We start from the raw sequence: 144,179 nt of genomic DNA, 5'->3' as shown, positions 1-144,179 counted from the left end.
AATCAGTTGTGGCAATATACATACACGCGCGGCAAACAAAGAACAATTTTCTTTTACCTTATGCCACATCGCTCAGGCACCGCCATTGTTCTGCACGACCGGCCCTACACAGATCAACCGCTGGACTGCCCTGTCCGAACTCCGTAACTCCAGTGCTCTGCGCTAGCTACAAAACGCGACTGTTCTCTGCGAGCTACTAAACTCGACTTACTGCCAACACTGCTCTGACCTCCGATTCTATTGTAGCATAGATATTCCATATCGCAGGCAGCGTGTGAGCAATCAATCGAAATTACATCTGCTCAAGTGCGCTAGAGAATAATATTGAACCCCTTACAATCTGTTTCCACGTAACTCCCCACTTTACCAAAACAAATGCTCCTTAAACATAATTATTCCTGGTTTTAAAAAACTCGGAAACGGACATAAAGAGTGGGTGTCGATAAACCTACATATTAGCTATAATTTCCCAGATTTTCCCATACAAGGCATATGTGGGAGGGAGTAATATGTCGCAGCTGTATAGACGTGGTCCATACTTGGCTGCATAGTGTAGCTTCATTAGCAACTAACAAGTCTTTTCTCATAAAGCAGTGAAGTTATTCTCTATAACACCAACAACTCTCACTTCTGCGTCCTGTACTTCTATTTATAAAACGTTGTGATGCATAGTTATCCCCAAGTGGTTCTACTTTATAAAGGGAATCAGCCCTTAGTAATTTTCTCTAGAGTTTAATTGTGTTATACTTCTTGATGAACAATCCTTGAATATATATTTGAGAGTATCACAGAGAAGAATGTCCTAGATTGAGAAAAATACGTTTCTTCACCAGTATAGCTGTGTGCAGTACTGCCTCCCAACACTAACAAATGTGTCCAAATGTGTCCTTAAAAGAACCACAGTCTTCTTTGATGTACATACCCCATACTGATTTTGAAATGTAATTTGCTTGTGACGAAAGACTAGTAATCCAACAAGCCGTGCAATCAGATGTGTGTAACAGATTTTTCCACGTAGTTTACAATAAATTTGTCAGTGCTATTCTTTTAGTACAGTAATGCAGTGTGTGGTACTCTTCCCCACCATTAATAAAGGTACCATTAAGAACTACGGTCTCCTACAGCACTTCAAATACTTCTCGATTTTGAAATGCGATGTGCTAATGAATAATACCCAGTACTCCAGCACGGCAATCGAACGGGATGCTTAAGCGAGATTTCCACATACTTTACATGCAAAGGACTAAAAAAAAAACTATACGTAAACAAAGAATATGTGGTCTCTCTCCTGGAAAACAGTCAGTTGTTCAGGTGTCGAAAGCATGGAGAGAACAGTGGAAAAAGAAATGGTTAAAAATATGACTAACGGCTTAAAATTAGACACACGCCAAGCAATAGTATTAGCTGTTTACCTGAGCCATGTAGACAAAATGTACACCGAGTGTGGTGGCGCAGTGGTTAGCGCACTGGACTCGCATTCGGGTGGACGAATGTTCAAACCATCGTGCTGCCATCCTGATTCAGGTTTTCCATGATTTCCCTAAATCGTTTTAAGGCAAATGCGGAGATGGTTCCTTTGAAAATGTACTGCCCCTTTCCATCCATTCCTAATCCGATGTGACCGATGACCTCGCCGTTTGGTCCCTTCCCCCAAATCATCAAACCAACAAATTGTATGTTGCGCATACAACACTTTCGTCTTCTATTAGCGATTTTCTCAGTAATAGTGTCAATTTGAAATCCATATGTATTGCTTTTAGTTTTATAGGCTCATTTCACTTTAGACTGCAACAAAATATTTTACCATTACAGATACATTTGATTCGCAACTCGCATATATTCAGAAAGACTATCACAGCATTCAGAATCCAAGTAAAGAAAATTTTACGAATCAAACTCTACTAATCTAACACCAGTAATAAAACCAGTCGAGGCAAGAGCAGCAGAGTCTAGCAGTATATCCACATAGCTGATAGTTTTATGAGCTTTGTGGATATATTGCTAGACTCTTCTGGAATTTTTTAAATAAACAGAGCTGAGTGATTATTTAACATCAAACCACAACTTCCGTGTGCTAGAGGGAGATTAACGGTTAAGCAGTAACGTTATTCACAGTCCCTATTAGACCTATGAAATAGGATGACATCGTTAACACGGGTCGTACAAGTATTATGTGCTCATATTATTGAAGAATGATAGTTTTATCATTCTTCAATAATATGACCACATGAAAGTTTTGTGTACAGAAGTGCATACGTTTTAGAAAACCAAGACTGAAGAAAGGCTATAAAGTGCATGCTGATTAAGCTGTAGTTGTTTTAGTTATTTGCGTGTAAAGTATGTGGAAATAATAGTTACACATCCATTTCCGTTGCTCTGCTGGAGTACTGGGTATTCCATAAAGTAAACTGCGTTTCAAACTCAGGAGGGGTTGAATGTGCTGTAGAAGACTATAGTTTTTAATGGAACGTTTGTTAATGTCGGGAGGCAGTAGTATACTCAGGTATTCTGGCTGGAGAAACATTTTTTTCTCAATCCAGGACATTCTTCTCTATAGTACTGTTAAATATGTGTTCAAAGTTTGATTGTCACGAGGGACGGCCTAATCACGAAGGTCTGATTCACGTAATATAATAAAACCACTAGGGAATAACTATGTACGACGATGTTTTGTACACAGAAATACAGGATGTAGCTTGTGAAACAATAGTTCCTGCTAAGCTGTACAATTACAATGCATATGGAATAAGGGCTTGTTAGTTGCTAATGAAGCCATGATAGACAGCCAAAGTATAGACTGTAGCCAGAAGCAAAACGCCTACACAGCTCTTAGACCAAAAACCGCTAAATTATAGCTAATCTGTAGGTTTACCAACAATCAGTCCTTAGCTTCATTTCAGAATTTTTTAAACGTGTTGAATAGTTATGGTTAACCAGCATACCTTTTGGTAAAGTGGTAAACTATGAGGAAATCCAGTACACACTGTAGCCAACTTACTGCCATCGGAACCTTACCGAATTATCGGTTGAATCAAGACTGCCTGTAACATTTTTAATTTGCTGTGATACACCAGCATCAGATTCACCTTACAGACAATCGTCATCAACAAAAATCATTTGTTGTTGGTAAGCATTCTGTTATGGTAAATGCATTCCAAGGCTGGAAAGATATGTGGACGAATGGTGGGAGAAAGTAGTATTAAGCTTCGATTTATAACGGTAGTGTTTCACCCTACACACTAACAGAGTGGAGAGACGTTACAAATACAAATACAAAGACTGACTGACGTGGGGTTTAAAACCAGCACCCACCGTCTACAGCTCAACACACCGTGGCGCCGCGCGGGATAGCCGCGCGGTCGAGGGCTGCTTGTCACGGTTCGCCCGGCTCCACTAGTCGGAGGTTCGAGTCCTTCCTCGGGCATGGGTGTGTGTGTTGTCCATAGCGTAAGTGTAGTGTGTAAGCTTATGGACCGGTAACGTAAGCAGTTTGGTCCCATAGAACTTACCACAAATTTCCAAATTTCCAAACTGCCGTGGCTGGGAGCAATTAAAAGTCAGTTTTAATACCGTTCTGCATACCTGCACAGCAGAACTAACGTAGATTGGCCAGGTGGCTGTTGTGGAACGATAGTCATGGTACACTATTCAACAAAATTATAAGTCCACGCTTTTCGAAACTCCATATTGTGTCCCACTGCAATGCATAATTTTGTCTCAAAGATGTCTGCAGTCTCCTCTGTAATGGTGTTAAACAGTGACGCCCTGCGACGTCACTCACGGGCACGGCAACGCTTCAAAGAAGGTTTGGAAAAAAATGAAAAATGAAAAAGCCACAGCTCAGAAGTCAGTGTGAGCTGTAAGGTGGGTTAATGATGTCACATGGCTATCGGTGAGGGAAGATTGTGAATCCCCTTTTACCTGAATTCCACCACTTCTCTTGACCTCTCTGTGAGGGAGGTCAGAACCGCAGACACCCAGCGTTGAAATCACGTTCCTTTCTTATCGGTGGCCGAGGAAAACATTTCAGACACACTGCCACTCAGAATCGACACGAGAAGGCCTCAAGGAGTGACATAAAGGGCGTCAGTGAAACCACCCTTTCCCCTGGGATGTTGATTCTCACACGTTTCACGTCGTAAGCGACAGTTCGCAGTGTGATGAGGAACAGAGCGACGTTCCTGACAACGTTAGATACTGCTCCCATCCCCCTGGGCGTTTTAACCCTATTCTAAGGAAATCTTGTGCTGCAACCCCGTTTAACGTGACCCGACCCATTCGGAGTCTAGTGCGACCACAATTTTTGGTCTTCTGTACAGCTTGGAATCACTAGGGACTCTTAAAAATCATCCGAAGAAATCGGAACGTGATCCGAAGCAGGAGAGAGTTCTTATGCGTTTCATCCCTGTTTTTGCGCGCCATCCTAAGGCGTGTTCACGGGGGGCTGCAACATTTATATGTGAGTGAGTAATTTTGTGTTAGCAGAATAGCCAACACCGTGTTACGAGTGGAGGCCGAAATGCACGCGTTTTAGCTCACGCAGGCTGGCGTAAGGAGGGAAGAACTACACTGACGTGAGGTCTGGAACATGACAAGGAATGAGAATTCAGAAAGCGGACGTAATTAGTTTGATACTTAACTTTAATACATTAATGATGAACGTCGCTCTTGACGGTACATGATTCACAATATTATCTGTTCAGAATACATTCTTGAAGATAGTACTTATAGTAACTAAATATGGCGCCTTGCTAGGTCGTAGCAAATGACGTAGCTGAAGGCTATGCTACACTGTCGTCTCTGCAAATGAGAGCGTATGTAGACAGTGAACCATCGTTAGCAAAGTCGGCTGTACAAATGGGGCGAGTGCTCGGGAGTCTCTCTAGACTAGACCTGCCGTGTGGCGGCGCTCGGTCTGCAATCACTGATAGTGGCGACACGCGGGTCCGACGTATACTAACGGACCGCGGCCGATTTAAAGGCTACCACCTAGCAAGTGTGGTGTCTGGCGGTGACGCCACAAATAAAACGGCAAAAAGTCACTCTGAGACCATCCCAGTTCGTCAACTCCCACTGTGCCACCTACGCATATTAGTTGAGCACTTCACAAATGTCCTGGCAAAAACTTCGACACACATTTTGTCTTGCTGCTGGCCTAGCACCTGAAGGCAAGCAGACACCATCTGAAGAGTGTCGAAGGGTTTGCCAAACCCTCAGGCGCTAGATGAGCCACGAACTGGCAAAGTTTCTGGCAGTTAATTTGTAACATGCTCAACCAAGGCGCGTGATGGCACCGAGCACTCACTGCTCAATGTTACAGCCTTCCGAGAACAAGCCGTAGGAGGGCGCGAGAAAGGAGATGTGCAAAAGCATATTAACCCTATGCTGCTTCGGATCACTTTCAGATTTCGTCGACTAGTTTTTAAGAGTCTCTAGTGATTTTTCAAGCTGTACACCAGAGCAAAAATTGCGGTTCACTACACTCCAAAGAGGTCAGATCATGTGTAAGGAGGTTGCAGCTGCATAATGTCCTTGGTGTAGGGTTCGGAAATCCACGGGGAGGCAGTAGTGGCGAGCGCTGATAAGAACTTCGTCCTGTTGCTCATCGCACTGCAGACTATCGTTTCCGACCGTGAAATGTGTGAGAACGTAGGCCCCAACGGAAGAGTTGGTTTCATTGACGCTCTTTAAGCTACCCCCGTGGTCTAGGAGTAGCGTCTTTGTTTCATAATCAAAACGTCTTCGGTCCCGGGTTCGATCCCCGCCACTCGCTAAATCTTGATAAATAATCAGCATTGGCGGCCGAAGACTTCCGGCATAAGAAATCAGCCTCATTCTGCCAACGGCCTTGTCAAAAGAGGGCGGAGGAGCGGATAGAGGTTCAGGCACTCTCTTGTCCTAGGGGTGGGAAATTGCCCCTAAAGGCGGAAGAATCAGCAATGATCAACGACATGAGGATGCAGAAGGCAATGGAAACCACTGCATTAAAGACACGTAACGTGTATCCACAGGACATGTGGCCTGTATTTGAAGAAGTGTCATGATGATCTCTCCATTGGCAAAAGATTCCGGAATAGTTCCCCATTCGGATATCCGGGAGGGGACTGCCAAGGGGGAGGTTACCATGAGAAAAAGATTGAATAATCAACGAAAGGATAACGTTCTACGAGTCGGGGCGTGGAATGTCAGAAGCTTGAACGTGGTAGGGAAACTAGAAAATCTGAAAAGGGAAATGCAAAGGCTCAATCTAGATATAGTAGGGGTCAGTGAAGTGAAGTTGAAGGAAGACAAGGATTTCTGGTCAGATGAGTGTCGGGTAATATCAACAGCAGCAGAAAATGGTATAACAGGTGTAGGATTCGTTATGAATAGGATGGTAGGGCGGAGGGTGTGTTACTGCGAACAGTTCAGTGACCGGGTTGTTCTAATCAGAATCGACAGCAGACCAACACCGACAACGATAGTTCAGGTATACATTCCGACGTCGCAAGCTGAAGATGAACAGATAGAGAAAGTGTATGAGGATATTGAAAGGGCAATGCAGTATGTAAATGGGGACGAAAATCTAATAGTCATGGGCGACTGGAATGCAGTTGTAGGGGAAGGAGTAGAAGAAAAGGTTACAGGAGAATATGGGCTTGTGACAAGGAACGAAAGAGGAGAAAGACTAATTGAGTTCTGTAACAAGTTTCAGCTGGTAATAGCGAATACCCTGTTCAAGAATCACAAGAGGAGGAGGTATACTTGGAAAAGGCCGGGAGATACGGGAAGATTTCAATTAGATTACATGACGAGCTACGTTTGAAGTTCTCTAACGCTATAGATACAACAATAAGGAATAGCGCAGTAGGCAGTACAGCTGAAGAGGAATGGACATCTCTAAAAAGGGCCATCACAGAAGTTGGGAAGGAAAACATAGGTACAAAGAAGGTAGCTGCGAAGAAACCATGGGTAACAGAAGAAATACTTCAGTTGATTGATGAAAGGAGGAAGTACAAACATGTTCCGGGAAAATCAGGAATACAGACATAAAAGTCGCTGAGGAATGAAATAAATAGGAAGTGCAGGGAAGCTAAGACGATATGGCTGCAGGAAAAATGTGAAGACATCGAAAAAGATATGGTTGTCGGAAGGACAGACTCAGCATACAGGAAAGTCAAAACAACCTTTGGTGACATTAAAAGCAACGGTGGTAACATTAAGAGTGCAACGGGAATTCCACTGTTAAATGCAGAGGAGAGAGCAGATAGGTGGAAAGAATACATTGAAAGCCTCTATGAGGGTGAAGATTTGTCTGATGTGATAGAAGAAGAAACAGGAGTCGATTTAGAAGAGATAGGGGATCCAGTATTAGAATCGGAATTTAAAAGAGCTATGGAGGACTTACGGTCAAATAAGGCGGAAGGGATAGATAACATTCCATCAGAATTTCTAAAATCATTGGAGGAAGTGGCAACAAAACGACTATTCACGTTGGTGTGTAGAATATATGAGTCTGGCGATATACCATCTGACTTTCGGAAAAGCATCATCCACACAATTCCGAAGACGGCAAGAGCTGACAAGTGCGAGAATTATCGCACAATCAGCTTAACAGTTCATGCATCGAAGCTGCTTACAAGAATAATATACAGAAGAATGGAAAAGAAAATTGAGAATGCGCTGGGTGACGATCAGTTTGGCTTTAGGAAAAGTAAAGGGACGAGAGAGGCAATTCTGACGTTACGGCTAATAATGGAAGCAAGACTAAAGGAAAATCAAGACACTTTCATAGGATTTGTCGACCTGGAAAAAGCGTTCGACAGTAAAATGGTGCAAGCTGTTCGAGATTCTGAAAAAAGTAGGGGTAAGCCATAGGGAGAGACGGGTCATATACAATATGTACAACAAACAAGAGGGAATAATAAGAGTGGACGATCAAAAACGAAGTGCTCGTATTAAGAAGGGTGTAAAACAAGCCTGTAGCCTTTCGCCCCTACTCTTCAATCTGTACATCGAGGAAGCAATGATGGAAATAAAAGAAAGGTTCAGGAGTGGAATTAAAATACAAGGTGAAAAGATATCAATGATACGATTCGCTGATGACATTGCTATCCTGAGTGAAAGTGAAGAAGAATTAAATGATATGCTGAACGGAATGAACAGTCTAATGAGTACACAGTATGGTTTGAGAGTAAATCGGAGAAACACGAAGGTAATGAGAAGTAGTAGAAATGAGAACAGCGAGAAACTTAACATCAGGATTGATGGTCACGAAGTCAATGAAGTTAAGGAATTCTGCTACCTAGGCAGTAAAATAACCAATGACGGATGGAGCAAGGAGAACATCAAAAGCAGACTCGCTATGGCAAAAAAGGCATTTCTGGCCAAGAGAAGTCTACTAATATCAAATACCGGCCTTAATTTGAGGAAGAACTTTCTGAGGATGTACGTCTGGAGTACAGCATTGTATGGTAGTGAAACATGGACTGTGGGAAAACCGGAACAGAAGAGAATCGAAGCATTTGAGATGTGGTGCTATAGACGAATGTCGAAAATTAGGTGGACTGATAAGGTAAGGAATGAGGAGGTTCTACGCAGAATCGGAGAGGAAAGGATTTTTTTTTTAGTTTGTGTCGACACCTTGGTGTTTGAAGCGTCACCAAGCCCGTGGGTGACGTCACAACAGCGCGCCACGCTTTAGCATCATTACAGATGACGTTGCAGGCAGGCATCTTCGAGACAAACTTCAAACTTATGCGTCGCAATGGGAGGCAGTTATGTGGTTGCGGAAAGGTAATCTTATAATTTCGACATGGAGAGTACTACCACCATCGTTACACAAAATCTGTAGAGCCAGTCTACATTAGTTCTACTTGCAGGTATACAGATTTTTGCAGCGTTGTTGGTGTGGTACTACTGCTTACATCAAATAGGTTGATGCCATATTTCTCGACTTCTGAAAGGCCTTCGACTCAGTTCCGCACTGTCGCATGCTACAAAAAGTGCTCGCTTACGGTATATCCGATGACATATGCGGTTGGATAGAAAGTTTTCTAACGGACAGGGTGCAGTATGTCGTCCTGAACTGGATGACTTCAACAGAAACAAGTGCAACTTCAGGTGTGCCCCAGGGCAGCGTAATAGGTCCTCTGCTTTATACGATTTACATAAACGATCTGATTGATGGTATTGACAGCGACCTTAGACTGTTTGCCGATGATGCTGTAGTCTACAGGAAAGTAATATCACACGAAAGTTGTGAATAAATCAATGAGGATTTGCGGAAAATAAATGCGTGGTGTAATGACTGGCAGTTATCTCTCAATATTAGTAAGTGTAACCTACTGCGTGTAACAAGGCGAAAATTCCCATTGACGTACGAGTACAAAATAAATGCCCAGTCTTTGGAAGCGGTAACGTCCGTCAAGTATCTGGGTGTGACTATTCGAAATGATCTCAAATGGAATGGTCAGAATACACAAGTAACGGGTAAGGCGAACCCTAGATTGCGGTTTATTTGTAGAATCCTGAAGTGATGCAGTCCTTCAACAAAGAAAATAGCTTACAATACGTTAGTTCGTTCAGTCTTGGAGTAGTGTTCGTCTGTATGGGACCCTTACCAGCTGAGTCTGATTCAAGAGATTGAGAAGGTCCAAAGAAGAGCGGCAAGATTCGTGACTGGTACATTTAGCCACCGCGAGAGCGTTATAAATCTCATAGAAAGTTTGAAGTGGAACACACTTGCAAATAGACGGCGCGCTAAACAGAAGGGGCTGCTCACTAAATTCCGAAATCCGATCTTCACCGAGGATGTAGAGCGTATATTATTACCACCAACTTTTAAATCGCGCAATGATCACGATTCAAAGATAAGGGAAATAAGAGCTCGTATTGAGGCGTTCAGACAGTCGTTTTTCCCTCGCGCGATCCGCGAGTGGAACAGAGGGGGGAATATGACTTTGGCGCGAATTGTGCCCTCCGCCACACACCGCTTGGTGGCTAGCGGAGTATACACGTAGATATGTAGAAGTTGTACAGGATGAGTTGAATGGATCGTTCGGACGAACGGAGTTCGGGATCGGCGGCGACGGATAGGTGCCATTAGCATATTGGAGTGTATTCACGGCGTGGGATGGTATAGGCGTATCATCTGTATCTAAAGACGGTTTGACGGCACAATGTCACATTTCTCATGCACAGAGACCACGTCATGGTGCAAGATGAGAAAGGCTAGAGTAGTCAAGGCGGTCCAGTTAATGACCAGTTTGAACACCAGGTTTTTCGTTTACCGCCTACCTTCTGTGGGGCTGGCATACAGACGAGGCGCTAAGGTGGGTGGTATTCGACACTCACTGTTCTTGTCTCTCATCGTCATCCACAAAACGAATAGGACTCTAAAACTCTACACGCCGTCATAATTCATCTACTCACGATATGCACACTCATGACACAAACACGTTTCGCGGAGGGAAGCTTTCAACACACTCTAAGAAATAATAGCATTAGCAATTATGCCGTCGAACCTACCCCACTGTGTCTTCTAGCCAACTTGCCATACAACTTTTTTTTAGCACAGTGACAGCTGCATTACGTTACGGAGGCAGTAAAGCGAGATGTAGCAGGGGCAGTGAAAGGAATAACTAGTCCTTCCACTGCGTTGATTACTTAGATCGCTAACAGTGCATATGGTTGCACTACTTGAATACTCGCTTTCGTCCGATTTGCATCCGTCGACGAGCAACTATTTCCGGTGGCGCGGAACACACGTTAGGATCGATCTCTATGTCAGTCGATTGGTACTATAACACCCCAATTACAGAAATCCTAATAACCAATCCTTTGTTGTAAAAGAAGTAGGAAAATTAGTCATCGTTATATTGACGGCAGCTACTGACGATAAAATTTACACTTGCGATAATCTGATCAACAAGAATGTCATCTGGTTCAAATGGCTCTGAGCACTATGGGACTTAACATCTGTGGTCATCAGTCCCCTAGAACTTAGAACTAATTAAACCTAACTAACCTAAGGACATCACACACATCCATGCCCGAGGCAGGATTCGAACCTGCGGCCGTAGCGGCCACGCGGTTACAGACTGAAGCGCCTTTAACCGCACGGCCACACCGGCCGGCCAATGTCATCTGGATAATAATATTTATCATGAAACAGTGACTGAATGAAAGAATACGATAGGATACACAACAAAAACATCAAAGAAAGAATTGCAAAATAATTAATAACGAAGATTATAGCCCAGATGGTAAATTGGCCGAAGATAACATTTACCATAGAAGAGAGCTGTAGCCGCATTGAAAAGGAAGTTCTATGTGACTACAATGTAACTCGGAAATGGAAATGTTAGCTTCAGTTACTATCTAGTCGCTCTCTAGTACTATTGCGATCGTAGCATGCATGTAAACGCTACTTGATTGTGTTAGCTAATAGGAAGTTTGAAAGTTTTTGTTATAGAGTGAAGCATTTTTCAGAAGTCATACTAAAGCAAAGTCATCTTTACCGTTAGCAAGATAACGGGATACGGAGATTCGCGACGAAGTTAAATCGTGTGAGATTTGTGATGGGACTTAGCCTTCGTGATACGAAATAAACACAAACATTCAAGGACATTGAAAAAGAAAGCTCGCCGACAGGAAAACAATCATTAGTCTCGAGCAGGTAACATACAAACGCAAACACGAAGAACGTACAGTTGCGCCGAGTTGTCAGAAGCTGTTGTCAACGACATGATTATTGATGCAAACGGAAGCAGTTTTCTGAGTGAGAAATCGGTGTGCGTGCTCCGTGTAGGGAGAATGAATTACAAGTAACAAGAAAATTGGGTTCAAACTTTAATTCTTCGTGTCGCCTACATAATTGAATAGACATTATCGTGTGCATTAGTGAAAATTAATTGACTATTAGAATATTATGAAGTGAAAGGTGAATTCATGGTTATTTAACAGTGTACAGTCATCGATTTGTCCCAAGATTACGACGCATTCTGAACATTGCTTAAGTATATGTTATCTCTGGAATTAAGTCGTGTAGTAATTGAACACGCGACGTAGCGACGTCTTGACAACGGAATAGCACTTTATTAACTAACATCCTCGCAATTCCACAATGTGGCCACGATTTAGATAATGAATCGAAAATTCAAGACTTTATATTACTAATATTCAACATAATAAACATAATAAAAAGAAGAACTACAGTTAGCCAGTTCGCGCAAGCTGAAAAGTCTGTCGCAGACTCACAACAAAAGAAAACCACGCGAGTAGTTTGTGTTTTCTTGCTAATTACAGGGTGGCGTTGTGGTGAGCGACGGGCGCCGTTCCACGCCACACCGACTGGGACAACCATCACCGCCGAGTCTTGTCAACTCTAAGCAGACGCAGACGCCACAGTACCATACGGGAACGGTTTCTTTTATAAGACCTCAAACCCTGCGTACAGATGTTTTGACGCATCGATATATCGAATTTTCGATACTTCTCCTGAGTGTTACAGAAGCTATCGATACAACGGAGATATAGTTCAGGGTCTTAGATATTTCAGATTTTTATTTGATCGAGAAAAGTGATTTTTATTCGAAAAATGTGTTACGTTTGACACAGGAAAATGCTGTTATATAAATTTCTTGTACAAACATGGAAGCTTACCTACAATCGTCCTCCTACATCTACATCTTACACAGATAAACTCCGCAAGCTACCGTAAGGTACCTGGTGGAGGGTACCCAGAACCACAACTAATTATTTCCTTTCCAGCTCCACTCGCAAATAGGGCGAGGGAAAAACGACTATCTATTTGCCTCCGCATGAGCCCTGATTTCTCGTATCTTATCTTCGTGGTCCTTACGCGCAGTTTATGTTGGTGGCTGTAGAGTCACTCGACAGTCAGCTTCAGATGCCAGTTCTCTAAATTTTCTCAATAGTGTTTCTCGAAAAGAACGTCGTCTTCCCTCCAGGGATTCTCATATGAGTTCAGAAGCATCCCCGTAACACCTACGTGTTGCTCGAACCTACCGGTAACAAATCTAGCAGCCCGCCTCTGAATTGCTTCGACGACTGCCTTCAATCCGATCTGGTATGGATCCCAAACACTCGAGGAGTACTCAAGGGAAGGTCACACCAGCCTCCTATATTCGGTCTCCCTTACACTGAGTCACTCTTTTCCCAAAATTCTCCCAATAAACCGAAATCGATCATTTGCCTTCTCAGGCACCATTCGCGATTGGAAAAGGGAAGGGGGGAAAATAATAATGAGAGAGGAAGTACTTTCTACCACACACCGTAAGGTGGCTAGCAGATTTAAGACGTAAATGTGAATGTAGGTTTCACGCTCTGAATCCGAAGAAGATACCTTTTCTGACAGCGCTACAACAAGATTTTTTAATAATTTTCAAAAGCCTTGGTAACGAATTTCACCCTTGAGACCAAACACAATGATTGAGTAAGTATTCGTCTGCTTCTGTTCTTAAAGCTCCTGTCAAAATCTTTCTGAAGTACATATTTCAAGCTAGCGGGGAAGTTTAACTTTGGAGACATCGTATTTTGTGCAATGGGGGACGCAGTTTTATAGGGGAATTGCCATACTATCTACGACATAGGTTTATCTTGACAATTCTCCCGTAAAACGTTCTAAATACGGTAGTAAGTTATTCACGTCTTTTGCATTTCACAACTCCATAGCAGTCAGAAGTCAATTTACAGCAGTACATGTCGCTTACCGTTTCGATCCACACGTTGTTATGAACAATCCTACTATTACGATTTTTGGACTTCGCACCGTATCTGTTTGGACTACCGTCACTAGCCCACGGCGACTTGCTTCACATTTCATTGAAGCGAGAGATTCGGACTGCGGGGTTTCTCCTAGCTTCTTCGAATGAACGACATTTTTAATTTAGTGACCACCCACTACACTTCAATATGCCGAATACTACGAACATTTTAAGTTAGTAGGCTTCCAAGGCTAGCGACAATTTGAATAAAATCATTTTGGGGGTTAGGTAGCGTTATTATAAGACTCTAATACAAGTATTCCACTGACGTCTCGACCGTCTTTGCACCGGTTAGTTGTAGTTCAAATGGTTCAAATGGCTCTGAGCACTATGGGACTTAACATCTATGGTCATCAGTCCCCTAGAACTTAGAACTACTTAAACCTAACTAACCTAAGGACAGCACACAACACCCAGCCATCACGAGGCAGAGAAAATCCCTGACCCCGCCGGGAATCGAACCCGGGAACCCGGGCGTGGGAAGCGAGAACGCTACCGCATGACCACGAGATGCGGGCGGTTAGTTGTAGTGACACGGCCAAACACCCAGAACAGTTTCACTCAAACAGCTACGAACATAGTTTGTGTGTCTATAAATGAACTAAACTCCATAAATTTTGACAACATAGTCAACGGAGAGCAGCGACCTAATTCTATATTTAAAAATGAACAGTCAAGATCGCAATAATATTTCTTTATTAAAGGGTTTCGGCTTATCTACAAGCCATCTTCAGAATTTTTTGGCCCTCTATGGCTGGTACGGGCGGCTCCTCAGATTTTTTGTGATACCACGATCGTACACTGTACGCTGTGTAAAAAAAAATCTGAAGATGCCCTGTAGATAATCCGAAACCTGTTAATAAAGAAATATTATTGCGATCTCGACTGTTCATTTTTAAATGTGCACAAAACTGCGCCCGAACATACTATGAAAGCCCAATGGTACCGACCGACGTCCGTGTCATCCTCAGCCCACAGGCGTCACTGGATGAGGATATGGAGGGGCATGTGGTCAGCACACCGCTCTCCCAGCCGTAGGTCAGTCTGCGAGACCGGAGCCGCTACAATTCAATCAAGTAACTCCTCACTTTGTCTCACAAGGGCTGAGTGCATCCCTCGTGCCAACAGCGCTCGGCAGACCGTGTTTGTGTATCTAGAGATGCAAAAAAGATTCTTATTATAAATAAAAGATATTGATAAAACTTCGTGGCTGATTAAAACTCTATGTTGACCAGGACTCGAACACACACTATCCCTTGAAAAAGTTTGCAGACTGATTTTACTCCTGGCCTACAAGCGACTTTAGCGTAGTTTCTTCAATGGCAGGGTGAACTAATAACTGTAAACAATGATTGAAACGAAAATTGCGAATAATTGTTTACTGGAAAAAATCATGATGGGTGAAGAAACTTGTTGCTCTCGGTGCGAACCCACCAAAGAACGACAGAGTGCTGAAATTCACGTGAATGGACAGCTATTTGACAACATGACCGAAATTCAAGCCAATATGACGCGCGACTTGAATAACATCCCATAAAGAAAGACTTTTCTGACAATTTCATGTGATTGTATGAACGTTTTCTGCGTCGTACCCACGTGGGTGAGGACTATGTTGAACATTTGAAGCCTTAAAAGCAGCATCTTAACTTTTCTGTGTTTTTAGGGTTCCCTACCTCAGTCAGTAAAAACGAGACCCTCATAGGATCACTTTGTCGTCCGTCTGACTGACAACCGACTGTTGAGAACCCTGTTTCTCAGGAATGGGTAGACAAATCAAGTTGAAATACATGTGACGCATTAACGTTTACGTTCCCTTGCCGGTGTCAAAAATTGAAGCACCTAAGTCAACGTAATCAAGAGATACGGCCATTTATCTCACATATTTTGATACTCGTAACCTCACTCATCAAAACCTATAGGGTACTTTTCGTTGACATAGAATCATGAAAGCAGCAAGGATTCGCAGTACAACTAATTACTGATTTGTAACTATGACACACGAAGAAATTGTTTTCGTTAGTTGCGATCTGACTGTCTGTTCGTCCATGTGTTAAGACCTTCTCAGCAATCGGTAGACGTATGAAGTTGAAATTTATGTCGCATACTAAGGTATATAGCTCCTTGGCGGTATAATAAATGTAAGCTTCTAAGTCAATGCAATCAAAAGATAGGGGCACTTATGTCACAATTTTTGATTCTCGCAAACCCACTCATCAAATCATATAGGGTACTTCCCATTGTTCTAAAATCGTGAAATTAGGCAAGAAACGAGGTTTCACAGTACAACTAAAGGAAAAATAATTTTTAATTATATCACACAAATCTTTTTGGTAATTTCTTTGTGACACTATTTGTCTGTCCGTTAACACCCGTTTCTGTCAGGAACGGTTTGACGTATCAAGTTGAGATTTACTCGTGTGTTACATTCTAAGAATCTACGGCCCCTTGGCAGTGTAGGAAATTTAACCTTCCAAGTGAATGCGGTCGAAAGATACGGCCATTTATGTCACATACTATGATATTCGCGAATTCACTCAACAAAACCTAAAGGGTACTTCCCTGTGACATAAATCATGAAATTTGGCAGGAAGCAAGGTTCCACAAACATGTAGAGAAACAAAATCCGAAAATTATTAAGTTGTTATTATATCACATGAAAAAATACTTTTTTGTCATTTGTTAACCGGCTATCTGTCCTTCCGTTAAGACACCTTTTCCTCAGGAATGAGTGGATGTATATCTTGCCTGTATCGATATTGATAACAGCTAAAAATCCTGGAGATTCTCGATTCCTGGGGTGGGTGAACTATCTGTATACGCAACTAAGTTTGTAAGGAACCCTCAGTGTGTAAGTCCTACAAGGTCTTATCCAGATTTTTATTTTTTTGTCATGCAGTCTTCAGTCTTTTTGGGCTGATGGGATGGGTCCTTTTCTTTTCGCGGGCAAGTGTTTTCTTTTTCTGTGAGGAGGTCTACTCTGGCAAGGCGTGCAAGTCTAGAAGGTAGAATTGCAGGTACTAGCGTAAGTCAAGCTGTGAGGGTGGGTCCAAAGTCGTGCTTGGGTAACTCAGTTGGTAGAGTACTTATCATCCTCATTTCCTGACCCGGAAACACCTTCTTGAGTACCAACAGCTATCTTTCCATACACACGGCTCTCTATCATATAATGTCACTTTTAGTGAATGGGAGCTTCGCTGTTCTTTGGCAGAGCGTCGAGATACGGCCCCTGGACCCAACAAAATCTACAACCAAATGCCGACAGCATGAAATACATCCTCAGGCTTTTCCATCCATTTTTCGGGAGGGATATTTCCATCTCAATGGCGGGAAGACATTATTATTCGTGTTCTGAAATCGGGAAAGGACACACATCTTTTAGCTGACTACAGGCCGGTCTCTCTGACGAGTGCGCTGTGCAAGTTATTCGAGCGAATGGTCAACCGCCGTCTTTGTTGGTGCCTTGAAGCAGGAGGGTATATATCACGATTCCAAAGTGGCTTTCGGGCTTTCCTGTTACCACAGGTCACCTGGTTGGTTTGGAATCCGCAGTACACGTTGCTTTCGCGCATAGCCAACATCTGATTCCTGAGTTCTTTGATCTACAAAAAGCAAACGATACCACCTGGCGACATCACGTCCAATCTACACTGTATGAGTGGGATTTCCGGGGAAGTTTAGCCATTTGTATGCATAATTTTCTATCTCTCCGACTTTTTCGCGTCCGGAGCTCTCAGCAATCAATAAGTACAGGAAACTGAAATCCCTTCGGGATCGATTCTGAGTGTAACGCTGTTCTCTATTGCCATCAATGGTATCGTTAATGTAGTGGGCCCTACAGCCTCTCCATCAGTGTACGTAGATGATCTTTGCCTGTATTATGCCTCTGCATCGGTGCGCACCACTGAGCGTCAGCTACAGGGAGGCTGTCTGGAGTGTCCATGACTGGGCTCTCAAACATCGCTATCCATTTTCTCTTGAAAAATCCGAGTTAAGCGTTTTTGACGACTGCAGACTGTGCATCCACACTCACAAATTCATCTTGATGACCAGTTATTTGAAGCGTTGAAACTTTTCAATTCTTAGACATTTTATTTGACAGCAAGCTAACTTGGCTGCCGCATGTCTGCCGGTTCAAGGCAATTTGCATGAAGAAGCTGAATGCGCTCTGTCTTTTTGATCACTCCTCGTGGGGCGCGAACTATGGATGTGTTGCCTACAGGTCGGCAGTACCGTCCGTACTGAGCTTGCTGGATCGTGTTCACCACACTGGCGTGCGGTTGGCAAAGGGCGTCTTCCGTAAGAGTCCCGTCAATAGCCTCCTGGCGGAAGTTGGTGTCCCTCCGCTGCGGGTTAGACGACAGCAGGTTCAGGCAAGTTACACAGTCACAGACTGGCAGATACCTACTCACCCATGTCAGTCAGCTCTGCTCCACGACCAACAGTTCACACTGCTCGCGCATCGCCCAAGACTGGGTAGACCAGCTGGGATCCGACTCGATACGCTACTGAAGGACCTCCAGCAGCCGCCGTTAGTCTGTGTTCTTAGAACTTTCCCTCGACGCCCCCGTGGTCTGAACCCTGACACGGATGGACTTCTTTTGTCGCCCCAAGAGAGATGCTGATCCTACGCCTGTTTCTTTCGATCCCCCACGATTATTTTAATATGGTATGCGTCTACACGGACCGATCGAAAGTCAATGACGGGATCGGTGACACTTCTGCACATGCAAGGAGAAGCACTCTCTGCTGAGCGCATGCAGTGTATATACTGCAGAGTTGCATGCGTCAAATCTCAGGCCACGATTCCATGAGTTACTCAAAAAGGCATAAACCTGTGCTAACGCCAACATCCAGGACCTGTTGGTTGACCTGTACAGCTCTGGACAAACAGTGATCTTCATCTGATCACCGAGTCACACATGCAGTCCAGGAAATGTACTGGCCGACCATCTAGCTGAAGACGCGACTACAGGACACCAACATGACGTCGAGATACGGGACATAGACTTACGGTTACAACTTCGACGCAATATTATTAGGCTCTGGAAATTGGAATGGCAGGCTACTAGGGCTCAAAAGAAGTTGCGAGCGATTAAAGAGTCCTCTAAAGTGTGGCATACATCTTTCCAGGCCTCTCGGAAAGATGCCATTGTACAGGATGTTTATAAACGAATGTCGGGGTTTTAACGCTTTATAATATTTGTTACATTAAACTTACAGTTATAAATGATATGTCAAATGAAAGAGCAACTCAAGCAGTTTTACCAAGAACCTTATAAATGTTCAATGTGAGCAGCATTTGTCACACGGCACACATCAACTCTACAGCTGGATAGGCCGCAAGGGGCCCAATGACAGGGCTTGCTTTGCATGGCCTTCACGTTCACCCGACCTAACGCCATGCGATTTTTTCCTTTGGGACCTCCGCTACCAGCAGTCCTCCCTGAACTAAGAAACCGGATTGAAACAGCTGTTGCTACCATCACTGAAGAAACACTTATCAACATGTTGGAAGAACTCTGCTGTACACTTGATCTGTACCGTGTGACAAATGGTACTCACATTGAACATTTAAAAGGTTTTGGTAAAACTGTCTGAGTTGCTCTTTCATTTGACGCATAATTTATAACTGTGGGTTTAATGTAATTCATTAATTTACAGACACCCTGTATTGCGCCAACTACGCATCGGCCACACGAGACTGTGACGGGAGCATCCTCCTCACTGCAGCCGCGGTAGTCTACTGATGATAGCGCACGTTCTTGTCGACTGCTCCCTGCGGGTCGATCTGCGGCGCGCTCTCAGCCTTGCTACCTCAGATACTTGTGGATGACGAGGCAGCCACTACCAAGGCGTTGCATTTCCTGAGGCAGAACGGGCTTTTACACTGTTGTGCAGGACGCTGCCATGATTGTCTCTGTTTTCTTTTACCTATGTGCTACAATTACTGTCACGCCCATTTAAACTCTTTGACTTGTTTGTATAAACTACTGGCCATTAAAATTGCTACACCAAGAAGAAATGCAGATGATAAAACGGGTATTCATTGGACAAATACACTCCTGGAAATGGAAAAAAGAACACATTGACACCGGTGTGTCAGACCCACCATACTTGCTCCGGACACTGCGAGAGAGCTGTACAAGCAATGATCACACGCACGGCACAGCGGACACACCAGGAACCGCGGTGTTGGCCGTCGAATGGCGCTAGCTGCGCAGCATTTGTGCACCGCCGCCGTCAGTGTCAGCCAGTTTGCCGTGGCATACGGAGCTCCATCGCAGTCTTTAACACTGGTAGCATGCCGCGACAGCGTGGACGTGAACCGTATGTGCAGTTGACGGACTTTGAGCGAGGGCGTATAGTGGGCATGCGGGAGGCCGGGTGGACGTACCGCCAAATTGCTCAACACGTGGAGCGTGAGGTCTCCACAGTACATCGATGTTGTCGCCAGTGGTCGGCGGAAGGTGCACGTGCCCGTCGACCTGGGACCGGACCGCAGCGACGCACGGATGCACGCCAAGACCGTAGGATCCTACGCAGTGCCGTAGGGGACCGCACCGCCACTTCCCAGCAAATTAGGGACACTGTTGCTCCTGGGATTTCGGCGAGGACTATTCGCAACCGTCTCCATGAAGCTAGGCTACGGTCCCGCACACCGTTAGGCCGTCTTCCGCTCACGCCCAAACATCGTGCAGCCCGCCTCCAGTGGTGTCGCGACAGGCGTGAATGGAGGGACGAATGGAGACGTGTCGTCTTCAGCGATGAGAGTCGCTTCTGCCTTGGTGCCAATGATGGTCGTAAGCGTGTTTGGCGCCATGCAGGTGAGCGCCACAATCAGGACTGCATACGACCGAGGCACACAGGGCCAACACCCGGCATCATGGTGTGGGAGCGATCTCCTACACTGGCCGTACACCACTGGTGATCGTCGAGGGGACACTGAATAGTGCACGGTACATCCAAACCGTCATCGAACCCATCGTTCTACCATTCCTAGACCGGCAAGGGAACTTGCTGTTCCAACAGGACAATGCACGTCCGCATGTATCCCGTGCCACCCAACGTGCTCTAGAAGGTGTAAGTCAACTACCCTGGCCAGCAAGATCTCCGGATCTGTCCCCCATTGAGCATGTTTGGGACTGGATGAAGCGTCGTCTCACGCGGTCTGCACGTCCAGCACGAACGCTGGTCCAACTGAGGCGCCAGGTGGAAATGGCCTGGCAACCCGTTCCACAGGACTACATCCAGCATCTCTACGATCGTCTCCATGGGAGAATAGCAGCCTGCATTGCTGCGAAAGGTGGATATACACTGTACTAGTGCCGACAGTGTGCATGCTCTGTTGCCTGTGTCTATGTGCCTGTGGTTCTGTCAGTGTGATCATGTGATGTATCTGACCCCAGGAATGTGTCAATAAAGTTTCCCCTTCCTGGGACAATGAATTCACGGTGTTCTTATTTCAATTTCCAGGAGTGTATATTATACTAGAACTGACACGTGATTACATTTTCACGCAATTTAGATGCATAGATTCTGAGAAATCAGTACTCAGAACAACCACCTCTGGCCGTAATAACGGCCTTCGTACGCCTGGGCATTGAGTCAAACATAGCTTGGATGGCGTGTACAGATACAGCTGCCCATGCAGCTTCAACACGATACCACAGTTCATCAAGAGTAGTGACTGGCGTATTGTAACGAGCCAGTTGCTCGGCCACCATTGACCAGTTGTTTTCAATTGGCGAGAGATCTGGAGAATGTGCTGGCCAAGACAGCAGTCGAACATTATCTGTAACCAGAAAGGCCCGTACAGGACCTGCAACATGCGGTCGTGCATTATCCTGCTGAAATGTAGGGTTTCGCAGGGATCGAATGAAGGATAGAGCCACAGGTCGTAACACATCGGAAATGTAACGTCCACTGTTCAAAGTGCCGTCATTGTGAACAAGAGGTGACTGAGACGTGTAACCAATGGCACCCCATACCATCACGCCGGGTGATACGCCAGTATGGCGACGACGAATACACGCTTCCAATGTGCGTTCACCGCGATGACCCCAAACACGGATGCGACCATCATGATGCTGTAAACAGAACCTGGATTCATCCGAAAAAAGGACGTTTTGCCATTCGTGCACCCAGGTTCGTCGTTGAGTACACCATCGCAAGCGCTCCTGTCTGTGATGCAGCGTCAAGGGTAACCGCAGCCGTGGTCTCCGAGCTGATAGTCCATGCTGATGCAAACGTCGTCGAACTGTTCGTGCAGATGGTTGTTGTCTTGCAAACGTCCCCATCTGTTGACTCAGGGACCGAGACTTGGCTGCATGATCCGTTACAGCCATGCAGATAAGATGCCTGTCATCTCGACTGCTACTGTTGCGAGGCCGTTGAGATGCAGCACGGCGTTCCGTATTACCCTCCTGAACCCACCGATTCCATATTCTACTAACAGTCATTAGCTCTCGAGGAACGCGAGCAGCAATGTCGCGATACGATAAACCGCAATCGCGATAGGCTACAATCCGACCTTTATCAAAATCGGAAACGTGATGGTACGCATTTCTCCTCCTTACACGAGGCATCAATTACAACAACGTTTCACCACGCAACGCCGGTCAACTGCTGTTTGTGTATGAGAAATCGGTTGGAAACTTTCCTCATGTCAGCACGTTGTAGATGTCACCACCGGCGCCATCCTTGTGTGGATGCACTGAAAAGCTAATCATTTGCATATCACAGCAGCTTCTTCCTGTCGGTTAAATTTCGCGTCTGTAGCACGTCATCTTCGTGGTGTAGCAATTTTAATGACCAGCTTTTTTCTTCGCTTGTTGCCATTGAACGTGTTTCTGACGTCATAGGGAAGGACTGCGGTCCAGTAGTTTAGTTCCTTTAAACACATAATCATCATTGCGAGGTGCCGGGGCTAGCAGTGTATTTAACACTAAATTCTTCTCAAATCTTCATATGGAAATGATGCTCTAAGCCCCCCTTCTCTAACTCCGACTTTTGCTGTTGCACATGGATTAAGAAGAAACGTGAACTGACTGTAATCGACCCTGCAAGTGGAGCAGAAAAGAGTTTGGCACCTGCAACATCTAATTGGATAGAAATTACTTAGGTAAAGGAAAGTTTCATTAACGTAGTGAGAAATGAAAGGGTTGCTCTACCGATTAACAGAATGAAAGTTCTGTCCAAAAAAACAATTTGAGTTATTATGACTAAACTCAAAATAATAAACAAAACACATGAAACATTTACAATACATAAAATTGTATACTCAAATAAATGCTGTGAAGGTGAAGTTGTCCATAAACTAGATTGTGACATTTATGGCCAAGTGGTATGTGGAGCCAATTCCTTGCATCTCAGATCTTAAGAGAAACACCCAGCCAACTCAACATTAATTGCTGCTACAGTAGTGAGAACTCAGACAATGAACACCCAAGACAGAACCACGTAAGAAAAGACAGGAACAGGCCCGTTCTGCTGAGCTCTGATTATCACAGAGCAAATTTCCTAATCTGCCGGTGCTGCGGACATACTTTACCAAATTGCCTTCTTAACTGCAAGGACACGGTCTGGCGTACCGGAAGCGATGGCTGGTTGCTTCGACGTCCCGTCGTGGTAATGGTTGGTTGGTTGTTTTGGGGAAAGAGACCAGACAGCGTGGTCATTGGTCTCATCGGATTAGGGAAGGAAGTCGGCCGTGCCCTTTCAGAGGAACCATCCCGGCATTTGCCTGGAGTGATTTAGGGAAATCACGGAAAACCTAAATCAGGATGGCCGGACGCGGGACTGAACCGTCGTCCTCCCGAATGCGAGTCCAGTGTCTAACCACTGCGCCACCTCGCTCGGTCGTGGTAATGATAATGTCGTGAGTATAGCCCAAAACAAATTATCCTGGTCTGGTTGTTCCAGACTAAAGACTTCCTATCAATACAAATGCGCCTCTGAGGGAAGGCAGGCTATCCAGAGCAGAGAGAGCTCAGTCTTGTAACCTACTCCGACCGAAAGGCGAGAGCCGACTCCCACAAGAGCACCCGTACAAACCGAACACAGAACATTCCCGCCCCCACGACAGTGGCCATGGTTAAACATTCAAATCAGCAACTCGAAAACCGGCGGAAAATTCCACTCTATTGCCGAAGCACTACCTTTCCATCAATGGAGATTCTTGGCGCCAATTTCTGCGCCGATGTTGCTACGTCACGGAGCTATGCCCTGAGCAAGCCAATCACAGTTACGATTTTGCAGAAAACGCGGGAATTTACCCGCCAAGACTGCCTGGGAACACAAGTCATTCCCACACCTCGCTGGTAGCCCGCCAGAAACGGTTTCACTAAGTTTCATGCGAAGTAACGGAATGCCTAGCCCAGCCGCCCCTTCCGGCCCATCTGGGCGTGTCGCCCCCGCTCTTATGACAATGTCGGCGTCTGGAAAGCATCCACTCGACTCCCTCACACCCGTCGGCTTAACCCTTTCAAGCTCAGCAAAACTCGCCTGTCACAGGACCACCTGGGTGACGAGAGACGCTGCGTGGGAAGTCCGCTTGTGAAGGAATAGCAACTTTTCACCACATGCAATCAGAGAGGAAAATCAAATTACTCAGAGTAAGATAGAAATATGAGCGGTGGCTCATGCCACCTCTCATCATCAGTATTTGCCCACGATAGATAAAGGTTTTACGTTTGAGACCCAGTCCAGTATACAGCTTTAATCTACGCTGCAGAGTGAAAACTCATTCTGGCAGATCACTTTATATACATGTGTGTGTGTGTGTGTGTGTGTGTGTGGTGTCACGCCTGTTCTTTCAGACATGTCTGAAAGAAGGAACACCACATACACACAAATATATATAATTAAGGTGAGGACAACGATTGATCACTTCAGTGTGGATGCTAACCACACTCTAACAAGAATCAGCGAAATGCCACTAGTAATGAGGATACTTGGCAATGAGCACAACATTAGTAGTGCGTGGACAGGCTGAGAATTTGATCTGACAGGAGGCGCACTATGTAGTCCGTTCACTAGTGCTGACCACTGTGTCTGGATGGCGCAGTGGTCAGTGCATCTGTCTAATAAGCAGGAGATCCGGGTTTGAATTCCTGTCGCGCACAAATTTTCAAGTCTCCCAATCGATTTACATCAATGTTCACTGGCAGCTAATGTCATTAATTCCTCTGTGTCTTTACTTTTCTGTATCCGTTAATTTTTATTGGTTTTAAAACTCTGCGAGCGGTTATTTCGAACGTAGGAATGCATACAGTTCCAGGAGAAACGTGTATGATTGCAGTTATCCCAAAAACGTAGGTGGTGCACGGACTTTGTGCCTCGCGGAATGTCGGCGCTGTTGTCAATAACTTAAGGTGAGCCGTTGCTGCTGATACGATCGCAAGCGAGGACGGAGACGCAGCTCCGTCCTGTGGGGCGCTCTCGGACACGGCAACACACGACGGGGACACGTTCCCCGCAGCAGACATGCGCGGCAGGTCGAGTCCCGCGGCTACTGCATTAGTCATTTCCCGCGGCGCGCAGCGGTGCACTACACGCAGACACGCACGAGGTGCGTCCGCAGATGCAGATGGTATCGGCCGCGCCGCCAGACAAGCGAGGGCAACGTATCGCGAGGCCGGAGGATGTGCCGATGAAAGCCCGCCGGCGAAGGCAGAGGTGCGGAGAAAGAGGAGGATAGCGGACAAAGGGGCAGACGATACAGTCTCCGGGGGATTAAAAAGCGTTGCACCGTAGCGAACGGCCGGGCGCTAGACGAGGAGAAGCACAGGAGGAGGAGCAGGAGGAGAAGGAGGAGGAGGAGGCGTAATAAAACAAAATAAAAAGATGTGTTATGCGAAAAACCAGACCGGTTAGTTGACGCACGGCGCGGCGTGGAGGGGCGGCGCGCCGGCAGAGGTGACAAACTGCAGTGCGCCGCGAGCGGCCGCCGGCTCCGCACGGCGCCGGCCTCCAGCGTCTCCGCCGCCGCCGTACCCAGGCACTCCACCACCACCACCGCCACCGCCACCAACGGCACCGACGACAGCGGCAGCGGCAGCTAGCGACAGGTGAGTGCGCTGCGCCTTCAGCCTCCCGGGCTCCGGCGGCCGCGGGCAGTTCCGTGCAGAAGAGCAGCGGCTTCCTCGCAGCAGGCGAGGGCGACGTCTGCAGCAGGAGGTGGGGGGGGGGAGGAGGGGAGGGGTGGAGGGCGCGTGGTGGGGGGCCGCGGGCGAAGCGACGGCGGCTGCTGCCGGCTGAGGCCCGTATCGTCACGGCCGGACCCAATGCTACGCCGATTCGCCCCCTGGTTCCAGCAGCCGCGCAGCAACGACGTCGTTAAAAACGGCGTTCCGCCGAGTGCTGAGCTGCTACTCTAGGCGAACAGAAGAGGCTGCGGAGCGCGGAACTTTTTTTTTTCGTTTCAAGTCAGTTTAACTGAATGTTCTGGCAGAATATGATAATGATATTAAACAGAAAACGCTTTCTAATGTAATTTTTGAGAACATTTCTCGTACAGAACCATCGTCTAGTTAAAACTAGTATAAAAATGGATTACACGCAGTCCCGACCACAATAAAACATTTATTTAGAATGGTTACTGGTTTCAGTCTTAATGCGACCACCTTCAGACCCTTTATACCACGATGGTAGGCGGTGGAGATGAACAGGGTTCGTGTTATGACTCCACAAACATCAAACGCTGAAAGCAGTTCCCGTTTGTGGACTCATAATTCGTGCTTCGTTCACCGCCACAGCCTACCATCATACTATAAAGGCTCTGAAGATGGCCACATTCTGACCGAAACCTGGAACCATGCTAAAGAAATGTTTTATTGTAGTCTAGATTGCGTTAAATGCATTTTTAAACTACCGGGTGATCAAACAGTCAGTATAAATTTGAAAACTGAATAAATCACGGAATAATGTAGATAGAGAGGTACAAACTGACACACATGCTTGGAATGACATGGGGTTTTATTAGAACCAAAAAAAATACAAACGTTGAAATATGTCCGACAGATGGGGCTTCATCTGATCAGAATAGCAATAATTAGCATAACAAACTAAGACAAAGCAAAGATGATGTTCTTTACAGGAAATGCTCAATATGTCCATCATCATTCCTCAACAATAGCTGTAGTCGAGGAATAATGTTGCGAACAGCACTGTAAAGCATGTCCGGAGTTATGGTGAGGCATTGGCGTCGGATGTTGTCTTTCAGCATCCCTAGAGATGTCGGTCGATCACGATACACTTGCGACTTAAGGTAACCCCAAAGCCAATAATCGCACGGACTGAGGTCTGGAGACTTGGGAGGCCAAGCATGACGAAAGAGGCGGCTGAGCACACGATCATCACCAAACCACGCGCGCAAGAGATCTTTCATGCGTCTAGCAATACCGGGTATATTTTTTTTTTTGGTTCTAATAACACCCCATGTCATTCCAAGCACGTGTGTCAATTTTTACCTTCCTGTCTATATTATTCCGTGGATTATTAAGTTTTCAAATTTTTACTGACTTTTTGATCACCCGGTACTTTCTAATGTTTGGAAATATTATGTTGTTTTCTTCACAAACCTGCTTTCGACTTGTTAGGCCATCTTCAGGTGACAACTGACTGTCACAAATACAGATAAAATAATGTGCAATTTGCACAGATGTCATTTAAGCAGAAGACAGAAACTTGATGAGATACATGACGAAAAATGTAATACCTTTGTATGTGAAAATGTCATTGTATTTGTATTTTTGTGTAAATAATATCTGTATACGTTGCACATCATTTTATCTATGCTTATGACATTCGGTTGTTACTTCAAGCCGCTACGTGGCGAAATAAATGTAATATATATCGTCACGAAGCGGCTTCAGGTGACAACTAAACACAGATAAAATGATGTGCGACTTAAACTTCCTGATTTCCTGCTAAATATAACATTGTATTTCCTTTATTACAATGATATAGATTTTTCGTAGATTATGTTACGTAGATAATAGCACATGAAACAGTTTTACTATTACTTGTCGTCTTTTAAAATATTCTTATGTACAACATGAAAGCACAGACATAACTGCAGTCGTAATATATTAAATTAGAATAATAAAATCAGTCATATTCTATATGGGCGGATACAATTTATTTAAAAAAGTAAGTACTTCTTCATAATGAAGGAAATAAGTTGCTCTACTATATGAATGCTGATGACAGAAGTATTCTTTAATACTACAAGAATTCTCGCTATTAGCATTTCTTGTAAACATGAGGGACTTCAACATCCTTTTTTTATTCCCTTTGATAGTTCACTAAACACATTTTTTAGCTGATAAATATTTTTTAATCCAAGCATTTGTACGTATTTCTGTAGAAAAATCGCCTATATATTTTGTTCCACAGCTATGGTCTAGATGCGCCTTCACAGAACACCAAAAGTAAGTGAAAGTACTCGCATACTGAGGCAATAAGTGTAGGGGGGCAGATGCAGGAATCCTAAATCCCCGTTGTAGGTGGGGTCCTAGAGCAGGTCGCTTGCCTTCCTCTGACCTACTATCTGACCATGATATTAGCGCCCCTTGTCCGCCATGGCTGTTATCGGAAATTCGCCGTGACGTTACATAAAAAGTATAGTGGTGACTAAGGAAAACGCATGGCTCTGTGAATGATTTCAAGACGGTTGTGTATATAGTACGATTAGGGACTTTATGTCACCATGTTTCCTCCCCTTGCCGGCCAAATACCTGCAGTGAAAATGTTCCATCACCAGGATTCGAACCGGCTTACCTGTAAGTCCAGTGCGCAGGCATGCATTAACAACATCGACTGCGAAGGCGTTTTCTGGAAACACATACTTAGGTTCATGATATCGTCATGATTTTTAGTTCCTTGAAAAAATTCTTGAATGAGTCTCTGTGTATTATGCTTACTGCGCTCTTTCGAATTTTCAATGAGTGTTTAGCCAGACTGGTATTCCCCCAAAACGTGGTGCCATGTCTTAATATGCTCTACGGAGAAGCGGGAACATAACACTGACCGCAGATGCAAGAATTTGGAAAAATTTGCTACAATGCACATAAATCGTAACAATAGCGTATCAATGATCTACCTTTAAATATGACAGATAGTAAATAAATTCTTCTCTTCGCAGGTGGCGCTAGCGTTATTGTCAAAGACGTGGGACGTAATACAAATGATACAGCAAATAGGATAGTCAGTAACATCAGGACGTAGCTTTTAGAGAACAGATTAACGCTTAGTTGTAACAAAACACAATATATACGGTTTTTGTCACAGAACTCTTGCGAATGATACTTTTATTGTCCCATTGTGGTCAAATACTTAGTAAAGTCGAACGTCTTAAATTCTTAGGATTTAGAACAGATGGAAAAGGCTTTCTTGCAAGTATCACGTTCAAGATCTTGTGCAGAAAATGAATGCTGCTATCTTCACTATAAAACTGATCTGCACTGACACTGAAAAGTGAAGGCTTATTTACTTTGCTTACTTTCAGTCTGTTGTCTCGTATGGTGGCATCCTTTGGGGCAACTCTGTGCACTCGCCAAGAACATTCTTACCCCAGAAAAGGGCGGTCAGACTGATCTGCGTTGTCAGTTCGCGAAGTTCGTGTAGGTTGTTGTCCGGGTGTCTCGTAATCCGAACTTTGCAATCTGTGTACATGTATTCCTTCATGGGATTTGTTGTTGATAATATTGACTCATTCTGAAGAATCTGTGACATTCATTCAGTGAACACAAGGTGGAAAAACGATATGCACTTCGATAACACTTCCTTACGCATTGTACACAAACTTGTGCACTATTCACTAGGTTTTATTTTCAACAGGCTTCCAGAAGAACTGAAAAAACTGAATGGTAACCTCCAGTTATTCAAATCCAAGATGAAAATTTTTCTTCTGTACACTCCTCTCTACTGGAGTCCCTCGCAGTAGTTGAGAACTTTTTTTGTATAATCTGTAAATTATTCGTATAGTTTCTGTTTCTCGTCTTTTATTAATTTTTATTTATTTTTTATATGTTCTGAACAGTATACTGTTAACTATGTATTCACTCGTTCAAGACCAAGGAACTTTGGCGCGCTTGATTCCATGAACATAATAGAAAAATAAATAGATATACCGATTACCTTGGTACATAATTCTATTGAAATCGTCCATCTTTTACAAATCTGCGATCGATTGTGATTACTCAATCCATTCCTAATCTATTGCTTCAGATAGAACCTCCTTTGTAAACTACAACCCAAAATTTTGTGTAATAAAATCCGGTACTGAAGTAACATAACAGACACTTCCGACATAAAATGCTTGAAATTATCCGTCTCTTTTAATATAGATATTTTTACATATATTTTCTTTATCAACTTTCTGTGTGTGGCTAGAGTATAGGTATTTGATTTGTCTTTTACAAATTGTCCCCATCTTTACTGAAATGTACTAATAGAACCACCTATTATTCGCAGTGACATAACAGGTTTTGTTGGGAGGTAGCTTCCATAAACTTATCTTGCGAATGATATTGCAGTGCCTGTGTAATTTTGTTTACGATGCAAAATTCCTTTGCAGATGCATGCATGTCCAAAGGAACAGGCACTGCGGCGACCACAGCCATTACGAAACACACGAAATGAATTCGCAATTGCGAGTAAGGACAACTATCAGCTGTAGAATGGAATGACGACAGTGAAAATTTGTGCCGGACCGGGACTCGAAGCCAGATTTCCCCTCTTATCCGAGCGGAAAGTTGATGGTAGTCCTTTTTCACAATTGCGAATTTGTTTGATACATTATCTTACAAAACCTGATCCTGATATGACAACACTTTTTAGAAAAGCCTTTTGAAGCGACACATTTCAACCGAAGCCTAAGGTCGAAATGCTTTGATTCTGCTATCTAGTTTGTCTTAAAATTCGATGTTTTCATTACTATTGATTAACTCAGACATCGATAAAGATACTTGGATAATTTATGTAATACTTTGCGTAGGAAAAATCCAGTTTTAGAGTCATAATTCTCTGATAAATGCAGTCATTTGATATACATCACTTTAACATTAAGAATGATTTTTATTTTGGCGTTTGTCTAATGAATTTTGTTTTTTCTGCGTTTTAGCCCTTCCACGATATTTCAATCTGGTCTCATCAACGTATTATCAACATGATTTGCATGCGAAAAGAACTTACAATTTTTGTGGGATTTCCAGTGTCATTTGGTTGCTCTGAATTATCTTTGTAATAGGCCTTCAGTACAGCTTAAAATTATATTATACTTAATTTGAGTCATTAGACACATCGTAATTCTGACGTAGGGTTTGTCTGACGCCTTAGCAAAGGTGTCACAAGCCACTACAACAGGAGCTGAAGATGTGCGTTTGGGCCCTAATGGCAGTTTTGGGGACAGCCTTGGCACGCTATTGACGGATGTAGCAAGCAGAAACTTTGGCAACTACACACAGTTTGTTTTCAAAACTGCGCTGTACTGGCTCTGGCTAGGGTGACCTTGGCAACACTGAGGCAGGGAGACATTTCAGTGCATTGTACTCGTGTTGTTGTATTTATACTGAGCATTAATAAACAAGCATTATTGGAATTTCTTTTTTAAGGTGCGGGCATTCGTGACCACGGTCATTGAAGGTAAAATCTTCCAGGTTGTTCCTCTTTTATTTCTTCCACACTATGGATCTTTCGACCCCTCTACTGGGATCTTGTCCAGGATCTTGTGGTGTTCACGGTTAGGTAAACGCTGTCAGAGGCCAGTGTAACAAATAACCGTGAACGTCACAAGATCCTGAACAAGATCCCAGTAGAGCGATTGGAAGTTCGATCGTGTAGAAGAAACATGTCGCGGCTTAACTAACTACACCGTACAGTCACATTAATGTGACCACCGCCTATGTTCGAAGTGAACGTGTGATAACCACTCCCAGACAGCAATAGTGTGGAGGATATACAGGGTGTTACAAAAAGGTACGGCCAGACTTTCAGGAAACATTCCTCACACACAAAGAAAGAAAATATGTTATGTTGACATGTGTCCGGAAGCGCTTACTTTCCATGTTAGAGCTCATTTTATTACTTCTCTTCAAATCACATTAATCATGGAATGGAAACACACAGCAACAGAACGTACCAGCGTGACTTCAAACACTTTTGTTATAGGAAATGTTCAAAATGTCTTCCGTTAGCGAGGATACATGCATCCACCCTCCCTCGCATGGAATCCCTGATGCGCTGATGCAGCCCTGGAGAATGGCGTATTGTATCACAGCCGTCCACAATACGAGCACGAAGAGTCTCTACATTTGGTACCGGGGTTGCGTAGACAAGAGCTTTCAAATGCCCCCATAAATGAAAGTCAAGAGGGTTGAGATCAGCAGAGCGTGGAGGCCATGGAATTGGTCCGCCTCTACCAATCCATCGGTCACCGAATCTGTTGTTGAGAAGCGTACGACCACTTCGACTGAAATGTGCAGGAGCTCCATCGTGCATGAACCACATGTTTTGTCGTACTTGTAAAGGCACATGTTCTAGCAGCACAGGTAGAGTATCCCGTATGAAATCATGATAACGTGCTCCATTGAGCGTAGGTGGAAGAACATGGGGCCCAATCAAGACATCACCAACAATGCCTGCCCAAACGTTCACAGAAAATCTGTGTGGATGACGTGACGACAACATTACCTTCCTTCAATTGGGCCAACTGGCGGCGAATCGAGGAAGTACAGTACATACTGACGAAACTAAAATGAGCTCTAACATGGAAATTAAGTGTTTCCGGACACATGTCCACGTAAGATCTTTTCTTTATTTGTGTGTGAGGAATGTTTCCTGAAAGTTTGGCCGTACCTTTTTGTAACACCCTGTATAAAGCGAGTCGGGAAAAATTGGAAAACAGTGCAGTCGTTGTTGTAATGCGGAAACCGAGTGATTTATCTGACGTCCAAAGGAGCACGACCATTAGCTTTCGAGCCAAGGGTGGAAGCATTTTGAAATGGATACGTTTCTAAACTCTTCGCTTGCCGTGGCGTCAAAATATGCAGTGCATGGCAAAATGGCGCTATCTAAAACCGGGGCCGAGGCGGTTCTGATGCACCACGGACCATAGATGACAGGGGTGAAAGACGGCTGCGGAGTTGCGTATAGACGAGTACATGTGCAACTGTTAAGCAACTGACCGCCCAGATAAACCAAGGGTCTACCAACAGTGTTTTCTCACCGTCGTTTAGCGAACGTTGCTCCGTATAGGTGTCCGCACCTGGTTCATGCGCCCATGCCGACTACACGAAGGCCAGGATTTGCACGCTGGATGCCCTCTGAGAGGCAACAGGCGACCTTTTCAGATGAATCACGTCTTCTGCTCTCTTGGACAGATGGCCGTCGGCGTGTAAGCTACCAAAGGTCCGTAATCAAATATCCTGCAACAATAGTTGGAAGTGTCCACGTCGGGGGCAATCCCTGCGTGATCTCGTCATTCTGGAAGGCCCAATGGATCTACACAAGTATGTATCTACCATTGGGGACCCTGTCCACCCCTAAATGTAGTTTGTTTTTCCTGACCATGATGTCTTTTACCAGCAGGACACTGCGACGTATTACGAAGCAAGCAGTGAACGTGTGTGTGGTTTGAAGAGTATCAGTATGAGTTTACTGTACTCCCCTGACCACTAAACATCCCAGATTTAAACTCAATCGAAAAGCTGCGTGACCCCCTCTAGTGGGCCGTTCGCACCATGCGTCCTCAACCGAGAAATCTAGCGAAGCTCGCCATGGCACTCGAGTCGGCGTGGCTCCACATCCCTGTCGGCACCTTCCACAAGGCCATTGACTCTCTTCCTGCAAGTCTCATGCTGCATGAGGTAATTATTCAGGTTTTTGACAAGCGGTCACATTAATGTGACTGGACAATGTAAAACATTTTACTGAGGCTTAACGCATACAGTCGCTACACTGCTGCTCAGGTTTGTTATACGCTGGGACAGCAACACGCCAGGTGGACAGTAAACTACACAGTTGAAAGCTATACCCGACGAATGCAAGTAGCATCATTTATACATATTTCTAACAGGGTTTGTACAAAAGGGAGAGTATGTAACGCCATAATTTTGTCAATGTATAGATTTCCGAAGTACCATAACAGGTATGTAACAGGACTAGCTACAATTTCCTTGTAACCTACATACATTTATTGAAAAATAACGTTTCTTTTGAAGTACAAGATATACAATACTGGCCATTAAAATTGCTACACCAAGAAGAAATGCAGATGATAAAACGGGTATTCATTGGACAAATATATTTTACTAGAACTGACATGTGATTACATTTTCACGCAATTTGGATCATAGATCCTGAGAAATCAGTACCCAGAACAACCACCTCTGGCCGTAATAACGGCCTTCATACGCCTGGGCATTGAGTCAAACAGAGCTTGGATGGCGTGTACAGGTACAGTTGCCCATGCAGCTTCAACACGATACCACAGTTCATCAAGAGTAGTGACTGGCGTATTGTGCCGAGCCAGTTGCTCGGCCACCATTGAGCAGACGTTTTCAATTGGTGAGAGATCAGGAGAATGGGCTGGCCAGGGCAGCACTCGAACATTTTCTGTATCCAGAAAGGCCCGTACAGGATCTGCAACATGCGGTTTGTGCAATATCCTGCTGAAATGTAGGGTTTCGCAGAGATCGAATGAAGGGTAGAGCCACGGGTCGTAACACATCGGAAATGTAACGTCCACTGATCAAAGTGCCGTCAATGCGAACAAGAGGTGACCGAGACTTGTAACCAATGGCACACCATACCATCACGCAGGATGATAAGCCAGTATGGCGATGACGAATACACGCTTCCAATGTGCGTTCACCGCGATGTCGCCAAACACGGATGCGATCATCATGATGCTGTAAACAGAAGCTGGATTCATCCGAAAAAAGGACGTTTTGCCATTCGTGCACCCAGGTTCGTCGTTGAGTACACCTGTCTGTGATGCAGCGTCAAGGGTAACCGCAGTCATGGTCTCCGAGCTGATAGTCTATGCTGCTGCAAACGTCGTCGAACTGTTCGTGCAGATGGTTGTTGTCTTGCAAACGTCCCCATCTGTTGACTCAGGGATCGAGACGTGTCTATACGATCCGTTACAGCCATGCGGATAAGATGCCTGTCATCTCGTCTGCTAGTGGTACGAGGCCGTTGGGATCCAGCACTGCGTTCCGTATTACCCTCCTGAACCCACCGATTCCATATTCTGCTAACAGTCATTGGCTCTCGAGGAACGGGAGCAGCAATGTCGCGATACGATAAACCGCAATCGCGATAGGCTACAATCCGACCTTTATCAAAGTCGGAAACGTGATGGTACGCATTTCTCCTCCTTACACGAGGCATCACAACAACGTTTCACCAGGCAATGCCGGTCAACTGCTCTTTGTGTATGAGAAATCGGTTGGAAACATTCCTCATGTCAGCATATTGTAGGTATCGCCACCGGCGCCAACCTTGTGTGAATGCTCTGAAAAGCTAATCATTTGCATATCACAGCATCTTCTTCCTGTCGTTAAATTTCGGGTCTGTAGCACGTCATCTTCGTGGTGTAGCAATTTCTAATGGCCAGTAGTGTATCTGGTAAACATCAAAAGTCATGATGAATTGCAGAAAGAGTATATTTATACAATAACGCAAAGTTTCATCTACAACACCTAGAAAGAAACCAGTGCATGGAATGCAGTACGTACATTACTTAGCGTTGCAGATAAGCCACTATATCTGTAGGTGAAGAGAAAACTACCAGCAGGTTTGACAATCAAACGACAAAAAGAATCAAACTGTCTCCAGACTCAAAAGAAACTAATTCTACTATTACTGTTTCCACATCAGAGCCATACACATTACAATATTTCAACATCGAGGTCTTAGAGAAAGAAATTATTACAGACAGTACGTATTCGTGAATTGATATGTTGATTGAAGTGTATCGATGAGCAAATATTTTAGACTTTGTGCTAAATGTTAGTGTATCATGAAAGTGCTAATCATTAATACCAGTCAGGAACAGAAATACGAGGGTTGTCCAGAAAGTATGTTCCGATGGGTCGCGAAATGGAAACCACTGGGAAAATCCGGTAAAGCTTTGCACAGATGTGTTGGGCAGTGTCTCTAGTATGCCCGTCGATCGTGTCGCGTCGCTCTTTTCAGTTTTTAGTGAACAGTGAACAAGCAAAGATGCGTAGGGAATAGCGTCTCCCGCCAAGTATGAGGGCCTGGTTAGAGATTTCGCCTGTGCCATGCAGCCCAAATAACACAACTATCGAACAGTTCCTTCTTCGTGCCAATTCTCGGTCGCACACTGCAGGGGTAATGAAAACGCTCCTGCAGCGTTCCGATGAGAAGTGTTTGATCACCCACAATACTGTCCGTAATTGGCTGCCCCTCAGTCCCATCTCTGTTCACAAGAGCCGCTGGCTATGAAAACAAAATTTTTCCACAGACAACGAGCTGCAGACCAGTGCAGATAACTGGCAGAGAGCACAGGTGGCTGCTTTCTATGACGATGATATCGGAAAGTTGATACAACACTACGACAAAACTCGACATTACTCGAAGTTGGAGCGGCGACTATGCAGGTAAGTAGGTGGAAGATGTACCTTACTGTTGCAAATAAAACATTTCTGGTTTTCACTGTGGTTTCCATTTCGCGACCGATCGGTACTTACTTTCTGGACAACCGTCGTATACGCCTCTTATGGATGAAATGTTGAATATTCTCTTGCTTTCCGTGTGATAAGCTGCACTCACATGCAGTTTCGAGAGTATTTCTTCATGAAGATATTGGACCTTATGTCATTTTATGCATGAGTTTCGGCTTTGTTTAAATTTGTTTCACGATTGTTCAGATCACTAATATTTTACTACCACTCGAGACACAAAAAATGAGTATTTCGTAAATTACGTAGAAAAAGAATTGAAAAGTAACATTTATCTTATGGCGGATATGACGCTAAGTGATGAATGGCTTTCTTGGCGCTAGGGGTGCGAGTGTTTCTTCAACTGTCAGAGGGTACCAACTTTCACAGATGAGAGTTTCACTACTACTACGCAGGAAACGTTCAGGGGTGATAGTATTTACGAAAACATGAAAAGAAGTCCGTAAATATGGGTCTAAATCTCATACCATAAGAGGTATGGGCAATTGTTGACTAGAAGAGATGTGTCTCACATGAGCGAACCTGAAAATGTGCTCATAGCTCTTAAGGTACGCATTTTAAAGCCTATGTTTAGTAGAAATTTTTTTCTTGTGTTGGCCCATACTGCCACATTTTGAAGTTGCTACCCTAAAACCTTAGCAACAATAGCATCAGTACATGTACTCCACTGTCAGAGGTATCAGAACGATTATCTCTTACAGCTTTTGACTCGGTCGTTTCTGGACGATGGTCCCTTAACACACATTGATACATGTACCCTACTCCATCACCTCTGAAAGTTTGTAACATCATCACTACACGATTAGTATGTAACCTCCAACAGTTTATTTCCGTAACCTCGCAATAAAAACGTGACTAACCTCTCAAAAAATGGTTCAAATGTCTCTGAGCACTATGAGACTTAACTCCTGAGGTCATCAGTCGCCTAGAACTTAGAACTAATTAAGCCTAACTAACCTAAGGACATCACACACACCCATGCCCGAGGCAGGATTCGAACCTGCGACCTAGCGGTCGCTCGGCTCCAGACTGTAGCTCCTAGAATCACACGGCCACTCCGGCCGGCTTCCCTTGAGTATTCCTCGAGTGTTTGTGGCTCACTTATAACCTTTCAATAATTAACTGACTGTGAATCTAAACTGGTAAATCTGGACGTCAGCAATGCTGCGCCATGGTCCTGAAAAGTCATTCTGAATAAACTGAAAATTCTTACCTCAACTATGTCGCCTGATTACGCGTATATTTCTGCTCCTATAAGAAATTTTTCTGGCACAGCCCAGTGCAATGCTGGTCGCTATTGTCATGTATAAAAAGAGACAACTGATTTTTCTTTACTATAATCGGAATGATTATGAAATTGGTAAAATCTTTAAATTCAGATGAATGATGGTCAAAAGTTTATTTTATAAGGAAGATTATTATTAAAAGATTTTTTAAAAACATTTACATGGAACTTGATATAACAATAGTACAAAATCAGTTGTTACAAATTACATATACGCGCGGCTATAAATAGTAATTTTTGGTTTTACCTTAGACCACATCGGTCAGGAATCGCCACCGCTCTCCACGACCGGCCCCCGCAATTCCTTACAAGACACAAGTGCTCTCTGTGAGCTATACAACTAGACAACTGCTCTCTAAGAGCGAACTGACCCAACCGCTCGACTACGAGCTACTACTACTACTGCCGACACTGCTCTCTGGTCAGCGATTCTATTGTAGCTTACATATCGCAGGCAGTGCGTGAGCAATCCATCGAAGTTACATCTGCTCGAGTGAGCTAGCAATAAATTCCTTAGTCATGGACCTCTTACAAGTACATACAAGGTAATTTTCGATTTGGAAATTACGTTATTAGTGGGCGTTTGCATTAAGGTGCCATTTCAATGAAATTATAAATAGATGTGAAGGTTTTTGGCGAAAACTATGGTAACCTGTGTCGTGTACATGACCGTAAGGGTTTGGAGGGAGACAATATCTGGCTATAATGAAAGAAATCAATATGATCTCACGATTTCAGCTAAAACATTCTACCTGAGAGGACGTGATCGGTATGTAAAATTGTTCAATGACGTTTCGTCCCCATGTGCTCCGTCATCGGATAAATCGGCAACTGCATCCAGACCTCAAGGGGGCCCCGAATTTGAGCGTAGGACGCATTTGCCGATTTATCTCTGTTGATGTCTCCCTCATATTGGGACGAAACGTAAATTGAGTAGTTTTACACATCGACCACGGCCTCTTGGACTGAGCATTCCAACTGAAGTAAACCCTGGCCGTGAAAACCAAAATATTCAATCTTATCACAGATTTTATACCCACTCGTTGCTTACGTGGTACGTAACCCTAAAATTTAAGGGCAATTGTAATTAATTTGTCTAACTGGAGCTTATGATTTAATATTGGGCTGTGATATGTAATCTACTTTGGGGGTGGGGGGAGGGAAATACTGAACCTTCCGATACCAGTCGTCTGCTTTGACTCATTTGGTCATAAAAATGAGAAATGTGCAAGAGTGTACTGAAAAGTAACGCCTCTGAATTTTTATGAGAAAACTCGTTAAGATTTTTAAATAAAACAAACTTTGTTAACATTATTCGTCTTTATTCTTCATGTCTACTCATTTGCAGCCGTCTGCCGCTAGAGGGCTCTGTATTGTAGCGTTTGACATGGCAGTGTGTAACGTAACTATGTCGGTGGGTGAGAAACAGCGCGCTCAAATCGAGTTTCAAATTCGAAGTGTGTCCCACACATGGAGCACTCTCTCCTTTATCATGACAGTGCCAGACCACACACAAGCGTTGCGAAGTCTGCAGCAATCCTACGCCTAAGGTTCACTGTCTTCGATCATCCTCCATACAGTCCCCACGTGGTCCCATGCAATTTTGATCTGTTTCCAAAACTTAAAAAACGTCTTCGAGGACTTCAAACTGATGATGATAAAGTGGTCCCATGTGAAAAACATGGCGTGTCCAAGCTAATGCCAGCCAAAAAAATGATTGGCTTGTTGATAGTCATAGTGAATGCAAGTGGCATGGGAAACTGCAGTCGCTTTAAATCTAAGAGCATACGTAAATCACTGGATATCAACGGAATGCGAGGAATGAGTATGTCTTTGCGCTACCCCGTAATGATGGCGGCCTTTCGTATTTTCGGCAATAGGCTCTTCTTGTTCCGTTGCACAGCGAAAGCGGGGCGATGTTGGCTAATATGATAGGGATTCCTTTTTTTTTTTTTTTTAAATGAGCTTTTGTGACGGTAATCCTGGGGGCTCAAGAGCATTTAAACATTCTGTCGCGTAATGCACAGCTTTCTGCGTGTCCATTACTGAATTAATGGAGCATTTCCAGCATAAATCATTAACATACTTAGGACTGTGGTTTTGTAGTGCCATCGATGAAAGTTGTAATTTTTGTATATATCCGGAAACACATTAGCTAATAGGTCGTCGAGTGACTTGACCATGTTGCAGAAATTTACGGGAAACGAAATTAGACTGGTAGAAGGGTAGACAGGTAATTCTCCGTCAAGTGAGAGCAGTTGCTGTTTAAACTGTTCTTCATTCGTTTCTCCTCGAAAGTGAATCGTCGTATTGGTCCTGAGATGCATTTTGCACACCTCTCTCCATAAGGCCGGTGGCTTGAGGCAGGCATTAAGTTCATCCTGATGGTATTATCACCAAGACGGGTTCTGCTGCTGTAATTTATTCTCTTGACAGGAATTACAGTCATTTTACTGCGATATACAATTTTTCATTGTCCTCATTGTTTTATTTGAACGTAGAAATTTGAGTAAATCTTCCAACCACTGTGAAGGTAATCGGTGAAGCACTTTCCGAGATGTTTGGTAATAGCGTTTCTCCTATACACACACACACACACACACACACACACACACACACACACACACACATATATATATATATATATATATATATATATATATATATATATATATATATATATATATATATATATGTCTGCCCAAATGTTCATAAGAGATAGTGTAGGAATTTGAAGGAAATCGACCAAGAATCTTTAGAAATTTTTGGTAAAAATCTTTTCCCTTCATATATTACATACGTGTATGTTTCTAGTCAGATTACGAAACATTATGTAGACAGTGATCTTCTTCTTTCCAGCGGCCGTTTGTACATAATTCCTCCCAACGTTCGAGCAATAGGTACGTGTCCCCAAGTATGCGCCCTGCTGTTCTTCTGTCACCTTCTTCGCTCGCGTACATCTACATCTACATCCATACTCCGCAAGCCACCTGACGGTGTGTGGCGGAGGGTACCTTGAGTACCTCTATCGGTTCTCCCTTCTATTCCAGTCTCGTATTGTTCGTGGACAGAAGGATTGTCGGTATGCCTCTGTGTGGGCTCTAATCTCTCTGATTTTATCCTCATGGTGTCTTCGCGAGATATACGTAGGAGGGAGCAATGTACTGCTTGACTCTTCGCTGAAGGTATGTTCTCGAAACTTTGACAAAAGCCCGTACCGAGCTACTGAGCGTCTCTCCTGCAGAGTCTTCCACTGGATTTTGTCTATCATCTCCGTAACGCTTTCGCGATTACTAAATGATCCTGTAACGAAGCGCGCTGCTCTCCGTTGGATCTTCTCTATATCTTCTATCAACCCTATCTGGTACGGATCCCACACTGCTGAGCAGTATTCAAGCAGTGGGCGAACAAGCGGACTGTAACCTACTTCCTTTGTTTTCGGATTGCATTTCCTTAGGATTCTTCCAATGAATCTCAGTCTGGCATCTGCTTTACCGACGATCAACATTATATGATCATTCCATTTTAAATCCCTCCTAATGCGTACTCCCAGATAATTTATGGTATTAACTGCTTCCAGTTGCTGACCTGCTATTTTGTAGCTAAATGATAAAGGATCTATCTTTCTGTGTATTCGCAGCACATTACACTTGACTACATTGAGATTCAATTGCCATTAGCTGCACCATGCGTCAATTCGCTGCAGATCCTCCTGCATTTCAGTACAATTTTCCATTGTTACAACCTCTCGATACACCACAGCATCATCCGCAAAAAGCCTCAGTGAACTTCCGATGTCATCCACAAGGTCATTTATGTATATTGTGAATAGCAACGGTCCTATGACACTCCCCTGCGGACACCTGAAATCACTCTTACTTCGGAAGACTTCTCTCCATTGAGAATGACATGCTGCGTCCTGTTATCTAGGAGCTCCTCAATCCAATCACACAATTGGTCTGATAGTCCATATGCTCTTACTTTGTTCATCAAACGACTGTGGCGAACTGTATCGAACGCCTTGCGGAAGTCAAGAAACACGGCATCTACCTGTGAACCCGTGTCTATGGCCCTCTGAGTCTCGTGGACGAATAGCGCGAGCTGGGTTTCACATGACCGTCTTTTTCGAAACCCATGCTGATTCCTACAGAGTAGATTTCTAGTCTCCAGAAAAGTCATTATACTCGAACACAATACGTGTTCCAAAATTCTACAACTGATCGACGTTAGAGATATAGGTCTATAGTTCTGCACATCTGCTCGACGTCCCTTCTTGAAAACGGGGATGACCTGTGCCCTTCTCCAATCCTTTGGAACGCTACGCTCTTCTAGAGACCTACGGTACACCGCTGCAAGAAGGGGGGCAAGTTCCTTCGCGTACTCTGTGTAAAATTGAACTGGTATCCCATCAGGTCCAGAGGCCTTTCCTCTTTTGAGCGATTTTAATTGTTTCTCTATCCCTCTGTCGTCTATTTCGATATCTACCATTTTGTCATCTGTGCGACAATCTAGAGAAGGAACTACAGTGCAATCTTCCTCTGTGAAACAACTTTGGAAAAAATATGACCATAAACACTAACATATCTTCAATATGAGACTTCCGATTTGTGACGACGCAAAAATTCGTTTCATTACATGTAGGAGCCTCTTCCTTGAAGAGAAAGTCCTTTTGCCATTCCTGTCAAAAAGTCCGTATACCACGTCCACACAGGTTAGGAGTCTGCTACGTATCTTCTATGATTAGGGTACTACCAAGTTCCACTCACGTCAGTTAGAATGTCGTGTGAGAATAGCACATGACAAACATCACATTAAATGAACATGTTTGAAATCAGAATAAGTGGCAGAATTATGATCTGAATGTAGGTGGATGACGTAGGACCGAAGTTCCGTAAACTACACTATTGGCCATTAAAATTGCTACACCACGAAGATGACGTGCTACAGACGCGAAATTTAACCGACAGGAAGAAGATGCTGTGATATGCGAATAATTAGCTTTTCAGAGCATTCACACAAGGCTGGCGCTGGTGGCGACACCTACAACATGCTGACATGAGGAAAGTTTCCAACCGATTTCTCAAACACAAACAGCAGTTGACCGGCATTGCCTGGTGAAACGTTGTTGTGATGCCTCGTGTAAGGAGGAGAAATGCGTACCACCACGTTTCCGACTTTGTCAAAGGTCTGATTATAGCCTATCGCGATTGCGGTTTATCGTGTTGCGACATTTCTGCTCGCGTTGGTCCAGATCCAATGACTGTTAGCAGAATATGGAATCGGTGGGTTCAGGAGGGTAATACGAAACGCCGTGCTGGATCCCAACGGCCTCGTATCACTAGCAGTCGAGATGACATGCATCTTATCCGCATGGCTGTAACGGATAGTGCAGCCACGTCTCGATCCCTGAGTCAACAGATGGGGACGTTTGCAAGACAACAACCATCTGCACGAACAGTTCGACGACGTTTGCAGCGGCATGGTCTATCAGCTCGGAGACCATGGCTACAGTTACCCCTGCTTCACAGGCAGGAGCGCCTGCGATGGTGTATGCAACGACGAACCTGGGTGCACGAGTGCAAAACGTCATTTTTTCGAATGAATCCGGGTTCTGTTTACAGCATCATGGGGGTCGCATCCGTGTTTGGCGACATCGTGGTGAACGCACATTGGAAGAGTGTATTCGTCGTCGCCATACTGGCGTATCACCTGCCATTGGTTACACGTCTCGGTTACCTCTTGTTCGCATTGACGGCACTTTGAACAGTGGACGTTACATTTCAGATGTGTTACGACCCGTGGCTCTACCCTTCATTCGATCCCTGCGAAACCCTACATTTCAGCAGGATAATGCACGACCGCATGTTGCAGGCCCTGTACGGGCCTTTCTGGGTACAGAAAATGTTCGGCTGCTGTCCTGGCCAGCACATTCTCCAGATCTCTCAACAAATTTTAAATGTCTGGTCAATGGTGGCCGAGCAACTGGTTCGTGACAATACGCCAGTCACTACTCTTGATGTATCGTGTTGAAGCTGCATGGTGTGATAAACCTTTTGCATTTCCTTTATGTTTTCGTCTTCCTTAAAGGCAAAGAGACAAGATGAAGCGGTAGCCCATCATAGAGCCTATGCCTACCGTCATGTATTTTTTGACTTTCAGTTGTTAATAAACAGAGGATTTTTTCTGGTACCGGTAGGAGGAAGGAGGGATTCGCGCTCAGCTAGTGAAAGAGTGAGAAGCACGTCAATTTTTTAGCGAGTAACTGTAGACCGCCATTTTGGGGTCGCTATGAATAAGTGAGGAGTGTGGATTTCATATGTGCACCGTTTAGAAAAATACAGTATTGTTTTATTAACAGAAAGGTCGTGTGAGTTGTTATTTCAAATAGTACAATAATTACAATAACTGAAGCCCACCTGTGTACTTTGGAAAATTACGAAGATCCGATAAGCTTAATAGGAACACGGTCAAGACTTCAAAGGTGAACGCGGCGACCAAACGTAGTATTATAAAGAATGGTAAGCACAAATCTACAGCGGAGAAAGAAACTACTCCGCCCTGCAAAATAATATGAACTAATACGGACTTATTTCCAGGCATAGCTCAGCTTATTGTGCTTGTCATTCACGCCGAAAAATTAATATTAATTCAATACAGTTTAAAAAGCTACGCATTTTATTATCATCTATTCCATTATTTTATTATACTATAATGGGCAGCTGTACCTGTACACGCCATCCAAGCTCTGTTTGACTCAATGCCCAGGCGTATCAAGACCGTTATTACGGCTAGAGGTGGTTGTTGTGGGTACTGGTTTTTCAGGATCCATGCACTCAAATTGCGTGAAAATGTAATCACTTGTCAGTTCTAGTATAATATATTTGTCCAATGAATACCCGTTTATCATCTGCATTTCTTCGTGGTGTAGCAATTTTAGTGGCCAGTGGTGTAGTTATGTGCCTTTTTTGTTGAAGGACGTGAACTGCGCTCTTTTCAAATTGCTGGGTGCACTTATCTGTTGAAATGATCTACCGCAAATTAGAATTAAGTGTGAACCTAGCTCTGTTGTACACCTTGATTCAAAAGCCATGCCCCATAGGACAAAATAGGGTGAACCAGAGCCCCATCGTTAAACTTTCAGAGGTGCTAGTATGTGCCAAAACAGGGAAAACAATGTCCAATAAACATGGGCTCTAAAATGCATACCTTACGAGCCACAAGCGCTTGTTCGTCTTCACTACTATGAAACACATCTTATCTAGTGAACAAGTAATCATAGTTATTAAGGCATGCACTTTAGACCCCCTGTTTGCTGGACATTTTTTTCTTGTTTTGGTCCTTACTAACACCTCTCACAATATGGAAAGCAAAGAGTTTGCAGTAGATGAGACATAATTCACATTATGGAAGAAGAATAAATGCGTATAGCTGTTGAAGTATGCATTTTAGAGCCCTTGTTTACTATAATTTCTCCTTGTTTTGACCCATATTACCTCCTCTGAAAATTTGTCAGTGGAGTTCCGGTTCAACCTGTTTGTCCTATGACATGACTTTTGAATCACCCTGTATGAGTAGAATCTGACAGGGACACCCTCAGGTTCTCGGGCGTGGTTGAGTTTCAGCGATTTCCGTTGTTTTCCGAGATCTATTTCATTAACCCTTATAGGGACTTGGCAGAAGTTCGTGCATTGGTTGTAGTTGAAAGACCAGCAATCAACATACGTCTCACTTATAATTGTCATTCACAGGGAGGCTCTCGATATACGTTCTAAATCCGTGCAGCACACTGCGTTTAAAAAAAAAAATCAGCCGATTTCACACGACCACATCTTCTACATAATGAAGGTGGAAACTGGGGGTTGATTTTAACTATGCATGTAAACTAAAAGCTTGCCTCGGAGTTCGCTAGCTCGCACGTTCATTACTGAATGATGTGCGTCGAGTCGAGATGGTGGTAACACAGCACCGGAACGCTTTTTGCGGTCACCGTTTCAGCAGGTGCAATGCAGTTACAACTGTACGACGTGATTTTCGTCGAGACTACGCATCTCCCATAGTCCTACAGGCTAAGGGGGCGTACGAATCTCGCACTGCACAAATGGCCTCCGCGGTCGTCTCAGCTCACTTTTCCTTTCTTTTCCGTCTACGTGCCTCCCCTTCCAACAAGCGAGGCACGAGTTAGACTGTCGTCCGGATGTGTGTCGTGCACTCGATGGAGGGAACACTGAACATTTATTTTCATCCTAAATGTACTTGTTAAAAAAATCCCAAGTTTGTATGTGTTTGTACGTATAAGAAATTAAGTCGTAAGGATAAGTTAAAAGTTACTTCAAGTTTCTCTCTGCACATATGTAGGAGATAAACTTTTGTAAAAGTGTCAGTCTTTCACAGAAATTCGCCATCTAGTGCAGACTTCAACACGAGATGCTTCTACTAATTCCCAAAACAAATCTCTGTCTCGAAATCTGGCAGAAAATCAAAAGAAATTCTGGTAGTACGTACAGTACATCAGCGACAAGACGCAGTCAGTACCTTCACTGCGTGAGAGCAATGGTAATTTTACCAACGAGAGCGCCACTAAAGTGGAATTACTAGACATGGTTTCCGAAATTTCTTCACCAAAGAAGATCCAGTAAATATTCCAGAATTCCAATGAAGAACAGCTGCCAACATGAGTCACTTAAAATGGGTACCATAGGCGTATTGAAACAACTTCAGTCACTCAATAAAGACAAGCTTAAAATTACTTAAAAGCAGTCTTGATCACAGCCGATGTTAACTTCTGACCGGTTTCGGCCTTTGAATTACGGGCCATCATCAGAGTTTGCACCATCTGGATGACGGCGACTGCGATCAATTTTGCTTTTAAATAATTTTATCACAATAAGATCGCTTTTCTCCGGCAATGTTACATAAAATTAAGAAAGACAAGTCTTCCGATCCAGAGCCTACATTAGTCAAATTTCTTTTGGAGTATGCTGATAAATAGCTCTATTGCTAACAATCATATGCAGCGTCGCGGTCGACGAAAGATCCGCAGCTAAAGACTGAAAATTTGCAAAGGTCACGCCAATAAACAAGAAAGGAAATACGAGAAGTAATCCGTTGAAATACACAGCTCAGCAAATAGAAGTATTCAGCGGAACTACAGATCCACATCATAGACATCGATTTGCAGTAGGGTTTTCGAACATTGTGATACACTTCGTAGGAAACGAGCTATATACACAGTCAACATGGAGTAAGAAAATATCGTTCTCATGAGACACAACTGGCTCCCTATTCACATGAAGTAATGAGCACTTTCGACAGTAGATCTCAAGCTGATCCCTATCTCTGTATTTCCAGAAGGCTTTTGAAACTATTCCTCACAAGCGGCTTCTAATTGTAATCAAATTGTGTACCTATGGAGATTCGTCTCAGTTGTGCTACTGGATTCGTGATTTCCTGGCAGAAAGGTCACAGTTTGTAGTAGCTCACGGAAAATCATCGAATGAAACAGAATTTATATCTGAGTTTCCCCAAGAAAGAGCTGTAGGCCCTCTGTTCTGAACAGCCCTCTTAGATCCTTTGCAGATGACGCTGTCGTTTACTGACTACTAAAATCGTCGGAAGATTAGTACCAATTACAGAATGATTTACACAAGATACACACGTGTGCGAAAAGTGACAGTTTACTCTGATCAACAAAAGGTGTGAGATTCTCCACATGGATTCTAAAATAATTCCGTAAAACATCGCTTAGACGATAAATCAAACATGAAAGTTGTGGACTCAACTAAACAGTTAAGGATTACAATTACGAACAACTCCAACTGGAGCCACAACATAGAAAATCTTGTGGAGAAGCTGAAACAACGACAGCATTTTACTGGCAGAACATTTAGAAGATACAACACATCTGCTAAAGAGACCGTCTACACTACGCTTGTCCGTCGTCTTATGGAGTACTGCTGCGCGGTATGGAATTCGTACCTGATGAGACTGATGGAAAACGGCGAAAAAGTTCAAAGAAGGGCAGCTCGTCTTTTACTATCGCTAGATAATGGAAATAGTGTCTCGGATATCACAAGCGAGTCGGGGTGGGAATAATTGAAAAAAAAAAAAAGTTTCTCGTTTCGTTGCGGCGAGATCTATTCTTGAAATTTCAGTCACCATCTTTCTCCTCCGAATGCGAAAATGGTTTGTTAACGCTCACTTATATCCCGTAACAGCGATGCTCACGGTTCATACGATTTTTCAACAACGTGCACGATTTAAGGAGTAATCTTTTGTGGCTATGTGTGTAGCCATTATTGTTGAGTTAGCCTATCCAAAACTTCTTTAAATCTTCTGCCAACACACACGTTTGTAAAGGACAATACCTGGTCAAACGCCGACCAGAGTGGCCGAGCGGTTCTAGGCGCTACAGTCTGGAACCGCGCGACCGCTACGGTCGCAGGTTCGAATCCTGCCTCGGGCATGGATGTGTGTGATGTCCTTAGGTTAATTAGGTTTAAGTAGTTCTAAGTTTAGGGGACTGATGAATTCCGAAGGTAAATCCCATAGTGCTCAGAGCCATTTGAACCATTTGAACCTGGTCAAAAACTGTTACAAAGACTGAAACCGCTCAAAACAAATAACACTAACAGCGTCAGAATAAAACACATCTAGTAATCGTACAGCTTTCACAACAGACTCACAAGCTCCACTCATATTCTTGTTAATGTCAGTGAAGTGACGCTCCTGAAAGCGATACTCAAACATTACGTAACACCTAACCCTAAGAGTGAATATGTAAGGTATTCTGCTATAATCATAAAATCTACCAGTGCAACTGCTCATTTACAAGCCGATGAATGAATTGCCACAGCCTTGAAGCTAAGAGAAGAACTGAGAGTCGCCCAACCATTAACCAAAGCGGACTGGGAATCTAAGACAATAACCAGCATAAACTGCGAACTTACAAGCAATAAACGCTCTTGTAAAATCCGACAGACGGAACACTACAGTCGTTTATGTATCAACAAAATTACGTACATAAAACCATGGTGAGTATTACTTACAATAATGTTGAGATCAAACACGATCCCCTCTTTAAATTTTACATTAATTTGAAAAAAAAAGAAAGAAATTGACTGAATGTAATTGTCGAAACCAAAAACGCAAAATCTTCTAGACACGAACCCATCACCTGCCGATCTAAGATTAGATTCAAGCTGCGTTAAAAAAAATTCTTACACGTATCATGCCAACACCATAAACAGTCAGGTATTATAGTAGGCCAGGAAGCGTAAATTATGTCGTTATAGCTAATAACAGTCATGTAAAAGGAAAAAAGGAGAGTTTCGCCGTTCTGGCCAAGCGGATCATATCGACCGCCGTATAAGTCTCAGCCAATGACGCAGTCGAGGTGCTGTATGGAGAGGCGCTCTCCTGGCTGTTATCGGGTAAGCAGATCTGGAGCGCTACTACTCGGTCACACAAGTCCTCAGATGTTATCACGAAGCTGAGTGGATCGCATTCCAGTCCTCCGCCAAGCAATAATTCCCAGCAGGCATCTACACTGACCACTCGGTTACGAAGAAGGACATACACAGTCATACACAGCAGTTGTTTGAATAATACTAGCTAACATATCAGAAGTATTTCGTCCAGTAAATTCATATTTCTGGACGCAGTAACCCTCACACAACTATCAAAGCTAAATAATAAAAACAAGAAAAGATAGCAGATAGAACCTCACTAGTTATCAATAAAGGCACGTATGGGCAGCGTAATGAGGATATGACTAGAGAACAAAAGATAAAAAAATAAATATGTCGGTAATAGAGATAATGCAGACCAATGAATAGAAGCAGCATTAAAAAAAAGGAAGAGTAAGAAGGAATAGAGAGATAGAAAGGTAGATAAAACGTTGATGATGACACAGATATGCTGTTTTCTTCTCTTTTTCCCCAGATAGCGAGTAGACTGTATAGGTAAGATCTATGGTGAGAAATAAACTACGTCAATCGTAACATGAGACGATTTGATGTCATTTACGAGGGTGAGTCAAATGAAAACCTTAAATGAATGAAAACCTTAAATATATTTTAAATATTATTTATTGTGCAGAAGTAGTACAAAGCTGTATCAATTTTCAACAGAATCTCCCCCACGCTCAATGCAAGCCCTCCAGTGTTTACAAAGTGCATAAAATCCTTTAGAAAAAAATTCTTTTGGTAGTCCGCGCATTCACTGATGCACCACGTGGCGTACCTCTTCATCAGAATGGAACTTCTTTCCTCCCATTGCGTCTTTGAGTGGTCTAAACATATTGAAATCACTTGGGGCAAGGTGTGGTGAGTATGGTGGATGAGGAAGACACTCAAAATGCAGCTCTGTGATTGTTGCAACTGCTGTACGGGCAGTGTCGGGCCTTGCATTGTCATGTTGCAAAAGGACACCTGCTGACAGCAAGCCACGTCGCTTTAATTTGATTGCAGGCCGCAGATGATTTAGGAGATCTCTGTATGGTGCACTGGTGACAGTGGTCCCTCTAGGCATGTAATGCTCCAAAATGACGCCTTTTGCGTCCCAAAAAAGTCAGCATAACCTTCCCTGATGATGGTTCTGTTCGAAACTTCTTTGGTTTTGGTGCTGAGGAATGGCGCCATTACTTGCTCGCTCTCTTCGTTTCTGGTTGGTGGAAGTGAGCCCAGATTTCGTCCCCAGTAACGGTTCTTGCAAGGAAGCCATCACCTTCTCGTTCAAAGCGCCGAAGAAGTTCTTTACAAGCATCAACACGTCGTTCTCTCATTTCAGGAGACAGTTGCCGTGGCACCCGTCTATCAGACACTTTGTAAAACTGGAGCAGACTAATCTGTAAACATACTGCAATGTCATTCACTCGGCGGTTTTCCTTCACTATGTCTTCAACTGCTGCAATGTTTTGTGGAGTCACAACTCGTTGTGCCTGACCTGGGTGAGGAGAATCTTCCATTGAAGTTACACCATTTTCCAACTTCCTACTCCATTCGTAGATTTGCTGCTGTGACAAACATGCATCACCGTACTGAACCTTCATTCGTCGATGAATTTCAATAGGTTTTACACCTTCACTACGCAAAACCCGAATAACAGAACGCTGTTCTTCCCTGGTGCAAGTCGAAAGTGGGGCGGCCATCTTTATACTGATACTGCGACGGTATGTGTGAATCTGCACTATGCTGCCACCTGCAGGCCATTCTGCACGCTGTTTGTAGCACGCTTACCAACTTACAGGATAACGGCGCGAAATTTCGATTTGTTATTACAAATTTAAGGTTTTCATTTGACTCACCCTCGTATTTAGTGGAAGAATGGAAAAACAACCGGACAAGTGGGAGTAAAAACGACGCTGTGAGGGCCCTGTACAAACTTAATTATGGTTATAGATAATAATATTAATTTCGTGTGAGTCATTGGTCACAAATTCGGCGACTTGCGTGTATCTAACTTACTCCAGTTATAAAGTTGGGGAAAGGGGGTCTATAGTTTATAGTGGAATCCGAATCACATATTGTTTCTGGCGACTCCTCAGCTCGTTGAGAAATGAAGCTAGATTAAAACGAAGACAGAAAAATCCGTGATCCGATCGATATTCTACGGCGCGACCTCTCGGTTTTCATTCACGCGCTTTATCGCTGGATCGCCAGCCCGAAATACATACACGAGGGGCTTTCGATAAGAAGTGCAACAATTTTTTTCTTGGAAAATTTCAGCCGAAAAAATGAGGAATTTGCTGTGGGACATCGTGGAATATACCCTCATCAACCCTGTAGTTTCATGAAGTTCCGATAGGTTTCCTTCAAAATAGCTTCTGCATGGAGATACGTTCCAAGCAGAGAACTGTCATTGAGACCATCGCGGATATTCGCAGGCGCTCGCAGAATGTTACGGAGACCTGTCAGTGAAGAAACACAGCGTGAGTCGTTGGGCGAGTCGCTGTCATCATCGCAACAAGGCAGCGCAAACTCGTTTGCCAGCTGGCTGTGACTCCTGCAATGTTGAAACGTGCGGACACTCTCATTCGATGTGATCGACGGATCACTGTCAAATACGTCGCTACACAACTAGACGTCTCTGTTGGTACTGCTGACACATGAGAGCTCACAAAACTTCCTCATCCACCCTACAGCCCAGATCTCGCACTTTCCGATTTCCATCTGTTTAGCCCAATGAAGGGTGCACTCCGCGTAAATCGGTATGTGGATGATGAGGAGGTTATTCATGCAGCAAAAAGTTGGCTCTGCCGTCGACCATTGGAGTGGTTTCGTACGAGCATACAGGACTTCTCAGTAAGGTGGCGTAAGGTCATCACATTGAACGGAGATTATGCTGAGGAAAAGGGTTTTGTAGGCAGAAGAGATGGGGAATGTTATGGTGTATTGGAATCGTGTATTAAAAGAACCAGATTTCAGAAAACAAATATGATGCATTAATTATTGAACGACACTCGCAGCTTTAGGTTTGGATAAGTGAGTCTACCAGTAAAAAAAGAGATATTAGGCCACCTCTTTTGATTGCATTGACACTGAAGCTTAAATTTTGCACCCCGCTAAAGGACCGTAGACACTAGGATCTGACATAAATTTCATCTTAATACCTACACTCGTCCATTAGACAAAGGTGTTATGATCCCTTTGTGTAATGGACGGGTGTAGGTACAAAGTGGAAATTTGTGTCAGGTACTCGTGTCTGTGGTCCTTTGGTGGTGTAAAAAATTCGAGCTTCAGTATTATAACTAAGGAATTTTACGGATTTTTTTCCTTCTGCTCTACTTGTACTGTGAAACCTCGCTTCTTATCAAATTTTATGAGTCTGGATTTTGATGAGTGAGTTTTCGAATATCAAAATACGCGACAAGAATGGTCGTATCTTTCGACTGCATTATTTGCTCAGCCAAGGGACCGTGGACATGAATTTCAACTTGATATCACTATCTATCCCTGAGAAAAAGGGGTCTTAAGAGTCTGACAGATAGACAGAAAGACGGACAACGAATTGATCCTGTAGAGGTTTGGTTTTTACCGGCTAAGATATGAAACCCTAAGAAATGACGAAACTCGAACATAGCGCATACATCTAGTCTGGGGTCTTAGCAAGTTGCGTTAATCCGCTGCTCGACTGCAGAAGCTCTCGTATGGCTGTCAGCAGGTTCATGAGATTTAGAACCTCGATTTCTCGAAAACGCTTGTGATGTGCATGTTGCTAGACCAGCGTTTTGTACATGTCAGTATGTACTAAAATCGTGTGAAAGATTAAATCATGACGGTTGAGTCTACGTTTGCCTTTTGGGACCGTTTCACATAGCACCATACTGCAGGCTGTTAATGAAGGTCCGAGCATACGGAATAAGTTCTCAGATACGTGAGTGGGTCGAAGACTTGTACGTTGTCCAGGACATCAAGCGTGCATCTGGAACAGGGGCATCGTCAGGAGTGCCCAGGGAAGCGAGACAGGAACGGTCTTGTTCTCTATATGCATAAACGATCTGACGGTCAGGGTGAGAAGCAATCTGCAACCGTTTGCTTATGAAGCTGTAGTGTACAGGAAGATGTCGTCATAGAGTGGCTGTGGGAGCATACAGGACGACTTGGAAAGAGTTTCTATTTAGTGTGGTGAATCGCAGTTTGCTCTAAGAGTAGATACTGGAAATTTGTGGTAAGGACTATGGGACCAAACTGCTGAGGTCATCGGTCTCTAGGTCTCTAGACTTTACACACTTCTCAATTAACTTACGCTGAGGACACACACACACCCGTGCCCGAGGGACGACTCGAACCTCCCACGGGGAGAGCCGCGCGAACCGTGACGAGGCGCCCAAGACCGCACGGCTACACCATGCGGCTAAATGTAAAAAAAAAAAAAAAAAAAAAAAAAAAAAAAAAAAAAAAAAAAAGTTAGTGCAGGTGAGTACGTAAAACAATCTTGTAATTTTCTGATACATTGTTAGTGGTGTGCTACTTGACACTGTCACGACGATTAAATGTCTGTTCCAAAGCGATATGAAATGGTACGGCCACGTAAGGTCGGCTGCAGGGAAGGCAAATGATCGACTTTGGTTTATCGGGAGAGATCTATAAAAGTATTGCTCATCAAGAAAAGGATATCGCTTACGGATACCTGTGCGATCCATCTTGAGTACTTCCTGAGTGTCTGGGATCCCCACTAGATTGTATTAAAGGAAGAAATCAAAACACGCGAGAATTACGGATATGCTCCGTGAACTTAAATGGTTATCTATCGAGCGAAGACGACCTTCTTTTCGCGAAACGTTCTTTACAGGGTGTTTCAAAAATGACCGGTATATTTGAAACGGCAATAAAAACTAAACGAGCAGCGATAGAAATACACCGTTTGTTGCAATATGCTTGGGACAACAGTACATTTTCAGGCGGACAAACTTTCGAAATTACAGTAGTTACAATTTTCAACAACAGATGGCGCTGCAAGTGATGTGAAAGATATAGAAGACAACGCAGTCTGTGGGTGCGCCATTCTGTACGTCGTCTTTCTGCTGTAAGCGTGTGCTGTTCACAACGTGCAAGTGTGCTGTAGACAACATGGTTTATTCCTTAGAACAGAGGATTTTTCTGGTGTTGGAATTCCACCGCCTAGAACACAGTGTTGTTGCAACAAGACGAAGTTTTCAACGGAGGTTTAATGTAACCAAAAGACCGAAAAGCGATACAATAAAGGATCTGTTTGAAAAATTTCAACGGACTGGGAACGTGACGGATGAACGTGCTGGAAAGGTAGGGAGACCGCGTACGGCAACCACAGAGGGCAACGCGCAGCTAGTGCAGCAGGTGATCCAACAGCGGCCTCGGGTTTCCGTTCGCCGTGTTGCAGCTGCGGTCCAAATGACGCCAACGTCCACGTATCGTCTCATGCGCCAGAGTTTACACCTCTATCCATACAAAATTCAAACGCGGCAACCCCTCAGCGCCGCTACCATTGCTGCACGAGAGACATTCGCTAACGATATAGTGCACAGGATTGATGACGGCGATATGCATGTGGGCAGCATTTGGTTTACTGACGAAGCTTATTTTTACCTGGACGGCTTCGTCAATAAACAGAACTGGCGCATATGGGGAACCGAAAAGCCCCATGTTGCAGTCCCATCGTCCCTGCATCCTCAAAAAGTACTGGTCTGGGCCGCCATTTCTTCCAAAGGAATCATTGGCCCATTTTTCAGATCCGAAACGATTACTGCATCACGCTATCTGGACATTCTTCGTGAATTTGTGGCGGTACAAACTGCCTTAGACGACACTGCGAACACCTCGTGGTTTATGCAAGATGGTGCCCGGCCACACCGCACGGCCGACGTCTTTAATTTCCTGAATGAATATTTCGATGATCGTGTGATTGCTTTGGGCTATCCGAAACATACAGGAGGCGGGGTGGATTGGCCTCCCTATTCGCCAGACATGAACCCCTGTGACTTCTTTCTGTGGGGACACTTGAAAGACCAGGTGTACCGCCAGAATCCAGAAACAATTGAACAGCTGAAGCAGTACATCTCATCTGCATGTGAAGCCGTTCCGCCAGACACGTTGTCAAAGGTTTCGGGTAATTTCATTCAGAGACTACGCCATATTATTGCTACGCATGGTGGATATGTGGAAAATATCGTACTATAGAGTTTCCCAGACCGCAGCGCCATCTGTTATTGAAAATTGTAACTACTGTAATTTCGAAAGTTTGTCTGCCTGAAAATGTACTGTTGTCCCAAGCATATTGCAACAAACGGTGTATTTCTATCGCTGCTCGTTTAGTTTTTATTGCCGTTTCAAATATACCGGTCATTTTTGAAACACCCTGTAGAATTTTAGAGAACCTGATTTGCGACTAAATGTAGAACGATTCTTCTGCTATCAACGAATATTTAGCGTAAGGACCGCGAGGACCAGATAACGGAAATGCGGGCTCATACGCAGATATAAAAAAAATCGTTATTTCCTCGCTCGATTTATGAGTGGAACAGGAAAGGGAATCACTAGCAGTGGTACGAAGTACTATCTGCTTTGCACTGCGTCATTACTTGCGCAGTATGTATGTAGATGTAGACTGAAACCAAAAATTTCTCTAGGATCTGCTCGCCTTTCATGTTATGCTTTTCTAAGTTGGTATGAAAGCAGTCAGTGCATTGGAAAGAGAAGAAAAGAAGCATTCTCCACAAGGCTGTTCACAAGCTACTCTATGTGATCAAAAGTATCCGGACACCCCCCAAAACATACGTTATTCTTATTAGGTGCATTGCGCTGTCACTTAATGCCATGTACTCCATATTAGCGACCTCAGTAGTCATTAGACATTATGAGAGAGCGGGAATGGGGCGCTCTGCGAAACTCACCGACTTCGAACGTGGTCAGGTGATTGGGTGTCACTTGTGTCATACGTCTGTATGCGAGATTTCCACACGCCTAAACATCCCTAGTTCCACTGTTTCCGATGTGATAGTGAAGTGGAAACGTGAAGAAACACGTGCAGCACAAAAGCGTAAATGCCGACCTCGTCTGTTGCCTGACAGAGACCGCCGACAGTTGAAGAGGGCCGTAATGTGTAACAGGCAGACACATCTATCAAGACCATGACACAGGAATTCCAAACTGCATCGGGATCCACTACAAGTATTATGAAAGTTAGGTGGGAGGGGAGAAAACTTGGATTTCATGGTCGAGCGGCTGCTCATAAGCCAAACATCAGGCCGGTAAATGCCAAACGACGCCTCGCTTAGTGAGCGTAAATACAGGACGATTGAGGAGTGGAAAACGTTGTGTAGAGTGACGAATCACGGTACACAATGTGGCGATCCGATGGCAGGGTGTGGGTGTGGCGAATGCCTGGTGAACGTCATCTGCCAGCGTGTGTAGTGCCGACATTAAAATCCGGAGGCCGTGATATTATGGTGTGGTCGTGTTTTCATGGAGAGGGTTGAACCCCTTGTTGCTTTGCACTATCATAGCACAGGCCGACATTGACCTTTTAAGCACCTTGCTTCCGACTGTTGGAGAGCAATTCGGGGATGGTGATTACATCTTCCAACACAATCGAGCACCTGTTCATAATGCACAGTCTGTGTCGGAGTGGTTATACGATAATAGCATCCCTGTAATGGACTGGTCTGAACAGAGTCCTGACCTCAACCCTGTAGACCCATTTGGGATGTTTTGGAATGTCGACTTAGTGCCAGGCCTCACCGACCGACATCGATACGTCTCCTCTGTGTAGCACTCCATGAGAATGGGCTGCCATTCCCCAAGAAACCTTCGAGCACCTGGTTGAACATATGCCTGAGAGTGGAAGCTGTCATCAAGGCCTCACGAACTTGTAAATCGTTTTCAGCCAGGTGTCCGGATACTTTGGATCACATAGTATATGTAAGAGTGTTGCTGCATTGCTACTCCAGTGTGGAATGCAAGTGGTGTTAGCTTTAATGTCTTCCTGTAGCGTGAGCTACTGTTGTTCAATAATTCAGAAATTTAGCTGGCCACTCGATTCACTTGAACTAAGTGCTCACTAGTTTATAGTTGTTGTTATTGTTGTAATTTTGTGCGGAAAAGAACGTTCATCATCATGATCAAAGGTATGAGTTTCGTGTTATTATTGATAATACGAAAGTTGTTTTTGTTTTCGTTTTTCTTTATTCTTACCTCGTTTTGAGGAAATTGCGTTTTCTATCGCTGTACGATAAATCTGTATTTCTTTTCTTTTACTACTACAACATCTCTCTGTTTCGAATCATGAATCAAAATTTTTCAAATAAAACCAGAATTAAACGTTGACAGTTTCAATTTTGCTATAAACACAGTTTATTTTTAAGTAACAGACAGGAGGGAAACTTTGTAAAACAAAAATATTCCGTGGCCCTCTATATATCCTCACACAGTTTATAGACGGTTCACTACTTCCGGTTTCTAGGAAATCGGGTAAGACGACGGTCTCATACGTGAAGAAAGCGATTGTTATGAGGTAGCGCCCGAAAGGTATGCAACATACGTGACGTACAGGCAACGCGGGTGTGACCTTAACTGAGCAAAGCTACTAGCAAAACTGCCGTACTCTACGCGTACTTACGATAATCCCTAGTAGCCTACAGTAGTTTTACAACTGTAAACAGTCAGACATTCCAAAGTACAGTTCAATATGGGCTACATAAAGTTATAAAATTACTCACTACCTGTTGATGTTAGATTAACAGTTTTCCCAGCAGTAGCTTCGTCAAAATCTCATCGGTAAGCATGTTGCTTTGTTGGTATCTGCAGCGAGCTACGGCATCGCGAAACTCATCACACCGCAAACAGAGTCTCCACGTAGTCTCCTTTGTGTTAACGTGACACGAGGCAGTGCCGTGTGCTTTGTGCGCTGTGCCGAGAAGGGAGTAGTGGCTGCCGTTTTGTCTGCCTTTCACTCGAGGCGAGCGCTTCCGTACCGCATCAGTGAGGCGGTGGCGGAGAGACGGCGCTCACGAAGCAGGAGTTGTCAGCACGTTATCTGGGGCCGAGTGAGTGGTCCGGCCGTGGAGAGTGCCCCTGAAAGCGTCCGAGGGACAGCGGGAAAATCTTTCACAAAAGCGTCAATTCGGCGCTGCAATACTGTTTCGCTGTCGCCGGGGAGGATTTAATCACAGTCGTTGGCACAGCACAGACTCCACGTATATTCTTTTAAAAGTGCTTTCCACCTTGCAATTAGAAAAGGCGTATCCGCAGAAGTTATGACACGACAATAACTGTTAGAGCCCATTGCACCTTTTCCTACACCAATATCTAGCTTCGTACGCGGTAAAGTGCACAATGGCGTGCGACAAGAGGGCCACGGTGAAACAATATAATAGTCTTCTGTTCTTATTTCTGCATGTATTAGTCATTTACTTGTTATGCCCTCTTGCTTGAAATAATTGATAATATCAATTAGCCGCGCGGAGTGGCCGCAGGGTTAAAGGCGCAATGACACGGATTGTGTGGCCACTCCCGCCGGAGGTTCGAGTCCTCCCTCGGGCATGCGTGTGTGTGTTGTTCTTAGCATAAGTTAGTTTAAGGTAGTTTAAGTAGTGTGTAAGTCAAGCGACCGATGACCCCAGCTGTTTGGTCCCTTACGAATTCACACGCATTTGAACATTTTCAAACATCAATTATTCCAAGCAAGAGGGCAGGTAAATGACTAATATGCCTAATGCCTGCACGCTGGATAGTAAGTCATCGTTAATTTAGGTAGTCTGTCGAAATCTATTCTTCTGTGACATTGTTTTTCCAGTTGTTCTCGTATTCCTTAACACGCGCATTTAAGCTTTTGACTCCAAGTTTTTCTCTGGTGTCAGTATCCCTACTCTTTTCAGATAATATGTACCAAATGTACAAATGCGTGCAAATTCCTAAGGGACCAAACTGCTTAGGTCATCGGTCCCTAGACTTATACAATATTTAAACTATCTTATGATAAGAACAACACACACACCCATGCCTGACGGAGGACTCGAACCTCCGGCGGGAGGGGCCGCGCAGTCCGTGACATGACGCCTCCAACCACGCGTCCACTCCGCGCGGCTAATATGTACCCAGCTCCTCTTCTTAGAAATCGCATCTACGATGCTTGTATTCTATGTCCATTCCTTTTTGCTACTCTCCTCAACTCGTTCCCATATTTCGTGGCTGGTACTTGAAATGGCTCTTCGGGAGGAGTATATTTATTTATTTATTTATATTTTTCTCATTTGTTCGGTATCTTTAAAAACACGCGTACCTGCGTGGTCCAATATGCAAAAATTGTTAAATGATTTTCACTTGAAATCTATTACTCTAAGAGATTTAAATATACAGTTTGATTTTTGACTTTTGAGTTATTTAACTATTTTAGAAAATTATTTCAAAATTGTTTTTACTTTTACGTAACTCGCAACTGGGCAGTAAAATCATAAAGAATATTACTTGAAAATGAAAATATAACAGTATTATAATTACCATCAGCGCATCTGTACTTTAAGAGCATGGACTCAAATATCGAAATTATTGTGAACCCACACAACACCCGAAGAATACTCCTCTTACTATCATATTGAGGCTGTGGTAGTCGAATCCTGGCTTTCGGAGTAAGCTGGAAGTAAAATCTTAAAACTAATGTTGCTCTCCGCTGCGGCTCATTGCTGTGGAAACATATTTGTTAAATGTTAAAGCGGGCGACCTACGCGCTTCCGCTATGATTTCGCTTTATAGGTCGACGCGTGGTGGCGTCCGTTGAAGCAGTGGTCGCTACAATTGTGGAGCTGTAAACATCTTAAGAAAAATTAATTTAATGCAAAGAACATGACAGAGGGCTCACTATACATTGAAATAACTCACATATAAACTTTAACGTACTATATTAACAACATTTTTACTTTCGTGGTACAATATGTCTGCTTACTGTTACTAGAAACAAGTGAAGAAGAGCGAGGAGGGAAGAACAATCTAGGAACGTTCTTCTCCCTTATTAATTGCATATAAGTCATTACATTTAAGGAGTTTACTCCTTGATACTAAGATTAAATTTAATCTTTGCTACAAAACAAGAAAATTTTACGCCGCCTAAGCGGTCGGTGAAACACATAACGTTCGTTTACATTTATTTCGTCATGAGATACACTTCTGGTTCCAAGTTTTCGTTTTCTTTCTTTTTTTTTAAGGTGTCTTTACGACAGAATTCTCGCTGGAACGGCACATACTGAAATCGTTTTGTAGACCTTAAGCAGAATTTTCTTTCTTAATCTATAGGTTCTTCCGTTAACGTAATTAAATCTTTCTACATCTAAATCTGCATGCATACTCTGCAAATCACACTTAAGTGCCTGGCAGAGGGTTCATCGCTGTCCGAGAGTGCAATAATAGAGAATTATTGTGAACACCTTTCCCTTCCGGACAGAGCGTGGAAAAAACAAAGACCTATATCTTTCCGTGGGAGCTCTGATTTCACTTGCTTTATTACTATGATCGTTCCTCCCTGTGTAGGTCTGCGTCGAAAACATATTTTCACATTCGGAGGAGAACGTTCGTGATTGAAATTTCGTGAGAAGATTCCACTGCAACGAAAAACGCCTTTGTTTTAGTGGTGTCGATCCCAAATCCTGTATCATGTCCGTGACACACTCTTTCTTTCGTATGGTCATTTCTGTCATGAATGAAACAATATTACCTACGAACGTGCAAGAATTTACTCTTTCTATTTCCTGGTCATTTATTATTGTTTTTCTGGGAGCTGGCTCCTGATTCATGAAGGATAGTTGCAACGCCTTTACCGAAAATGTTAAATGTTGTTTCTTGGCTTCCTTGTATTTCAGAAACCACTGTAGCAATAGACGTCAAACTCTGACAGAAAATTACACGTTATGTTCTTAGTGTACTGAACTAAACCCATCACATTTAAGTCCGTGGTTTTGGAAATAAATTTTTTTAATTATACTGTTAAATTGTGTATAATTCCTTTCTTCTAAATAATTTTAACTATTCTCAACATTACTTTTTTATTTCAGTTCAGCAGATTCAGTATATCTATGTTGCAACTCCCTAAAAATCTCCATACTCTACACCAACTCGATGCTGAGATTCAGGGAATAATGCAACAGAAAATTTAAATCTTCAGAAACAACTTCAACAATTGCGAATGACTAAAACTTACTTATTATACGTTTTATTTTTATTCACTCATGAGTAACCTCCACCACGATGTATAACATCTTCTTGCTCATTTTCCGTGGATCTCATTCTTCTTTCCCTTCCGCAGGCCTTAGGATCATTCCTATTGCATACTGCGCTTTATCGATGCAGATCTTGTCCATGCGTTGAAGTTCTCTGATGCAGTTTACTCCAGGAATAATTCCCGTATGCTGTAACACTTTTAGTCTACCAATGTTGTCATCATCAAAAGCAGTAACAGTATCACAGACCCTCCGGTTTAGTGTCCTCCTCAAACAAAAACATATTTTGGCATGTGAGTTATATGAGATTGTTGAAAGATTCATTTGGATTCTGCGTCTGTCCATGTAGACACTTCTTCAACAAGTCAGAAAGTCCCAAGTCTGTGTAGACAGGCTTTATGACTTCCATGACAGCTGATGTGGTGGAATATTTCTGCTTGTATGAAGTGTTTGAATATTGGGCGTTGAGATATTTGCGCCAAGCATCTGATTAGGGAAGAATAGCTGATGTATTGGTTTGTCATCTGTTGACAGTTTGTGGAAGGAGGTAGCCCACAACGCCTGCTGCATTCTGAATAAATCTTCATTGCTATTACTAATGGCCATCCCACAGTGTTGCTGCAATTCATAAATGATTTTATGATCCACACATTCCAGTTTTATGATAGTCTTACCACCTCAGGGCGGAACTGCTGTTACGTTGTTCTACGCTTTTGAGTCCCCATCACCTCGGAATTTAGAGTAACAAACACGCGTCTCATTCACGGATGAACTGAAAATTTCAGTAGCTACTGAGACTTCCTTTCCGCTATTTGATCCTTCATGTCACAGATATGTTCTGGTTGGTTAACTGATACACATTTATAACAATGTTTTGTCGGAATCTAAAAGTCGGTTACCTTTCCAGTATGCGAACTGGCTACCGTAGCAACAAAACTCTTAGATTTTCTAAATATGACACGGGTTTATATTACGAGAAGATACTACATTGTTTTCGACTGAGCTAACAATAGAAACAACGTAATTTCGTCTTTGTAATACTGCAATCCACATCTTTCTATACAAAACTTGTCTGATTTTGTTTGATCTTGAAGTAATGCACGTAAAATGTTTAACATTTTAAGCAGGTGAAACGACATTAAAAAATATACTTGCCATGCTACTTTATAAGTTATTTATATACCACTAAATTAAGAAAAATTGAAAATTTTATGATGGGATGAAAATCCGAAAATTTCAAAAAGTTTTTCCGTTCTGACTCTTCTGAAAGCCATAAATTTAGATTTTATGATACTGCTATATTATACGATATAACTTAGCTTTGGGAAAAATATGAACTGCTGTTTGGAATGTGTTCTCGGTATCAACAATCACGGTTTGGTCAATAGCAAAGAGCAATGTCAGAGAATAAGTCCTTTCATTAAATATTTAGTATAACACCTTAATTTACTTATCCATTGCATAACGATGCGGTGAATATGAATATTAAAAAGAATCTGAGCCAAACTGCATACTTATCTTACTCCAAAATTTGTCTTGGTTTTAGATTTTCCATTTACTGCAATGGCGATTTCTGATCCATAGTACATGTTTCTACTACCTTTATTATGTGCAGAGGTGTTGATCTTTTGTTCATTATGTCCCATGTATTTTCGCTATTTATCGAACTGTTTCATACAGCCTACGAATAGTAAATGTGTGCCTCTAACGATCTGCCTAATAGCAAATGAATTGTAAGTGCACGATATACCTTTCTGAAAGCCGGTCCTGTCTCCTAGCAGAATATTTTAACCTTACTATTTTGGAATGTATTTTATACCTTGTGTTTAGCACAGAGGTGTCCCTGTAGTTTCCGCAATTACTTGTGTCTCCTTTCATGTAAATAGGCATTATCACAGTTAATTTCCAGATATCTAGGATTTCCTCATTTGTCGGTTAATATACTTATAGTTGATAAAACTGGATTTAAATGTCAAAGATGCATATATAATCAGTTCTTTGTTAAGTCAATCTCTGCTGCGGTGTTTTCCTATTTTTAACTCATTTCCTCATTGCATCTAGTAACGCCTTCTTTTTATTCTATCTACTGCTGTCTGTTAGTCTCATCTGAGGATATAATTTTCATCCAGATTTTATTCACAGCGTCTCGTTTTGCGCAAAATTTCTTGTTTTAATCTAGCAATTGTGTCCTCCTTATCACTTCTGTTGTTGCATCATCTTCTACATTAATTTTATTCAAGTTATTCTTCCTTCTGTCTGTCTACTATGGACATCGTTTCCCCCTTCCGAAATGAATCGATCCCAGTTTTCTTCATTAATTTTCCGACAAAATTCTTTAGCTTCTTTCGACAGAGTTCAGTGATTGGACAAGAATCATACGATAGTGATGCACATGTAGCAGACGGCGGCAGTATCGCGTACACATCTACATCTACATGATTACTCTGGTATTAACAATAAAGTGCCTGGCAAAGGGTTCAACGCACCACCTTCAAGCTGTCTCTCTACCGTTCCACTCTCGAATGTCGCGCGGGAAAAACGAGCACTTAAATTTTTCTGTGCGAGTCCTGATTTTCTTGTTTTATCGTGATGATCATTTCTCCCTATGCAGGTGAGTGCCAACAGAATGTATTCGCAATCGGAGGAGAAAACTGGTGATTTAAATTTCATGAGAAGATCCCGTCGCAATGAAAAACGCCTTTGCTTTAATAATTGCCACTCCAATTCACGTATCATGTCTGTGGCACTGTCTCCCCTACTTCACGATAATACAAAACGAGCTGACCTTCTTTGTACTTTTTCGATGTTATCCGTCAGTCCCATCTGATGCCTATCCCACACCGCACAGCAATACTCCAGAATAGGGTGGACAAGCGTGGTGTAAGCAGTCCCTTTAGTAGACCTGTTGCACCTTCTAAGTGTTCTGCCAATGAATCGCAGTCTTTGGTATCTCTACCCACAACATTATTTATGTGATCGTTCCAAATTAGGGTATTTGTAATTCTACATCTACATCTACATCCATACTCCGCAAGCCACCTGACGGTGTGTGGCGGAGGGTACCTTCAGTACCTCTATCGGTTCTCCCTTCTATTCTAGTCTCGTATTGTTCGTGGAAAGAAGGATTGTCGGTATGCTTCTGTGTGGGCTCTAATCTCTCTGATTTTATCCTCATGGTCTCTTCGCGAGATATACGTAGGAGGGAGCAATATACTGCTTGACTCTTCGGTGAAGGTATGTTCTCGAAACTTTGACAAAAGCCCGTACCGAGCTACTGAGCGTCTCTCCTGCAGAGTCTTCCACAGGAGTTTATCTATCATCTCCGTAACGCTTTCGCGATTACTAAATGATCCTGTAACGAAGCGCGCTGCTCTCCGTTGGATCTTCTCTATGTCTTGTATCAACCCTATCTGGTACGGATCCCACACTGCTGAGCAGTATTCAAGCAGTGGGAGAACAAGCGTACTGTAACCTACTTCCTTTGTTTTCGGATTGCATTTCCTTAGGATTCTTCCAATGAATCTCAGTCTGGCATCTGCTTTACCGACGATCAACATTATATGATCATTCCATTTTAAATCCCTCCTAATGCGTACTCCCAGATAATTTATGGTATTAACTTCTTCCAGTTGCTGACCGGCTATTTTGTAGCTAAATGATAAAGGATCTATCTTTCTGTGTATTCGCAGCACATTACACTTGTCTACATTGAGATTCAATTGCCATTCCCTGCACCATGCGTCAATTCGCTCCAGATCCTCCTGTACTTCAGTACAATTTTCCATTGTTACAACCTCTCGATATACTACAGCATCATCCGCAAAAAGCCTCAGTAAACTTCCGATGTTATCCACAAGGTCATTTATGTATATTGTGAATAGCAACGGCCCTACGACACTCCCCCGCGGCACACCTGAAATCACTCTTACTTCGGAAGACTTCTCTCCATTGAGAATAACATGCTGTGTCCTGTTATCTAGGAACTCCTCAATCCAATCATACAATTGGTCTGATAGTCCATATGCTCTTACTTTGTTCATTAAACGACTGTGGGGAACTGTATCGAACGCCTTGCGGAAGTCAAGAAACACGGCATCTACCTGTGAACCCGTGTCTATGGCCCTCTGAGTCTCGTGGACGAATAGCGCGAGCTGGGTTTCACATGACCGTCTTTTTCGAAACCCGTGCTGATTCCTACAGAGTAGATTTCTAGTCTCCAGAAAAGTCATTATACTCTAACACAATACGTGTTCCAAAATTCTACAACTGATCGACGTTAGAGATATAGGTCTATAGTTCTGCACATCTGTTCGACGTCCCTTCTTGAAAACGGGGATGACCTGTGCCCTTTTCCAATCCTTTGGAACGCTACGCTCTTCTAGAGACCTACGGTACACCGCTGCAAGAAGGGGGGCAAGTTCCTTCGCGTACTCTGTGTAAAATTGAACTGGTATCCCATCAGGTCCAGAGGCCTTTCCTCTTTTGAGCGATTTTAATTGTTTCTCTATCCCTCTGTCGTCTATTTCGATATCTACCATTTTGTCATCTGTGCGACAATCTAGAGAAGGAACTACAGTGCAATCTTCCTCTGTGAAACAACGTTGGAGAAAGACATTTAGTATTTCGGCCGTTAGTCTGTCATCCTCTGTTTCAGTACCATTTTGGTCACAGAGTGTCTGGACATTTTGTTATGATCCACCTACCGCTTTGACATAAGACCAAAATTTCTTAGGATTTTCTGCCAATTCAGTACACAGAACTTTACTTTCGAATTCATTGAACGCCTCTCGCATAGCCCTCCTCACAGTACATTTCTCTTCGCGTAATTTTTGTTTGTCTGCAAGGCTTTGGCTATGTTTATGTTTGCTGTGAAGTTCCCTTTGCTTCCGCAGCAGTTTTCTAACTCGGTTGTTGTACCACGGTGGCTCTTTTCCATCTCTTACGATCTTGCTTGGCACATACTCATCTAACGCATAATGTACGACGATTTTGATCTTTGTCCACTGATTCTCAACACTATCTGTACTTGAGACAAAACTTTTGTGTTGAGCCAACAGGTACTCTGAAATCTGCTTTTTGTCACCCCTAAGTATTTAGTTGAATTTACAGCCTTCAGATTTGTGTGACTTACCGCGTAAGCGGTAAAAAAGGGGTAAAAAAGCAGTGTATTGGAGGAACTGTCATTTGTACTCATGTGGTTCACGAGGAAAAATTTCCGACGTGATTATACCCGCACGACGGGAATTAACAGACTTTGAACGCAGTTTGGTACTTGGAGCTAGACGCATGGGACATTCCACTTCGGTAATCGTTAGGGAATTCATTATTCCGAGATCCACAGTGTCATGAGTGTGCCGAGAGTTTCAAATTTCAGGCGTTTCCCCTCACCACAGACAACGCAGTGGCCGACGCCTTCCCTCAACGATCGAGAGTAGCGGCGTTCGCGTAGAGTTGTCAGTGCTAACAGACAAGAAACACTGAGTGAAATAACTGCAAAAATCAATGTAAGACGTAAGGCGAACGTATTCGTTAGGACAGTGTGGCGAAATTTTGCGTTAAGGGGCTATGGCAGCAGACTATCGACACAAATGCCTTTTCTAACAAAGACATCACAAGCAGTGTCTCTCTTTGGCTTGTGACCACATCGGTTGTACCCTAGACCACTGGCCTGATCAGATGAGTCGCGATTGCAGTTGGCAAGAGCTGACGGCAGGGTTCGAGTATGGTAGAGATCCCACGAACCCATGGAATCGAGTTGTCAACAAGGCACTGTGCAAGCTGGTGGTTGCTCCATAATAGTGTCGGTTGTATTTACAAGGATTGAACTGCGTCCTCTGGTCCAGCGGAACCGATCATTGCTGGGAAATGGCTATGTTCGGCTACTTGGAGACCACTTGCAGACATTCATGGACTTTATGTTCCCAATAAACCATAGAATTTTTGTGGATGATAAGGCACCATGTCACTGGGCCACAACTGTTTGCGATTGATTTCAAGAATATTCTGAATAATTCGAGAAAATGATTTGACCATCCCGATTACCCACATGAATCCCACAGAACATTCATGGGACACGATCGAAAGGTCAGTTCGTTCATAAAATCTTTCATCAGCAACATTTTCACAATCATGGACGGCTACAGACGCAGCATGGTTTAATATTTCTGCCGGGGATTTCCATCGACATGCTGAGTCCATGCCACGTCGATATGCTGCAATACGCCGGGCAAAAGGAGGTCCAACATGATATTAGGAGGTATCCCATGACTTTTGTCGTTACAGGGTATTTTGTATTCATCTACATTTTCAGTTGTATTATTCTGTAATCGTTTCAAAAATGCCTCTTTCCTCCTCTTCGTCAATATATCTATGTCATCGTTCTAGCAATTGAACCCAATTTTATTCTTTCTTTGATTTTGATGTTCTACAGTTTCTGCAACTGGCTGCTCTATTGCGGTTTTAATATTTTTCCGTTCCTTCTCTACGTCTTAGCTTTCTTCTATTTTATCAACAGTTTATCCTCCTCCAGTAAAGATATTTGATGGAATTTATTTATTCTCACTGGCTATAGGAGCCTTGTTCTTCGTGCACCGTGCTTTAATCTACGCCACTGCAATTAACAAATAATGGTCTGTATTCGATTCAGCGCGCCTGTGTACTCTCACATTTGTAAATGTTACAGCTGTTTCTTAGTTGCCAAAAAATAATCTGTTAGCGATTGCTGTCCTCTTTCAGCCCAGGATATTGTTTGTATCTGCTAATGCCGGAAAAATGCATTCATTATTCTGAAGTAATTAAGACATGAGAAATCTCGTAATAATTTGCCATTTCTATTTAAGACTTTCTTTTCATTATTTCCCCTAATATCAATAACTAGAGCTTTTCTAACTCAAGCACTCATGTCCCCTCCATTTACCACAAACTCATTTTATTTAAGGTGTTCATTGCATTATGAAAGAACTCACAGAAGTTTCTTCCGCCTTCTGGTGCGTATGTGCTTATGACACTTAAATATCCTCTTTAGAACTTAAATCTGTTACTGACCTTTCATTCATCCATAAATATTAGTGTATTTTCTTTTTCCGTTTGTCGTTTTTGAAAATTACGGTACTACTCCTGCTGATGCTCTTGATTCCTGTGGAATTCCACTATAAATAATTGTGTATTCTCCTAAATTTTCTGAACCCCTTAGTTTCCTTCTTGTCTCTGTTATTAAAGCTGTATCTATTTTTTCTTTAAGTATCTTCAACAAAAATTCGATTTTGTTGCCAATATTTCTTATATTCCACGTCACTACTCTCAGACGATCTTTGGTTCCAAATCTCTTATCCATTTTTCGTTTCCAATCGTCATAGTTATTGGCAGTCACTTCATCCGAGGCATTTCCCAGAGAGTTCTCGGTAATAACCTGCCCCTGGCCTCGTTTTGAGCGCTGTGCATGTTAACTCGCGTGATGGATTGAGGACACCAACTCTGGGGTATCGCGCCTTGCTTGGTCGGAGTTGCCTCCTCCAGCCGGAAATCTGCAATCTGGAGGCTCCAGGGACTGGCCTATCACCCTCTCCCGCCTGCTGCTCTCCGGTGGAGTGCACTGCCCGCGGGCAACGCGGCCTTAGCTTTCGTGGACGTGGGGTAGGATTTGCTGGATTTATTGGCCTGACTCATCCGATATGGGTCAGGTTTCTTGACACGATATCAGCCTTTAGCCCACTTCCCAAATCAACTCGAGAGCGGTTAGCGAGATGGGCTTTGTATGTGCTTGCACGACGCGGAATTTCTCTAAAGCAGCCATTAATCAGTTAAGAATTTTTTTCGAGGTGGACGTCTTTGTTTGAACTTTTGATATTTCAAAACACATTCATTACACTCTCACGTTGACGAAAGAAAAAAAAAATACATTTTGGATACTTAAAGGAGGATTTAGTAGTTAATAATGAAAATCTTTCAGATTTAGGATCACAGTCTACAATTCCGTCTGACATTTACATTTTTTCTTTATACCGACGTGTATCTCTATCGGAAAGAATGAAGGGAGAGAACAGAGTTCGCTTGGTTGTGGTTGTCACTCCATCTAAATAACTTTCCGCTGCTCATGCCGTTTTTGCATGATACATTATTGATGCAAAACGTGGTTGTTGTATATTATTTTAGCTTAGGCCCGCTGCTTCTCTCGCGTTTCAGTAATAATTATAACAAAAATATTTCTACAAACACATATTAGGCTTAGTGAAAAAATTAATGAATTAAAGATGCGTTTGTCGTTCTTTACAATTCTGGCAAAGCCGATTTGTGGTGGTGACTGTTAAATACCTTTCTTTGGTTTAGTTCAAAAATTGGAAATATTTTCTAAGCTTTTCGCACTAATTAAGGTCATAGACGCATGGTCTTTTCCGAATGTACTTCGACCAAGAAGCGATTTTGGTAGCTACATTCAGAGTTTTATTTGTTAATCTGCCTCTGGAGTTTCTTTATGGTGGTATTTCCATACAAATTTACGTACCGTAACACATATTTCTTTATCTCTAAGCCAGAAGTCAAATACGAATATTCATAGGTTTAGCTTTAAAATTTTTTTAATCTAACGAAATTTATAAAAATTTTGATCCCTTATTTCACGCCCTTAGGGGTTGGATTTCCAAAATAAGAAAACAATAAAAACTGATACATGTGTTTTTTTATATCTAACTGAGGAGTCAAATACCAGTTTTCATAGATGTAGCTTCAAACAGCCTTTACTAGTTTCTTAATATTTATTTTAAAAAAGCCAGTGACTATTTCCTCCTTAGGCACTGAATTTCCACAAATGCTAAAACAATTTATTTTTTATTATAGAATCAGAAACCATATACCAGTTCTGGTAGATCTAGGTTCAAAATTGCCTTAATTGCAACATACTTTCAACAAAACCTTTCATCCTCTGTTTCACCCCCTTATGTATGGCATTTACTTTTATATGGAGGGACGGAGGTAAAAGATGCACTTACAGCATCTAAAATACTCTCGTATTACTTGTCGCATCAGATCTGAGTAAAATCTCGAGCTTTTGAACAAATACTCCATCGTCTCCGTCGGGAACAAATGACTGCCGTAGCTGTTGTGGGCCATTTGTGGCCTACAGATGGCTCGTGATTCTTCGCTGTTCTTCATCATTACATCATGCTGCCACAGTTTGTGTCGATTTATGCACTGGTGGCGGCTTACGAACGAGGATGTAAACAATTCAGTGCATCTATCTATGCTTCTCAGCGTCGACAACTCGCGATTATGTACTACAGTGCTACATCATAGCCAGTACGGAGAAGCGTGAAAAAAGATTTTTGTTGCATGAAAAATTATTATGGATTTATTTGCCAGTCTGTGTTCATCAACTGCTTATTTCCCAATTTCTCGTTGCGTAATGTAACTTCTGTGTTCTGCGCTTCGGTTCGTAGCGGTATAGATGGACTAAACGATGTAGTTGCTTCCACACACAAAGGAATCTTATAAAGTGGAACAATTTGACAGGGAGACTGTCCTTAACTGGGCGCAATACTGCTTTCTGTTCTTTTTCCCATGAGTCTGCGTATTTCGCTAGAAGTAACAGAGCAGAAGGAAAGAAATACTGTAGGTAGATCTTGAAACACGTATGTAACATAGCAGCGATGGCGAGGCATTGTAGCATCTGTGACCAGAGAGTTTGCGCTTGACCGCGCGAGTGTTGCGAGCGGTTCTCAGTCTGTCAGTCAGTCGTTGCGAGTCTGTAGCTCTGTCTAGTTGAGAGCAGTACTCTGTAGTAGTCGTGCAGTGCAGTACGCTAATAGTCGTCATGCAGAGCAGTCGGTCAGTAGTAGCAGCCCAGTGCGGTTGTGTGATGTAGGCGGTCGGCAACACTGGTCAAGATGCTGAATGAGGTATACTGTTAATTAATATAATCATTAGATAATCAAAAATTTTATTTATTGTAATTATTCTCCAACAAGTGCCCCAATAATAATTTTTATTTCAAAAGCATTTTCTCAAAAATTTAATTTTTTATTGAACTAAAGATTTCGTTGCACTTCCCATTTCATTCCACTTCTTTTGAAGAAAAATTTCACTAAAATCACAAAAAAAAAGAATATTATTATTTGCAATGCAGTTCCTCCAAGCGGTGCGCAACAACAAGAGCAGAAATTTGACTAGGTGTTGCAATGAGGTAAGAATTTAATTTTGATTTTTTGCACAGGGCCAAAGACTGATATTTCGGTTTAATTGAATTTTCTTATCACTGAATGGACTTTAATTTTGGTGAAGAATTTATATTTGAGTCAGATTGCGAATTTCACATTTTTGTTGCCATTGTCAGTACATTTCATTGTGGGCAGGTTACGCTTAGCGCAATGTCCATTAGGATTCATAATTAAATATTGTCATATTTCTTTCTTTCAAATTTTTGTGGGGAGGTTACACTCGGCTCCCATTTCTATTAAGTATTGTCTTTTTTCCTTTTAAAAATTACTGTGGGGAGGTTACACTTGGCGACACCCAGTTCAGGATCGAATTTCGTTGAGAGTCTTTTGAGCAACAGTCAGATATCTGCTCTTATTTGCTTAGATATAATTAGGATTTGGCGCTACGCTTTTATTAACTTGTGACTTTCTTTCTACAGGTCAACGGCAATTTGTTGCTCTATTGTATTTGTGTGTTGCCTTTGCATTTGTGCTTATTTGTTTTTGAATAATTGTGACTACTGTAAAAATGCCGCGAAAGACTGTGAATAGTGTATCGCGAGGTATTACGAACGAAACTACCGATTTAAACAACTTTACCGATAGGACATGTGACACGCAGTGTAATGATGACAATCCTGCGTTCACTAACAATCAGTGCATTCCAACCACTAGTGATGACTTTTACCCTGATAATGAACAAACGAACTCAATTGTCTCGTCTGTTAATTTGACGACAATTGATGACGCAGAACGCGCTATAGTAATGAGCGCTGCCGAACTTAACACACCCGATTTAGAAAATCCAAGTAATGTACAGACAAAGTTTTCGAATGGAAATGGTCAGTGTAGTGAAAGTACGACGGATTTATTTAATTCCGAAATAATGTCTGACAGTGTACATCCGACTGACAAACGTTTTTCTAAATCTGAGAATAACCAAATGGTTACAGTAAGCGAGAAAGTTCCAGATCCACCACTAAACAGCACAGAGAGTATAAACGCTAACTTTGGCTTTGAACAAATTATGGCAAGATTGCTCAAACAACAATTTAGTGAACAGGACAAAAAATTTAATAAAATTGATGAAAATTTCAGACAACTTAGGGAAGATAGCAAACACTTAAATGAAAAACTTGACAATAATGACGAAAATCTCAAACAACTTAATAAAAAGTTAGACGACAATTCCAGACAGCTTAGTGAACAAATTAGAGCCGTTGCCGCGCAGTGCCATGACACTAAGGAACAGTTGCGCGTGGAAATTGAAGCTTGTTCAAAAAAAAATAGCGAAGAAATTAAGTCTGTTGCGCAGGAATTAAGAGAAATGCAAACAGCCGCAACAGACACACTCAGAGACGAAATTAGCGGAGTCGCTAAACAATGCTCTGAAAAAGCTACACAATTACGGGAAGAGTTTAAAGCTATGACGGTAGAACTTTCGCGCACAGTGGACGCAAAGATAGACGCGAAATTCGAACAACAGAACACTCAGATGAACGAGCGCTTTAATCAGCACATACAAAACAGTGATACGCGTTTCCGCAAATTTATTCAAGATCAAAACAAGGTAAAACGACAAGTCATGGAAACAATCACTGCACAAAGACAAGAGGACAAACGTAAAATATTCGCGAAAGCGAAGACGTATGTAGACAATAATATTACTACAGTGTCCGGCAAAATTAGAACTAACAGAGGTTTTTGCTACATTTTTGTCGCTGTTGAGCTCACTTCAAAATTTGTTACTTTCACTCCGCTACGCAAAGCTACTGCTAAAACAGTTTCGAAAGCATTTGTAAAACATTTTCTATCTCATGTAGGGCATGTAATGAAAGTAATTTCTGACAATGGATCTCAATTCCGTAGTAGCGTATGGACACGCATGTTACGAGCCAGAAACATTTCTCCGATCTATATATCCAAGTACCACGCTTCTTCGAACCCCTGTGAAAGATTAATGAAAGAAATTGGTAAGCTGTGCCGAATATACTGCCACAAAAGACATATTGATTGGGATACACACATACTCTCATTCCAAGATGTAATTAATTCCATTCCAAATGAATCCACTATGCTATCTCCGTCTGTTATACTGAAAAATGCTGAACCACCTAACAAAATTAAAGAATTAATAACATTTCCTACATCTCGTCGATTACGACACCACGAAATAATTGACATTGCGCTGAACAACATCAAACGTGCCGCAGAGCGCCGGAGAAGACAGCAAAAACAGGTTTGTACACGCCGTGACTTTCACGTTGGACAGAAGATACTAGTACGTACACACTATTTATCCAGCAAATTAAAAGGTAAGTGCAGTAAATTTGAACTTCTATACGCAGGTCCATATCGGATTCGCAGCATCCCTCACCCCAATGTTGTACACGTCGAAACTTTGAGAACTAGAAAATCGAAAGGCAATCACCATATCTCAAACATTAAACCGTTTATTGAGTGAAACCACTGTATGATTCAACACACTATGATGCCATTTACTAATGCAATTATATTCACCTGACTAATTACTGATGATTATCGTATTTTTTTTTTGGCAAGTGCCCGGCAAGGTAAGGTTAGCAGGTCGCTCTTCTTGTCGTTACACATCAGACCGTGCATATTTTTCCAGACGAACTTACGTATTTTATGACTAATTATGCAATGTTAGCTAATGACATGTTAATTTCATTACATTTTTTTTTCATTAAAGTCTTTAATTCTCGCCTCTATTAACTACACTCTATACAAGCTGAACACAACGAACGTCACATTTTTTTTTTATGTATGATTGTATTCCAGTTTTGTTTGTATGCACTGTGAAATAGTTAAGATATAACACACACCAGTTGACTTTGACATTCTTTTGGCCCTATGACATCTCAAGATCGTGACTGTTTTACATTTTTTGCTGCTGCATTGTGATATTCTCTGTACATTTTGGCTTTGAACACTGTCAATGTCTTTGACATACTACGTTTTCTGTCATGTTATGCTGTATGGTTAATTGTGTCACCATAAACCAGTCATTATTTAGTGGGTATAGGATTTAAATGCAAGACATTAATCTTTGTTCATGAATTTCAGAAAGAAATGATGCATGTAAGAAATAAATTCAACAGAAATGGGAATTTCACCTACGGAATAAATGAAAGGAGATGCAATAACTTTATGAGGAAGAGTAAATGGATCAGGATTAACAAGCATTAACAAGAATATACAATACTCATCATAGAATAGCAGTCTTAACTAATTTTTTCTTTCAGAATACAAGGTGATTGATGCAGGCTGTCAGACAGAACTACACATCTTAGTTTTAGTGATGAAATATGCTAGAGATAAGGAATAGTTGTATAATGAGTAATGAAGTGATTTTGCAGATGATAATGAATACTGATGAATAATGATGAAGGAAATGGTATTATGAATAATGAAGTTTTTCTTTACAGGTGATGATGATAATGAAGTTATGATACTATGGATAATGAAGTGATGGATAATGAAGTTTTTTTTTTTCTTTACAGATGAGGATAATGTTGAAGTTATGTATTTATGCTATGTAGTTATTTAAGTATTTGTTGCAGTTTGCTTTGACAGCAGGTGTTATATTGCATAGTAGGATGACGGAAAGTTTTGGAAAGGACAGCTATGGAACACATTTTATACACATTTCACTACCGGTTAATTCGAAGTTCACTACTTTTCAGCATAGTGTGCGTTTCTTCTTTCAGGTCAATAATCCATTTTGTATTTTTTTTTCAGGAGAAGCTTTTCATGATACTTACTAAACCTGTTACTTATTATACCTGTTCTAGTACTTGCATTTTATTTTTTTACCCATTTGTGTTTATCATTTATAAATGTGATCACATATACTGCCTTGTTGCATGACCTTGCTACAGCTGACTCATGACGAATACTTATCCTCATTTGCAGCAACAGGTCAAAAGCAAAAAGTGTTATGCCTCAGCAATTAATTATCGATCCCAACGCAATGCATTGCTAACAAAAAAAAAAATGTATTAACAGTCCCAAATAGTGATACCAGTTTGAGAAAATTCTGAATAATACTGATTAGCTCTGAATAGTATGTCACTTGAGTAATGACTTGTTAATGAGACAACAAAAATACACATATATATAAAATAATGCTTTGTCACTAGCTAATAACTGCCACTGTTTATTGTAATGAGACTGCTTATAATGCCCACGATTATTAATGCTATGACTGTAATTAACTGATTTCTAATAATGACTTCGTAATGATCTGAATAATACTGAATGATGAACTATGTTTTATTCTATTCAATACTTGCTGGCCACTGAGTGCCAATAATTAATGTCACTCCACGAATTGTTATTAATTATGCCATTGATTAGCTCTTGTTTCCAATGTTGATACTTTGTAACCAGAAAGGAATGTGACTGTTTAATAATGCTTTGTAATTAGGAGAAGACTAATGATTCTTACTATTGGAATGACAAATGATTAATTAACGACAAATGATTAATTAGCTGTAATTAGACAAATGATTAATTAACGACAAATGATTAATTAACTGTAATCAGACAAATGATTAATTAACGACAAATGATTAATTAACTGTAATTAGGAAAAGGCTAATGATTATTATTGGAATGACAAATGATTAATTAACTGTAATTAGGAGAAGGTTAATGATTCTTAATTATACTCTGTAACTGAGAAGAATGCGATTATTTCATAATGCTTTGTAACCAGGAAAAGAAGGCTACTGATTCTATGTAAAACAATTAATGAACATTTTTCTGTAATACTACATACTTGGTACAGAAATGTTCAATAACTGGGCTATGAATGCCGCAAACTACTAATTAAGTCTGTAATTGTCAATATTATGTGACATAATGTCCTTCTCCTCATAAGCTAACTACCATGAATTACTGCAATGTCCATTTGTCCTGTTTATCCTAGTGATCATGGAGCACTATCTTTGGTTTTGCACTAATTCTACGTTGGTGCGCCTTGTAAGAGCGTGGTGTTGACACGACATGCTGTCCACCACCGTGAGCGATGAAGACGTTATTATGGTCGCACTGTTTGGCGTACCTAATGTACTGCCAAAATGAAAACATGAAATATTACTACGACAATTCAGTGTCCTGGCTACGCTGATAAATTCTGATGGGAAAAGAACTTCAAGTTGTGTCACTTGGTGTTGTACTTCTGTGGAAAGATATGGACTTTCAGAGCAGCTGTGTGCAATCTAAAGTGCTACAACCATGATGCAATCCTTCCCTTTCCTATCCTAATTCTTGTCACATAGTGAAAATCACTTTTTTTTTGCTAACATTATTTATGTTCATGGCTATACACTTTTTTCGATTCGCTGAACTCCAGTGCGTGTGCACTTTGGACATGATTTTTTGCCATTATGTTTATTTATTGCGAAAATGCTAAAGACATTTTTCGATTTGTTCTGAAGTACAGTATACGTATGTACACTCTTGTATATACATTTTTATTTTTATGATATGTTCTGAACTACAGTGCATGTGCACTTATGTTAGGTGTTAATATGTTTTCTATTGAACTTCAGTGCCTGTACACTTTTCTCATTTTTCAATATGATTTGTACTATTCAATACTTCAATGCGTATGCACTTATGTCATTTGTTACTAATTGTACATACATTTCATCAATTACTGATATGTTCTCAACTGCAGTGCATGTGCACTCATGTCACTTGTCAACATAATATTTTTTGCCAGTCTGTTTATTTGTTCTGAATATGCTAAAGAATTTTTTCAGTGCCTGTGCACTTTGTTATCTGTCAAATAATTTGTATATACATTTTTCTGATTTGCTACTATGTTTTGTACTCACATTTTGTCTTTGTCTGTTATATTTTGTACTTAGTGCGTGTGCACAACATTTAAATATTCTGTAAGTTGTAGAATTTTGTTAATTAAAGAAAAATTTTGCCGCGCTTGGCAAGTCCAAATGACTCACCATCGCTGCCAAATTTTTGCCCCCCCAGTGGAGGGTTATGAAACACGTATGTAACATAGCAGCGATGGCGAGGCATTGTAGCATCTGTGACCAGAGAGTTTGCGCTTGACCGCGCGAGTGTTGCGAGCGGTTCTCAGTCTGTCAGTCAGTCGTTGCGAGTCTGTAGCTCTGTCTAGTTGAGAGCAGTACTCTGTAGTAGTCGTGCAGTGCAGTACGCTAATAGTCGTCATGCAGAGCAGTCGGTCAGTAGTAGCAGCCCAGTGCGGTTGTGTGATGTAGGCGGTCGGCAACACTGGTCAAGATGCTGAATGAGGTATACTGTTAATTAATATAATCATTAGATAATCAAAAATTTTATTTATTGTAATTATTCTCCAACAAGTGCCCCAATAATAATTTTTATTTCAAAAGCATTTTCTCAAAAATTTAATTTTTTATTGAACTAAAGATTTCGTTGCACTTCCCATTTCATTCCACTTCTTTTGAAGAAAAATTTCACTAAAATCACAAAAAAAAAGAATATTATTATTTGCAATGCAGTTCCTCCAAGCGGTGCGCAACAACAAGAGCAGAAATTTGACTAGGTGTTGCAATGAGGTAAGAATTTAATTTTGATTTTTTGCACAGGGCCAAAGACCGATATTTCGGTTTAATTGAATTTTCTTATCACTGAATGGACTTTAATTTTGGTGAAGAATTTATATTTGAGTCAGATTGCGAATTTCACATTTTTGTTGCCATTGTCAGTACATTTCATTGTGGGCAGGTTACGCTTAGCGCAATGTCCATTAGGATTCATAATTAAATATTGTCATATTTCTTTCTTTCAAATTTTTGTGGGGAGGTTACACTCGGCTCCCATTTCTATTAAGTATTGTCTTTTTTCCTTTTAAAAATTACTGTGGGGAGGTTACAATCTTCAGGAGCTTCTTCGACATTTTCGCCCTTATTGTTTCTTGAAGAGCACCAACCTTATATCTCTATCGGAATACGCACTGCAGATGAGTAATCCCGGAACAATTGTATCTCTACATGTGAATTTATTTAAGACATCTCCTCTTAAAACCTCTGCGCATGAAGATACAAATCAGTGTGCGTCGGATTGCGCTATGGAGATTGGCGGAGTCGCCTATCTGATTTTTGTTCAAACAAAACATAAAAAGTGGCAATTTCCTCCTCTCTGTATCTCGCCAATGAATCGAATGCTCGGATGCATGTGGTCGATGAACTTCTCCAGAGCTTCGTCGCCACGTGAACAAACCATAACTGTGGCGGCGACACATCGATAAAACTGAGATAGGTGAAATGAAGAAAAATTTAATACTTGTTCCATAAAATATACTCTAAAGAAGTTGGTCACGGCTGGAAGCAATGTAGAATCCATGGCCATTCCGTCGGTGATTTTGTAAAATTTACCGCTATGTAAGAAGAAGGTGGTCGTCAAAGCACGATGAAGAAACGTTATGGTTTCAGGAGGAAAATGGCCTGCCAGCAGGTTCAGTTTTAGTAAACAAAGAGACCACACCCAGGATGACTAAAATGACGACGTGAGAAAATTAGAACTCATAGTTCCTGCTGCTGCACTTGAAAAGTTATTGGTCATTAGCGGAAGATAAATTAACTTGGAAAAAAGTTACGTAACTATTTTAAATGCATAAAATTTCTGAAAATTTTACCATTTTTATATCATCGAGAAGCCCCAGAATAATTGTAAGTAAGCGCATCGAGACTCCTACGAGACCCGTTGCAATCTTTGTGGAACGAAACCCAGCTCATGTCTTTTCGCTATCGTGACTGCTGTTATATTGGCCATGAGCCCTTTATTGCATGTCGGCTAGGGTAGTTTTTCAATAACTTCCAGTTTCAAACCATCCGAACACAATAGGGAATAGTTGGGATATGCTACTGTCCGAATAGTCCTTCAGGAGTATGCCCTGCGAATTTCAAGAACATGCTGTTGTCATCGCCTTTTCACGCAAGCAAAGGCCCTCGCTTTCTTTGCGATCCATGAAAACGCTTCTCTCAACGGTCTGATTGTTGCTTGGAGCGTGAGGGAGGAACCAAGTGAGTTCCGTAATAACTACAGTAGTGTGCACATCTCACGGGTGAGAGTAACTTTCGCATGATGCTTCAATGGTAGGTAACATAGCTCGATGACATTTGGACCATATATAGAAAGAACTGCTACAGTATAATACAAAATGTAACTGAAAGAGATACGCAGTGAGACGAACAGAAATGACACTTCTGTTCAAAGACAATAACCACACTGAACTCGCTGGGGTGTATGATGGCCCCCTGGACATTATAAAAGGCAGGACATGGTTCTTAGGTAATACGGTATGTGATCACCATGGACGGCAATGCATGTTCTGCAACGTGATCCCTTGCTGGCTGGTCACGAGGGTGGTAAAGACCTCTTGCGATACGGCGTTCCACTCCCCCACCAGCGCGGGTGACAACTGTTGGATGTTCGTTGGTGAGTGTGCCAGTACTCTCCCCAACGTGTCCCACAGTTCCTCGATAGGATTTAATTCGGGGTTATGGGCATGCCAGTTCATTCGCCGAATATCCTCTCGTTCCAAGAGCGTCCCCACTTGCGCGTTTCGATGCGGTCGACCACTGACATCCATAAATATGAAGCCAGGACCGCATGTACTCCTGACAAGACGAACTTGGGAAAGGAGTTTGCTGTCACAGTAACGTTGGCCGGTGAATTTACCGTGTTCAAATATTAAATCGGTATTCTTACGCAACATTATGTCTCCCCCACCATAACACCTGGACCACCAAAACGATGGCGCTCGACAATGTTACTGTGCGCGTTGTCCCTTCATATGGCGAGAGATGGGAACACGTAACGCAATCAGGAACATTTTCGAACATGATCGTTTTGGTGCGTTTAATGGTGGTGATAGGCATAATGTTGCCTGAGCGTAGTGACCTCCAGATCTTTGGACTTGGTAAACTCACCGATCAGCGTTATTGTGAATAGTAGGTCGTACCCAGGAACAGATCACAGTTTATTACTGATGAACAGCTGGATGAAATGTAAAAAAATCGTCATAAAGAATCAATGTTGAAAGTAGTTGACCTAATGAGGAATGGTGATGTCTGTTTGCAGTTCTCTGGGATGTAGATATTGCTATAATGAATACCACAGGACGCAGTTCAGTTGCAGGGCATCCCGCAGGGGTAGGGGCCAACTGCATATCAGTAATAAAGATTTTGGTACATAACATGTATTCGTTAAAATTAATGAAGAATGGGTGGAGCGAATAACAATAACCTCAAGTGCTGATCAACACGTCAACCACAGCTTGTGGTCTACATATGTTATCACTAGCATTTGCCTTGTTCTATACAAATTATACACGAAGCTATGCTCAAATGAAAGACATCACTGTTTATCTGTACGTGTTTGATATAACACATGACACCCTCTGCATTTGGAAATTGCGAACTACATCCAAGATAGCAGCTTCCAAAACGATCGTCGTGTTGATAACAGCCTCACAGGTTTTGCCCTTCTCCCATCTCATACTGCTTGACTTTAAATTTCTTTTTATCCACCAATTTTTAAATGGGTGATTCTGCACCTATGGACCACCCTGTAGATGTAGCGGCAATGCAGAAACTAGTAATAGTTCGTAAAAATCTTCATCTTCGACCGTTTTTTCACACATCCTCCTCCGTAAATCCCATTATGAAGGAGGTTATACACACTAAAAGTTTCAGGTGACTGACAACTAACTATTCCACATCATATGCACTTGGAACTTTCAACAGAAGCATTATAAAAACTATTTTAATCAGTGCTTCAACAGAACGTACCATTCTTCATCCTTGCCTGCAGCGCAACACCGATGAAGCAAATTTGAAGTGCAAACTGTTTGGCCACGGTCTCTGAGACGAGAGCGATGACCCGCCTGTTGATCAAGGACAGCGAGTTTTATGTTTATCGCGAACTGGAGGCGGCAGAGGCGGCCATGGCGACTGATTACCTCTCACGCGCTCTACGAGATCACTTCCGGTGAGATCCTGGCGCCTGGGCGCTGCTGGCGTTTAAATCAGCAACTCGTGTTGCTCTTACACCTTTGAACGGCAAATGGCGGACCTACCTACACACCTAGTACGAACCTGTATGCTGTGATCTCTTTACCCGTCGCAAAGTTGGTAACTGACCTTAAAAATTCTCCTCGGAAACACCTAACACCCATTTCCGCGAAGAAGTACGAAATAAACGTCGATAAAAATACGAAATTGCTATAAAAACAGCTAACAACGCGTATTGACTTCCGTAAGGCGCTCGATACAGTTCCGCACTGTTGCCCAGTGAACGAAATACGAGCTCACATTAAAAAGTTGCTAGCAAACAGATCATAGCATGCCATTCTGAACGAAGGGAAGTCTTCAGATCTAAAAGTAACTTCGGGCAAGGAGTGTCCAGGGGGTCCGGACCCCTCTCCCCACCCCCTGTCACTGAAATGAAATTACACACTAGCTAGTTGTCGTGTAATAAAATTGAACGATACTCTGATTTTCAATCATATGACGGAAAAGGGATCGCACTATCGACAGTCAGCAAGGCCGACGATGGGTTTAAACTGTCTACACATCCATAGTACTATCGGCTGTCGCCCATCCCTATTTTACCCAAGACCAATTGTTGGTCTTGTTTGAGCTCAGCTGTTGTTTTGGTAATGAGTTCAGTTCTCACCTGCTTTGAATTTAATCTAAGTGCCACCGTTTATTGTTTTGTGATTCGTACTGTTGTGGTAATTTTTTAACTATATATGACCATGCAGCTTTGCTAGAAATGAAATGATAATTAAATGGACACCCTAGCTGCAAGCAGGCGTTGATACACTTCGTTGAGGACATGTTGAAAATGTGTGCCGCGACCGGGACTCGAACCCGGGATCTCCAAGGAGACCGGGACTCGAACTCGGGATCTCCAAGGAGATCCCAGGTTCGAGTCCCGGTCGGGGCACACATTTTCAACATGTCCTCAACGAAGTGTATCAACGCCTGCTTGCAGCTAGGGTGTCCATTTAATTATCATTTCGTTGTGGTAATTCCTAATCAGTATCGAATAGATGGTCAGTGAGAGAGCAACTCGACTTCCTGCTGCTAATAAGACGAGTACACTGTTCGTTTGTTATACATTTTTACGAGCTTCCAACAAGAGCAACTTATATTTACAGATACCTGTTTAGTTACTAGTTTATTTTTGTAATTTCTTGCGTGTTCGAGTGCTTACTAGGCACAGCCTTTTATTTTAATAACAGTGTAGCGTACAGTATGACAGCTGTTATCGACCCTTGTATCGACACTCGTATAGTACAGGCTTTTGTTTGTTTTGGTTAGTGTAACTCAGTGTCGGGTAGACCGTTACTGAGAGAGCACTTCGAATTCCTGCTGCTTATAAGCTGAGTACACCGTTAGTTTGTTACATATTTTTGCGAGCTTCAAACGGGAGCGGCTTCAGTAATGGGTGGGAACTGTGATTGCTGTGTACAAATGCGAGGTGAGTTGGTGACCCTTCGCCTGCAGCTCCAGGCTGTGTTGGCTTCTATCACGAAGCTTGAGGCTGCTGCCGAGGGGCATCACTATGGAGGGTCGGACGTGGGGATGCGAGAACGTCAAGCACGTCCCACGTGTTTCCCGATCGGTCGACAGCTGTGGCTGCCGTGGGTACTCCCTGCACTGAGGTTGACCCCTCACCTGTCGTCGAGTGGGAGATCATTCCAAAGTCTGGCAGGCAGTGAAAGACTTTCCAAGTGGCGGATCGTAGGGCCTCCGAGGTTCGTTTGACGAATAGGTTTCGGGCGTTATCTGTGGCTGACGCAGTCTCTAAGCTGGATGCAGTCGTTCACCCTGTTCCAGAGGAAACTTCTCGGCCCACAAAGTCTGGGCATTCACAGCAGGAGGGTTTGCTGGTAGCTGGGACCTTCAACATTAGGCGCGTATTGGGGCCCCTTGGGAACACGGCTGCCAAGGAAGGGGGGGGGGGGAGGAGGGTGGAAGCCGGTGTGCACTCCGTGTGCATACTGGGGGAGATACCGGCTGTGGAAAGGGTGCTTCCGGATACCATGAGGGTGCAGCCAACTGCAGGTGGTGGATCATGTCGGTACCAATGAAGTGTGTAGCTTTGGATCGGAGCAGATTCTGTCTGGTTTCGGGCGGCTAACGGAAATGGCGAGGACTGCCACTCTTGCTTGCGAGATTAAGGCGGAGCTCACCATCTGCAGCATCGTCGATAGAATCGACTGTGGTCCTTTGGTACAGAGCCCGAGTGTAGGCCATGAATCAGAGACGCAGGCGGTTCTGTGACCGAGAATGCTGCAGATTCCTTGACTTGCGCCATCGGGTGGTGGGTTTCCGGGTTCACTTTAATAGGTCAGGAAGGGGCTACAAGGGTAGCGGGGGCTGTGTGGAAGGAAATGGGCGGTTTTTTTAGGTTAGAGGGTCTCAGGAAACCACAGAAAGTGCTTTATTCTAAAAGGGGGCAGGTAAAACTCAGGAAAGTAGTTGTAGTAACGATTGGTATTGTAGTGGTAAATTGTCGTAGCTGTGTTGAGAAAGAACCAGAGCTCCAGGCCATAATAGAAAGCACTGAAGCTCAAGTAGTTATAGGTACAGAAAGCTGGCAAAAGCCGGAAACAAGTTCAGCCGAAATTTTTTCAGACATTCTAACAGTGTTCAGAAAGGACAGATTAAATACAGTTCTGTCAGAAGTAGTTAACCAATTAGTGAAATTGAAGTAGATAGTTCCTGCGAAATAGTAAGGGTAGAGGTTATACTTGTCAGAAGTAGTTTACCTTGTAGTGAAATCGAAGTAGATAGTTCCTGCGAAATAGTAGGGTAGAAGTTATACCTGACAATCGGACTATAATATTAACTGGATCGTTTTACCGAAACCGACTCCTCCCCCCCCCCCCTCCTCCCTCCCCCGACTCAGAAGATATAGTTGCTGAACAGTTCAAATGAAACTTGACTCTCATTTCAAATAGGTGCCCTACCCATACAGTTATAGTCGGTGGTGACTTCAATCTACCCTCAACATGCTGGAAAAATTATACGTTTAAAGCCGGCGGCAGCCATAAAACGTTATCCGAAATTGTACTTCATACTTTTTCAGAAAATTATTTTGAACAATTAGTTCATGAGCCTGCTCGAAGTGTAAGTGGTTGCGAAAGCATACTTGACATCTTACCAACAACTAATCCTGGACAAATAATGAGTATCGAGACGAATACAATGATTAGTGACCACCACACGGCAGTTGCTGCTAGGATGAATACCGTAATACCTACAACGATGAAAAAGAAACGCAAAGTACATCTATTTAAAAAAAGCTGATAAAATGCTCTTAATGCATTTTTAAGACAGTCTTCACTCCTTCCGATCTGATCATGTAAGGGCAGAAAAGATGTGGAATTATTTCAAAGAGATAGAATCGATGGCAATTAAGAGATATATACCACATAAATTAATAATTGATGGCACTGATCCCCCATGGTACAGAAAACGGGCAGATCACCGTTGTAGAAGCAGCGAAAAAAGTATGCCAAATTTAAAAGAACGCAATATCCCCAAGGTTGGCAAAGTTTTCCAGAAGTTCGAAATATAGTGCATACTTCAATGCGAGATGCTTTTAATAATTTCCACAACGAAATTCTGTCTCGGAATCTGTCAAAAAACCCAAAGAGATTCTGGTCATACATAAAACAATCAATACCTTCACTGCACGATAACAATTGAAGTCACTGATAACAGTGCCACTAAACCAGAGTTATTAAACACGGTTTTCCGAAACTCCTTCACCAAATAAGACGAAGTAAATATTCCTTAATTCCAATCAAGAACACCCGCCAAGATGAGAAACATAGAAGTAGGTATCCTCGGTGCAGCAAAGGAGCTTAAATCAACTTAATGAAGGCAAGGCCTCCGGTCCAGATGGTATACCAGTCAGGTTTCGTTCAGAGATTGCTGACACAATAGCTCCAGATTTAGCAATTATATACAACCGCTCGCTCACAGAAAGGTCGGTGCCTAAAGACTGGAAAATTGCACAAGTCACAGCAGTACCCAGAAAGGGAAGTAGGAGTAATCCGCTAAATTACAGGCCCATATCACTAACGTCGATTTGCAGTAGGGTTCTGGAACATATACTGTGTTCGAAAATTATGAAGTACCTCGAAGAAAACGATTTGTTGACACACAGCACGGATTCAGAAAATATTGTCCTTGAGAAACACAACTAGGTCTTTATACTGATGAAGTAATGAGTACTATCGACAGAGGATGTCAGATTTATTCCATATTTTTAGATTTCCAGAAGGCTTTTGTCACCGTTCCTCACAAGTGTTTTCTAATTAAACTGCGTGCCTATGGAATATCGCCTCAGTTGTGCGACTGGATTCGTGATTTCCTGTTAGGAAGGTCACAGTTCGTAGTAATAAACGGAAAGTCATCGAGTAAAACAGAAATAATATCTGGCGTTCCCCAAGGAAATGTTATACGCCATTGTAAGTCATTACACTTTTCTCAGTTAAGTCAAGACACATTCTCTGCTTTTCAAAATACGAATATTGCCGGTGCAAACGCTCTTACGAAAAACACAAAAGAACATGTTTCAGTCACTAATGCATTGTTATTGCAATTAATTAAAAAATTTGATCAAACAAAGTCAGAAACAAATCAATGCGCAATACAAAAGAGAAATGCGGGAAGTACAAGTTTAGTTGGCACAGGTAAACTACTTTGTGTTAGTCTTAAACCGCTGAATGAAACTGAATCTACTGCCCCGTTACTTATTTTTATCATTTAAACACTGACCTACAGTGTTATTACCCACAATATACAAGCGCAACAGCAATCTGACTGCTCTAAAATGACAACATGACTTCAAATAATTAACGCAAAAGAATGGTCCTGAATTGGAAGAAATGGTAACAATAACCCATACTTTTTCATAAATCACTTACCTCACAGAAAATCTTCATAACACGAACTACAGCAATTACAGCTAGCAGCAACTACAGCCAGCTAAATACAAAGATTCTAACTACGTAGGCTCTAACTACTAGGAGGCATATGGCTAGCAAAAGAAAGATTTTGTTGAAGAGGAAACAATGTATTTAGCAGATTTTACCTTATTCATGTGACATCCAGTTCCAAAAATTATATAGTCGTCAGTAATTCCACTACCCATTCGTTACCAACTACATCCATCTTCATTTTACAATGCATGTCTTACAAACACTGAGTGTGCATGAAGGGCACGTGTCCAAGCCGTCCACTCGCTAACTGCTAACAGCTAGTCCGTCCAACCACAGAGTCTCTTACCGAGGGCGCAGAGCGCTGTCAGCGATATTAATTACAGTCTATAGCGCTGCTAACATACAAACATATAAACAGGCTACTTACATAATGTATAAGTTCCCACTTCAAGTTCTCCTCCCCAGAGTAGAGATTTCAGTGAACACTCCCAGTGTTCTATGTAAATGTACTAACTTACTTAATTCTTCCTTACAAAATTCCTTTACTGAATATTTACCACCCTTAACACTGGATTTCCTTGGCTCTATTATCTATTAAAAAACATTTGTTCAAACACTTCACATAAGGACACTGGTTTGTCCATGTCTGTTCAGAAAGCTCCAACAATTTTTTAACAAATTTAATCTTAACTGTTGTCACTCATTCTCTGTATGAAACAGTCCTTGCATGCCGCAAGAAAATCTACAGCATTGTACTTACTCAAGCCTGATTAGGCTTTATCACTGGGTCCCTGCTCCACAAGCCACCCCACATTTTCAGAAGCGCCAATTAATTCTAAATTATTTACATTTTTAATTTCACTGTTGTTAACAGCAACCAAATTTTTCATTTCTTTTCTCAAATTGCCAGCTGTGCCTGCCAATTCACACATCAATAAAGTTTTTGGCTCATCACAGCTAGCCACAATTTTCTATCCACGTCACCAAGAGCTTGACTTGCCTGCTCATCTCTTGTGTTACACAACTATCTGCCTGAGCCAATCTCAACCCTCAGTTCAGCCTCAACTGTATCAATTCTGACAAACACATTCTTTTGCACTTTCCTAAATTTTATCGATAACTCCTCCACTTAAGTGATTAATCCCTCAATTTTACCACTTAATTCATGCTTTCAACTCTTGAGAGAATTATGCATACTGGTCGTATCCGTTATCAGATCTCCCATCTCATTCATCAATGGCCTTAGCATGTCCATCATCGTTGTATCCTCTAGTTTTTCCTGTCTCTATCGGGTCTGAGGCTGACTTCCGCTATCTGCGGATTCACAATCACTAGATGATTTATTGATTTTCCCAATTTCGTGCTCCGACGCTCTGGCTGGTATAAAAACTGAAATCACAAAGGAAGTTCGCCTGCTGCAACACTTAACTTGTGGCTGTGACTCTGCCACTGCTGCTGACGAATGCTGCACTGCTGTGCTACATTTGCAGTGAGGTGTGGAACGACTTTCCGGCGGCCGAGTGAGCGGCGGCCGAGACGTCTGGGTGCAGTAGGTGCCCACGGCACTTCGTGCGTCGTACGGCGAACTGGGTAGCGCTGGCGAGGATCGCGGCTGCAACGGCCGGTACTTATGCGTCGCGGCAGCCCTCTCGGCACGCTGGCGTGTAGCGATGTTCGATAAGACTGATCTGCTGTCGAGGCACTGCTTCACACGATGCAATCCTGCACTGCTTTCCGAATCTGTTCACTCGGAATTATCGCGGCCTAGCCCCCATTTGCGACCGTACGCGTTGTATGGGAATGTGCATGCGGTGCGAATGAAGAAATAAAATACAAACTCTCTCACCAAGTCACGGAAAAACAAAGTCCTCTGATCGCAAGTTTTATGTCAGCTCCGAGGTCCCCACGTGCTACTACACGAAAAGATTTATCCACACATTACAGAGCACAAACGCTTCAAATGGCTCAAAGGGCTCTGAGCACTATTGGACTCAACATCTGAGGTCATCAGTCCCCTAGAACTTAAAACTACTTAAACCTAACTGACCTAAGCACATCATACACATCCATGCCCGAGGCAGGATTCGAACCTATGACCGTAGCGGTCGCGCGGTTCCAGACTGTAGCTCCTAGAACCGCTCGGCCGGCACAAACGCTTCAATGGGTTCCCATAAATGTGGTTGGACTAACAATTTTGACTACGTTTTGTCTACGGCGTGCCAACTCACATTCATCGCCGGCCGTGGTGGCCGAGTAGGATTCGAACCTGCGACCGTAGGGATCAAATAGAACCGCTCAGCCACCACGGCCGGCGATGAATGTGAGTTGGCACGGCATAAACAAAACGTAGTCAAAATTGTTAGTCTAACCACATTTACGGGAACCCATTGAAGTGTTTGTGCCGGCCGATGTGGCCGAGCGGTTCTATTTGATCACTACGGTCGCAGGTTAGAATCCTGCCTCGGGCATGGGTGTGTGTGAGGTCCTTAGGTTAGATAGGTTTAAGTAGTTCTAAGTTCTAGGGGACTGATGACCTCCGATGTTAAGCCCCATAGTGCTCAGAGCCATTTGAACCATTTTGAACCGTATTTCTTCTAAAGTTTCACAAAGTTGAGTTTGAGTTTATTTCGAATAAGAAAACACAAAAAATCTGAAGTCACAGTCAACAAAAAAAAAAATAATTTCAGAGCCTGACCAAGTTTCTTAAGATCTTGGAGGCAGTTGATTAAACCACGATTGATCGCATGAGCTATCTTTAGAAAACCGTTAAAATTCTACAGTATATCAAACTTTATACTGTGGAATTTTAACAATGGCTACACACTGAAACCTTGTAAGTGCGGCTTTTATCAAACGCAACTCGAAAATTAACAAGTTAATCAGATGCCGAGAGATATCTGTGTCCGAAGGTAGGAACTGTGAATAATTCACACACCCAAACTACCTGCTGTTGTACTATTCCTCAGATAAAACTTTCTCCTACCAGGGACGAACACAGCCTGGCCACTTCCAGAGGCGTACCACATAAACGCCCCTCTACATTGCCACTGCTCGCCCAGGAAACCACGGTCAAGCACCAATGAAGTCAGTTAAACTACCGAACTTGCAAATTGCTGAAATTCTTAATTTTATCCTTTTATACATATATGATACATCAAATCACACGGAAATTCTCCGAGAATTATGGTGCTGTTATAAGTTTTCTTTTATATGCCATAGTTTATTTATAACCAATAATTTCTGTAGTTTTTCTCCGTTTTCTGATTTATAAGCGTAAATTTTAACAAATAAATTAAATTATGGATTAAATTTATTTTCTGTGTGTCTAAAGTTTACAGTTTTGCCGCTACTTTTAATGTTTCTCTATTTATTTAGTAAGAATAGCGGTTTTCAATTACGTGAAAATCACTTTTCCGCTTCTCGTTTAAATACGTGAATAATTTCAGTGAATTTACTATCACAGACCAATACAGTTTTACGAGATATATCCGTAGACACCTCATTTATTGCAAATTGCATAGTGCATTGCCGAAATATTCACATTTACGGTTCAGGAATTATTTATGACATTTAACTTAACAATAATTTATCAACTAATGCGGATATCGAAGGCGCGTCTTCACATGCGCAATCTTCGATCTTTTTCCGATTCAAATGAGCCTATGGCTTTTCAGTGACTCATATGGTTCAATGTTTATTAATTTTGGGGTAAGCTTTAATTTTGCACTGGACGCGAAAAGCGGCCATGAGAAGTGATCAGGCATTGTGCACACGCGGTCACCTTAACGGCTAGTGTTAAGTCCAGAGACAACCCCATCTGCGGAGTATAGTGTGAAATTGGCTCTCCACGTGCTCCTGTGAAGCTGATTTCAGCTGTCAACACTAATAAGACCTGATCTTAGCAGCTGCCTGTACGTCCGCAGTCGCGTGTTTGTAACTGAACAAAATGTGTCTCTTCCGTTTACAACAGGCTTCGTGTTACACCGATCAGCATCAGCTACATCTGTGTGGCCTGGTCAAATTATAGGCACCATTTCATTACGGCTGGACGCAACATTGGGTTTGCTCGATGTACCGTCAGAAGTTCACAGTGAATCCGTGTGCAATTAAGATGTTTTGCCCGCAAGAATCGTACTGCTCGGCGTACTTCAATTTTGGGGTACGTTTCCAGGTGGATGCAGTGACGCACGTGTTATTTGTACCACAACCGAGATGTCTGCAGGATACCTGCAGCATGTGCTCTCTTTTGACAATGCTCCACTCTTTCTTGCACGATAGTGTTAGCGTCGGGCGACATGCGCAACTTATTTTCTGAAGTCCTCTCGTATATAGTTTTCGTCGTTTAACTATGAGACGTTTCGCGTGAGTGGTTCAGTTCATAGTTCAGTTTCTTGCAACTAGTAACTAAAAATAAAATATTTTTTCATTCAAAAACTATTATTTGTCAATTTTTACCTAGCGACTTGGTGCAGTGGTTAGCATAAGGAACTCGCTTCAGGAGTACGACGGTTCAAATCCGTGTCCGCCCATCAAAGTGTATGTTTTCCGTAACTTCCCTACATCGCTACAGGTGAATGCCATGATGGTCCCTTTGTAAAGGGCACAGCCTATTTCCTTCCTCATACTTTCTTGATCCGAGCTTCTGCTCCATCTTTAACGACATCCCTGTCTACATGACGTTAAGCTAGCGACTTGGTGCAGTGGTTAGCATAAGGAACTCGCTTCAGGAGTATGACGGTTCAAATCCGTGTCCGCCCATCAAGGTGTATGTTTTCCGTAACTTCCCTACATCGCTACAGGTAAATGCCATGATGGTCCCTTTGTAAAGTGCACAGCCTATTTCCTTCCTCATACTTTCTTGATCCGAGCTTCTGCTCCATCTTTAATGACATCCCTGTCTACATAACGTTAAGCTCTAATCTTCCTTCTGTTTTCAACATCTGTGAATTAAAAAAGAGTTGCTAGTAATGGAAATCGAACCAGCGCCTTCACAATGACAAGTATTACACGCTTCCTACTGAGCTATCGGTGACTCGATTAATAAGTTAGAAAAGTTTGATACTTGACATCGCTCGGAAGTCTAAACTTCAAAGGCACTGTTTTCGGGTCTCCGTCTCTTTTTTTACGTGTATCGTACTGCTTTTAGGAAACTAACGTCCTGGCACTGAACTTCTAATCTTATACGTATGAAGAAAATAGGATCGGTCAATGAAGTTGTAATGGATCTGATCAATAGCTCATCTTTTGCCACGTGTAGTACTTGTCGATACATTAAAAGAAATGGATTAGTCGATATACTACACAAATTTGCTGTACGCTACAGAAAAGTTCGGAATTGTAATTTCGGATACTTTTAATGACATCAGTGAAATAGTTTCGTACATTTATATACAGAATATGTGTCAAACAAGGATCTAAAGTAATTAAGATTAACTTTGCGAGTTAAAAAAACAACTTGATTATTTGTCGTATATTGGACAAGTTTCGACATTTGTGTATTCAATTTTATCTCCATTTGAAGTCACCGACGTTAAAATTGTTAATTATAAGCTTTAAAAAAATAATTTATTTGATGTGTAAAAGATTGTCTTTGTTACATGTAATAGCTTTGCCTTTCTTGGCGCTCTGTTAGCTGTGAGAAGTTATTGTTTGAACTGGGCAGCAAGGTGTTGTACTGTATATCTCATGTCTTATTCTGTGTTTCAGACACATTTGCAAGTTGAAATTATCATGTCTCACAAGGAAGAGAATTAAGTGTTCAACGTGTAATTCAAAGTGCTCAACGTGAAAGATAAAGTGCCTGCAACAAGTTATTTCAACGTACATGTTTTAAATCAAAACCTGGATATCCTCCTGCACCAATGAATATAACTTCGTTGTTGACTCAAGAAAGGCGTCGAGAAACGTAGAAGAAGACCTTAGCTAATGAAAATTACTAAATTAATTTTTATCAGAATGTTTATTTTATGAATAACTAGCTGGCAAACCTGGCATTGCCCGGGTGTCCATTTTGCGTTTTGTAGTGTAATGCCAAAAAAATTTCGTTTCCATGTATTCGTGAAAACGCCTTCCAAAGTATGAAACAATCGTAGAAAGAAATATGCATAGTGTACAAATGTATAAATAGAGTATCCAAATTAAGATACACAGTACGCAAAATGTTTATTTCTGTAGACTGGGAGCAGCTGCTTCGCTTGTCTACAATGTGATTTTATAAACGTCTCCCTGGCGACGCCTCTTCATCTATTATTTTTCCTACAGCCGTTTGCGTTTCTCAGGTTAAAACTGTAAAAAGCGATGCCAGGTGTTAGGAATTTCCTTAAGTTGACTCGACTGTATAAATAGCTGTTTAGGTTTTTATGTTGGTAACACCACGTAGCTCTCTGTATGAAAATCACTGACCGCTGTGTGCGGTTTGTGGCTGGTTGGACTCATTGTTGGAATATTCGCTTGTGTAGTGTTGGGCAGTTGGATGTGAACAGCACGTAGCGTTGGGCAGTTGGAGGTGAGCCGTCAGCAGTGGTGGATGTGGAGAGAGATACCAGAATTTTGAGAGGTTACTATAAGCGGACGGTCTGGACGTGTGTCTGGCAGAAAAAGGAAATTTGTAATGATGGTTGTCATGAATTGACAGATATATATGATGACTTTTGAACATTATTAAGGTAAATACATTGTTTGTCCTTTATCAAAAATCTTTCATTTGCTAATTATGCCTAGCAGTAGTTAGTGTTCGCAGCTCGTGGTCTTGCGGCAGCGTTCTCGCTTCCCGCGCACAGGGTCCCGGGTTCGATTCCCGGCGGGAAATCAGGGATTTTTCTCTGCTTCGTGATGACTGAGTGCTGTGTGTTCTTCATCATCATTGACTCTGGCCAGCAACACCATACGATCATTTCAGTAGTTAGTGCCTTCGGTAGTTAGAATCTTTTATTTAGCTGGCAGTATTGGCGCTCACTGTATTGCAGTAGTTCGAGTAACGAAGACTTTTGTGAGGTAAGTGATTCATGAAAGGTATAGGTTATTGTTAGACAAGACCATTTTTCTTTAGGGATTAATGAAAGTCAGATTGCGTTGCGCTAGAAATATTGTGTGTCAGTTTAGTGATGATCAGAATAAGTAAAGAGAAAACTGTTTGGGTGCGTTGTGTTTTGCACAGCTGTTTGAAAACCAAATAACGTAGAAGTTTACCAGCACAGTCATTCTTAACTTTTCTAAGGGGACGTTTCAACTGTAGTAGTGACTTAGTAGCAAAAAATATCGAGCATGCATATATTAAAACTTCATGTATGATGCGGCATTTTTATGATGCGGCATTTTTTCGGGCATTTCAGTGTTTATGACGCCATATCTTCTGAACTATGTGTGTTTCCAAGGTAGAATTTGTAGGTGCATTTAGCGACATATTTGGACACTGTTTGCGAAATGTACCGCGAACAGAGTTATCGGCACAGAAGTGACTTATTTGGAACGTGGACACATACACATACATATATCCATATTTATGATATGTATGAATCTCATCCTCTGCTCGTACTTGTTCTCAGTGGCAGATCACATCACGGAAACAGATATAAAGAAATAACTCACGAGGTTTGTTATAAAATTAAGTATGGCTAGGTGTTAAGGGGCTCGAAGGACCACTCGTCGGATGACCATTCGATCTGCAGGATGCCTAAGATTGCAACTAAGACTATCCGCTTTTAGGAGACGTCACGTTTCTACTCTGACGAGTAAAACCTCTTCTGAATCTCCGTGATTGCTGGGATCCGCCAGAGGGCGGGACCCACTCTAGCTGTGCTGGCGACTCGGCGTTGCGCGTCGTTTTTCTGGCTCTCGCGAAGGCAGGCGTGTGCATACGTTTCCGCCAGCCGCTGAAGCGTAAAACCGCAACAAAGGGACCGACGAGGCGGTAATGATGCCCTGCGCCGCGCCGCAGCCCTAAAGTTCATTTATTTCCGCCGCCAGGACCCATTAAAGTGAGGCCGTACTGCACGTAGCATGATGGCTGAGGTCGCCCTCCCCTCCTTCTCAGCACGTTGGCTCCGCAGACACAACCCGCCTCCGCGGCTCAAGTAGCTTGTAAAAATCACACTGCCTTACAGTGGTGGAGTCTAAGAGTGTTCACGAGGGCGGACCGACACGTGGACTGAGTGCAAATCCTGCTTGTCTAATGTCTGTTTATTCCCTTCGAAATGTAGTCGTTGAAAAAAAGTCGCTTGAAGAAGAGTGATTTCCAACGAAACGTTCCCATGTGATCACTTTTATTAAATATTATTTATCTGTGTCAAGAACCTTCCGCGCAAGCAGACGAGTCATTTACAGACCAGTCAACGAAAACAAAACAAAAAAGTCGAACAGTGGAAAAAATAGCGTAACGCAAATTTTTGTACAGTGGGAGGATATACTGCCATGAATAACATACGAGAAGACCCGACCTTTGGCTTCTGAGTGTGGGGTTAGTAGGGAGTTCAAAGGTAGCTCTTTACGCTTTTCGTGAATAGATCGAAAACTGTGGCTTTTGTTGCAAAATTTTTTCCAGTACAAAATTAAACTACTACATATACGAGGGCAGTTCAATAGGTAATGCAACACATTTTTTTTCTCGGCCAATTTTGGTTGAAAAACCGGAAATTTCTTGTGGAATATTTTCAAATATTCCCGCTTCGTCTCGTATAGTTTCATTGACTTCCGACAGGTGGCAGCGCTGTACGGAGCTGTTAAAATGGCGTCTGTAACGGATGTGCGTTGCAAACAACGGGCAGTGATCGAGTTTCTTTTGGCGGAAAACCAGGGCATCTCAGATATTCATAGGCGCTTGCAGAATGTCTACGGTGATCTGGCAGTGGACAAAAGCACGGTGAGTAGTTGGGCAAAGTGTGTGTCAAGCAAGACTGTCTGATCTCCCGCGTGCGGGCCAGCCGTGCACAGCTGTGACTCCAGCAATGGCAGAGCGTGCGAACACACTCGTTCGAGATGATCGACGGATCATCATCAAACAACTCAGTGCTCAACTTGACATCTCTGTTGGTAGTGCTGTCACAATTGTTCACCAGTTGGGATATTCAAAGGTTTGTTCCTGCTGGGTCCCTCGTTGTCGAACCGAACACCATAAAGAGCAAAGGAGAACCATCTGTGCGGAATTGCTTGCTCGTCATGTGGCTGAGGGTGACAATTTCTTTTCAAAGATTGTTATAGGCGATGAAACATGGGTTCATCACTTCGAACCTGAAACAAAACGGCAATCAATGGAGTGGCGCCACACCCACTCCCCTAACAAGAAAAAGTTTAAAGCCATACCCTCAGCCGGTGAAGTCATGGTTACAGTCTTCTGGGACGCTGAAGGGGTTATTCTGTTCGATGTCCTTCCCCGTGGTCAAACGATCAACTCGGAAGTGTATTGTGCTACTCTTCAGAAATTGAAGAAACGACTTCAGCGTGTTCGTAGGCACAAAAATCTGAACGAACTTCTCCTTCTTCATGACAACGCAAGACCTCACACAAGTCTTCACACCCGAGAGGAGCTCACAAAACTTCAGTGGACTGTTCTTCCTCATGCACCCTACAGCCCCGATCTCGCACCGTCGGATTTCCATATGTTTGGCCCAATGAAGGACGCAATCCGTGGGAGGCACTACGCGGATGATGAAGAAGTTATTGATGCAGTACGACGTTGGCTCCGACATCGACCAGTGGAATGGTACCGTGCAGGCATACAGGCCCTCATTTCAAGGTGGCATAAGGCCGTAGCATTGAATGGAGATTACGTTGAAAAATAGTGTTGTGTAGCTAAAAGATTGGGGAATAACCTGGTGTATTTCAATGCTGAATAAAACAACCCCTGTTTCAGAAAAAAAATGTGTTGCAATACTTATTGAACTGCCCTCGTAAAAAAGGTCGTATTCCTTTTTCTCTTGGACTAAAAGCTTCCGCGTTGCAAGGGATTGAAATATCGCAGATCATTAAAAAGGGTGTTTTAATGGTATAAAATTACTGTTAAATGAAGAGGGTTAAAACAAATATTAAATGTGTTTACACGTCTAACTGCTGTAGAGCCGCATTAATGGATGAATTGTTTTTTTGGGGATGTAATGGGGTAAAGGGGCTGGGGGAGAAGGGTAGACGGACAAGGTAAGGTATGTCACTGGACTTTCGTCATGCACTTTGCTCCTTCATAGGTCTATAAAAGTGAAGAGCGTGACGATGATTTCTCCCTTTATCTACCCCAATACTTTACAAGAAGCAACTGCAGGGCGATTCACAAAGTGATGCCCACTCTCCGTAGCATACCTTATCAGTAACTAGTGAGGCAAAGCCAAGACAGCCCAGGGTTGTTTGTTTTGCACAAGGTGCATTAACACAACATCGAATACAGGTACGAGTTATTAATATTACTAACACAGGAAACGCATATAGGTAGAATCCATGTGAATTTCCGCACACTATTCTGTACTGATAGAGGGGGAATTGATTCTTACTCACCTTGTACGACACCTGAAGCATTCTTACAAAAAAGGTAACTTCCCCCACTATGTGTGCTGCCCCCTTTGCATTTTGCAGATAGACTGTACCTCGCCAGCATTTGCTGTCCAGTTCTCCTATTTGCGTACACAAAATAACTTCACTGAGCTTGTTTTTGTATAATGGAGTTACTTTCAGTTTATCAAACGAGTACAGCTGTTAAGTGAGCTGTTGTAAAAAATGTTCAGTAGCTGGAACTGTCAACTGTCTACCACGCCCAGGAGACAGTTCCATGGGTAACATGCTGTCGATATGTGTTCGATAATGCCGACTTCACTGCCTCTATCACTGGCCGGAATACTTTCCTCAGCATGATGTGGAATCAATTGCATCACTACAGGCTCAGCTCTCCCGATATTCCAAGAGGCCCAGACGCTTAAATTGTCTTCCCCTGTAATAGAAGTGGCTTATGTGGGTGTTCTGAAACTTGAGACATTTCCGCTTAAGTCAAGAAATGCATTTCATCAATTACTGTTCTAGACTTAAATATTGAAACTTCTCTATTCAAATGTGTGAATCTGTACTTAAATTGATGAATGACCGAGAAGATGAAACAAATAATTAATTTAAAAGAATGATCCTGATTAAAAAGAAATCTTAACAATAACCTATACATTTCATTAAGCACTTACCTCACAAAAATCTTCATTACGTGAACTACTACAATACAGCGAGCTTCAATACTGCCAGTTAAATAAAAGATTCTAACTACTAAAGCCACTAAATACCAATAGGCATGTGGTTAGCAAAGGAAAGATTTTGTTGCAAATCAAATAATGTATTTCTTTACCTGAATAATGTGACATCCAGTTCAAACACGAATATAAATCGTCATTGACATCCAGTACAAAGATATATAATCATGAATAATTTTCAATCTCCGCGTCGGATCGTTAGCCTACGCTAAAACTTTATACCTCTACCCTCCATAAAAGCTAACTTCTCGCATTTAACATCCATCACTGCTGGCTGTTCACCTCTAACTGCCCAAAAGTACTTCCATCACTGCTGGCGAATAATTTCCAACTGCCCAGCACTACTGGCGATTAACTTCCGAGTCCAAACAGCCAAAGAGTCTCTTACAAAGAAAGCGCAGTCAGAGATCCAATGCAAAGCGCTACACAGCGCTGCCAATACAGAAGCAGCCCACTTACAATATGATCAGACTCATTCCACTAGATATATTGGCTCTGAGCACTATGGGACTCAACTTCTGAGGTCATTAGTCCCCTAGAACTTAGAACTAGTTAAACCTAAGGACATCACAAACATCCATGCCCGAGGCAGGATTCGAACCTGCGACCGTAGCGGTCTTGCGGTTCCAGACTGCAGCGCCTTTAACCGCACGGCCACTTCGGCCGGCCACTAGATATATTCACAGCCTCTTTGGAAGACGTGGTGTGGATGTGTGGTAAGTGGCCCTACCAGTGCAACCCGCTCTATACGCGTCAGAAATTCCTGAATAGAAGAGATTTCTGCAGTCTACCAGTAACACAGTTAATGAAGAGAGAAGCGCAATAACTTTCTGGCAGTACATTAATTCACCACCAAGTAACCCCATCACAATCACAAAAAATTTACAAAAACATCATCAACGATATGCAGCAGCAAGGTGCTGTATTTACCAATTTAACCCCTTTCCCAGAATACTACAAAGGTCACTGACAACATCAGAATTATACACTTTTCAGCCATTGTTTATAGGAGTGTGTTTTACATAAAAAACCATTTAATAATTGCAACTACTAATTTAATAAACTCAGAATATCTTCACTATATAAACATGAGCTCTGTGAAGTAATTTTGCCGACTGACATAAGAAAACTGGACAGGAAATGGTGGTGAGGTATAGTCTGTCTGCAAAATGAAAAGTGAGCAGTGCTCGTGGTGGGAGAAGTTGCCTTTCCCAGAAGAATGCTACAGCTGCCTTATAGGATGATCAACACACAGTTACCAGAACAGTGGGAGATATTTCAGTCGATTCAGTCTATAAGCATTTCTTGCGTTAGTATTATTTTAATAGCTCATAACTGTACTCCATGTTGTGTTAATGAACTTCGTGCAAAATAAACACCCCCGTAGATGATTGTGCACTACGTCGCTAGTGATTTACGAGCGCTGCGGAGGATCGGTATAACTTCTTGGAACATTCTTTAGTTGTTTCTTGTGATCGTAGTGTAATCTTTTCCTGAGTCTCATGGTACCACGTTCTACACTCCGTGCACCGTCAAGTTCGAGATACAACATGGCCGTCGGTCATGGAACGGTCCAGCCCTGCAGTGCCGCCCCAGGCGATTGAACTCACGAGACAGTTTTCATGAAGACGGAGTCTCCAGAATGCCCATTAAGCTCTCCTGCTTGTATACTTTTGTCAACAGACAGTTTCAACGCCAAGCGATCGCTCTCAGTTGGAAATGGTTTATGTCTGTTCCTTCAGTTATCTACTTTATCAGTCCCCCAATTTATGCTGACTCCCATCACCTCAGAGAACTTAAGCCTTCATGCACTAAATAACAGGTAAGTTCCATATCAAATACGCCGTCTAAAATGGTCTAAGACTCTGCTCACTTCCACAACCATTTTTGACACACCATTAATGAGACCTATTTGCTGCACATTGCATCGAAGTTCGCAGAATATAACGCACGACTGTATGGCAATACAGTCCCTCTAACAAGTGGAGAGCAAAGAATGAGATTTCGTTGCGTGTGGACTTGAAAGCATCATATTCAGTCCTTTTTATAGGTCTTGGCCTGAATCGAGCAATTATTTCTTATACACTCGTATTGGTCAATGAAGTTTAATTAACGGTACATGGGTGAATAACAAGGGTCGTATCACATTCATAACACTGATAAGAGTCCAAATTTGAATAGATAACTGAAATATATGATACGTAAAAGATTTTCTTTCATTTGAGAAAATTTCTACGTCTTAATCTACGCTCCACAAGCCATCATATGGTATGCGGCAGAGGGTACTTGGTGTACAACCTTCACTCCCCTCCCCCACCCGCTTTTCTGGTTACAGTCGCGGATGGAGTGCGGAAATAACCATTACTGGTAACCTTCGAATATCTCTAATTTAATCATCATAGTATTTTCGTGAAATATAATTAGGTTGCTTTAATCTCTTGCGAACGAACGGTCTCGGAATTTTAACGGGAAACCACATCGAGATGTAGAGCGCCTTCCTCTTTTAGCATCTGCCACTGCAATTTGCTGAGCATCTCCGTCATGCTTTAGCACTTAATGAATTAACTTGTGACAAAACGCCTTATTCTCCGTATCTTCTCTATTTCATCTCTCAATCATATCTAACAAGACTCTCACACTGACGAACAATACTCAAGTAGTGATCGAACGAGAGTTTTGTTAGATGCTTCCTTCATGGATGGACTACACATCCTGAGAATTCTTGCAATGTATCTAAGTCTCCAGTGGCTTCTATGTGGTCGTTACACTTTAAATGAAAGTAAATGCGTCTAGTGGTGGTTTGACAAACGTGCAATCATACAATACCGCGTCTTCCGCCTTTATGTTCAAATACAAGTGTCAGTCCTAGCACCATACATCGATCGTCTGTAGGTTTTCCCGCATTTCGCTACAATTTTCTAGCTTTGCCACTTCTCTACATACAACAGTATCTTGCACGTACACCTTCATGGACCTTCCGACGTCATCCACCAGATCATGTATGGTACACACTGAGGTGACGAAAGTCAAGTGGTAGTGACATGCACATATACAGATAGCGTAGTGTCACGTACACAGTGCATAAAAGAGTAGTGCATTGGCAGGCCTGTTATTTGTGCTCAGCTGATTCGTCTGAAAAGGTGTCCGCACGATGGGAATTAACAGATTTTGAACGGGAATGGTAGTTGGAGCTAAACGCATGGGACATTCCACTTCGGAAATCGTTAGGGACTTCAATATACCGAGATACACAGTGTCAAGACTGTGCCGAGAATACCGAATTTCAGGCATTACTTCTCTCCACGGACAACGCAGTGGCCGACGGCCTTCACTTAGCGACCTAGAGCAGCGGCATTTGCGTAGACAAGCAGCACTGCGTGAAATAGCCGCAGATTTTAATATCGGACTTAAGAGGAACGTATCCATTAGGACAGTGCGGCGAAATTTGGCGTTACAGGGTTATGGCAGCAGACGACTGACGCGAGTGTCTTTGCTAATAGCATCACATCGCCTGCAGCTCCTCTCCTGGGCTCGCGACCATATCGGTTGAATCGTAGACTGGAATACCGTGGATTGGTCAGCTGAGTCCCGGTTTTAGTTGGTAACAGAGTGGCGCAGATCCCAAGAAGCCATAGCCCAAGTTGTCAAACAGGCCAAGCTGATGTGTGAATGTGTTACATGGAATTAACTGGGTCCTCTGGTCCAAGTTAACTGGCCAGCCACTGGAAATGGCTATGCTCGGCTACTTGAGACCATTTGCAGCTGTTGATGGTCTTCATGTTCCGAAACAACAATGGAACTGCAATGACAATGTGCCTTTTCACCGAGTCACAATTGTTCGCGATTGGTTTGAAGGACAATTTGGACAATTCGAACGGATCATTTTCCCACCCATCGAACATTTGTAGGACATAATCGAGACGCTAGTTCCTGTGCAAACTATTTTGGAAATTACGGAGGGTTATAGAGACAGCATGGCTCAATATTTCTACATGGCTCAATATTTCTACATGGCTCAATATTTCTACAGGGAACTTCCAACAACTTGTTGAATTCATACCACATGGAGTTGCTGTACTACGCTGGACAAAGGAAGTGTGACTCGATATTAAGAGGTACCTCATGTTTTTTGTTGCCTTAGAGTACATTGTGTACACACTAAGCAACACAATTAAAGGTTCGCTTTTTCCAACCTCCATAACTGTCTTCCACTGCGTCGCAGAAGTTTGAAACCTCTGTAACGGTGCAAAATCAGAGCGCGCTGTGACATCACCCTCGGACACGGAGAAGCTTCAAACAGCAAGGTATCGACACGTGATAAAGAAAGATGAAGCTCAGAAGTTCATATGGGGTGCAATGGAGTTAATAATGTCATATTGGTACCAAATTTCATCGTATTTCTGCCAAGCTCCACCGTGGACATGTCACACAATGGGAAAGTCGTCGCACGAGCTCTTATCAACATTTCACCCCTTCTTTTGAGGTATTTGCGACTGGGTATGAATTGCGAAGTCCAGCGCTGAAATCGTGGGGTTTTCGTACGGATGTCTGAGAAAAACATTTCAGACACACCGACGCTCAATACCGACACGGAAAGGGCGCAGGGGCCGGCATAAAGGGCTGCTCACGGGGCATTTGTTCCCATACATTTTGCAAACTAAAAAGAGAATTTTCAGAGCGATGGACAGTAGGATGACGTTCTTTAATCTATAAATATAGTATATGCATTTTGTGCCATTTAAGGGGATGGGGTAAATAATTGAAATATTAATCTTTAACTCTCTATTGTAATATATATATATATATATATATATATATATATATATATATATATATATATATATATACTCCTGGAAATTGAAATAAGAACACCGTGAATTCATTGTCCCAGGAAGGGGAAACTTTATTGACACATTCCTGGGGTCAGATACATCACATGATAACACTGACAGAACCATAGGCACATAGACACAGGCAACAGAGCATGCAAAATGTCGGCACTAGTACAGTGTATATCCACCTTTCGCAGCAATGCAGGCTGCTATTCTCCCATGGAGACGATCGTAGAGATGCTGGATGTAGTCCTGTGGAACGGCTTGCCATGCCATTTCCACCTGGCGCCTCAGTTGGACCAGCGTTCGTGCTGGACGTGCAGACCACGTGAGACGACGCTTCATCCAGTCCCAAACATGCTCAATGGGGGACAGATCCGGAGATCTTGCTGGCCAGAGTAGTTGACTTACACCTTCTAGAGCACGTTGGGTGGCACGGGATACATGCGGACGTGCATTGCCCTGTTGGAACAGCAAGTTCCCTTGCCGGTCTAGGAATGGTAGAACGATGGGCTCGATGACGGTTTGGATGTACCGTGCACTATTCAGTGTCCCCTCGACGATCACCAGTGGTGTACGGCCAGTGTAGGAGATCGCTCCCCACACCATGATGCCGGGTGTTGGCCCTGTGTGCCTCGGTCGTATGCAGTCCTGATTGTGGCGCTCACCTGCACGGCGCCAAACACGAATACGACCATCGTTGGCACCAAGGCAGAAGCGACTCTCATCGCTGAAGACGACACGTCTCCATTCGTCCCTCCATTCACGCCTGTCGCGACACCACTGGAGGCGGGCTGCACGATGTTGGGGCGTGAGCGGAAGACGGCCTAACGGTGTGCGGGACCGTAGCCCAGCTTCATGGAGACGGTTGCGAATGGTCCTCGCCGATACCCCAGGAGCAACAGTGTCCCTAATTTGCTGGGAAGTGGCGGTGCGGTCCCCTACGGCACTGCGTAGGATCCTACGGTCTTGGCGTGCATCCGTGCGTCGCTGCGGTCCGGTCCCAGGTCGACGGGCACGTGCACCTTCCGCCGACCACTGGCGACAACATCGATGTACTGTGGAGACCTCACGCCCCACGTGTTGAGCAATTCGGCGGTACGTCCACCCGGCCTCCCGCATGCCCACTATACGCCCTCGCTCAAAGTCCGTCAACTGCACATACGGTTCACGTCCACGCTGTCGCGGCATGCTACCAGTGTTAAAGACGGCGATGGAGCTCCGTATGCCACGGCAAACTGGCTGACACTGACGGCGGCGGTGCACAAATGCTGCGCAGCTAGCGCCATTCGACGGCCAACACCGCGGTTCCTGGTGTGTCCGCTGTGCCGTGCGTGTGATCATTGCTTGTACAGCCCTCTCGCAGTGTCAGGAGCAAGTATGGTGGGTCTGACACACCGGTGTCAATGTGTTCTTTTTTCCATTTCCAGGAGTGTATATATTAAAAAATCTTGTTTCATATGTGCATTGCTTGTGCACTTAACACGTTCCACATCATAACGGCTACCGTACCGTGCGATTAATCAATGGAACACGCAACCAACCAACTAACTAACTAACTAACTAACTTTCACACTGCTGACACACCTCCGGACGATTAGACCCTTTTCTAAGGACGTGGTGGGCCACTGAACGTGATCGCATTCCTTTTGAGAGTAGCGCAACCTAAATTATTGCTGTGGTATATAGGGTGGAAAGACGAAATTTGAACGTGATCCGAAGTGTTCATGCTTTTTCAGCCCTCCGTTTCTCACATTCCTGATGTGTAACCACGTGGGAGGGGGAGAGTGATTGGGAAGGGGAGGGGGGTGCGACATTGTCACATGCGCGAATACAATGGCAAATGGTCCCCTGTGAGATACCCCAGTTCGGCAACATCCCCGGTGCCATCGCAGACATTTCGATACCCCTTATCTGAGTAACGCTATGTTGCTAAACTAGCATCTGCTGGTCACATGATAAATCTAGGTGTTGTCGGGAGCGTTGTCTGTCACGCTTAGTAATCAGTGACTGTCTGCCTCTCAACAGGTAAATTTTTAAAGTGCTCGACAGAAGTGCGCGGGTGGTAGCGATGGTGTTGCTACAGTGGAAGTCTTATGATCACGATACAGTAGTGTACGAAACAGGAGGGCTGAAAAAGCATAAACACTCTTTGCCGCTTCGGATCACGTTCAAATTTTATCGAATAGTTTTGAACGATCCCTAGTTGTTTGACCCTGTTCACACGGGCTCTGGCCTTTTTTTTCGTATAGTCCGACACCTAGCTGCTTGATTAGTCGCCGAGTCAGTGGGGTTGCCGTGTATGGGAATCAGTGCCCCAAGTGAAGGGGTGGTTTCATTGACACCCTTCTAGCCACCCCCTGAGGCCTTCTCGTGTCAATACTCGCAGTATGTCTCAAATGTTATTGTCCTGCACTATTGTTTAATGAACCAAGTATGAGTGTACGGAATATCAGACCAGCTGTGGGACCGAGGTGAAGACTTTCCAGCAAACAGTAATGGTTCTATAACGTTCCCAAGGGCTGTGCGCGAAGTTACTTTTAAGGCGAAAGATTTCTCTCCATTAAGAATGACATTCTGTCCTCGGCCACTTATATGGCGTAATAAACCCCCCTTATACTGCACATGAACTTGTGAGCCCTGGCCTTTTTTTCACATGGCTCGACACCTTGCTGTTTGATGCGTCGCAGAGACAATTCAGAGGAAGGTTGTAGGTACGTTTGAGCCCAATTTGTACTTCTGCATCGCAATGGAAGACAGTTACGGGGTTCCGAAAAAGTGAAACTGTAACTGTGTGACGCAGTGTGTCTTGTGAACAGTAATGATCGCTGATAACCACGGCATTGAGCGCTCATGAACCATAAACAGTAATGGTTCTATAACACTTCCCAGGTGTACTCCTGAAGTTATTTTAACGGCGAAAGTTTTGGTTCCATTAAGAATGACATGCAACGTCGTATTTGCTAGAAAGTCTTCAACCCAGTCACACGGCTGGTTTGATATCAGAACGCTCGTACTTTGTGCATTAGGCGACAGTGCAGAACAGTCAGAAATGTCTTCCAGAAGTAAAGAGACAGAGGCTCGACCTGGGCACATTTTTGCACTCAGATCCGAGGAAAATATTTCGCTAGTATTGATTATGGCTGTGAGGTTTGACTGTTTAACAAAGACAGCAATTTAAAATAGGATACAAAGGAATACCTTCTGATGTCTGCAAAGATGTTATAGGGGTTCAGATGAGAGAGAGAGAGAGAGAGAGAGAGAGAGAGAGGGAGAGAGAGAGAGAGAGAGGGAAACTACGATCAATGAGAAGCAACAGACAAAAATAACAGAATGTTGTCTCCCCTGTTAGCGGCAACATCGCGACGTTTGACAACAAGACAACAAACTGCGGAGCGGCAATTAATCTTCTGATTACGTAAACCGCAATTTAACGGAGATTCGGGATTTACGCCTTGCACATGATAAACGTTATGATACACATTACGTGCTTAAAAGTATTTGGTCACCTCTGTGTAATGCAGGATTGACCACTAGATGCCATAAAGATGGACCCGCAGGTATAAAAGGAGGAGGGGAGTATTGTGTAGGCAGTCGTGAAGCAGTAATAGCAGATTGGTTCAATTGGCTCTGAACACTATGGGACTTGGTCATCAGTCCCCTAGAACATAGAACTACTTAAACCTAACTAACCTAAGGACATTACACACATCCATGCCCGAGGCAGGATTCGAACCTGTGACCGTAGCGGTCGCTCCGTTCAAGACTGTAGTGCCTAGAACCGCTCGGCCAACCATCACCGGCAGTAATAGCAGAATGGGTTGGGTGGGATAGCTCCGTGACTTCGAATGTGGACAAATCATTGCATATGACGTGAGTAACAAATCTGTCAGGGACCATTCAACACCTCTATAACAGCCCAGATCGACTGTTGGTGATGTGATTGTGAAGTGCACGACGTAACTGTGAACATAAAATTAAGGGGAGTTAGAACAGAATTTTTTTCCCCTTTTTGGGATTTTTATTTTATTATGAAATTTGCAATTTTCCGAATAAAATAATATATATATATTTTAACATATTCAACCGGTGTAGATTATATTTTTAAAAAATAAAATAAAATAATTCCCATGTGAGTTTATAAGTGATATATATCTTCCCATGTGAGTTTACAAGTGATATATATATATATATATATACACTCCTGGAAATGGAAAAAAGAACACATTGACACCGGTGTGTCAGACCCACCATACTTGCTCCGGACACTGCGAGAGGGCTGTACAAGCAATGATCACACGCACGGCACAGCGGACACACCAGGAACCGCGGTGTTGGCCGTCGAATGGCGCTAGCTGCGAAGCATTTGTGAACCGCCGCCGTCAGTGTCAGCCACTTTGCCGTGGCATACGGAGCTCTATCGCAGTCTTTAACACTGGAGCATGCCGCGACAGCGTGGACGTGAACCGTATGTGCAGTTGACGGACTTTGAGCGAGGGCGTATAGTGGGCATGCGGGAGGCCGGGTGGACGTACCGCCGAATTGCTCAACACGTGGGGCGTGAGGTCTCCACAGTACATCGAAGTTGTTGCCAGTGGTCGGCGGAAGGTTCACGTGCCCGTCGACCTGGGACCGGACCGCAGCGACGCACGGATGCACGCCAAGACCGTAGGATCCTACGCAGTGCCGTAGGGGACCGCACCGCCACTTCCCAGCAAATTAGGGACAGTTGCTCCTGGGGTATCGGCGAGGACCATTCGCAACCGTCTCCATGAAGCTGGGCTACGGTCCCGCACACCGTTAGGCCGTCTTCCGCTCACGCCCCAACATCGTGCAGCCCGCCTCCAGTGGTGTCGCGACAGGCGTGAATGGAGGGACGAATGGAGACGTGTCGTCTTCAGCGATGAGAGTCGCTTCTGCCTTGCTGCCAATGATGGTCGTATGCGTGTTTGGCGCCGTGTAGGTGAGCGCCACAATCAGGACTGCATACGACCGAGGCACACAGGGCCAACACCCGGCATCATGGTGTGGGGAGCGATCTCCTACACTGGCCGTACACCACTGGTGATCGTCGAGGGGACACTGAATAGTGCACGGTACATCCAAACCGTCATCGAACCCATCGTTCTACCATTCCTAGACCGGCAAGGGAACTTGCTGTTCCAACTGGATAATGCACGTCCGCATGTATCCCGTGCCACCCAACGTGCTCTAGAAGGTGTAAGTCAACTACCCTGGCCAGCAAGATCTCCGGATCTGTCCCCCATTGAGCATGTTTGGGACTGGATGAAGCGTCGTCTCACGCGGTCTGCACGTCCAGCACGAACGCTGGTCGAACTGAGGCGCCAGGTGGAAATGGCATGGCAAGCCGTTCCACAGGACTACATCCAGCATCTCTACGATCGTCTCCATGGGAGAATAGCAGCCTGCATTGCTGCGAAAGGTGGATATACACTGTACTAGTGCCGACATTGTGCGTGCTCTGTTGCCTGTGTCTATGTGCCTGTGGTTCTGTCAGTGTGATCATGTGATGTATGTGACCCCAGGAATGTGTCAATAAAGTTTCCCCTTCCTGGGACAATGAATTCACGGTGTTCTTATTTCAATTTCCAGGAGTGTATATATATATATAGTTGGTTTACAAGAAGACAGTGTGAGATGTCAAATGGAATGGGAATTATTTTATTTTATTTTTTAAAAATATAATCTACACCGGTTGAATATGTTAATATGTTAAAATTTTTTCGTGCTTTGGTTCAAGATCTAATAAAATCGGTAATGTTTTATATAGTAGGCTGTGGATTGCTGTGTTATAAAGGCTAAATTATGTGTTTGTATTGGTAGCACTATCAAAAACGGTATCGTATCGTTTCATAGTATAAACACGCATTGTATGTCGAAGTGCTAACGTTTTTCCGAGGAAAAGTGACGAATAGCTTGATAAATCTCTCAAAAAGTAAAGTCTGACGCCAAAACGAAGTGTTTTTGAGAAACGTGGTTTCATGATAATAGATTTTCAGATAGAGGGAAACATTGTGTTCAACATGTGGCGTATGAAGTTACAGACAGTGAAATACAGGCAAACTCGTCAGATCTAGAGAAACACCCATTAGTGCTTCGCAGATTAAAATAAAACGTTGTGATACACAGTTCTCTCACAACGAAAGTGAAGAAAACGGTAGATTAGTTTATATTCTGACAGATTTACAGATTCTAACAAGGGTGTTAGGTGAATGTGTGTGTTGTAAAATATGTGGTTGGCCAGTTAGTTTACAAGAAGACAGTGTGAGATGTCAAATGGACTAGCCAGGAAACTCATCATTAATTGTGCCAGTTGTAAATATACTCATTCATTTTGTAATTCTGATAAGTGTAAAGATAATTACTTTGAAGTAAATGTTAGGTGGTTTTATGGATTGAGAGTTGTTGGCAACAACAATGTGATGAATATGCCACGCTCACCTTGTAAAATGGACAAGTATGCAGGATTTATTGGAGTTGCTGTGGGATCTGTTGCATGTGAGTCAATGAAGGGTACTGCAAACGAAGTTGTTGAAATAGATGATGATATGACTGACATACCAGTAGCTTTTGATGATGCTTGGCAAAAGCGCGGCTACAGTTCTAAGAATTCTGTTGCTAAGTGACTAGCGTGGATACTGGAAAGGTAATACATATCCAGATTTTAACCAAACATTGTTATAAGTGTAAATCAGGGAATGAAGAAATTATGTGGGATCAAGTGGTGGTATGAAGGCCTCTGCAGCTACTGGAATTTTTTGTCGATCTGTGAACGAATGGGGAGTATGTTACATTAAGTTCTTAGGTGATGGAGACTCCAAAGCATGTAACAGTGTAGTAGCCGCTCAGCCTTATGTGAGAAGATTATCACAAAACCGGAATGTGTTGGTGTTGTCCAGAAGAGGATGGGCACCAGGTTGAGGAAGTTGAAACAAAGTTGGAGAGACAAGAAACTTTCTGATGGTAAAACCATAAGAGGCAGGCTGACAGACAAAATGATTGATGAACTACAGCAGTATTATGGAATGGCCATTAGAAATAATACTGAGGATTTGTTGAAAATGAAGCTGACAATAAGGGCTACCTTCTTCCAAAGACTGTCAACTGATGAAAAACCAGTACACCACCATTGCCCTCCTGGACCTGATTCATGGTTCAATTACCACAATGCCCAATACTCAAACAGTTCACACAGCCATAAACATTCCATCCCAGCAGCAGTCATGAATATCATAAAACCTATTTACAGAGACCTGGCAAATCGTGAATTACTGAAAAAGTGTCTGCATGGTCAGACTCAAAATTCCAATGAGTCGTTCAATAATCTTATATGGACTCTCTTACCAAAAAGTATTTTTGTTGGAATCAAGACACTAAAGTGGGGGATCAGTGATGCTGTTATTGTTTTTAATGAAGCGATATTGGTAGGGTGAGAGTGCTACGGCACATGGGAATTAATACGGGAGCAAACTGCATCAGAGAACTTGAACGGATGGACAAGGTTTGCATTGGTAAAGCAGAGTATGCAGCACAGTTGGCCACTGAGGAGTCCAAAAAGAATAAAAGAAGAAAGAAGCTTGGAAAAAGATCAAGAGGATGATATATAGTATGGTGCAGGGTGCTTCTGAGTGACTAAAAATAAAAAAATTAAGCATATATTAAGTGAGTTGCAGTCTGTCGAAACTTTAGAAGCCGTTCCTGATAATTTACATTTTCTGTTGCATTTTTCCCTAAATCTCAAAAACCACCTCGAGTGGAGTGTTCAAATCTTCAGGGAGTAATGACATGCATATCCTGAGTCTACTGAACTAGAAGAAGAACATAATGTTCTGTATAATTAAAATTATTTAGGATAACGTAAAAAAAGTACATAAAATTTTAACCATGTAATTAAAAAATTGTATTTCCGAAAGCAGTTTCTGTAATGCAATTATTGTAGTTCAGTTGACTCAGAAAATACAGTTTAATGTCCTGTAAAAGTTTCATGTCACTCGATACAGTGGTTCCTGAAATGCAGGGAAGCCAAGTCATTAAATTTAACATTGTCGGGATAGGGCGTTTCAACTCCCCTTAATTAACAACACGTTTATTCATTTATGCACGATGAGGGTAGAGAAAACTTCGCACCTCTGTCTTTTAAGACTAACCCCGAATTTTGTTCCGAAAAAATCGTGTACACCCATAGTAGACAGCCCTGCGACAGGGGGTTCTTTCGCTAAGCAGTCGACCGCGTCGGTGTCAGTGTGATTACAACCACTGAAATTTATTGTATGACCTGCGTTACGCATCGATTCCAACACGTCGATAATTGTGTGTACAACCGGTCTGTCCGTGAAACAGGTGCTAAAATTTTTAAGCACTGATAGAACAGTTAGTGAGTCACTGAGAGGCAAATATAAAGACGCTGCCGTCAGCGAGCAGAAACATAGTGTATACCACGGCCTAATACTTACAGTAGAACCACTCTCTGCTGCGAAAACTGTTACCGTTTGAGATCTGGATCCCCACTAGCGCTCCAAGTGGTGAGAAAGCAGACAGTCACATGTGACGTAAAGATAATGTTTATTCTGGTATTTTTCTACTTAACTAACGAAACAGCTGTTATATTTTTGCGTTCCATGAGTAGTAAATTATCAAGAGACAGGAGTTATTGTGGAATAAATCTAAAAGCAGCCGAATCTGACTTATTCAATGACATAAGCTACAACTTATCGACGAAGTAATACTTCCGAATATGGGTGTAACTGCAGCTGACTCCGTTAAAGGCTGGAGAATATGGACTATTTCGTGCATGAGAAACATACATTTCTACTGCTGTCTGTTCTTATTATGATAGCGACGTCCTTGACAAGTATGGGGTCTAATGACTCGCACTTTCTTACACATTACTCGACTTTCGAATAAACGAAAATTTTTGTAAATCTAATTACTTTTTCTTCAAAAGACGACGGTGTTGACGATTCCTGCCGTTTGTGGCTTGGAGGTAGCAACAGTTGCAGAATTGGTTTCCTCTTTGTTGCGAAATAGTTACAGCTTCTGATGTCTTATTATCACTTTTGTGTGGCTTTCTCCTCAGCTACAGTCGTGGAAGCTTATCTGGTGCGTCAAATACTGTAGGTATCGCATTGTATAAAAGTTTGCTACGCTCCACTCTGTGCTGGAAATGTTAGGGAGATATAGTACTCATACATCTTTCAGAAAAAGGTGAGGTCTTCTGTTGTAGCTGTTTAGTGTTCTTAATGCAAAATGGCACTTTCCAGTAATTATATGTATGTAACAAGCGAGTGGTAAACAAATTGCCGTCTAGTGCACCGTTCCATACCTCCCAGGGTCTTTTGAATTTGCCGGCCGGGGTGGCCGAGTGGTTCTAGGCGCTACAGTCTGGAACCGCGTGACCGCTACGGTCGCTGGTTCGAATCCTGCCTCGGGCATGGATGTGTGTGATGTCCTTAGGTTAGGTTTAAGTAGTTCTAAGTTCTAGGGGACTGATGACCTCAGCCGTTAAGTCCCAGAGCCATTTGAACCATTTTTTTCTTTTGAATTTAAAAAGAAAGACAAACGTAGTGTCACTTCTACGCTATAGCCGTTTTTGTGGCGCTAGTTACTCTCGCTACCATGAAAAATATGTTGCAAATCAATATAAACGACATTATTAGCACTGATCCGACATCGTAATCAGAAGCGTTGGTCGCGTTATCTTAGACTGGGCTGTATACGGAGGATTACCAATTGTTTCCCTCACGCACCTATCCGACTGGAACAGGAAGATGTGGAAGCACAGTGGTACACAGGACACTCCTCACCGTGCTCCAAGAGGTGGCTTGCCGGGTAAAGATGTAGATGTAGATGTAGATGTAGATGTAGATGACTACTTTACGGTTTTGTGTGCAGCGACAGACCGCACCAAAAATAGCTCGCTGCAGCAGCGTCCACAGGAGGAGGAAACGCGCGATAAGAATCGACACTGGATGGCCGATAGAGGCCAACATGTTGCGTGAAGAGAGTGGGAAAGAGACAGAGTGAAGAGGTGAGGGGAGGAGAAGTGAGACAAGTAACATGCTGCAGGAAGAGAGTAGGACAGGGACAGGAGAGAGAGTGAGAGAGGTGGCTGGCGGCCGTGTCCTTGGCAGTGGCCCGGCGGCTGCAGGGTCCGCGACCCACGCAACTGGGCGCTACCTCCCCCTCCCTCCCCCCTCCCCCCTTATCGCGCCCCCCTCCCTCCCTCTCTCCCGCCCACCACAACGGGACACAGCGCCGGCGGCTGGCCTGGGTCGGCCGTGCTGTCTGGCAGACACAGCGCCACCGCCCACACAGCCCGGCCTTCTTTCATCCGCCGCCGCTCGGGCCAACACCCGCCGGAGTCAGCGACCGCGCGCCAGGGGGGGGGGGGGGGGGGGGAGGGGGAAGCTTGGGAAGCACGGGTCGCCAGATACGTACTATTCGCACACCGCCTCGCGTCTTCGCTGAATTACTGCCGGTACCGCCAGATTCATCTAGCACCTTGTTCCCGAGGTCTCTACAGCCACCCGCTCAGACGGCTGGTTCATGAGCTCTCTTAGGAGATGGTAAATTTAGCAAGTATAAACACTCGCAACATCATGATTATTAGCAAAGGGGGAACTAGCTCATAACGTCAGAGTGCATGAGAAACCATTATAACCGTCGTCATCATCAACCAACGGCCTTGCCGCAGCGGTGACACTTGTTCCGTCGTATCACCGATGTTAAGCACTGTGGGGCTTGGTTAGCTCGTGGATGGGTGACCGTCTGGTTCTACCGAGCGTTGTTGGCAAGCGGAGTGCACTCAGCCATTGTGAGGCCAATTGAGGAGCTACTTGATTGAGAAGAAGTGGCTCCGGTCACGAAAACTGACAGCGAAGGTGAGAGCGGTGTGCTGACCACATGCCCCTCCATACCAGCATCCAGTGGTGCCTATCGGCTGAGGATGGCACGGGAGCTGGCCCTTCCGAGACCTGTTGCGACGGAGGAGACATCATCATCATCATCAGCAGCAGCAGCAGCAGCAGCCATTTGTCATCCACCGCTGAATAAAGGTCTTCCGAAAGACTTTCCTTGGATTATGTTCTTCCATTTTGTCTTGCACCACTATCTGCTCCTCCCACCTTCACTGGTCCATTCACGTGTGGCACAAGGAAAGAATGATTGTAAAATGTAACCTTTCAAGACTGGAAGTGCCGTACTTATCATTGCAGTTTTTTAAGGTCCGATGCACACTCTGTCCCTCTACTGCCACACACACATGGTGTGTGTCCGACCTACGAAAAAATTACAACCCCACCTTGAAGATCTCCTGTACAGATAGGGACGAAATGTCCGATTTCGACAATAAATTCATCCCACTACAACATGATAGCCTGGAATATTTTAATAAGTGGGGAAGAGTCCATAAACTTTCAAATTAGGTCACATTTCTCGGATTTTCTCGCTGCGGTCATTTCGCGAGACGAATGTTGGGGGCGGTTCTGACGTTGTGGTTGATAACGGAAGCTAGAATAAAGAAAAATAAAGACACGTTCATAGGGTTTGCCGACCTGGAAAAAGCGTTAGACAGTGTAAATTGGTGCAAGATGCGCGAAAGTTTGAGAAAAACAGGGGTAAGCTATAGGAATAGATGGGTGAAATACAATATGTACAAGAGCCAAGAGGGAACAATGAGAGTGCGTGACCAAGATCGAAGTGGACATGGAGTCTTGCGTCCCTACTATTCAATCTATACAACGAAGAAGAAATGAGGGAAATAAATGAGAAGCTCAAGAGTGGGATTAAAATTCAGGATGAAAGTATATCGACGATCAGATTCAATGACGAAATTTCTAACCTCAGTGAAAGTTAAGAAGAAATAATTCAAAAGCCAAGATCGCTTAAATACTGTTTACTGGATAGCCGGTTTCAACACTAAAGGTGCCATCATCGGATCTGAATGTAGCTTAAGATTTATAAACCATTTGGATATATCAGACCAGCTGATCTGCCTCATGTATCGGTATATGATTTTTAAATCTTAAGCTTCATACCGATACATGTATCGGTGTATCAAATGGTTTATAAATCTTAAGTCACATTCAGATACGATGATGGCACCTTTACTGTGTTGAAACCGGCTATCCAGTAAGCAGTATTTAAGCGATCTTGGCTTCTGAATTATTTCTACAACAGAGTGATCGCCCCACGACGCACCTTGTCTTCAGTGCAAAAAAGTTAAGAAGAATCGCAGGGTGTGCTGAATGGAATGAGCAGTCTAATTAGTACACTACAAGAATTTAAAGTAAATCGAAGGAAGGCGAAAGTAATGAGAAGTAGGAGAAATGAGAATAGCGAGAAACTTAACAACAGGATTGTTGATCACGAAGCAGATAAAGTAAAGCAAAAGCAGCAAAATACCCCATGACGGTGTAACCTCCCCACCGCAATTTTTTAAAAGAAAAAAATAGCAATACTTAATAGAAATGGGAGCCAAGTGTAACCTCCCTACAAAAATTTTAAAAGAAAAGGACGATACTAATTAGAAATGCTGATGGACATGGCTCTATGCGTAACCTGCCCACAAACAAATGTACTGACAATGGCAACAAAAATGTGAAATTCGCAATCTGACTCAAATATAAGTTCTTCACAAAAAATTAAGGTCAATTCAGTGATAAGAAAATTCAATTAAACCGAAACATCGGTCTTTGGCCCTGTGTAAAACAATCAGAATTAAAGTCTTACCTCAGAATAAATAGATGTCACATATCTGCTCTTGTTGTTGCGCACCGCTTGGAGGAACTGCATTGCAAATAATAATATTCTCTTTTTTTGTGGTTTTAGTGGAATTTTTCTTCAAAAGAAGTGCAATGAAATGGGAAGTGCAACGAAATCTTGAGTTCAATAAAAAATTAAATTTTTGAGAAAATGCTTTTGAAATAAAAAAATTATTATTGGGAGACTTGTTGGAGAATAATTACAATAAATAAAATTTTTCATTATCTAATGATTATATTAATTAACAGTATACCTTATTCCTCATCTTGACCAGTGTTGCCGACCGCCTACATCACACAACCGCACTGGGCCGCTACTACTGACCGACCGCTCTGCATGACGACTACAGACTGAGTACTGCTCTCAACTAGACAGAGCTACAGACTCGCAACGACTGACTGACAACGACAGACTCGCAACGACTAACTGACTGCTAACAGACTGAGAACCGCTCGCAACACTCGCGCGGTCAAGCGCATACTCTCTGGTCACAGATGCTACAATGCCTCGCCATCGCTGCTGCGTTACATACGTGTTTCATAACCCTCCACTGGGGGGGGCAAAAATTTGGCAGCGATGGTGAGTCATTTGGACTTGCCAATCGCGGCAAAATTTTTCTTTAATTAACAAAATCCTACAACTTACAGAATATTTAAATGTTGTGCACACGCACTAAGTACAAAATATATCAGACAAAGACAAAATGTGAGTACAAAACATAGTAGCAAATCAGAAAAGTATATACAAATTATTTGACAGATAAAGTGCACAGGCACTGAAAAAATTCTTTAGCATATTCATAACAAATAAACAGACTGGCAAAAAATATTATGTTGACAAGTGACATAAGTATACTCGCATTGGAGTTCAGCGAATCGAAAAATGTATAACCCATGAACATAAATGATGTTACCAAAAAATTTTTCTTTATGTGACAAGAATCAGGATAGGAAAGGGAAGGATTGCATCATGGTTGTAGCACTTTAGATTGCACACAGCTGCTCTGAAAGTCCATATCTTTCCACAGAAGTACAACACCAAGTGACACAACTTGAAGATCTTTTCCCATCAGAATTTATCAGTGTAGCAAAGACACTGAACTGTCGTAGTAATGTTCCATGTTTTCATTTTGGCAGTACATTAGGTACACCAAACAGTGGGACCATAATAACGTCTTCATTGCTCACGGTGGTGGACAGCATGTCGTGTCAACACCACACTCTTACAAGGCACACCAACGTAGAATTAGTGCAAAACCAAAGATAGTGCTCCATGATCACTAGGATAAACAGGACAAATGGACATTGCAGTAATTCAGGGTAGTTAGCTCATAAGGTGAAGGACATTAAGTCACATAATATTGTCAATTACAGTAGTAGTGTGCGGCATTCATAGCCCAGTTATTGAACATTTCTGTACCATGTATGTAGTATTACAGAAAAATGTTCATTAATTGTTTTACATAGAATCAGTAATCTTCTTTTCCTAGTTACAAAGCATTATTAAATAATCGCATTCTTTTCCAGTTACAGAGTATAATTAAGAATCATTAGCCTTTTCCTAATTACAGTTAATTAATCATTTGTATAATTACAGTTAATTAATCATTTGTCGTTAATTAATCATTTGTCTAATTACAGTTAATTAATTAATCATTTGTCAATTCAATATAGTAAGAATTATTAGCCTTAATTAATTACAAAGCATTATTAAACAGTACCATAGTTAATTAATTATGTGTCATTCCAATCTATTAAGAATCATTAGTCTTTTCCTAATTACAAAGCATTATGAAACAGTCACATTCATTTCCAACAACAAAGTATCAACATTGGAAACAAGAGCTAATCAATGGCATAATTGATAACAATTCGTGGAGTGACATTAATTATTGGCACTCAGTGGCCAGCAAGTATTGAATAAAATCATCATTCAGTATTATTCAGATTATTACGAAGTCATTATTAAAAATCAGTTAATTACAGTCATAGCATTAATAATCATGGGCATTACAAGTACTCATTACAATAAACAGTGTTCCTCATTCAGTAGTATTCAGATCATTACAAAGGCATTATTAAAATCAGTTAATTACAGTCAAATCATTAGTAATCACAAGCATTATAAGTGGTAACATTACAATAAACAGTGTTCCTCCTTCAGTAGTATTCAGACCATTACAAAGTCATTATTAAAATCAGTTAATTACAGGCAAATCATTAATAATCACAGGCATTATACGTAGTATCATTATAATAAACAGTGGCAGTTATTAGCTAGTGACAAAGCATTATTTTGAATATAGTCTCATTAAGAGGTCATTACTCAAGTGACATGCTATTCAGAGTTGATCAGTATTATTCAGAATTTTCTCAAACTGGTATCACTATTTGGGACTGTTAATACATTTTATATTTTTTTTTTTTTTGTTAGCAATGCATTGCGTTGGGATCGATAATTAATTGCTGAAACATAACACTATTTGCTTTTGACCTATTGCAGCAAATGAGGATAGGTAACGTCATTCGTCATGAGTCAGCTGTAGCAAGATTATGTAACAAGGCAGTACATGTGATCACATTTATAAACGATAGACACAAATGGGTAAAAATATAAAAATGCAAGTACTAGAACAGGTATAATAAGTAACAGGTTTAGTAAGTGTCATGAAAAACTTCTCCTGGAAAAAATACAAAAACGGATTATTGACCTGAAAGAAGAAACGCACACTATGCTGAAAAGTAGTGAACTTCGAATTAACAGGCAGTGAAGTGTGTATAAAAATGTGTTCCATAGCTGTCCTTTCCAAAACTTTCAGTCATCCTACTATGCAATGTAACACCTGCTGTCAAAGCAAACTGCAACAAATACTTAAATAACTACGTAGCATAAATACATTACTTCAACATTATCCTCATCTGTAAAGAAAAAAAAACTTCATTATCCATATCATCATAACTTCACCATTATCATCACCTGTAAAGAAAAACTTCATTATTCATAATACCATTTCCTTCATCATTATTCATCAGTATTCACTATCATCTGCAAAAAAATCACTTCATTACTCATTACATAACGATTCCTTATCTCTAGCATATTTCATCACTAAAACTAAGATATGTAGTTCAGTCTGACAGCCTGCATCAATCACCTTGTATTCTGAAAGAAAAAATTAGTTAAGACTGCTATTCTACGATGAGTATTGTATATTCTTGTTAATGTTTGTTAATCCTGATCCTTGTACTCTTCCTCATAAAGTTATCGCATCTCCTTTCGTTTATTCCGTAGGTGAAATTCCCATTTCTGTTGAATTTATTTCTTACATACATCATTTCTTTCTGAAATTGATGAACAGAGATTAATGTCTTGCATTTAAATCATATACCCACTAGATAATGACTGGTTTATGGTAACATAATTAACCCTACAGCATAACATGACAGAAAACGTAATATGTTAAAGACGTTGACAGTGTTCAGATGCAAAAAATGTACACAGAATAATACAATGCAGTAGCAAAAAAAAAAAAAAAATGTGAAACAGTCACGATGTTGAGATGTCATAAGGCAAAAAAAAAAAATGTCAAAGTCGACTGGTGTGTGTTATATCTTAACTATTTCATAGTGCATACAAACAAAACTGGAGTACAGTCACATACACAAAAAAATGGAAAATGTGCACGGTCTGATGTGTAACGACAAGAAAAGCGACCTGCTAACCTTACCTTGCCGGGCACTTGCCAAGAAAAAACACGATAATCATCAATAAGTAGTCACATAAATATAATTGCAAAAATAGTCATAAATGTGTAAATTCATCTGGAAAAATATGCACGGTCTGATGTGTAACGACAAGAAGAGCGACCTGCTAACCTTACCTTGCCGGGCACTTGCCAAGAAAAAATACGATAATCATCAATAAGTAGTCACATAAATATAATTGCTGAAATAGTCGTAAATGTGTAAATTCATCTGGAAAAATATGCACGGTCTGATGTGTAACGACAAGAAGAGCGACCTGCTAACCTTACCTTGCCGGGCACTTGCCAAGAAAAAATACGATAATCATCAATAAGTAGTCACATAAATATAATTGCTGAAATAGTCGTAAATGTGTAAATTCATCTGGAAAAATATGCACGGTCTGATGTGTAACGACAAGAAGAGCGACCTGCTAACCTTACCTTGCCGGGCACTTGCCAAGAAAAAATACGATAATCATCAGTAATTAGTCACGTGAAATAATTGCATTAGTAAATGGCATCATAGTGTGTTGAATCATACAGTGGTTTCACTCAATAAACGGTTTAATGTTTGATATATGGTGATTGCCTTTCGATTTTCTGGTTCTCAAAGTTTCGACGTGTACAACATTGGGGTGAGGGATGCTGCGAATCCGATATGGACCTGCGTATAGAAGTTCAAATTTACTGCACTTACCTTTTAATTTGCTGGATAAATAGTGTGTACGTACTAATATCTTCTGTCCAACGTGAAAGTCGCGGCGTGTACAAACCTGTTTTTGCTGTCTTCTCCGGCGCTCTGCGGCACGTTTGAGGTTGTTCAGCGCAATGTCAATTATTTCGTGGTGTCGTAGGCGACGACTTTTGGGAAATTCTATTAATTCTTTAATTTTGTTCGGTGGTTCAACGTTTTTCAGTATAACAGTCGGAGATAGCATAGTGGATTCATTTGGAATGGAATTAATTACATCTTGGAATGAGAGTATGTGTGTATCCCAATCAATATGTCTTTTGTGGCAGTATATTCGGCACAGCTTACCAATTTCCTTCATTAATCTTTCACAAGGGTTCGAAGAAGCGTGGTACTTGGATATATAAATCGGAGAAATGTTTCTGGCTCGTAACATGCGTGTCCATACACTACTACGAAATTGAGATCCATTGTCAGAAATTACTTTCATTACATGCCCTACATGAAATAGAAAATGTTTTACAAATGCATTTGAAACAGTTTTGGCAGTAGCTTTGCGTAACGGAGTGAAAGTAACAAATTTTGAAGTGAGCTCAACAGCGACAAAAATGTAGCAAAAACCTCTGTTAGTTCTCGGAATCGGACCAAAAATATCTACAGCGGCCATGTGTCTTAATTTCACAGGTATAATGGGATATAAAGGAGGAATATGTGAAGTGGTGTCTGATTTAGCTTTCTGGCAAATTTTACAAGACGCTAAAACTCGTCGTATACGTTTCTCCATGTTGGCAAAATAACAGTTCTGTCTCAGTATAAGAAAACATTTTCGTGCTCCGTAATGTGCGTAACTTAAATGAGTGTACCAAATTAATTTGTTAACCAGTTCGTCAGGAATGCATAATAACCAATTGTTGCTGTCAGGATGAGAGCGGCGAAACAAAATGTCATTGCGTACAGTGTAGTGGTTCCTAATCGTAACATTTTTCCTATCTTGCCAAAGGTGTTTAATTTCTTTCCACACATTGTCTTTGTTTTGTTCTTGTGCTATGTCCTGTAATGATGATGAAATAAAGTTTTCAAATGCAACTTGCTGAATGTACATGACACTGAAATTTGTTTTGCAGAAGTTGGTTGCTACGTCTTGCTGATTGTTGCCGAGAGAACGCGATAGTGCGTCTGCTATAACATTTTGTGTACCGGGAATGTGAACTATTGTAAAATTAAATTCCTGTAAATATAGTTTCCATCTGCTTAATCTGTCGTGCGTGAATTTGGCCGAAAGTAAAAATTGTATCGCTCTGTGATCTGTGTAAACTGTGGTATGTCTGCCATAAAGAAAGTGCCTAAATCTCATAAAAGCCCATACAACACATAATGTTTCCAATTCTGAAATAGAATAATTTCATTCAGCAGGTTACAGAATGCGGCTTGCAAATGCGATGTTTTTAATAACTGTAGAACCATCTTCTTCAATTTCCTGGAAAATATGTACGCCTAAAGCGGTATTGGAACTGTCGGTGGCAATGGAAAAATTTCTGGTAAGATCTGGGTGCGATAAAAGTGGTGCATTCAACAAAGCATGTTTCAAATAACATTCTCGTGAGCAAAATTCTGCGTGTCAAAAGTAATGTTTGCGTTACTGTACTATGCAATCTGTGCTGTATCTGGTTAAATTATGTCGTACGTGTTATTATTTACGGGAGGATGCTGTGACATATCCACTATTTGAACTGCTCTGTTAACTCTTACTGACGTATTACGCTACGGATGACACCTATTGTCTGTTTCATTCATGATTATTTGTTGTTGCTGATGTTGTTGCTGCTCATAAGATTGACTGTTATTAAATGTACGCTGAAAATTGTGCTCATCATTTTTTTTTACGTCTGTCATGATAGTAATTTCTATACGGCGCATTGCGATACGAGTTGAAATAGTGTGTTATCTGTACGTAGTTATTTCTTTGCTGCCATGCGTTACTATTTGTTGGATCTGGTACTATACGTGCACGCGGCGGAACATTAAAGTTTGGTTGACCTTGTAGACTGCATTGTTGGTTAGGTATGCTAACCGGTTAACTTTCATGCTATTGTGGTGAAAAACATCTATTGTTACAAAAATATGGTTCCGATTGCTCAAAATTTTACACATACTGATGATTACGATTTTATCTGTTATTAAAGTTACGCTGGTTCTGGAGTGCCTACTGAAAATTGTCACATTCGGTAAAAGTTTGTCATATCTGGTTTTCATTACATATTCTTAATCCTACGTAGAGCAATAGTTAAAGAGCAGTTTTGATAGATATAAAGGATAGTAGAAGAGAAGGCAGCAGTGCAGAAAACTAAAGATGAAACAGCACTACTACAGCTCGGGGCCCTATGCTCGCTACGGCACATATTCATTAAAGCGTAATGAATCCCCTGAGGTCAATCATGCACTGCAACTAAATTTTAGCTTTTGCGTTACAGGCAATAGCGGTGAAAATCCAAAACCAAATTGTTGTAACCATGTTAATTCAAGTTTCCTCATTACACGCAACGCTGATGAAAATGCAATAGCAAATTGTCGCATCTGTTTCAAAGCTAGCTTCTGCATTACAGGCAATAGCGGTGAAAGCACAAAAATAAATTGTCGTATACAGCTCAAAGCGTGTACCTGTGTTCTGTCAGTATTAAATTCCTTAGATTTTCTTACAAATGCAAATTGCTCGAAATCTACATTCTCGTCATTGAATTTGAAAACACGTTCGGGTTTGTGTGTGAATCTGTTTGTCTGTGTCATTTCGGATTTCAAGTTGCGTAGCTTTTCAGATTTTAATTCGCGTAGTCTCTGTAAATTGCTCACATTATACACGCTGCGTGACTCTGATAAATGCTCGCAACGTGGCGGATTCTGTGACGTATTGGTGACTGAAATAATTGTTAATTCTGTTACTTTAATACTTTCGTCAATCTGGTTATTGTGTCGTTCACTTTTCTCGTCAACTTCCGTATTCGGAGTGTATGAAACTTCCATTGACTCTAAATTAACTTCGTCGCGAATCTGTACTTCGTTTTTAGGACATTCTTCAGTGACTGCATTAATTTCGTGTATCAGTGTTTCGTTTGCTGAACATTGTTCAGTGACTGCAATAATCTCGTCTTTATGTGATTCGGTTGTGCCTACACGTGTGCTACTGAATTCTTGTGCAACAGTGCCAACCTTTTCATTACTGTTATTAGCACAAGTCTTAGTATCATCACGTAGTTGTTCCTTACTGTCCTGACATTGCACGGTAACAGCTGTAATCTGCTCACTAACTTGTTTGTTCTGTTCTTTACGGTCGTCTTGTTTTCCGTTTGTGAGATCGACACTTTTATCAATTGTTTCGCTAAGTTGTTTGTAATGGTTGTCAAAAATTTCATCAAGTTGTTGTTTGAGTTTTTTGTTATCTTGTTTGATATCTTCCCTAAGATCGTTCTTAAACTGTAGCATTATTGTCATAAATTGATCCAAACTTAAAGTAGCTGTTGCATTCTCAGTACTGTTTAATGGTGTACCTGCAGTTGTCGCGCTTTGTGTGACCATTTGGTCATTTTGCAACTTACAAAAAGGATTATCAGTCGGATGTACACTGTCAGACATTATTTCGGAATTAAATGGATCCGTCATACTCTCACTACACTGATCATTTTCATTCGAAAAATTTGTCTGTACATTACTTGGATTTTCTAAATCGGGTGTGTTAAACTCGGCAGCGCTCATTACCATAGAGCATTCTGCGTCATCAATTGTCGTCAAGTTAACAGACGAGACAATTGAGTTCGTTTGTTCATCATTAAGGTGAAAGTCATCTTTAGTGGTTGGAATGCACTGATTGTTAGTGAACGCAGGATTGTCATCATTACGTTGCGTATCACAATTACTATCGGTCACGTTGTTTAAGTCGGTAATTCCATTCACAATACTTCGCGATACACTATTCACAGTCTTTCGCGGCATTTTTACAATAGTCAAAATTTTTCACAAAACAAATGAGCACAATGCAAAAGCAACACACAAATACAACAAAGCAACAAATTGCCGTTGACCTGTAGAGAGAAAGTCACAAGATTAATAAAAGCGTAGCGCCAAATCCTAATTATACTTAAGCAAATAAGAGCAGATATCTGACTGTTGCTCAAAAGACTCTCAACGAAATACGATCCTGGACTGGGTGTCGCCAAGTGTAACCTCCCCACCGCAATTTTTTTAAAGAAAAAAATAGCAATACTTAATAGAAATGGGAGCCAAGTGTAACCTCCCTACAAAAATTTTAAAAGAAAAGGACGATACTAATTAGAAATGCTGATGGACATGGCTCTATGCGTAACCTGCCCACAAACAAATGTACTGACAATGGCAACAAAAATGTGAAATTCGCAATCTGACTCAAATATAAGTTCTTCACAAAAAATTAAGGTCAATTCAGTGATAAGAAAATTCAATTAAACCGAAACATCGGTCTTTGGCCCTGTGTAAAACAATCAGAATTAAAGTCTTACCTCAGAATAAATAGATGTCACATATCTGCTCTTGTTGTTGCGCACCGCTTGGAGGAACTGCATTGCAAATAATAATATTCTCTTTTTTTGTGGTTTTAGTGGAATTTTTCTTCAAAAGAAGTGCAATGAAATGGGAAGTGCAACGAAATCTTGAGTTCAATAAAAAATTAAATTTTTGAGAAAATGCTTTTGAAATAAAAAAATTATTATTGGGAGACTTGTTGGAGAATAATTACAATAAATAAAATTTTTCATTATCTAATGATTATATTAATTAACAGTATACCTTATTCCTCATCTTGACCAGTGTTGCCGACCGCCTACATCACACAACCGCACTGGGCCGCTACTACTGACCGACCGCTCTGCATGACGACTACAGACTGAGTACTGCTCTCAACTAGACAGAGCTACAGACTCGCAACGACTGACTGACAACGACAGACTCGCAACGACTAACTGACTGCTAACAGACTGAGAACCGCTCGCAACACTCGCGCGGTCAAGCGCATACTCTCTGGTCACAGATGCTACAATGCCTCGCCATCGCTGCTGCGTTACATACGTGTTTCAACGGATGGAGCAAGGAGGACATCAAAGTCAGAATAGCATTTGCAAAAAGACATTCCTGTCTGATATAAGTCTACTAGTATCAAATCTGAGGAAAAAAATTATGAGAATGTACGCTTGGAGCGCAGTATTGCATGGTAGGGAAACATGGACAGTCGGAAAACTGGAACAGAAAACAATTGAAGCATTTGAAATATGGTGCTATAGAAGAATGATGGAAATTAAGTGGACCGATAAGAAATGTGGTTATCTGCAGAATCGGAGAGGAAAGGAATATGAGGAAAATACTGGCAAGAAGAAACGACAGGATTGGAGGACATCTGTTGAGACATCAGGAGATAACTTCCATGGTACTAGAGGTATGTCGAAACTTCAACAAAACCCCGTACCGAGCTACTGAGCGTCTCTCTTGCAGAGCCTTCCACTGGAGTTTACCTATCATCTCCGTAACGCTTTCGCGGTTACTAAATGATACTGTAACGAAGCGCGCTGCTCTCCGTTGGACCTTCTCTATCTCTTCTATCGACCCTATCTGGTATGGATCCCACACCAGTGAGCAGTATTCAAGCAGTGGGCGAACAAGTGTGCTGTAACCTACTTCCTTTGTTTTCGGACTGCATTTCCTTAGGATTCTTCCAATGAATCTCAGTCTGGCATCTGCTTTACCGACGATTAATTTTATATGGTCATTCCATTTTAAATCACTCCTAATGGTACTAGAGGGATGAAGGGATTGGTACAGGAGAGGAATTCGAGGTGGACCATATTAAATCAGTCTGATGACTCTAAAAGAAAGAAGAAATGGTGGAGGACGCGTTGTGTCCCCTGACTCTTCTCGGAATACCGGAATTTCAATAGTAAAATTTTCCGTCCTGCTCGATGCCTCCCTTGTAGAGTCTGCCACTGGAGTTTGTCCCGTTTCTCGATAATGCTCTCTCTCTCTGACTAAACGTTCTCGTGACGAAACGCCTCACTCTTCGCTCGATCTCGTCTCTGTCTTCTCTTAATCCAGTCGGTCGGACAAGTGTTTTGTAAGCCGTTGTACTTGTGGACTACTTACAATTCCTTAAGATTATTCCTATGAATCTCAGCCTGAAATCTCCTTTTCCTACAAATCGTTGTATGCTGCCGTTCCTCTTTAACTCGCCGCGGATGCTACTATTAAGCGTTTTAGTTACTATTTCCGGTGATTTGTTACAGATACTGTAATCGAACAAGTACTGGTTCTGTCCGTTTGTTTGTGTGCAATAAGTTGCATTTATTCACGTTCTGGGTCAACTGCCAGTTGCTGCACCAATAATCAGTCCTCCGCTTATCTTCCTATCATTTGCTACAGTCTTCTGGTGTTGCTACCGTCTCATAGACAACCAGATATCTGCGAACAGCTTCATAGCGCTCCTTGACATTATTCATCACAGTATTTATATGGAAATTACGTTATCCAACCCGCCCGGATAGCCGTGCCTGCCAAAGCGTTGCTTCCGCGAAGGGCAGCTGCGCCGAACTCGGATCGAATCCGCGGGAGTCAGCATGCCGGCCAGCCTGGATTGGTCTTTAGGCGGTTTCTCACATCTCAGATCTGAATACCGGGCCGGTATTCAAGTCCCGCCTCAGTTACACGATTCGTAAACTCTTTGAAAATTGTCACTAACTTTCACTTGGATAACACTGTTAGGGGTACACATACTCAGTCCCGGGGAGTAACGGGGTGGCGACAGGAAGGGCGTCTCGCCACCCCTTGCCAAATCCGATCATAGCCATGCGACCCCGCGGCGGTGCGGTACAAAAGCATAAGAAAAAGTAGAAGAAGCAAATCCTGTTATCTGTGTTCGTCCTCCGTCTTTTCCACTGTCAGCTACCCACCTACCATTATGTCGAGATCGTAGTTTTCTCCTGTCTCTTTGAATTCAGCCACGGTCTCTTTCTTGGCCCACCTACCATCCATTCACATTGCTACCTGTCGTCTTATCCTCTCCTCACCTCCACGTACACTGCATGCCAAGAGAAAGTGAACTACACAAGGGGAGAAGAAATGAAATGACACTTCACGAGGTGAGAGGGTATGCGATATTTTTTCTGTGATTACAAAACCGAGTCAAATTTACGAAGAACTTTGTAGGATGAGTTCACTTCTAAAAACCACGTTGCATGCCCTCTGTCCTGGATGCTGTGATGTTACAAAATAAAAGTGATCTTGTTATTCAATGGAAAGTTGGAAATTGAGATTTAGCTTACTGTTTTATCAATCGCAATTGGCGTAAGAATCATGGATTGACCATTGTCATAAAATATTGCATTATGAGATGTGAATAGTTTCTACTTGCAGTTTCGCGTGGCTTGACGCAGTCTCAACTAGCGTGCTATTGATTAGGAAATTGCGTTATCGTCTTTCTAATTACTTCATGATCGTAGATACGATCATACCCGGTTGTGAAGTTATTGTTATGACAAAACAATTTCCTAAGGGACCAGAAAATTCTTAAGGGCGCAAAACAACTGTAACATCACACAAAAGAGAAATTCAATATTAAAGCTGATGCAAGAAGACGATAAAACAGTTTTCTTTTTATCAATGTAACACGCACATTGGACTGCTGATCTTGGTGTCTGTAATATTAGCAAAATGCATAATTAAAATGAAAATAATACTGAGGAGATAATAGGAATGAGCACTGCTAAATGATTCAGTATTCCCAGAACAAATATTTATTATAACTAAAACATATATCGTACCTTAAGCTTAGTACTACAATGACGGTAGATTTTTATGTCCGTATCATGTCCATTGAGCGCTCTTTTATATAGCCATTGTCTTCTTTGAGTCGCTCGTGCGTCGTCACGGTAAGTTATAACAGTTCTTTACACTTCACTCAAACTTAGACATAACACGTTTTTATACATTTAGTAAAAAATTAGATCAGACTGCCACAAATCTGCGTCCGTCTTACTTGAGAAAAACAGTACAAGTCTTTTTAGCGCTCAAGGCTTCATTTGTGCCCCAGCGAACAAAATAGTGAAGGATCGCATATCTATCCGTATTTCTGTTTATATTGCCGCCCAAAGACGACGAATTACATTATTTAGAAAATTCCACCGTCGCCATGCGACGCCTCATTATGCATTAATCATTATTTACAAACAAGTATTTGCCTTCTGGCTGAAAGTATTAACTACTCGTATTTGCTATTTTAATGAAGTCAAAAATAGCGAATATCACAATGCATGTTGTGTTTATGTGCCCAGCGTTCATAAAACCGTTGCATCCTCTCCTGAGGCAAGCTGTAACTGGTCCTGCACACCCTGGATATTGACACAGGACGAAATGACGTCCGAGGTGATCCACACATCTTCTGGCGGAGACAAATGGTTCAGATGGTTCAAATGGCTCTGAGCACTATGGGATTCAACTGCTGAGGTCATTAGTCCCCTAGAACTTAGAACCAGTTAAACCTAACTAACCTAAGGACATCACACACATCCATTCCCGAGGCAGGATTCGAACCTGCGACCGTAGCGGTGCGGAGACAAATCCGGGGATCCTGCCGGCCACGGGAGTATGGCTCTGAGCACTATGGGACTTAACATCTGTGGTCATCAGTCCCCTAGAACTTAGAACTACTTGAACCTAACTAACCTAAGGACATCACACACATCCATGCCCGAGGCAGGATTCGAACCTGCGACCGTAGCGGTGCGGAGACAAATCCGGGGATCCTGCCGGCCACGGGAGTATGGCTCTGAGCACTATGGGACTTAACATCTGTGGTCATCAGTCCCCTAGAACTTAGAACTACTTGAACCTAACTAACCTAAGGACATCACACACATCCATGCCCGAGGCAGGATTCGAACCTGCGACCGTAGCGGTGCGGAGACAAATCCGGGGATCCTGCCGGCCACGGGAGTATGGCTCTGAGCACTATGGGACTTAACATCTGTGGTCATCAGTCCCCTAGAACTTAGAACTACTTGAACCTAACTAACCTAAGGACATCACACACATCCATGCCCGAGGCAGGATTCGAACCTGCGACCGTAGCGGTCGCGCGGTTCCGGACTGAGCGCCTGAACCGCTAGACCACCGCGGCCGGCGCCACGGGAGTATCTCAACACTATGCTGACAGTTCGTAGAGACACGTGGCGTGTGTGGACAAACATTGATTGTCTCGTTGAAAAATAACGCCACAAAATTGTTGCATGAGAGGTAACACGTGAAGCGGGAGGTTGTCCGTGATGGCAGACTTCGCTCATTCGCTACCAACCAGTACTACGAGAAGTTTTACCCGACTATTTCTCACACCATGATGCAAGCAGGAACACGGCTGTGCCTCTGGAATATGGGACATCTCCCCCAGTCGGCATCATACCGGTCGACTTTGGTCATCCGGAGTCATTGAACAGCAGTCCATGCTTCCCGGTCACGGTGTCATTCCAAACGCAGCCATGTTTTATAGTGTTAACTGCTGCCTGCGCAGAGGTGGTAACTGCGTAGTCCAGTTGCTGCTAGCCTCCGACCAGTTGTGCAGGATGACACAGACTGTTGCAGTAAGTCCAGTAGTTGTTCATGTACTGCAAATGCAGATGTGAAAGGGCCGTGATGTGTTTAATGCACAATACAACTATCTTTCCTTGTGGTGGTCAGACGTGGTCAGCCGATACATTGGCGACAATAATGCCAGCTCTCAAGTTCCCATACAGTCCAACATCGAGCCACTGTCACATCCGAATGCCCGACAGATATGATACAGCACTATTCGACCAGCCGGCCAAATGGAAATTCACAATGAAGCCCCCTTCAGACTCTGTCACGACCAGATAACGCTGTCTCACACGAATAAGCGACATTTCCACGTCTTTCACATTCATCACTCTGATCTGATGCTCTTCACACTCCTTACGTATTCTGCCAGGCCTGGTACCAACACTGAAGACGATCAATACCGTACTCTCTGATGGCCGTTGTACCTTTCACAGAGCGTAGCATCTACGTATCTGCCGGCCGCTGTGACCGAGCGGTTATAGGCGCTTCAGTCCGGAACCGCGCTGCTGCTATGGTCGCAGGTTCGAATCCTGCCTCGGGCATGGATGTGTGTGATGTCCTTAGGTTAGTTAGGTTTAAGTAGTTCTAAGTCTAGGAGACTGATGACCTCAGATGTTAAGTCCCATAGTGCTCAAAGCCATTTGAACCATTTTTGAACTACGTATCTGTCGATGGTTGACATCTGACTGCTTCTTCTGGTTGTTTCACATTGTCAAACAGTATAATTTTCGTTACAGTCATATCTACGTTTTACGCTCCAGCCTGTTCCCTGGTGGATTTATTTGTTTTCTCGTCATTATTCACAGATCAGTCCTCTGTGTGCGAACAGTTTTTGAATGTCAGGTCAATTTATGACTGCCAAAGTCAAATGGACCGTTGCATTACATCCTCTTCTACAGCCAGATTATTCATTTATCTGCGGGGTATTCGCTTGTTTGGACCTTCCTCGCAGATTAAAACCGTGTGCTCAGCTAGGATGCGAACCTGGGACGTTTGCCTTCCGCCAGCAAGTGCTCTGCTCGCTCAGTCCTCTAAGTTCTGGCTAAACCAGTTCTTCGCAATATCGTTTCTTCCATGAATGCTAGTCCCGCAAGGTTAATAGGAGAACTGCGAAGTCTGAAAGCTACGAGAGGAGTTACTGGCGAAAGCGAACGTGTAAGGATGGGTCATGAGGTTAATTAACAAAAACTGCACCAATAATTGTCATCTACGAATAAAGTTGAAAAAAAATCATTCGTACTAGTAACATAAATACCACTTGCTCACTTTCTCGTAATACACGTGAAATTGTTTAGGAAAAAACAAATATTTTGTGAAAATTGTTATTTTGCTGTATAGCTTTTCTAAATTACATCAAGAAGCAGTCCAAACAATACATCAACCAGCGTAGAGAAAATGTTCTGCAAGATGTAAAAAAAATCATGTTAAGTTGTATGGTCCGGCCGCTGGCCGGCCTGTGTAGTAACTGCTCGATGCCGTGGTGGCAGTACTTGCTGTATCAGCAGGTCGCTCCTCATTTAAGTACCTGGGTGGTCCAGTCTCCCCTTGTCCCTGGAGGTCTATATTTTATTCACCCTTCCAAGGAAGTTAGTTGTGACGCAGCAGTTCCTTTACCATAAACTGTCACCTTAAGCAGGTTTTGCCATCAGTTGTTATACACACTCTAGACATGTTTTTCCTTCATTTAATATGCAAATGGGGAATAGAACAACGTTTTTCACTTAAGTGTACTGCCAAGAATTTTAAACATGATATCTTGAAACTTTAAAGAGGCACCAATACCCATGTTAATATACTATGGCTCATATTATTTATTTAGTCATAAACTATGAGAATAGAAACTACTGTTAATATACACCGAAGCGCCAAAGAAACTGGTATAGACATGCGTATTCAAATACAGAGATATGTAAAAAGGCAGAATTCGGCGCTGCGGTCGCCAACGTCTATATAAGACAACAAGTGACTGGCGCATCTACATCTACATCTACATCCAAACTCCGCAAGTCCCCTGACGGTGTGTGGCGGAGGGTACACCTTGAGTACCTCTATCGGTTCTCCCTTCTATTCCAGTCGCGTATTGTTTGTGGAAAGAAAGATTGTCGGTATGCCTCTGTGTGGGCTTTAACCTCTTCGCAAGATATACGTAGGAGGGAGCAATATACTGCTTGACTCTTCGGTGAAGGTATGTTCTCGGAACTTCAACAAAAGCCCTTACCGAGCTACTGAGCGTCTCTCTTGCAGAGTCTTCCACTGGAGTTTACCTATTGTCACTTTGTAGCATTGATTTGTTCTGCAAGCGGTGCTGCTATTCACGACCATAAAAGTGGGTTAAAAGCTGTGAGCTGTCTGGGGAAGTTAACCTTGCATTACTGAGTAACTGTTTCACCAGGGATCCAGTCTAGCTTACCAAATTCCCAACCAGACTAACATTAATTATAATCTTTTAATAGTCATACGACAACTGGTGATATATATATATATATATATATATATATATATATATATATATATATATATATATATATAAAAGAGAATTTAAATAAAAAGAAATAAATCAGTTTATATTTGGAAATTTATTTTAACATTGATCATTGAAATTTCAGCACATTAAACTTGATTCATAACTAAACTGGTGCCTTAGTTAGGATTGTGAAAATGTGAGTTTGTAATCTTACAGAACACATCAAATATGGAGCCAAGATTGGGAGACTGCATACAACACTGCATTCATAAAATAACACACGAACAACGTTGAAACATATGCAAGAGGAAATTAACCACAACCAACCGATTCAATTTTCACCCAAAGAAGTTACTTTCGTAGCACAATCCTGTCCGTCATGTAATTACCACAAACTGGTATACTAAATTCATACTAACTCTCTGTGAAATCTTCCCGAAAAGAATAGCTGAGGGCTACTTTGATGATTACACCACATGCTTCACGTGGTCAACTTGGTTTACACAAAGAGTGTAACTCCACAATAATTTTGATAATTAAAATAAATTAGGTCGAAAAGCAATTTACAAAAGAAAAACCTCGAACTGGTTACTATCGTCTTACTATTAACCTGATGGGTCAAACAATTGTATAAGCACGTGGTACTGGTCTCACAAAGTACACCCCACATGGGGTGAACATAAAGAAAAGTTGCTATATTGAAAAATATTGTCAAGACGAGACGTTATAATCTCACGCACATTCGCATTTAAGATTGATGATCTTAGTTAGAGTTACTGATCAACACGTGGTTCCACTTTACTCACAAAGTAGTGACAAAGCAACTACTGGAATATTCTGAACTGTACACTCGAATCACACTGCGTTGCAATTTAAGATAACATTAGATATTCTATAGCTAAACCTGAAATAAAGTTGATTAAATTTTCAGTTAGGCTGAACTTGAGAAATCCATTGTCCTACAGACTTAGCAGACACGCGCTTAGCCGGAGATCTTACCACTTCAGACGCTCGCCGTGGAAAGACTGCCGTGGTCCCTTCCTGAGGGTGGCTCACAAATACAAACGGAATTGGCCAGAGGGGCAGCTTCCTATACCAACATGACAAGGGACGGACAGGACCATACTAAGGATAGAAACCTCTTTGCTTTTAGAAAGCGTAGCTACCTGTTACGACGTTGGTCCTACTGTTTTCTAGCAGACAGGCTTGTCTGCTACCATCCAGCATGCAACTAGAAATACATTTGCTCATTCATCCTCTCACACAGAAGGGAAGGGGGATGGCAGTATCTTATCATATACAGTATATAAAAGAAAGCGGATGTAGGTTCCGTATGAGACTGTGTGACATGACTTACATATAAACTGTGTTTTAAAGTGTAGTAGTGTGACAGATCGTTCTTGTTTATGTGTAAAAGTAAGACGTTCCACTACTCAGTCTCCTCCCAGATAGTCAGAAACGCCACAGTAAATTTAGAAGAGGAATTTATGCCGTAAATGACAACAGATTTAAGAAATTAACATGAAAGGAATCCAACAGAGACCTTTCACTATCATCTCCGTAACGCTTTCGCGGTTACTAAATGATCCTGTAACGAAGCGCGCTGCTTTCCGTTGGACCTTCTCTATCTCTTCTATCGACCCTATCTGGTATGGATCCCACACCAGTGAGCAGTATTCAAGCAGTGGGCGAACAAGTGTACTGTAACCTGCTTCCGTTGTTTTCGGACTGCATTTCCTTAGGATTCTTCCAATGAATCTCAGTCTGGCATCAGCTTTACCGACGATTAATTTTATATGGTCATTCCATTTTAAATCACTCTGAATGCCTACTCCCAGATAATTCACGGAATTCACTGCTTCCAGTTGCTGACCTGTTATATTATAGTTAAATGACAAAGGATCTATCTTTCTATGTATTCGCAGCACGTTACACTTGTCTACATTGAGATTCCATGGCCATTCCCTGCACCATGCGTCAATTCGCTGCAGATCCTCCTGTACTTCAGTACAATTTTCCATTGTTACAACCTCTCGATACACCACAGCATCATCTGCAAAAAGCCTCAGTGAACTTCCGATGTTATCCACAAGGTCATTTATATATATTGTGAATAGCAACGGTCCTACGACACTCCCCTGCGGCACACCTAAAATCACTCTTACTTAGGAAGACTTCTCTCCATTGAGAATGACATGCTGCGTTCTGTTATCTAGGAGCACTTCAGTCTAATCACGCAGTTGTTGTGTCTGTTACTGCTGCTACAATGGCAAGCTATCAAGATTTAAGTGAGTTTGAACGTGGTGTTACAGTCAACGCACGAGCGATGGGACACGGGCACACATGGACTCTGCATGTCAGCAGAGGATTGTTCAAGGTGGTGGAGGCTCTGTGACGGTGTGGGGTGTGTGCAGTTGGAGTGATACATCTAGATACGACTCTAAAAGGAGATAAGTATGCAAGCGTCCTGTCTGATCACCTGCATACGTTCATGTCCATTGTGCATCCAGACGAACTCGGGTAATTCCAGCAGGACAATGCGACACCCCGCACTTCCAGAATTGCTACAGAGTGGCTCCAAGAACACTCTTCTGAGTTTAAACACTTCCGCTGTCCACAAAACTCCCACATATCAACATTATTGAGCATATCTGGGATGCCTTGCAACGTGCTGTTCAGAAGAGATTTCCACCTCCTCGTACTCTTACGGATTTATGGGCAGTCCTGTAGGATTCATGGTGTCATTTCTCTCCAGCACGACTTGTGACATTAGTCGAGTCCATGTCACGTCGTGTTACGGCACTTCTGCGTACTCGCGGGGGCCAAACACGATGTTAGGTAGGTGTACCAGTTTCTTTGGCTCTTTGAAGACATAGCCAAATAAAAACAACATAAAATACAAGGAATTTAATTACAGTTCCAAGTGAATAAATTCCAGCTTACATTACTAGATTTGTTGCTGCGAGGCTCGGAACAGCTCGAGCTTTGCCAACTAACTACAACTATTCGTGCATCTAGACATGTTGTCACTGCACTATCGTACATTGCTATCACTGGTATGAACTTACCTTAGCAGTGTTCGACTCAACATATACACATGTAAGTGTCCATGGCATTTTTTGTTTTACTTGATGTTATTTAAGTTTATTGAGACAGAAGTAAGCTAGCTTTTGAGAGGTAAGGTTCTGGTTCCCAATTAAACGAAGTCCGCAATGAACCATCAGTTTATTTATACATACAATAAAATTACTGACTATAAAGGTCCGTAGAAAGGCGTTAATGAAAATTTATAATACTATAGTATACTGCAGCCATTAATTTCTTTACTTAAATTCGTAATAATACAGTTAGTAATGTGAAGATATTAATCCAAAGTTAACTTTCCTTTGGAAAACAACAGACAGTAACAAAGTACATAGTATTACTGAGTTAACAACTTGAAACCAGTATCAAAGCACCTGTGGCCCTTAACGATCGCACGTACACGGGATAGTTACTCTTAATTCACAAATAGTTTCCGGACCACTGTAAAAACTTACAAGTACATAAAACCTAATGCGCAAGTAGCAAAATTATCATACAGAATGTGGGAGCGGTGGCATCACTAACATATATCCTCAAGTGCTGCTGCATAAGGCCACACAGATTTTTATTAAACTCCGCCAAAACATTTACTTATAGGTAAAAACATCAAACATCGATTTGTGCCTATGCACTCACACAGTTGAGCGATATAATGACAGGAATTTAAATACTCGTGGACACAGTACTCTAATTTGAAACAGTCACTCACAGCTTAACCAATGCTATACCTTCGCAGAACTTTTAATTTATACGTCCAAGAGGGCGATCCCAAGACCAACTTGAGGCAATCTCAAGTCAAAACGGAGTGAACCAAAATCAGTTAAAGAGTTACTTATGCACGGCGAAGCCAGAATTATGAAGTAAATAGGCGCTTGCCAGGCATCCTACACTTCAAAGCATGTGTACAGCTCAGTCGGTACCAGTTTTTCCTGTAGTATTCAGTTCTTTAAATTTAGCAGGGCCAACGTAGACCTCAAGGTAACAGTTACCATCTAGTGCGACCTTTCAAAGAAAAAAGTCAGTAAGACACGTCCATGAGTGCCTCGCACATCAAAGCACAATAACCTAAAGAGATTAAACAGCACTAAAATTGCTCTGCCAGTCTCGCTCAAATTTGCAACAGAATCGAGAAATCAAAAGATTAACTGCAACACTTACGGTGTCCGTGTCAGCTAGTTGGTAATTCTTATTTCAGTAAACATATGTACCTTACTGCATGGTGGACGTTCTGATCCAGATACAAACATTCAGTACTGAGAATACGCCAACGGGAACGACTATGCAGCTGCCCTTACCAGTAACCATCAGGTCAAAAAGAACATCAATACTCTCGTCAGACATGTACGCTGGTTACTACTGTAACATACATAACGCGAAATAACGCAACTAATTAATTTTACGAAAATCCACAAAATCTCTAATTCTGACGCTACAAAAACTGATAAGCACATGTGGGCTTGCTCACTCACAGAAAGTTCTCAATTTTTAGTTGAAGAGACACAAATACCTTATTACACTGCAAGACTCCTTGCCGGCGCACTTATCTTTGATTTTAAAAATATCTATGGCTCACAACTCTCACGCCGACTCGGCAGTAATAGAAAAACCATCAAGTACAAATCAGTAACTCTCTCATCAATTATACAGGGTGGTCCATTGATCGTGACCGGGTCAAATATATCACGAAATAAGCGTCAAACGAAAAAACTACAAAGAACGAAACTTGTCTAGCTTGAAGGGGGAAACCAGATGGCACTATGGTTGGCCCGCTACATGGCCCTGCCATAGGTCAAATGGAAATCAACTGCGTTTTTTAAAAATAGCAGCCCCCATTTTTTATTACATATTCGTGCACTACGTAAAGAAATATGAATGTTTTAGTTGGACCACTTTTTTGGCTTTGTGATGGATGGCGCTGTAATAGTCACAAACATATGGCTCACAATTTTAGACGAACAGTTGGTAACAGGTAGGTTTTTAAATTAAAATACAGAACGTAGGTACGTTTGAACGTTTGATTTCGGTTGTTCCAATGTGATACATGTACCTTTGTGAACTTACCATTTCTGAGAACGCATGCTGTTATAGCGTGATTACCTGTAAATACCACATTAATGCAATAAATGCTCAAAACACATTGACAACGCGCTGACGGATGTTGTCAAGCGTTGTCGGTGGATCACGATAGCAAATATCCTTCAACTTTCCCCACAGAAAGAAAGCTGGGGACATCAGATCCGGTGAACGTGCGGTGCTTCGAGGAACAATCCACCTGTCATGAAATATGCTATTCAATACCGCTTCAGCTGCATGCGAGCTATGTGCCGGACATCCATCATGTTGGAAGTTCATCGCCATTCTGTCATGCAGTGAAACATCTTGTAGTAACTTCAGTAGAACATTACGTAGGAAATCAGCATACATTGCGCCATTTAGATTGCCATCAATAAAATGGGGGACAATTATCTTTCCTCCCACAATGCCGCACCAAACATTAACCCGCCAAGGTCGCTGATGTTCTACTTGTCGCAGCCATCGTGGATTTTCCGTTGCCCAGTTGTGCAAATTATGCCGGTTTGCGTTACCGCTGTTGGTGAATGACACTTCGTCGCTAAATAGAACGCGTGCAAAAAATCTGTCATCGTCCCGTAATTTCTCTTGTGCCCAGTGGCAGAACTGTACACGACGTTTAAAGTCGTCGCCATGCAATTCCTGGTGCATAGAAATATGGTACGGGTGCAATCGATGTTGATGTAGCATTCTCAACGCCGACGTTTTTGAGATTCCCGATTCTCGCGCAGTTTGTCTGCTACTGATGTGCAGATTAGCCGCAACAGCAGCTAAAACACCTATTTGGGCATCATCATTTGTTGTAGGTCGTGGTTGACGTTTCACATGTGGCTGAACACTTCCTGTTTCCTTAAATAACGTAACTATCCGGCGAACGGTCCGGACACTTGGATGATGTTGTCCAGGGTACCGAGAAGCATACATAGCACACTCCCGTTGGGCATTTTGATCACAATAGCCATACATCAACACGATATCGAACTTTCCCGCAATTGGTAAACGGTCCATTTTAACACGGTAATGTATCACGAAACAAATACCGTCCGCACTGGCGGAATGTTACGTGATACCACGTACTTATACGTTTGTGACTACTACAGCACCATCTATCAGAAAGCGAAAAATGTGGTCCAACGGAAACATTCGTATTTCTTTACGTACACGTACTACAAGAATATGTAATAAAAATGGGGGTTCCTATTTTTAAAAAAGCAGTTGACATCTGTTTGACCTATGGCAGCGCCATCTAGCGGGCCTACCATAGCGCCATCTGGTTTTCCCCTTCAAGCTAGACAAGTTTCGTTCTTTGTAGTTTTTTCGTTTGATGCTTATTTCGTGAGATATTTGGCCCGGTCACTATCGATGGGTCTCCCTGTATACAAGTTGCTACTGGAACATACATAGAATGGAACAATTCTCGACAAGCTAATTAAGTGCAAAACTTTTATTACACCATACTACCCTAAATGCTCGAGAGAGCAAAATGGTTACAAATGTGGGCGTGCTTCATCAGCTGATCAAGCCTCACGAACAGATAAAAATGTCACTCTTACCCCTGAAACAGCAAAATAAAAAAAGGATGTCACAAGGTGAATCGGAAATGTCGTGGCACTGATTGGTACTAGGTCGGGGAAGCGCAAACGCCAACTGAAATGGAGGAGCGACGAAGTCTCAGCATACGCTAGGCTGGGGGTATGAATAAGGTCTGTTCTCAGTGAAGAAGGAAGAATTGATTGCCTTCCACCGGATGGCTCAATCAGACTACACGCAGCCCTTTCGCGTTTTAGCTGAGGCACGTTGGTTGTGCCTATATAAAGTCATTATTCAATCTGCTATCACCTTGCCTCTGCCAAGATGTAATGAGGGCGAGGGTAGAATTGCTAGCATGCGGCGTGCCAAAAATACTGGCGTCAAAGGCACATTTCTCTTCATTATAGGAACAGGACAGAAAAGCGACATTGCTGGTATGAAGTGTCCGATGCCACGCACTGCATAGTGGCTTGCGTGTACATGTGGATTGAAAAGCCGCTTTTAGTTTTAGACAGTGTTCAGTCATATCAGTACCTTCGGATGCAGCTCCAGGAATTAAACTCCAACGTTGAGTTCTGTAGAAGGGAACAGCCGTAGGCTAACCCACCACAAGAATTTCTTGTATAATTCTCAATCCTCCCCTCCCTCTCCTTTAGCTCTATTTTTCAATTTATGTAACAGAAAACGAATCACGGCACAGGTTCACAATGAAACTCAATTCAGTTCATTTAACGAAGCCTACCAAATGACAACGGACAGTCTTCTCCATAACGGAACGTTCGCCGTTATTGACTTAGAAGAAAAAAAAATCGTAAGATCTCACCACGCCTCCTTCTGTAAGCTGTACGTGCTTATCTGCTCCAGGCCCGGTGAGTCCTCTCACACTCATAAAGAGAAATGTGACAAACGAGTCTTAAGCAAAGACGACACAGGCGTCTGATTGGTTTCTCTGGGTGACAAGTGGTCTGGGAAACAGACTGTGGACCCGGCCCACCTCTAGACAAGATTAACTGCCGCGCCCTTTGGTGGGCACCTCAGACACAGAGGCGTGGCTGTCCAGACACAAAGTCGCAATAATACCTTGTAACGTGGGTCTTTCTTTGGCGAAGTACATCCAGTTGGAGAGCAGCCAACGCAGCACAGACCGTATCGGATATCTGCACCGTGTGTTCCGGAACACTTATCAGTTTTTCTGAGACTGCGTGTTATGTGTTTACAAGCTTATGTCTTGTTAAGTTTTATTTCACTCTACTTGTCGTACGTCAGCCTCTAATACACAACTAAATCTACAATCCCATCTCTTGCTAAGACGTAACAGTAAAATAACTTATCTCGACAGCATCTTCTGTGCTAAAAGCATCACCACATCGATACATCGATTCATTATTTCTCATGGACTGTGAACATTTTGTCTTCTTACTTGTTGAGCTCATGTAAGTTACTAGAGCCTGAAGAACTACACTGGTGTCCAAAATAAAACAAATGGAAATTTTGCACCGTTGCGTTTATTTTGCCACAAAACAGTATGAACAGGTGATAGTGTAGCAGAAACGATGTAGAGAATACAGAACGTAAACAAGTGAAACATGCATAACGGTAGACAAAAATGTTCTTTTTCAACTTAACTTATTTGAACACACAAGCCGACAACTGGTTAATGTGCTCAGTATGGAGTGTGACCACCTCTGGCAGCAATACAGGCCTGACAGTATCGGTGCATGCTGTGAATGATGTCAGCCTCACGTTCGAGTGGTCAACGTAATCCTTGTCCACACCTTTAGGGAACCTCCTCCATATCGCTCTTTTTCCACAATGTTTCCGTCCCGAAATCGTGTCCCACGTTCGCTCCAGATGCGAATCTGTCGAGAATCACTCTTCAGGCCAAATCGGGACTCATCTGTGGAAAGAACATTGACCCACTGTTGGACTGTCCAAGAGGCTCGTTGACGACGTTCCCTTCTGTGAAGACGCGTCAGAGGTACACATACTGCAGGTCTCCGACAGTAAAGGCCACTCTCTTAAAGCTTCCTGCACTCCGTTTGCCTCGATATAACTCGTCCAGTGTGTGCTGCAAGGTCAGATGCCAGTTGCCCGCGGTAGCGTCGTACCGTCACAGCCAAATATCAGTCCTCTGTCTCTGATGTCGCACACGATCGGCTCTGCCCTGGTCTTCTGAATACAGTTTCGGTCTCCATAAACTACCGCCATATCCGAGAAACAACAGAACGAGTTACATTAAGCGTCGGGCCACATCAGCTTGCGATTGTCCTGCTTCCAATCTTCCTGTGGCCATTCACCATAGAGAGTCGTGCAGGCGTCCTATCTGTGCCATATAACACTGTCTCTGACTGTGTACACAGCGATTGTGCAACCACTACCCCGTGTGATGGATGCTCAGACATCATCGTTGGCGTAGTTGTCCGTCGACCGGAATGCCATCTTCCGTGCAGAACACGATTGTATGGACATCTGGTTGATAGTTCGTTCGCGCTTCCCACGCCCGGGTTCCCGGGTTCGATTCCCGGCGGGGTCAGGGATTTTCTCTGCCTCGTGATGACTGGGTGTTGTGTGCTGCCCTTAGGTTAGTCAGGTTTAAGTAGTTCTAAGTTCTAGGGGTCTGATGACCATTGATGTTAAGTCCCATAGTGCTCAGAGCCATTTGAACCATTTTTTTGATAGTTTGTATGGTTATATCGTGAATTAGACACAGGACGAAGTAATAGAGGTTTGTTGTTTTAATTTTGGAGACCAGTGTATTTATGAAAGTAACTGCTATTTTTAAGTGAATTACATTTACGAGAGATAGCCATGTTGTTGCGGTCTTCAGTCTGAAGATTTGTTGCGTGCAGTTCACTATACTAACCTAACCAGTGCGGTTCTCTTCATCTACGTACACTCCTGGAAATTGAAATAAGAACACCGTGAATTCATTATCCCAGGAAGGGGAAACTTTATTGACACATTCCTGGGGTCAGATACATCACATGATCACACTGACAGAACCACAGGCACATAGACACAGGCAACAGAGCATGCACAATGTCGGCACTAGTACAGTGTATATCCACCTTTCGCAGCAATGCAGGCTGCTATTCTCCCATGGAGACGATCGTAGAGATGCTGGATGTAGTCCTGTGGAACGGCTTGCCATGCCATTTCCACCTGGCGCCTCAGTTGGACCAGCGTTCGTGCTGGACGTGCAGACCGCGTGAGACGACGCTTCATCCAGTCCCAAACATGCTCAATGGGGGACAGATCCGGAGATCTTGCTGGCCAGGGTAGTTGACTTACACCTTCTAGAGCACATTGGGTGGCACGGGATACGTGCGGACGTGCATTGTCCTGTTGGAACAGCAAGTTCCCTTGCCGGTCTAGGAATGGTAGAACGATGGGTTCGATGACGGTTTGGATGTACCGTGCACTATTCAGTGTCCCCTCGACGATCACCAGTGGTGTACGGCCAGTGTAGGAGATCGCTCCCCACACCATGATGCCGGGTGTTGACCCTGTGTGCCTCGGTCGTATGCAGTCCTGATTGTGGCGCTCACCTGCACGGCGCCAAACACGCATACGACCATCATTGGCACCAAGGCAGAAGCGACTCTCATCGCTGAAGACGACACGTCTCCATTCGTCCCTCCATTCACGCCTGTCGCGACACCACTGGAGGCGGGCTGCACGATGTTGGGGCGTGAGCGGAAGACGGCCTAACGGTGTGCGGGACCGTAGACCAGCTTCATGGAGACGGTTGCGAATGGTCCTCGCCGATACCCCAGGAGCAACAGTGTCCCTAATTTGCTGGGAAGTGGCGGTGCGGTCCCCTACGGCACTGCGTAGGATCCTACGGTCTTGGCGTGCATCCGTGCGTCGCTGCGGTGCGGTCCCAGGTCGACGGGCACGTGCACCTTCCGCCGACCACTGGCGACAACATCGATGTACTGTGGAGACCTCACGCCCCACGTGTTGAGCAATTCGGCGGTACGTCCACCCGGCCTCCCGCATGCCCACTATACGCCCTCGCTCAAAGTCCGTCAACTGCACATACGGTTCACGTCCACGCTGTCGTGGCATGCTACCAGTGTTAAAGACTGCGATGGAGCTCCGTATGCCACGGCAAACTGGCTGACACTGACGGCGGCGGTGCACAAATGCTGCGCAGCTAGCGCCATTCGACGGCCAAAACCGCGGTTCCTGGTGTGTCCGCTGTGCCGTGCGTGTGATCATTGCTTGTACAGCCCTCTCGCAGTGTCCGGAGCAAGTATGGTGGGTCTGACACACCGGTGTCAATGTGTTCTTTCTTCCATTTCCAGGAGTGTATATGGGGCGCTGATGACCGCGCAGTTGAGCGCCCCACACACCAAACATCGTCCTCATCATCATCTCCGCATATCTACTGCAACTCACATCCATTTCAACCTGCCTGTTGCATTTGAACCTTGGGCTTCCACAACAATTTTATCCCCCCCCCCCCCCCCAAATCCTATCAACCAGTCTCTTTTTTTTCAGGTTGTGCCAGTAAATTGCTTTTTTTTAGCTCCTCGTTTGTTATTCGATCTGCCCACCTAACCTGCAACATTCTTCTGTACCATCGCATTTCAAAAGTTTCTATTCTTTTTTGACCTGTTTATTGTCGTCATTTCAGTTTCATACAAGACTACAGTCCATACAAATTCCTCCATGAAAGACTTCCTAAAATTTCAATTTATATAACAAAATTCTATTTTTCATAAGTGCTTTTCTTGCTATCTACATCTACATCTACATTTACATTTATACTCCTCAAGCCACCCAACGGTGTGTGGCGGAGGGCACTTTACGTGCCACTGTCATTACCTCCCTTTCCAGCTCCAGTCGCGTATGGTTCGCGGGAAAAACGACTGCCGTAAAGCCTCCGCGCGCGCCCGAATCTCTCTAATTTTACATTCGTGATCTCCTCGGGAGGTATAAGTAGGGGGAAGCAATATATTCGATACCTCATCCAGAAACGCACCCTCTCGAAACCTGGACAGCAAGCTACACCGCGATGCAGAGAGCCTCTCTTGCAGAGTCTGCCGCTTGAGTTTGCTAAACATCTCCGTAACGCTATCACGCTTACCAAATAACCCTGTGACGAAACACGCCGCTCTTCTTTGGATCTTCTCTATCTCCTCTGTCAACCCGACCTGGTATGGATCCCACACTGATGAGCAATACTCAAGTAAAGGTCGAACGAGTGTTTTGTAAGCCACCCCCTTTGTTGATGGACTACATTTTCTAAGGACTCTCCCAATGAATCTCAACCTGGCACCCGCCTTACCAACAATTAATTTTATGTGATCATTCCACTTCAAATCGTTCCGTACGCATACTCCCAGATATTTTACAGATGTAACTGCTACCAGTGTTCGTTTCGCTATCATATAATCATACAATAAAGGATCCTTCTTTCTATGTATTCGCAATACATTACATTTGTCTATGTTGAGGGTCATTTGCCACTCCCTACACCAAGTGCCTA

This window comes from Schistocerca americana, chromosome 1 (assembly GCF_021461395.2).
Source record: "Schistocerca americana isolate TAMUIC-IGC-003095 chromosome 1, iqSchAmer2.1, whole genome shotgun sequence".
NCBI lineage: Eukaryota > Metazoa > Arthropoda > Insecta > Orthoptera > Acrididae > Schistocerca > Schistocerca americana.
The sequence above is the reverse complement of the archived record's forward strand: the minus strand, read 5'-3'. Positions refer to the sequence as shown.